General features: G+C 35.6%; 9 protein-coding genes and 1 long non-coding RNA gene across 14 annotated transcripts; 6 read left to right on the top strand and 4 right to left on the bottom strand.

Moving 5' to 3' along the window:
- Positions 1-7,204: 7,204 nt before the first annotated feature.
- Positions 7,205-16,480, top strand: LOC120770396 (proton-coupled folate transporter-like). Its single transcript, XM_040097827.1, has 9 exons — positions 7,205-7,739; positions 13,347-13,497; positions 13,571-13,754; positions 13,828-14,014; positions 14,089-14,224; positions 14,313-14,449; positions 14,519-14,708; positions 14,772-14,928; positions 16,351-16,480. The coding sequence occupies exons 1-9, from the start codon at positions 7,368-7,370 to the stop codon at positions 16,448-16,450; spliced, it is 1,614 nt and encodes a 537-aa protein (XP_039953761.1). The 5' UTR covers positions 7,205-7,367; the 3' UTR covers positions 16,451-16,480.
- Positions 16,481-19,085: 2,605 nt separating this feature from the next.
- LOC120769987 (proton-coupled folate transporter-like) lies at positions 19,086-25,653 on the top strand. Its single transcript, XM_040097068.1, has 8 exons — positions 19,086-19,717; positions 22,644-22,794; positions 22,855-23,038; positions 23,106-23,292; positions 23,355-23,490; positions 23,556-23,692; positions 23,772-24,118; positions 25,524-25,653. The coding sequence occupies exons 1-8, from the start codon at positions 19,331-19,333 to the stop codon at positions 25,651-25,653; spliced, it is 1,659 nt and encodes a 552-aa protein (XP_039953002.1). The 5' UTR covers positions 19,086-19,330.
- Positions 25,654-31,862: 6,209 nt separating this feature from the next.
- LOC120769986 (proton-coupled folate transporter-like) lies at positions 31,863-37,139 on the top strand. Its single transcript, XM_040097066.1, has 9 exons — positions 31,863-32,264; positions 33,749-33,899; positions 33,963-34,146; positions 34,212-34,398; positions 34,466-34,601; positions 36,351-36,487; positions 36,544-36,733; positions 36,797-36,953; positions 37,055-37,139. Exons 1-9 carry the CDS (start codon positions 31,890-31,892, stop codon positions 37,137-37,139), a joined length of 1,602 nt encoding a protein of 533 aa, XP_039953000.1. The 5' UTR covers positions 31,863-31,889.
- Positions 37,140-40,579: 3,440 nt separating this feature from the next.
- Positions 40,580-48,685, top strand: LOC120770410 (proton-coupled folate transporter-like). The gene is made up of 9 exons (XM_040097844.1): positions 40,580-41,002; positions 44,573-44,723; positions 44,787-44,970; positions 45,036-45,222; positions 45,290-45,425; positions 47,912-48,048; positions 48,105-48,294; positions 48,359-48,515; positions 48,602-48,685. The coding sequence occupies exons 1-9, from the start codon at positions 40,610-40,612 to the stop codon at positions 48,678-48,680; spliced, it is 1,614 nt and encodes a 537-aa protein (XP_039953778.1). The 5' UTR covers positions 40,580-40,609; the 3' UTR covers positions 48,681-48,685.
- Positions 48,686-51,176: 2,491 nt separating this feature from the next.
- LOC120770411 (proton-coupled folate transporter-like) lies at positions 51,177-56,285 on the top strand. The gene is made up of 9 exons (XM_040097846.1): positions 51,177-51,743; positions 54,520-54,670; positions 54,734-54,917; positions 55,005-55,191; positions 55,251-55,386; positions 55,485-55,621; positions 55,678-55,867; positions 55,935-56,091; positions 56,162-56,285. Exons 1-9 carry the CDS (start codon positions 51,390-51,392, stop codon positions 56,241-56,243), a joined length of 1,578 nt encoding a protein of 525 aa, XP_039953780.1. The 5' UTR covers positions 51,177-51,389; the 3' UTR covers positions 56,244-56,285.
- A 1,608-nt stretch (positions 56,286-57,893) lies between these two features.
- LOC120771845 (proton-coupled folate transporter-like) lies at positions 57,894-64,181 on the top strand. The gene is made up of 10 exons (XM_040100087.1): positions 57,894-58,158; positions 58,225-58,337; positions 60,019-60,169; positions 61,651-61,834; positions 61,997-62,183; positions 62,248-62,383; positions 62,805-62,941; positions 63,002-63,191; positions 63,252-63,408; positions 63,529-64,181. Exons 1-10 carry the CDS (start codon positions 57,894-57,896, stop codon positions 63,590-63,592), a joined length of 1,584 nt encoding a protein of 527 aa, XP_039956021.1. The 3' UTR covers positions 63,593-64,181.
- A 1,615-nt stretch (positions 64,182-65,796) lies between these two features.
- On the bottom strand, positions 65,797-76,813 carry LOC120771647. Its single transcript, XM_040099760.1, has 9 exons — positions 76,617-76,813; positions 71,542-71,651; positions 71,059-71,209; positions 70,772-70,955; positions 68,513-69,171; positions 68,241-68,377; positions 66,284-66,473; positions 66,054-66,210; positions 65,797-65,982 (listed from the first exon to the last, which is right to left on the bottom strand). Exons 1-9 carry the CDS (start codon positions 76,738-76,740, stop codon positions 65,925-65,927), a joined length of 1,770 nt encoding a protein of 589 aa, XP_039955694.1. The 5' UTR covers positions 76,741-76,813; the 3' UTR covers positions 65,797-65,924.
- Positions 76,814-76,899: 86 nt separating this feature from the next.
- LOC120771648 lies at positions 76,900-78,285 on the bottom strand. The gene is made up of 2 exons (XR_005704989.1): positions 78,178-78,285; positions 76,900-77,079 (listed from the first exon to the last, which is right to left on the bottom strand). It is a non-coding gene; the product is annotated as an uncharacterized LOC120771648 (long non-coding RNA).
- A 9,181-nt stretch (positions 78,286-87,466) lies between these two features.
- LOC120772643 (proton-coupled folate transporter-like) lies at positions 87,467-100,656 on the bottom strand. Its single transcript, XM_040101367.1, has 9 exons — positions 100,151-100,656; positions 99,968-100,077; positions 91,463-91,613; positions 91,205-91,388; positions 90,755-91,140; positions 90,558-90,694; positions 90,302-90,491; positions 87,849-88,005; positions 87,467-87,714 (listed from the first exon to the last, which is right to left on the bottom strand). Exons 1-9 carry the CDS (start codon positions 100,428-100,430, stop codon positions 87,660-87,662), a joined length of 1,650 nt encoding a protein of 549 aa, XP_039957301.1. The 5' UTR covers positions 100,431-100,656; the 3' UTR covers positions 87,467-87,659.
- Positions 100,657-108,122: 7,466 nt separating this feature from the next.
- Positions 108,123-122,470, bottom strand: LOC120770296 (ATP-dependent 6-phosphofructokinase). 5 transcript variants are annotated; one of them, XM_040097652.1, is made up of 12 exons: positions 122,285-122,470; positions 121,062-121,712; positions 119,639-119,822; positions 119,421-119,578; positions 119,073-119,227; positions 118,722-118,830; positions 111,798-111,986; positions 111,463-111,732; positions 111,231-111,394; positions 110,546-111,165; positions 110,261-110,483; positions 108,123-109,140 (listed from the first exon to the last, which is right to left on the bottom strand). In XM_040097652.1, exons 2-12 carry the CDS (start codon positions 121,197-121,199, stop codon positions 109,002-109,004), a joined length of 2,349 nt encoding a protein of 782 aa, XP_039953586.1. In that variant the 5' UTR covers positions 121,200-121,712; positions 122,285-122,470; the 3' UTR covers positions 108,123-109,001. The 5 variants fall into 5 exon arrangements, with proteins under 5 accessions (XP_039953586.1, XP_039953589.1, XP_039953587.1 ...); XM_040097655.1 differs by having other exon boundaries at positions 111,231-111,391; XM_040097653.1 differs by lacking the exon at positions 118,722-118,830 and adding an exon at positions 117,695-117,803.
- Positions 122,471-127,852: the final 5,382 nt, after the last annotated feature.

The following is a 127,852-nucleotide window of genomic DNA, read 5'->3' as shown; positions in this document are numbered from 1 at the left end:
AAAAATGCAGTTGTTTCAGTCGATGTGTGGAAGCTCGCATTGTCGTGATGAAGAGTGACCCGTTCTCCGCGGTTGGATTTCCTGATTTCTTGAAACACAACTGGCGAAAAAAATGGTTGTGCATCACTCAGAATTTAGTTTTCTGCATTGTTCTAGTGGAATGGTTGCGACATGTCCAATTTTCTAAACAAACAGGCAACTATCTGCTTGGAAGCGGCCCGTACGCGAACAACGTTTGTTGGATCCGGCTCATCTTGAAACACCCATACAGTCGGCTACTGCTTACTTTCGGCCCCATACGCGTAAAACCCCGATTAATCACCTGTCACATTGTCATAGATGTGTTTCGCAGCACGGTTATCGTTTTTTTTTTAAACTTTTTTCTCGACCAATCCCACAGGACATATCAGAGGAAAATTTGTTTAGATCAAACGCTGTTATGCAAAATAAGAACCAGTTGTGGCAATGGATGAAAGACAGTGGATAGGAAATTTATGATCATTGCCTATTGAGTCCGCTGAAAGAATATTGTCCGATAATCAGCTTTCGTGTTGAGTTGTTTATTCGAAGAGACCGAAACCCATGTCGTCGTCTTCCTCAGACTCCGACTCCTCCTTTTTGGACTCTTCCGATAAAAATTGGACTACTGAAAACGCAACAGTGGTCCGGTAAGGTCTCATTTATTTTCATCGACTATTTTCGACATCAGATCAATTTGTTCGGTCAAAGTCTGAGAACCCATGTAGATGTTCGGCTTCAAAGTTGTGCCACAATTAGTTGCGCAATTAATGCTACTTTTACTGATGAATAAAGTTTTATGAACGTGGAAATAAGCGTGTTACTTTCATGGAAATATTTCAACTATAGCTCGAGTTATGCTTGGACTGACTCACGGTCGAACAGTTTGTCAGATTAATTGATTCAGTGTTGATATTCTATTATGAGGTCTTACGAAAAAAATTATAGAAATTCGAACATATTTTGGTACTAAGCGTAAACTGTAAGAAAATCGGTGGTTTTGTGGCTCCATACTTCATACTATAGGTTGGAGATCAAACTAAATTTAAATTGTATGTAAAACAGACAGACAGACATTGTATGTCTTATACCGCCAACAACCTCCCCGATATTATTTGATGAGCACGGCGATTGCTTGCATTCAAAGCTCCTTCACAATATGTATAGAAGTTGGCAAAGCATTGTACAAACTCTTTCCCGACGATTTTGAAAAAAACCTACACCTACAAACATAGATTACTGTCAATTGTTCTGATTACTCAATTTCACTAAAAGTTTTAAGAATATAATTACAGAATATTTTCAAAGTTATAATCAACACCAAAGAAGATCTCTCTTTATTGCGAAAATTTAAGTAAGCTTCCAAAATAACTGCCGGGGTAGATAACGGTAACTTATGATATGCAAATAATTACGAGTACAATTCGTTTATTTTTTCTATTTACTTTCATCTGTGACAATTTAAATATTTGTCATAAAAACATACAGTGATGGCGACAAAAAATGTGACTTTAGTGAGATGTCTTTTTTTTTTATAAGAGGAAGAAAAAACTATGGGAAATTAAGGAATTAGAATAATAAGTATATAAAATGTACCAACTAAAATTCGAACTCAAAACTGAGCGTTCAAAATAATATCAATAGTACACTTAAGAGAAGATTAGTAAGCCAAATGCCGGAAAAATTCGACGAAAAGAGGCTCTCCAGCGGTCACTGTTGCGGAAAGTTGTGGTGTGGGCCCGAAAAAAGCCATTTTATACCTAAAATAATGTAAGATGAGTGCAAGCTTAGTGTTACTGCGTCCACTATAAGAAAAAATTGAAACTGTCCCGCAGAAGCGCAAGGAAGGAGTCAAAACTTCAACACCGGCATTTACAATCTCAATTGTTGAAGAGTATCTTCATTAGCCACTTAAAGAGCATATGCATTGGTCAACATTGGAAACTAAAAATGATTTATTTGGTGCCCGAGACCGCCGGCAGTATCTACCAAAGACAGAAAATAGTTCCTTTGATCCCGGATATGTTTCCGGGACAGCAAAACATGGGGTTTCTAAAACCAATGAATAGCAGGGCAACTCTTACTATGTTATAGGTTCGTTATGCGGTTCAAAGAAAATGTGGTTGCCAAATTGTAAGTTGAAAAAATGGAGTCGACTATGCTGCGACACGCTGAGTAGAAATTGCCACTGAAATGAGTCAATCAACAAGACAACGACCCCAAGCATACCAGCTAGTTGACAAAAAAACCAGATTAATAGTTATGCGATGAGTTTCACTTAACTCGTTGGACTGTTGAGTTGAAGAGTAAGGCCTTGCGATCTGCAAGTAATACTAATGATTAGTAACTAATTACACAAAAATAACTTAGCATGAGAGTAATACTTGTCAAGGCACTCTTATCACGTCAGAGTTAGGTAAAACTCATCGCATAACTATTATCAAATGGAGTTGAGGTTATTAACTGGTTGGCTTTGTCAGCTGATATTAATCTAATTGCGTTTTTAGGTAGAGGTAAGCGAGGAAGAGAGCGAGCACCCATCAAATACGAAGTACTTATGAAGTGTGAGGGGTGAAAGGCTACTCTTCTCTAGGTAGGCGCCTGTTGGGCTCCATACCTAGGAGATGCGCAGCTCTATTATTCAACTACAGTTATGGTACTAATTATATAGGTGTTAGTTTTTGATATGATTATAACGAACACTACTCAACAAAGTTTTAACTTTTTTCTCACATGAAAATGTATATCAAATTTTGAATGTACTACGGTCAGGTTTTCTTGTAATATCAAACACATATTTTTTTCGAAAGGTAAAAAACATTGAAAAATTATTGTTTAATATAGAAAAAATATTTATGATTTTCGTGAATAGTTGGCTGCTGGAAGGTATTTTAAAGACTACCACAAAAATCTGCTAGCATTTCTGCGCTTCATTTCCCTTGATAAGGTTTTTAATTAGGAAAATGTTCCGATGGGACCTCTCGCCATGTTTTTCACTCCAGCCGGAAAGAAATCCAGATGAGACTCCAGCTTATAAATTTTTAAGGACATATTATACCCCAAAGCTTTATATGACATTAATTATTATATGTATAATTACATTTATTAAGGGGGTATTCTGATCTAAGATGTTGAAAAAATCGATATTTTTTTGCATATTTTGAAAGTTTAGACTTTCAAATATATGACCTTGGAAGGATTTTTCAAAATTCGACTTATTTTCAGAAAAAAAAATTTTCAAGTCGACGCCATTTTGTTCTTTTTTTATTTTTTTTTTTTTTGAAAATGGTCAACCCGATAACGACATCCTTACTAATGAAGAATCTTCTTGTTTTTTGTGTTTTAGATTTCTGCAAGGGTTGAAATCACCTCAACCAGGACGCATCGTTTTTTTTTGAAGCCTCCACCCCACCGGCCCGTATCTCGATGAATTTTGGTTTTTTTTTCTTGCAATTTTTTTTTATATTATTAAAATGTCAATAAAAAACATATAAAAAAATGTATAGTAAAAATGTTTTTCATTTTTTTTTATCTTAGTTTAAAAAATGCCTAAAATTCATGCGTCTAAACCAGAATACCTCCCTAAGTCTTTGTAATTGTCCGATTTATAGTTTGCCAGACAATTTTGGACGTTGTTCGCAAAACATTTCCAGGAAAATTTTTACTGATCTTTAATTTTTCTTTAAAGCCCTAACTCTTTTGAAGCTGCCATATTTTTGGAGCTAAAAATAGTTCCTCTTTTATTTTCACCTCGGTGAGTTCTCTTTAATATGCACTAAATACAAAACGATTTGGAGTCTTTGGCAGAGACAGTTCGGCATAAAGTAGGTTGACGCTGTTAGCCGAGGACAAGTTTGGATACTGGAAAGTGTATATGAACTTAGTTGTGATATATAGTATTTAATTTAAGGCCCATGTCCGATTTAGATACAATATAATAAACTACCAAAAATTATAATAATAATAAATATCGGTGAAAATTATTAAACATAAAAACGTGAAAAATTGGAGTGGAAATAATTTCACTTACCCAGTCTAATAGCACATTTAGCTACATCCCTAAATCGGCGCTCTGAAAAAAAAAACAAATTGTAAAAGTGTAAATAAACATTTAAATGATCTTTGAATATCATACAAGTCAGTGGTTCAAAAAGAATAGAAATAATGGCGAATATATTATATTTAAAGAAATATTGGATATTTTGATATAATTTCTGAAATATTTCTTTATTATATTTAAGGGTACGCATTGACATTTTGGCATTTTCAATAAATCCAGAACATTTTCTTTGGCTTAAAATACACTTTAGGGTACTAAAAAAAGTTACTCAATTGGTCGAATACTGCAAAAAATATGTTTCATTGTCTAATCGTCAGTTGTAGCGTCAAAGCATTTGAATCAGTGCACTTCAGCACTCAAAATTTTAACGCATTTTTCTCAAAACTAAATTTTTCAAAGCATACATTTATTTATAGTACTCGTACACTCCGATAAGAATTAAGAATTTGGGGATTTTAAATAGACCTAACCCTTAAATATTCTTCCTTTTGACGAACTGACTGAACTACTAGGAAGCATGTAAGCATTCTAAATTTTTAAGACAATAATATTTATTTCGCCATCACTGTATATGATATGTGCATACAATATTGGCATATAAATGCGAGCTTATCTTATAATAATCATTTTTATCTTTTATAATCAGCCGAATCCACGAGCTTACTTTATATAAGTCTATGTAGACGAGGAAATAAAGAAGCGCAAATAATTTTATATTACTGAAGAAAATTATACCAACTTCAAAAACATGAATACTAAAGTAGAGTGATCCACATAGTCTTTAGACATTACATATCCCCATAGGAAAAAGTCGAAAGTGTGATATCACGCGATCACCGAACTGTTCTCTCAATAAAAACATTGATCGATGCGTGATCTGTTAAAAAAAAAGCTATTGAAAAATAGTACCTCTACTTGGAACACCAGTTAGTAAAAAATAAACAAATACGTCAACTTTTCGTACCACATAAAACTCAAATTCAAATCTTTTGAAATAGCTCAATCATCGCAGTCAGCGCTTTTTATAACTTCTCCATAAAAATTAATTCGCTTTGTTTTTATCACCAGATACAGTGTCCAAAGCAAATATTTATGATATTTGTTGTGGTGAATGACAAGCAAATATTACTTTCATTTCCACCTTCTAAGATGCTAAATTACTAATACTATCTTCGATAGCACCCGAAAAGTACCGAATATAGCCGACAGTGTATTAAGAGATGTGAATTTTAAGGGTAAAAAATCTCTTCTCACCTAAATATGTTTTTTTCTTTTGAGTTGAGTTCTTCAGAAATCAATGAGAAACAAGAAAGAAATGTTAACTTTGACTGCATCGACGCTGTAATACCCTTCACAGGGGCATTTCTTAAAACTTAAATAAGTATAAAAAGATCTTGACTTTGATTGATCAGCCTGTAGTATGCAAGGACTTGATTTCGACCGATCAGTTTCAGTTATTTAGGTAACATACTATATATCCTATAGTTCAAGTCTGTAGAGGTACTCCGCAAGGTGGAGTGCTATCTCCGGTTCTATGGACGTTAGAGGTGAATAAACTGTTAGGAACTTGGAAGGCAAAGTCCGTATGAAAGTGGCATATGCGGACGCCATTGCCATCTTAATAACGGACCATTAGCAGTATTATAACCACCACTTGCAATACAGTCTGGAATGCCGCATCGCAAGCAGGTCTGGGGTTGAACGCGGAGAAAACGGGTCTACTTGTGTTCACAAGAAAGCACAAGATACCTCTATGCAGGTTCCCTTCGATAAATGGGTTACAACTCCCTCTCAAAAAACGCACCAAGTACCTTGCGGTAGTCTTGAACAGCAAACTGCTGTGGAAGCACAATGTGGAAGAAAGTGTGAGAAAGGCTAGCGTGCTTGCTTTATATGCGTGTAGGGAGATGCTCGGCACAATTTGAGAACTCTCTCCCTCCCATGCACTGCTTTTACACAGCTATAGTAAAATCAATTCTGCTGTACGGTGCAGTAGTATGGTGTGCAGGCGTACGGGAATCCACCTGCCGGAAGCCAATGGAAAGTGTTCAGAGTCTCGCAGCGCTGTGAATAACGGGAACTTTAAGAACAACTCCAACGGCGGCTCTTAAACTGGTACTAAACCTGCCACCTATGGGCAGAGGTCTTTGCTATCGTGAAAGCCGTCGAGCTGGCCTCTAGTGCACCTGCAGGCAATTCCGGAATCAATATCTACGTAGACAGCCAAGCACCAATCAAGGCCGTAACCTCGTGTCGCATATCGGCCAGAATTGTCTTGGGAAGTACGACGATCTGGACAGAAGCATGGTAAAGAAAATCAAAATCCGATGGAACGAGCTACCTGGGTGCAAAACTGCAAAAGTCGTGTGCAAAACGGTAGATCGGAAGTACACAATATTCCTACTGGCATTCGATATAAGATCGATCGGAATACTAATTAGTTACTGTCTGGTGGCAACACACCCGCAGAATGATATAAGACTGCTGGAGATGTTTAGAGCAAGGCATCAGGGAAACAATGGAGCAACTCTTGTGTACTTGTTCCGCATTGGAAAGACTACGCTGTAAGCATCTGATTCCCCACGGTGTGGTGTGCTGTAGGAGGTATCGATAGTGAGACCACAGAGTCTGTTAAAATTGGTGTCAAGCGCAGGTATCCTAAAGGATGACTACTCCTCATGCGCCTAGTAACCGAACTGAATGTGGTATCGCAAACCGGTATATGCGAACTTAGCCTAACCTACACCTACAGACAGGCAGATGGACATGGCTAAATCTACTAACCTCGTCTCCGACATTTCCATTTGGGTGTCACAAACATCGTAGCAAACTTCATAAACGCTGTTCAGGGTATAAAAATATATTTCAATTCGGGTTATCGGCAAGAAAGTGTTATTTTAAGAAATAACTGTTAAATGTAAAACACCTGTAATATATAAACACTACGACCAGATTATAATGAAAACTCAAACCGCAGAAGTACATGCGATTTTTCGGTTATTATGAAGACGTTATCGCCTATAATTATGATTGATTAATTGTTAAGATACTCTTCTTGCCAATTAACTGGGAGTTCACAACTGTACGAGTGGCACTTAATTAATCAGTATGTTTTAATATGTGATCGGAAGTATAGCTATACCGGCGGTGCGTGAAATCGAAAACCAATTGCCGACTAATAAAAAACATTGCAATATAATTTCAATGAAAAAAAATTAAAATTAAGATATAAAAATAAAACTAAAAAAGATACTATAACTTTCACAAACGAACGAGTTTTCCAGGAAAAATGGCGGACCGCAAAGAAAAAACTATACTCGATACACCCGAAGGTATTGGCATGTCTTTCGAACAACTCACGTTCGATGCTGAGGGAAATTGTTTACCACCAGCTTATATACCGACTAACAGCCCAAATGAGAAAGAACATACGGATGAGCCCACAGCGGAAGACCCGCTTAAGCCAGAGTCAAAGCCTAAAGTACGTAGGCGCATTTTGACCTTAGAATTGCCGGTATTTCTGATATTTCTCTCGATCATGCTATCGGGTCCAGTTATGTTGAATCAAGAACTTTATCAAACTTGTGTCGCCGTCTATCACTACAATGAGACAGAGTGTGAACCGCTGCGCGGTATTATACCCAAAACTGAGGAGGCAAAGGTATGAAATGATCGCAAAGTTATATCGGGAATGAATAGAAAGTTTTGGTATAAAAGTTATGTTGGCTATAATTCTGACAATATCGGTTTTAATTCGGTTGAGCAACGCATTTTCATAACGGAAATTCAGTAGAATCACTGAAGCGATTATATATATAAGCGATTATTATATACAGAAGAGATTTTTTGATTTTCTGGAAGACACATTTTTTTAACGAATAAAAAAAGATAAAGAAAATTTAAAGAATTGAATGTACTTTAATAATCGGTGGTTCATTTTGAACAAAATTGAATTGCGTTGAACCCATAACTGATCGAAGCAAAGACAATATTTCCAAAAAAATACCAAAAGTGCTTTTTGTGCAAAAAATTACACTTCAGAATGGCTTAAATCGAAATTATTGTCGAAATCTTAATCCTGCGATCATTATATGACAAATATATCTAAGAAGATCGTGCGAAAATTTAATTCCGTTTTACAGGAATTTTTCTCACAGACCATAAGCACATCGTTGCGAGAAAAACGCATTTAAAGTTTCCGGAGCCGATTACACTAAGTTATCAAGGTTTCACAAATACGCTTATGTCTGCGAAACTATTTGCCGCATGAAATTCAAATTTCGAAGCATATTTTCAAATAAGAACCATACATGTATTCCATTTTTTGAAATTCATAAGGCTATATACCTCCTTAAACGTGAACTGCCCAGGTCCCACGCATTTTCTTGCTTCTGCGCGGAATGTTTTTAATCTATCGACAATTAGGTGGCGCTCAGATATGAAATTTTTAATCTGTGACTGCGGCCTTCATTTGTTATTAAAACGTTCTTATCGGCTATTTGGTTGTTACAATTTATGTCTTTTGTGCGCTTATCGAAACAACCTATTATAAAATGCGTTTTTATACTCTCGCAACATGTTGCATACAGTATAATAGTTTTATTCACCTAACGGTTGTTTATATCGCCTAAAATTAATCGAGGTAGATATGGAAATATATACTCAATATATATAATTCTTTATTCCCTTGAAAGTACATTCGATGCCATTATATACAAGGTGCATTCCACAGTAAACAGGACTTTTCTAGCGCCCCCTGGTGGGCATGACATTTCATCGATTGGAAGTGAAGTTATTGCGTTTTAAGTGTCAGAAAATAAGCTTCGAACAAAGAGCCAACATTAAATTTGGTTTTAAAATTGGTAAAACTTTTACCGAAACGTTTCAATTGATGAAACAAATTTATGGCGATGATTGCCTATCCCGTAGCAGAGTGCACGAGTGGTTTCAATGTTTTCAAAGTGGTCGTGAGGACATAAATGACGATCAACATGTGGGCCAATCAAAATCCATGATCACCGGAAATTCCACCGAAACTATGCGTGAATTCATCAAAAATCAGTCGAAATCATCATTGAAATTCATGGAAATGGAATTGAACTTCCAAAATATCGATTTATCGCATTTTGACCGAACATTTGGGCTTACGAAAGGTGTGTGCATGGTTTGTTTCGCACAAATTGACTGACGACCAAAAATTGCTCAGAATCCAACATTCGAAAGACGATTATTTGACCAAAAATCACATTTTAACCATTAACCCCTCCCGTATTCACCTGATATGGCACCGTGCGACTTCTTCCATTTCGGACAAATGCATTTGCCCATGAAAGGAAAGCGTTATGCAGACGTAGAGGGCATTCAAAAGGCTTGCAACGGCATACTGGCGGCCATACCGGCCAACGAGCTAAAATACTCGTTCGACATGCTTTTGGACCGTGTGAAAAGCTGTATTAAAGCAAAAGGAGACTATTTTGAATAAAATAAATTGATTCTGCCGATAAAACCATTTGTTCTGTTTTTTTTCAAGTCCTGTTTACTTTGGAACGCACCTTGTATGAAACTCGATTTCTTTTGCATGGCCACCATGGGCACGCTTGCAGAAGTCCAGAAGCTGAACTCAATTTTCGACTGTTTTCAAGCATAAATCGGTCGTTACTACTGCAATTTCACGTTCGATATTCGTACGAAGCTCATCAAACGACGCTTACTTGTTGGCATGGATCATAGACTTGACGTAGCCCCATAGGAAATAGTCTAACCGCATCAAATTGCACGATCTAGGCGGCCAATTCGTGAGGTAACACGTTCACCAAACTTGGTTTTCAATAAATCGCTTGTGACATTCGCTGTGTGGCTTGTGGCGCCATCCGTTTGGAACCACATATTGTCCAAATATCATCAAAATCGGGGCAAAAATATTCGTTTATTATTGAGCGGTGGTGATTCCCACTCACAAAAACGCATATTTTGCTTATTGACGAAGCCATTCAGCTAGAAATTAACCTCATCGTTGAAGATGATTTTCGATGAAAATCCGATCATTTTCAAATTGGTGGTCAGCCCAATTCACGAACATACGACGATTCATTTGATCAAGCGGCTTCAGTTCTTGCATTAATTTGATCTTGTAAGGATGTAGGCCAAGATCTTTTCGCAAAAACGACGTCACAGAGATGTCCAATGCTTGATAACGACATGTAAGAGACTGATTTGGGTCCTCGTCAATTGATACACTAGCAGCAGCTATATTCTCGACACTACAGATACTTCTTTGTTTTACTGACGCGGGAACATTTTGTACTGTGTCCGTAGATTCAAATTTTTTCAATTAGAAGTTCTATTGTTGATCTGACAGAACGATTATGACGACTATAAATTGAATGAAGCGCTCTTGAAGTTGAGCCCACTGAATCCGAATTTCGGTAGTAAATTTTAATAATTTCGACTTGTTGTTGGATCGTATATCTTTACATGATGAAATGGCAAACCTTACTGAAGATAAATGTGAGAAGAGCGGGGAAAATATAGCGTCGTTTGCTGTTCCTACCGGTCTACTTTTTGTAGCGTCCCTATGACGTTGTATAAATGATCTATGTGTCTATCCGTCGACCGCGCAAGCGATAGATGGGATTAATGGGACTACTGTCACGCTTGTAAACGAAGACATATAAAGGGTCACGTGGGGACAGAAAATAATAGCTATTGGCTAATTTTTAACAAAAACAAGAAAAAAGGTTAACGTCGGCTGCACCGAAGCTAATATACCCTTCAAAGGTGAATTTCTTTCAGTAACTATGTGTTCAGTTTATATGGAAGCTATATGCTATAGTAATCCGATCTGAACAATTTCTCGGAGATTATGTTGTTACCTTAAGCAGTAATCCATGTCAAATTTCGTGAAGATACCACGTCAAATGCGAAAGTTTTCCATACAAGCCCTTGATTCCGATCGTTCGGTTTGTATGGCAGCTATATGCTATAGTAAGCCTATCTGAACCATTTCTTCGCAGTTTACAATGTTGCTTTAGAAAATAATCTATACCAAATTTCGTGAATATATCTTGTTAAATACAAAAGTTTTCCTTACAAGAACTTTTTTCCTATCGTTCAGTTTGTATGGCAGCTATATGTTATAGTGGTCCGATATCGGCAGTTCCGACAAATGAGCAGCTTTTTGAAGAGAAAATGACGTTTGCAAAATTTCAAAACGATATCTTAAAAACTGAGGGACTAGTTCGTATATGTACAGACGGACGGACGGACAGACGGACGAAAAAGTAATATTCGCACCCTAAGTTATATTTGTGTGATTATTTACTAATCATTAGTATTACTTGCAGATCGCAAGAGCTTACTCTTCAACTCAACAGCCCTACGAGTTAAGTGAAACTCATCACATAACTATTATTTTTTGAATAATAAATAACTGTTATCAAATAACTCTTCATTTTTAAGCGAAAAAAATCAAAATATAATGATCGTTTTGTGAGGAAAAAAATATTCAAAAATAATTATTAAACTTGATTTTTTGCGCATGTCCTCATAACATTTGCGTTCTCCGAGTAGAAATCGGACTACAACTTTTGAAAGACCCAGACACAAAACATAGGTATACTATGTGATTTTTTTACGAACCTATCGGTCAGTCTGTGAGTTGTAGTATTCAAATTTAATCTACAATTTTTGGTTCCAACCGAACTTAGATCTTCCTTAGCAGTTTATATTTCATTAAACATTAGCCCCCTCTCAAAACAATGCTCTTTACGCCTATGCCTATCCAACTGTCGTAAATTATTATAGCTCTAAAATTCTGCTGTGTAATGGTCCCTTAACTATTGTTTACAAACTTTTAAATATCACTTCAATTATTACGAAAGTGTGAGCTTCAATAAATATAAGAAACTAAATAAATTTAACTAATTAAAATCGTTTAAGTTCAAATCAAATTCTACAAATTAAAAAATTAAACAAGAAACAATTTAAACTTCGTTTGCACTGAACTACAAGTATAATGCTCTGCACAAATATTCCGATGATCGTTCAGTTTCTATGGCAGCTATGCTATATGGTGATCTGACAAACGAGCAGCTTTTTGGTGAGAACATTCTTTAGCATCTATTTTTTTAATATTATCGTCTTCAACCGCGGCTACGTCTTAGATGGTCCATCCGTTGAGTTCATTTCGACTGGTAACTGGCGAATGACACGCCTGATGTTTTAATACAAGGCCTGAATCGAAACGGGATTGTCTGCCTAGACTTTAGACTTTACATATCCCCACAGAAAAAAGTCTAACGGTGTGATATCACATGATCTTGGCTGCCCATCGACCGCCCGAAAACGTGAAATTATCTGCTCATCGAAGTCTGAATAAATCCATTGATTGATGGTGTGTGTGGGAAGTGGCGCCGTCTTGTTAAAATTAAATGTCGCCGAGATCTCGAATTTTCACTTCAGGCATCAAATAGTCGGTTACCACGGCGCGATAACAGTCGTCATTGACGGTTACGTTCTCACCGGACTACAAACCGCACCAAACCGTTGTTTTTTTCTGCATTAAAATACAGCTGTTAAATCTATTCAGTTTGCTCCAAAGTGCCAAATACGGCAATTTCGTTTTTTTACATACCATTTGAGTCAAAAATGGGTCGGATCTTCTTGGAACTTTGCGAGTCGCGTGGCTTCAGTTCGTGCACAAATTGAATTTTGTACGCTTTCAATTCAAGATTTCAACGTAAATGCGCAAAGTCATGCGCCGAATCGACTCTCCATGGTCATCATGTACCCTCTCAACTACGGCTGCTATATTTTCAGAGAGCACCCTTTCCTTATAATAGTACGTTTGTGTCCTACAAATGAGTTGAATCGGATCATTACTTCTCTTGGCCTCTATATACTTGATATAAAGATTTTCGAACTTTCGGGTGACTTTATATCGGCCAATATGGGACTATCTTAATAATATTAAGAAGCGTATTTTTCTTATAACGGTGCGCATTTGTTCCTAGAACGAATAGACTAGGGTGAAAACTTTCCCCATATAACTAATAAGCCTTATGCGCCTGAAGGTACTTTCCGTCTTTTGATCTTTGCAAGTTGCGAGAGTATAAAATGTTCGGTTATCTCAGAACTTGGCCCTCTTTCACTTGTTTTTATCTTAAATTTCGTTATTTTGTCTGTCGTTTCCCAATCCTACTATATTTTTTTCGTTTTCAAAAATCATCTACTTTATCCTATATATACTAATATTAATATTCCATTTAAGGCAATCGAAAATCAACTTCAACCTTATGTGGCCCGTATAACAATGACAACCTCTATGCTACATAATGTATGGCCGGGTATACTAGTTCTTTTTGTGGGGCCATGGTCGGATAAATTTGGTCGACGTCCAGTCTTGCTAGTGAGCTTTACGGGTATGTACAACAATCGCCTTAAAGAATTTCAAATAATTCTATAAACATATTTTCCACCCTTTAACTCCCACAGCCGTTTTCATTGGTCACATAATAACTACAATATTAGTAACTTTTTCCAAAGCGCTAGCATTGAACCCTTGGTTCTACTTGTTAGGCGGCCTGCCAGCTACAATTGTCGGTGGCAATTGCGCTATGACAACTATAGTCTTCTGCTATATATCTGACATTTCTAGTATGGAAAATAAAGCGAAGCGGTAGGTAATCGAGATGCGCACTCCATTGGGGTCTTCAATTGCGGAGTGTTTTTAATAACTGTTTGCTTTTTAGTATATTCTTTGTAGACATGGCTATGGGTGTCGGTGTGGTACTCGGCAATGTATTGAGCAGTTATTTGTTACGTCGCACCAGTGTCGCCATAGTGTGTGCCACATCGGCTACGCTTGTACTGATAGGTTTAATGTATATATTCTTTTTCATCGACGAAAGTTTCGATACAGAAAAAACCACATTATCGGTAAGAAATACTGATCCAAATGTTTAAATTATATTCATATATTATTATGTGTGTTGGTCTTTCATTTATTCTAGCATAAGGCGAAGAGTTTCTTCGATTTCGGACTGATAAAAGATCTCGTGAAGACTTGTGTGGCAAAGCGTCCAAATTATGGCCGAGCCATTATTGGCTGTACGATTTCCATATTAATGGTAACCAGCTTTATTATGCGTGAGTTTCAACTATGGATTTTTTGATTTATCACCCTCGAAAGATGCCGTAACCTTTTCCATCTAAAAATTATTATATTATTTTGCAGACGGTGAACAGGGTGTCTTCTACTTGTTCTTACGCAACAAATTCAATGTGACATTACAGCAGTTTACCTACTTTGTAGCCACTTTAATCACAATTAAGATGGTCGGATGTGGCATAGCCTTCACCGTCTTCAGAAAGGTATTTAAAGAAAGTCTTAATTGTTAATTGACATTTCTTTTAATAATTTCTTTTCCTATTTAATTTCAGTTTTTCAAACTTCCTTATTCCACCATTGCTATGATGGGTTTAGCCGGTTGTGTGCTTGATCATCTTACACGTGGTTTGGCGCAAGAATTCTGGCAAATGTATATGGCTTCCTCTTTCGGTCTGATGTCAGGCATCACGGGCCCGATGTTGCAAGCAATCGTTGCACTGGCGGTGCCCTCAAATGAACTCGGTAATAAAAGTGCTTTGAAATCCAACAGAACTTCTAACTAATTATGGATGTACATTTTTCTAGGTAAAATCTACTCACTAGTATCGTGCGCACAGACAATGTCACCGTTGTTGTCGGCGCCCTTGTATACCTTCATCTACAACCAAACATTGAATTTTTATCCTGCATTTTTCAATTTTATTACGACGGGGCTATATCTGGAGTGCTTCTGTGTTATGATGTAAGTTAATGAAATAAATATTCGCTCCCCATGTTTAGACTGGTGTGGTAATAACGTGAGACAAAATCTAAAAATTAAACATGCTAAAGATAAAGCCGGAAACGGCAGGACAGGATTCGATATTTTAGTCGAACAGCATCAAAAATCGATAACTATGAAAATAACAGCTCACAAAATCCATTATCATTCCGCAGTCTAGTTAAATGTAAACCACCTCATTATTGTTAATTAACTTCCGAATTGTTCTCGACCATTGACTTGACTCACCCCAGTAAAAATTCTTGCATATTGGTCGGTATATGAACTCTGAGGGAAGTATTGACCTGATTTTACTAATTTTTGGCAAAAGGAATGCTCTCATCACATCAAAAATGGTGTCACCGAATTTCAATACTAGAACACATAGATTGACCGATATCTTCGGTAAAAAAAAATCTGCCATATACACTGGGTCCACAAATTTGGTGTTTAGGTTTTTTAAAAGATATAGTCCGATTTCGACAATTTTCGGGCATAATAATGAAAGATGAGGGCGGACGGACGGACTGACAGACCGTCACTCAGAATTCAACGCGTCTCGTCATTTACATATATTATTATTTTTACAATGGATAAAATTATCGTAAAAAGGACTTGTGTCAAATTTTGCATTTCAAACTAAAATTCGTTGGTGCAGAGGCATGACGATGAAGGTTCTGCGGAAGATTTATGGTCCTTTGCGCATTGGCCACGACGAATACCGCATTCGATGAAACGATGAGCTATATGAGATATGCGACGACATTGACTTAGTTCAGGGAATTAATAGACAGCGGCTCTTGTCGTCGGCAAGAGGGCTCGACATCTCTCACGAGTCCGTTCGAATGATTTTGGTGGATAGTTTGGGTATGAAAAGCGTTCTGGCTTGAATCGTACCTATAAAGTTGAATTTAAAAAAAAAGTGGCGTTAGCAGGTCTCTTTGGACATGCTTGATCGGGCGATTTCCGATCCCACCCTAATGGATAGTCTTATAACTGCCAACGAGACATGGGTAAAAACGTAATGAATATTACCTATCAACCACCGGATTCACCAGATTTGACTCAGAGTAATTTTTTCTTGGTCGTCGAACCCGTTTTCCGTCGATCGATGAGATAAAACAGAATTCGCTGAAGAAACTAAAGGCCATCACCAAGTGTTTCGAGGGCTGGAAAAATCGTTGCCATAAGTGTATTACATTTGGTGGGGATTACTTTGAAGGCGACAAAAGAAATATTAATGAATAATTAAATATTTTGCATTTGGTTTACAATTTCCGGGTATTTTTTTGTCGCAATATATATAATATTTATCTTCATATCTATCTCGATTAGCGTCAGAGCCTACTTCCTGCCTTTACTGTTATATTTTAATTCTTGCATTTTATCATTTCTCTTCAACAGTTTGATAAATTATTACGAGCGACGAGTGGCTAAGAGAGTAAAGGCAACTGACACCGAAAATGGAGAAAAGGTAAAATCTGGAAACAATCCAGCAGCCTAGTCTTAGGGCAGAGAAAATTAGTAGCTAAGTGCAGTTTTATTTTAAACGGCATATTGTTTTATTTATTAAGCAAAAATATATTCTTTGCTCACTTTATTACTAAAAATGTGTTACAAAAAATAAAAATAACGGTATTTAGTTAAATTAAAATTAAGATTTTAATTAAGAGTTATATACACAAAAAATAATAATTAAAAATTAATTACTAGTCGTTTTTATTATTGGAAAAATATTTATAGATTAGTACTTAATTATAAGTAAAAATAATAAAAATACAGATTTAAATTACTTAAAATAAAAATTATTAATAAATGTAATAATAATTGGCAGATCTTTCTTTTCTTGAAATTTATATTGGAATTATTTTGGAAAGCTTTTTAGATCACTGCTTTGTGGGGAGAGAAATTAATATTGGAAGTCGATAAAGTCTTTTCGTATTTGGTAAAGTGGTCGACCAAAAGGGTACAGATTTGTTTATTTATTATTATAAATATAAAAAAAAATAAGTCGAAGTCTGATTAGAGATACGAAAAGACTTTTTCGACTACCCAATATCATTATTCTAACATAAAGCTACTATAGATGGCGCTGTGATAAAAAATTTCCTAACACATAGGATTTTTCTGTTGCAGTTAAGGGTTGTAGGGGTCAAACCACCACCATTTACTAAAATCGCAAAAAAAAAACTGTACGTAATGGAAAATTTTTGAACTCATTCCTAATCAGGAGACCTCAAATACACCACAGACCTCTGAGCACATCAATCGGAAATTTTTCCTTCCTGTCAAAATCGCTACGAAAAATATTTTTCAGTAGCATAAGATTTGAATACAGAACCCAGTAGACGCTCGCTGCACACTAAATAACTTAGACAACGTAATTGCCAGTTAAGGAATTACTCAAATTGTCAAGCTACCAGTCCTTATTGTTTATATTTTGAAATAAAGAAAGATGCTCCATAAATTATGTATACCAAAAACAAAATAAACTAAATAAGTAATGCTTACACTAACACATTCTTAATATAGTCTATTATAATGCAAATTATTCATTAAGGTAAAAAATAAAATAAGCGTGGAGATCTCAACAAACAGCGCGTTCATACTTCGTCAGCATTTTTCATTCATTTCTCTTAAATAATCAACTTTTATCGGTAATAATAAAGTTTTATGACGTAGATAAGTGTATACGTGCGCCATTTTTAATCTATCTCATTATAAAACCAGTAAAAATAAAAAGGAATGTCAGAGAAAGTGTTGACGAGTCGTTGAACGAAAAGAACTAATTGGCTCGTTAGTAGGTCAATGGACTACAATGTTAAGGTTTAAATATATTTAGTTGGATATAATTATTGACAGCTGCAGCATATCATTGCTTCAGACTAAAGAATATGCATTTTTCAAATCTAATTTTCCGGGAGCAATTCTGCAATAGCTCAACTCAGAAGCTTATTCGAATTCAAAGAAAACTAGTAAAGTGGATCCTTTTAAATACTAAGCGGGGGTAAGAACCACATATGTGTGAAATGATTAACTTATTATATACTCAAAATCAGATTTGATCCAAGAAAGTCCATATCAACAGTACGCGTAAGCACGAGAAGACAACACTTTCAAAAAGAAGTAAGTGAGGAATACTTGCACTCTTGCAACGTGAAGGAGGCGACGAAAATTTGCTCAAATACGACAATAATGTGCGAAAAAGATCATGGTCCAAGCGTGGTGAAGCTCAACAAATGGTCGCAAAGACAGGATTGACGCCGCGAAAGGTTATGCTGAGTGTTTGGTTGGATTGAAAAGGAATCATGAGATTGAAGCAAGCAATCGAAAAAACGGTTAGAACTGATCAACAGAAAGGACTTCGTCTTCCATGAGGCATCCACTATATATATAGCCCTGAACTTGCACCATCGGACTACCATTTGTTTCGGTCAATGCAGAACTCTCTTATTGGAGTAAAGTTGGCTTCAAGATAAGCCTGTGAGCATTACTTGTCGCAGTTTTTCAATCCTTGACTCAATCTCCCGCTTGCCTATTACGTATATGTATAGCCTGATACCTTTTATGACTAGATTTTCCTCATATTCCACAGGAAGCTATCTCCAGGTATGTTAGAGCTGCCGAATGAAATCTTTTGTTGGCGTTAATTGTTGGCTTTTATTTAAGTCCAAATATTCTCTACTAGTTTGGCGGCTGGTGACTGTGATGACTAATCTAAAGTAGTTTTCTTATTGCCATTGAGTATAGCGTCTACTCCTATGATTCGGAAAATTGTCTCTTGCAGTATCCAATCATGGTTATTTTTGGCGTAAAACATTTATTCTGACTTCAGTAAACCCTTCTTTTACAATTTCAACATTCTAAAGGAGTTTAGATTTTCTGTGAAGCACCTCAAAACCCTGAGCAGAGAAGCATCCATGAGGAATAATAAACAAAAATGAAATAATCAAAAGCTGCTATGTTTATCACTTAAAATCACACCAGCGGAAAGTTCGTAAGAAGCGGATTAACGCCGAGTTATATTTAAATAAAGATAGTATCGCCCATCAGTCGCGCCATCGCGTGAGAATTAAGATAAACTCCGTCTCACTTAACTGGAAGGTGAAATGCTGAGCAGTAACACTCTGCCGGTCGTCAAAGCCTAAACGCGGAACTCGAAATTCTAATTTCCGAAATAACTAAACCAAAATATTACAAACCGTTCTTGCAGCGAATTGCGCGTGTGAAATTATTTAATTAAGAATCAAATACAAATGAGTGCAGTGCAAAAAATTGATACAAGTTTAGATCCTCGAAATAACGAATACTGAATTTCGAAATTTCAAAACTACAATATACAAGATAAAGATATTGAATCAACACTTGAATCTGCGTTACAAAAATGGTTGCTGCAACAATGACAGAGCAAAAGGAGCGCAGCATACTCGACACACCCGATGGCATTGGCTTGTCTTTCGAACAACTCACATTCGATACGGAGGGCAATTGCTTGCCACCGGCATATTTGCCAACCACATCGCCAAATGAAAAAGAGTTTGCAGAGGAGCCATCAGCGGAAGACCCGCTTAAGCCGGAGTCAAAGCCAAAAAAGCGTAGACGTCATATGACCGTGGAATTTCCGCTTTTGCTAATGTTTATTGCTTTAATGTTGGGCGGTTCTGTGATGTTGAACCAAGAACTTTATCAAGCTTGTACAGCCGTTTACAATTTTAATGAGACGGACTGTGAACCACTGCGCGGGATTATACCCAAGACGCCGGAGGCAAAGGTAAGTGTTTTTTGTTAGCAGCTTGGTAATATCTTGAGATATGTTTTCTCTACGATAAAAAAATAAAATGCGGAACGACCTAATTAAATCGTCTTTAAAGTAATCACCTCATAAATCATGGAAACAGTTGTATTTGTATAAGCTCATACGATGGAATAAAATACATGTGCATTGGCATAACTATTTATAAACCAGCCAAGTTTGCACAAGCCTAGGCTAAAAGTAGATTCATAAGCAAAAATATAACAAGAGGACTGAAATGTTCTTATCATTAAAAAAAATCTATTATTAGCTCAACTAATAGGCCTCAGTTTCGGTGATCGCCTCTTCATTCGACGTAAATTTCTTCCCAGCGAGATCTTCTTTTGAGATCTGAGAAAAGTAAATAGTCGCTGGGAGCCAGATCTGGAGAATACGGTAGATGCGGAAGCAATTCGAAGCTCAATTCATGGATTTTTGACATCGTTTTCACTTACTTGTGACACAGTGCATTGTCTTGGTGAAGCAGCAATTTCTTTATCTTTAAATGTGGCCGTTTTTCGACGATCTCGTCTTTCAAGCAGTCCAATAACACTATGTTGATGGTCCTTTCTTTTTCATGGTCAATTGTCAATAAAATTTATTCCATGCGAATCCCAAAATACAGACGCCATAACCTTGCCAGCTGACTGTTGTACACACCAATCGGATGACTATAAAACGAACTTCGGAGTGAAATGAGCCATGTTTCATACCTTGTCACATATCAACGCAAAACCTAGGGTTTTTTACGGTTGAACATCTCCAAACACTGCTCCGAATCATCAACTCGTCGTTGTTTTTGGTCAAAAATGAGCGCGCGCGGCACCCATTTTGTACAGAACTTTCTCATACCCAAAATTGTGTGAATGGTATGATGTACACGTTCAGTTATCTTTGTAGTGTCTGTTATCTCAAACAACTTCACTTTACGGTCAATCCACCAAAAGGGAGATCCCACAATCTGCGCCAACTACCGTGAGATAAGCCTCCTCAACATCGCGTATAAGGTTCTATCGAGCGTATTGTGTGAAAGATTAAAGCCCACCGTCAACAAACTGATTGGACCTTATCAGTGTGGCTTTAGACCTGGCAAATCAACAGCCGACCAGATATTCACCATGCGCCAAATCTTGGAAAATACCCGCGAGAAGGATCGACACACACCACCTCTTCGTCGATTTCAAAGCTGCCTTAGACAGCACGAAAAGGAGCTGCCTTTATGCCGCGATGTCTGAATTTGGTATCGCCGCAAAACTAATACGGCTGTGTAAACTGACGTTGAATAACACCAAAAGCTCCGTCAGGATCGGGAAGGACCTCTCCGAGCCGTTCGATACCAAACAAGGTTTCAGACAAGGCGACTAGTTATCGTGCAACTTCTTCAATCTGCTTCTGGAGAAAATAATTCGAGCTACAGAACTTAATCGAGCAGGTACAATCTTTTATAACAGTGTACAGCTGCTGGCGTTTGCCAATGGTATTAGCCTCAACACCCGCGCCGTTAGTTCTGCTTTCTCCAGACTAGACAAGGAAGCAAAGGAAATGGGTCTGGTAGTGAACGAGGGCAAGACGATATATCCTGTCATCAAACAAACAGTCGTCGTACTCGCGACTTGGCTCTCACGTCACTGTTGACAGTCATAGCTTTGAAGTTGTAGATAGTTTCGTATATTTAGGAACCAGCATAAGCACCACCAACAATGTCAGCCTGCAAATCCAAAGCAGAATAAATCTTGCCAAAAGGTGCTACTTCGGACTGAGTAGGCAATTGAGAAGTAAAGTCCTCTCTCGACGAACAAAAACCAAACTCTATAAGTCACTCACTATTCCCGTCCTGCTATATGGTGCAGAGGCATGGACGATGACAACAACTGATGAGTCGGCGCTGCGAGTTTTCGAGAGAAAGGTTCCGCGAAGGATTTATGGTACTTTGCGCGTTGGCCATGGTGAATATCGCATTCGATGGAACGATGAGCTGTATGAGATATACGACGACATTGACATAGTTCAGCGAAGTAAAAGACAGCGGCTACGCTGGCTAGGTCATGTTGTTCGGATCTACGAAAACACTCCAGCTCTGAAAGTATTCGACGCAGTATCCGCCGGGAGAAGCAAAGGAAGAGGAAGACCTCCACTCCGTTGGAAGGACCAAGTGGAGAAGGACCTGGCTTCGCTTGGAAACTCCAATTGTCGTCACGTAGCGAAAAGAAGAAAGGATTGGCGCGCTGTTGTTAACTCGGCTATAATCGCGTAAGCGGTGTTTACGCCAGTAAGAAGAAGATGTATCATTGGCCTGCCATAGCGCAAGCAAGCTTTAGGCAACAAAGAAGCTAGCTGCGCTTCCCTGGTTATGGGGGTTCTAACAGGCCGTTGTCCTATCAGCGTCCACACAGTGAGGTTGAGAATTTTATCCAACACCAGCAGCTGAAGCTCAATGGAACAAGACGAGGCGAATCTTCTCAGCACGTTTTTGATTGTCCCGCATTTGTGAGATCAAGGCTTAATCACTTAGAACACATAAATTTTCAGATATCCCACCAAACTGGTGAGAATAGAAATGAAACGCCCGAGCAATTTTTTATTGCCCACAAAGCGCTCTAATGATTTGTAAGTTCGAATTAAAGAAGTTATTTTTCTAAGGCATCACAAAGGATCAGTCCAAGTGCGATCTTTCGATCAGCTATCTAACTTAAGCTTGTTATTACCGACTGTGCTCTTTTTTGCCAATAGGGAGCGTGAGCGTGGCATTAACACTAAAAATGGCAATCAGTTATCAAAGAGAATTATGATACTCGTATCTTTATACCGAAAAAGTGTAATTATAATATGTCAAAGTGTTTTTAAAGAAAACATTCAAAATAATTAATTTTATGTGAATTTTTTATGATTTCCTAAACTTGTTCAGATACTCGAGAACCATATTCAACCTTATGTTGCTCGAATTAGCATGATAAATTCCATATTACATAACGTATGGCCAGGACTGCTCGTGCTATTCGTGGGACCCTGGTCAGACAAATTTGGGCGTCGACCAGTGCTACTGGCAACCTTTGGAGGTACATAAAAACACCGTTTTTTATTATCTTACTAATTACAAACTTACTCACAACCCATAGCCTACTTCATTGGTTACACTATAACGACTACATTGGTATACTTTTCGAAAACACTCGCACTTAATCCCTGGTTCTATCTATTGGGCGGCTTACCATCTACCATTGTCGGCGGCAATTGCACAATGATGGCTGTCATCTTTTGCTATATATCTGATGTCTCCGATGCGGATAGTAAACCAAAACGGTAAGTGCGGGATTAGAAGTTTGTGGTTGGAGGAAATAATCTGCTTTTTGTTTTGATTTGTTTTCAGTATGTTCTATGTGGATATAGTTATGGGCGTGGGTGTAGTGTTCGGCAATGTAATTAGTAGTTACTTGTTACGCCTCACGAATGTGGCCACAGTTTGTGCGACTGCTGGCATGCTGGTGTTCATCGCTTTATTGTATATAATAATTTTCATAGAGGAAAGCTTGGATGTTGAGAAGACCACATTGTCGGTATGTGAGCATTTGATTTACGATTTTAGATATAATACTTTTTAATAATATTTACGTTGCAGCATAAAGCTAAGAGCTTCTTTGATGTGCGCTTAATTAGGGATCTCGTTAAGACCTGTGTGGCACGTCGTCCAAATTATGGACGCGCTATAATTGGTTGCACCATATCGGTACTGATGGTAACCCATTTAATAATGTGTGAGTAACAAGGATTTAATACTATTTAGCAAGTTTTTGATTGACGAAATTTTTAAATTCTACAGACGGTGAATTTGGCGTATTCTACTTGTTCTTGCGCACCAAATTCAATGTGACATTACAGCAGTTTACCTACTTTAATGCCATTACAATAACAATTAAGATGATTGGATGTAGCGTAGCCTTCGCAATATTTAGAAAGGTATACTATATGCATGAAGTTTTTGATGCCATCTTTACAATTTTTGTTTGTTTAACCTTCTTTTATTTTTTTTTTATAGTTTTTCAAACTGCCTTTTGCCGTCGTTGCTATGATCGGTATGGTTGGCTCTATTCTAGATCATTTAGGCCGTGGTTGGGCGCAGAGTTTCTGGCAAATGTATATGGTCTCGTCATTCGGCATTATATCGGGCATAACGGGACCTATGTTGCAAGCGCTCGTTGCACTTGCCGTGCCACCAAATGAACTTGGTAAAGTTTATGCGCTGGCATCTTGCTTCAAAACGCTCGCACCGCTAATTTCTGCTCCCTTGTACACATATGTCTACAATCGTACGCTGACTTTTTACCCTGGTTTTTATAACTTCATTAGCGCTGGACTTATGGTGGAGTGTTTCATAGTATTGATGTGAGTAAGAAAGCTTACATATTGCTTAAGCGACTTTAAATTTCTATAATATTTGCATTTTTTTGTAAGCGCGATTGATTTTGAATCCTTGAAAGCAAATTTGGAATTTCATAAGGTTTGAGATGCGGTGTGTGTTTTTTTTTTAAATCGATTACATAAAATTGAAGCTATTAAGAGGATATTCTAGTCAATCGAACGTTTTTTTGTCAATGCACACACAGGAGAAAACGTCGGAGATCCTATAAAGTGTATACATTGTGACAAAAAACGCATCTTGAAATTGTAATTTAATTCCCCGGGTAATAGGTATTTTTGCTATGTTGGACGGTCCTTAATTAATGTAATACAAAGCCTTCAAAGACGACCGAGAGATCGTTGAAGACATGCCTCGTGTTCTAGACGACCTTCGTCCTCTTCATCGGATGAAAATAATAAAAAAAAATGAAGGATATGGGTGCTTGAAAATCGTCGGACAAGTGTTAGAGAGATTACAAGAGGGCTCGACATTATAACTGTCGATAAGACATGAGTTCATGAGTTTGACATGCAAACAAGTTCACAAGCATCGGAATGGAGGGAAAAAATGCAGCCGAAACCAAAAAAACTACGTCAAAACCGTTCAAAAATCTATCATGAATTTGTTCCGGAGGGACAGACAAGGTCAATAAGGAACGGTGGATCGAACCATCACAAAAAACGCATTGAATACCTTCGTACAACCACAGTATTCACCGGATTTGGCTCCGTTTGACTTGCTGCCCAAACTGAAAATTGTCACTCCGTGGAACCCATTTTTAGTCGTTCGCAGAGATAAAGCAAAATTCACTGAAGGAGCTGAAGACTATCCCAAAAACTGCTTATGAAAAGTTTTTCTAGAACTGGAAAATTCGTTGGCATGTGTCTATTACATATGGTGGGAACTACTTTGAATGCGACAAAATAAAATTGATGAATAATTAAATATTTTACGTTTTATTTACAATTTCCGGGTACTTTTTTGCACAATGTATATAAATAATCAGCGCAATGGGCTGCGTTGATTTAGACTTATCCGTCTGTCCGTCCGTTCTTCTGTATATATGCGAACTATTCCTTTAGTTTTTGGGATATCGATTTAAAATCTTCCACACATTCTTTTCATTTTAAAAAGTGGCTAATTCGTGGGAGCCGCTAATATCAGAATATAATTGGAATTTTTAAAAATCATCTTAGGGAGAAATTTATGTGGCTAGTCCCTAACTAGTATCCAAATATTGAAACATGAAAAAATGTAGATCTTTTAAAATTTCTAGACTACAAGAATTCTTTATCAGAACCAGACAATATCTAAATCTAAAGCTCAACTACTACAAACAATTTTGATCTATATCAATTTTAAATTTTTTCTTATCTTTATATATAATAGTGTGATAAATAATTATGAACGACGAGTTGCTGCCAAAAAGAGCAAAACAGATGCTGAAAATGGAGAAGAGGAAAAACCGCAAACTGAAAAGCCTCAAACAGAAAAGTCTCCGTCAGATCTTGAAACATAAAAATATTAACTTATGTTAAGTTGTTAATATAAAAACAAAAATAAATTAGTAAAATAAATACGATAAGTTAGTTTTAAAGAAAAAGCTTGTGAGTTCTTATTTTAAAATTTGTATGATAAACACTAAACTAATTTTGAGCGCAAATTCAGTATTTTATATGAGAAAATGTTGACAGAGGAGTTCCTCTCCACAAGAAAATTGAAAAAGAAAATGTCAGTACTTTTATTCGCCATCATGAACACACATGTTATATATACATATACGAGATCTACAATACAAGGTGGGTTCCAAAGTAAACAGGACTTAAAAAAGGAACAGATTAAATGGTTTTATCGGCACAATCAATTTATTTTTTTCGAAATAGTCTCCTCCTGCTTCAATACAACGTTTTGCACGGTCCAAAAGCATGTCGAACGAGTGTTTTGGCTCGTTGGCCCGTATGGCCGCCAGTATGCCGGTGCAAGCCTTTCGAATGGCCTCTACGTCTGCATAACGCTTTCCTTTCTTGGGCAAATGTATTTTTCCGAAAAGGAAGAAGTCGCACGGTGCTATGGGTGCTAGGTGAATATGGGGAGTGGTTAATGGTTAAAATATGATATTTGGTCAAATGATCGTCCTTCGAATGTTGGATTCTGAGCAATTTTTGGTCGTCAGTCAATTTGTGCGGAAGAAACCACGCACACACCTTTCGTAAGCCCAAAATGTTCGGCCGAAATGCGATAAATCGATATTTCGGAGATGTTCAATTCCACTTCCATTAATTTCAATGTTGATGTCGGCTGATTTTTGATGAATTCACTCACAATTTCGATGGAATTTCCGGTGATCACGGATTTTGATTAACCCACATGCTGATCGTCATTTATGTCCTCCCGATCACTTTGAAAACGTTTAAACCACTCGTGCACTCTGCTACGGGATAGGCAATCATCGCCATAAATTTGTTTTATCAATTGAAACGTTTCGGTAAAAAAAAAAGAAAATTTAAACAAAATTTATGTTGGCTCTTTGTTCGAAGCTCATTTTCGCACCGATAACACAAACATACTCACACTTAAAACGCAATAACGTCACTTCCAATTGATGAAATGTCATGAAATTCTCACTGGACAATCGGTAAAGATAGCAGATTCTAACGCAGATTCAAAAAGTCCTGTTTACTTTGGAACACTCCTTGTATAAGTTATTTTAAATTTTCCAATGCCGAGAAAACGCTGCTATATTTGTAAACAGCACTGTACACATACATATGTATCTTAATTTAAAATTGTCTTTGCAAATGAAATTAAAGTGTCGATAAATGTGAATTAAGTGTGATTGCCATACATTTTAAAGTTCTTTCATTACAAAAAGGCCGCCTTTTGTGGGATCTACCACAGAATGTTATAAATAAATAAAAATTAAAATAAAAAAAAAATTGATTTTTGCAATAAATTGAAGGTTTTACTTATTGGGTTGGTTGGTTTTTCATTGTGTAAAATATTTTATGAAATTATATGTATATTCTCCATCCTTCGGACAAGAGAAGGATTCCACGCTCATAAAATGTTTGTTCCTTGCAGGCAAAAAACTAATCAAAGTAAGTTTGACATCCTGATTTGCGCTGAATGTTCTCCCATTAAAAAATCTTGCAGAGTCCGGAACAAGCAATAGTCCGAAGTCGCCAAGCTTGAAGACTAAAGTGGGTGTAGTAGCACATCCCATTCAAGCTGCAAAATCTGTGACGAGTCATCAAACTTGTATGAGATGACTGTGGGCATTCAAAGTGCTTTAAGCTGGTTCATCGTATTTATGTTAGACCATAATCTCTTGCGCTTTACATTCTTGTAAACAACCCATTGCCAGTAAGAACTTGAGGAACCCATTTGTCAAGTTTCGAAACTAATCCTAGACGTTTCATGTGCTTGTGAGCGGTAATCTGTCAACAATATCTCCAGTTGTTATTTGACGATTTGTATCAATCACAGACTTTATTTTTTTTATATCGGCTTCAAGAGTACTTCCAGGACGTGGTGCATACATAAATTCTCCATACAAATCACATAATTTTCGCCTTGCTTGAACTGCTTTTTCACCCTTTTCATAGGAAACCAGTGAAGTATCCTGTTTTCGATCCAAACAAGAACTATTACCCAACAAAATTTATGAAAACACTATAAGCAGGTGTTCAAATATAGTATACAACGGTTAAACGGTTACGTGTGAAGATGGCTGCCAAAAAATTCAATATAATGTCGTCATCAAACGGAATTACTTAGTAAACGACCCAATAGCATAGAATGATCCAATTTTGGTCAAATATCCAACGTTTTGTTCGATATCGTATTGCCATTTTGAGTGTAATTTCATTATTAGACTCTCATAGAAACTCACGTCCCTATTTCCAAAAATTCTTTACAATCGAGTTTCCGATTTTCCTATTGAGGCTTGACCACCGTTTGCTCAGACTCACCCTCTTCATACCGGATCTCTTGGATCATGAAGTCGCCAAACCGACCCACCTTCTCTGCCCATATAACGGCGAGGGAGCTGTGAGTGGGGAGAAGCCGCTGTTGGAGAGGGGCAGTAAACTTCATTACGGATGAGTCAATGCTTGGGGGGAAGGTTGGTGGAAAGATTTACTGTCAGGAGCTCTCTACCAACTCCAACCTCAGACTTCCTGACTATTGCAATGTTTTCCAAGCCGCGGTTGCAGCCATTAAGGTAATCGTAGATTAACTGCTCCGGAGTGCGACCTGCTTCAGAAAAGTGACCATCCACTCAGATAGCATGGCGGCGATACTAGCCTTGAACTCAATAACTGTGCGTTCAAGGTTGGTAAAGGAGTGCCTAACATCGCTATCAATAGTATCTAGTCTCTTTATGATAAAACTGGTATGGGTGTCAGGCCACAGCGAAATCGCAGTAAACTGCGATTTTACTAATAAACTAGTAAGAAAAGGCATCCTAGAAACGCTATCAGTAGAATGGGAGCGGGAGCTTCGCTAGCGCTGGGCTACCATCGGTACATGCGCTGTCTAGTGATCTCTCAGTAAAGCTAGCCTCTCCCTGGTTTTGGGGCTTTTAACAGGCCATCTCCCTATTGGCGTCTATACTGTAAGGCTGGGTTTCTTACCAGACGCCATCTGCAGAAGCTGTAGGGTGAAGATGAGGTGAAAACAACTCAACACTTCTTTATTGACTGTCCTGCGTTTGAGTGGTCAAGACTTAAACATTTGGGAACGCATAGACATCCCACTGAACTGGCGTGAGAGGAAATGCTTGTGCAAATTTGTGTTGGTTACTAAGCGATTTGCTAATTTATAAATTCAAACACATGAGTTCTTCGTTTCTGTGGCTTCACAAAGGACTGCATATAACAGTTCACGTGCGATCTCCAAATTAGCCATCGAACCTAACCGCGATTCGACCAGGAGCATCTTCGCTTAACTTTGATGGATTTCCTTTTAGTAGAGCCGCGAACGACACTTACGTGCTTAAAATATTATATGCAGAAGCTGACTCACTGGGTTGAACCGGGTATCACTACCAATAGAAATTTTTTTTGGATCCCAAAATATATTTTATGTAAAAAATAGACTTTTTTGTACATCCTAGACTGGCCTTAACTTTATGAAATTAAGTGAGAATGTTTCACCTGCCAAAAAATTAATTCTAACAGTTTGCTTGATTTAAAAAAAACTAATTTTCTATATTAGCCAAAGATTCTTAATGAAACTATGCCAACATGTACTCGTAAAGTTAATATGATACCAAAAAACAGTCTAATCGATGTTTTATAATAATGTTTTACCGACCATTTGCCATTGCCATTAAATTGACTATCAAATGAAAGGTGATTAAATTTAGAATAAGTGATCATAAAAATTGTTTGCCCTTTTGTTGATTGAATTGATTTTCGGGGAAATACTTGTACATTAGAATGTATCTAGTATCACGGCGACAATTTCATGATGCATTTAGCTACAATAAATTCGTGTGATCGAGTTTTACAGATTAAAGGGTTTTAGTACTTCTACCGCCACAGTCTACTTCACCAAAATGTTCGTTACGAGTATAACGGGTGATGCCGTGTGAAGGCAGCCATCAAGGGCGACCGTTATCGCGCCATGATAACCGACTGTTTGATGCCTAAACTTAAAAGTCGTTATCTCGGCGACATTTGGATTCAACAAGACGGCGCCACTTTCCACACATCTCATCAATCAATGAATCTATTGAAAGAACACTTCGGTGAGAAGATAATTTCATGTTTTGGGCCGATCGATTGGCCATCAAGATCGTGTGATATCACACCGTTCAACTTTTTATATATAAAGTCTAAAGTCTAAGCGGAAAATCACGCTTCGATTCAGGCCTTGGAGCAAAATATCACAATTGTTATTCGCCAGTCGTCAGTTACCAGTCGAAATCCTCGCACGAGCCATCGAAAATTGGACTCAAAGGATGGCTCACCTGACACGTACATAGCTCCGGCCACCATTTAAATGAGATTATCTTCAAAAAATAAATGCCAAGAATTTTCCCTCTAATGATAATAAACATTCCCTATAAAATTTTAAATTTTTGATGTCTTTAAAAAAGTAGGGAACCTCCAAATGCATCACCCATTATAATTCCCGATTTTGACCTTTTAATGGTTGACCTTTTCCTGATCCACCGACATACATACAAGGTACGTTCCAAAGTAAACAGGACTTTTTGAATCTACCGCCCCTGGTGGCGCCATTTATATGTCGACTAGTGCGTTAGAATCTGTTATCTTTATCGATTGTCCAGTTAGAATTTCATGACATTTCATAGATTGGAAGTGAAATTATTGCGTTTTAAGTGTGAGTATGTTTGTGTTATCGGTGCGAAAATGAGCTTCGAACAAAGAGCCAACATTAAATTTTGTTTACATTTTTTTTTTTACCGAAACGTTTCAATTGATAAAACAAATTTATCGCGATGATTGCCTATCGCGTAGCAGAGTGCACGAGTGGTTTCAACGTTTTCAAAGTGGTCGTGAGAACATAAAAGACGATCAACATGTGGGTCAATCAAAATCCGTGATCACCGGAAATTCCATCGAAACTGTGCGTGAATTCATCAAAAATCAGCCGAAATCATCATTGAAATTCATGGAAATGGAATTTAACATCTCCAAAACATCGATTTATCGCATTTTTACCGAACATTTGGGCTTACGAAAGGTGAGTGCACGGTTTGTTCTGCACAAATTGACTGACGACCAAAAATTGCTCAGAATCCAACATTCGAAGGACGATCATTTGACCAAATATCATATTTTAACCATTAACCACTCCCCATATTCACCTGATATGGCACCGTGCGACTTCTTCATTTTCGGAAAAATGCATTTGCCCATGAAAGGAAAGCGTTATGCAGACGTGGAGGCCACTCAAAAGGCTTGCACCGACATACTGGCGGCCATAGCGGCCAACGAGCTAAGATACTCGTTCGACATGCTTTTGGACCGTGCAAAACGCTGTATTGAAGCAGGAGGAGACTATTTCGAATAAAATAAACTGATTTTGCCGAAAAATTTCCGTTTGTTATGTTTTTTTTTAAGTCCTGTTTACTTTGGAACGCACCTTGTATATCCGACGATTGAAGGACAAGTGAAATTTCTTAAGAACAATCAAATACAACGCAAACAACAGTTAGATGAACAAAACTACAGTACGAAAACAGTTGCAAAAAACAAACTGCAAATCTTTAGGCAGCAGACCAAAAGAAATCAATTTCAGATTAAAAATGGTTTCGTAAATATACATACTTATGTACATATATACGCATACACATTCATTTGTATCAACACGCACAATTACTTGGTTATCGCGCGTTAGATTGCCAAACCAAAACATGCCCTTCCAGCAAGCCACAGAGCTTTGAAGCATCAAAAGAGTAAACAAGTTATTCAGTAGTATTTAACAGCTGATCGCTAACACATGTCTAACGGCGAAACACGAAGTGTTTAAGCTAGCGCTTATAAAAAAAACATCAACAAAAAGCAGAAATGTGCGAAATTTTGTTTATCTTCGCACGAAATAATGAATTTTAAGTGTAGACAAAGAAATAAAGATAATAATAATTTAGTAAAAACACTCACACGAAATTATAACAATAAAAACACTTAAACAATATCAAAAAGTGTAAACTTCAACTTTCCCTTAAATAAATTGCTTTTAAAAAGCAATAAACTTAAATTGAAAAATAGTTGACGACAAATAATGACCAAGCAAGACGACAGAACCACACCAGAGACACCGTCGTCTGCTAGCGCCGATATATCATTCGACCACGAGGCTTACGATGCAGAAGACCAGTTTAGAACACCTGCATATATGCCAACCATCAGCGCAGATGGCTTGCGAGCTGGTGAACTCGCGTCCACCGATCCGCTTACGCCACAAACGAGGCGTATGCCGCGCAGGCGAATTATGTCCTTAGAACTGCCGGTGTTTTTATTGTTTCTCGCTAGTTTGTTAGCCGGTGCGGTCATGCTCAATCAGGAACTGTATCAAACTTGTGTGGCAGTTTATCACTACAACGAGAGCGACTGTGAACCGCTGCGTGGTATCATTCCTAAAACTGCAGAAGCGCAGGTGAGTTTTTATCAAGTTAATATGGTGAAGATATATTAATCGAGATAACGCCTTCCGGCTCGTAAAATAATATTTTGCAAAATATTAAATAAAAGCATTGGTGGATGTATTCTCGAAATAATTAACGATTGAACACCAATCGAATGCAAATTTTTGATAATAATTCAACACTGGCGACCTCTAGCTAAGCTTAAGTTCGTTGGAACACTTTTAAAATTCTCCGAGTTTCTTCAAAACTTGCATGGAAATACGAAACCTCGGAAATTTTGCACACTACCTTTTCTCACCAAGAAGCTTATGGGAACCGTCGATATCGAATCACTATAGCATATAGCTCCAATTTAAAGATCAATCAACATAGTAAAACCACAAAGCTTTAATTTGAATTTCCCACGCTTGTCTGATTATTAGTAATCTTGTTTTGTGATAAAATCGGTTTGGGATTCACCCGGCTAATAACCGCGTTTTTAATTAATTTTTTAGGTTTTTTGTATCGAAACTACACTCGTATGAATGACAATGTTATTGCTGTTGAGTATTGCCAAAATATGCTTGTTGCCGACTGTTGTCTAAAACCTGTTATTACCACTGAAAAAATAGCAAAATGGCGTGAAAATTTTGTTGTTTGTTGTTGTGATGCGCGTTAAAATTGTATGAGTATTATAATTGTTTGTTTGTTCATTTACAAGAGTACTACTTAAATCTAACGGGTTTTTTCAAAAAGAGCGCTACAAAAGTTTTTTTTTAATAAAACAATGATATTCTTTATTACTGTGAAAATACACTCAATGCCTTTGCATAGCCACCATGGGCACGCTTGCAGAAGTTCAGATGCTGAAACCAATAGTCAAATCGCACTACCGATGTACATGAAGGTCTTGTAAGGATGTAGGCCAAGATCTTTTCGTAAAATTCGCCATAACGACGTCACAGACATGCCCAACGCTTGAGAACGACGTGTGAGAGACTGATTTGGGTATTCCTCAATTGATGCGCTAGCAGCAGCAATATTCTGGACATTACGGACACTTCTTTGTCTCACTGCCATGGCAACATTTTGTACTGTGCCTGTGGTTTAAATTTTTTCCACTAGACGCTCAATTGTTGATCTGACAAGACGATTATAACGACCATAAATTGGATGTAGCGCTCTTAAAGTTGAGACCACTGACTCCGGATTTCGGTAGTAGATTTTAATAATTTCGACTCGTTTTTGGATCGTATATCTATCCACGTTGAAATGGTAATTCTTACTGAAGAGAAATGTCAAGATATCTGGAAAAAATATGGCGTCGTTTACTGTTCCTATCGGTCAACTTTTGTAGCTCCCTAATGAAAAACCCTATATATGTATATATTTTTAATTAAAATTAGCTTCATTAAAAATGTATTGTAGTTTCATTCTTATAACAGCCTGAACTTTCAACAGAACTTATGGCAGGACTAAGTAATATTTTACATTTTTTTATATTTATATTTTCCAGATAATCGAAAAAAGTATACAACCTTATGTTGCCAAGATTGCTATGACCAGCTCTATATTGAATAATGTATGGCCGGGAATTCTAATACTATTTGTGGGACCCTGGTCGGATAAGTTCGGACGTCGACCAGTGCTGTTGGCCACGTTTACCGGTAATATCAAAAAAAAATTTAGCTATGTTGGAAAAATAGAAATAATTTAATTTAATTAAATAGCTGCGTTTATTGGACAGCTTATAACTACAATCTTAGTTAGCTTCTCACAAGTGTTATCGCTAAATCCCTGGTTCTATCTCTTGGCTAGTATACCGTCTACGCTCGTTGGTGGCGGCTCCGCTATGATAACAATTGTGTTCTGTTATATATCCGATGTAACAGATATGGAAAATAAAGCAAAGCGGTGAGTAGACGAAAATGACATGGAAATCTTATGAGTTAGCTAACTTTACGATTTTATTATTTTAGAATGTTCTTCATAAATATGTCAATGGGTTTGGGTGTAGTAATTGGCAATATAGGTAGTAGTTACTTGTTGCGTCTAACAAATACCACAATAGTCTGCGCTACATCCGCAGCACTCGTATTCATCGCTTTGATGTATGTCTTGTTTTTCATTGGCGAAAGTTTAGACGTCGAAGAAACCATCTTTGCGGTGAGTAAAAAATGATTTTACTGTTTCCAAATGTTATTCTTAACTTGTTGATTTATTTGGATTTTAGTATAAAGCAAAACACTTTTTTGATGTGCGTTTAATCAAGGATCTCGTGAAGACTTGTGCGACACGGCGTCCGAATTATGGACGAGCCATCATTGCTTGTACAATTTCAATTTTGATTGTGTCAAATTTCGCTCTGAGTGAGTATAAAATACGTATTTTAGACATACATAAATACTAAATGCAGGGTTAAAAATTACATTTTCTATAGCTAAATCAAGTTTTGTGGTTATAGTTACATTTTTAATACCGATTTTTGATTCCAAGATGTTGGACTTTTTAAAAATAATTTTTTTTTTAATTAGATCGGAAGAGCACAAATAAAATTTATATTTTTTTATTTAATAAAATTTTTATTTTTTTTAATAAAATTTTTATTTTTTTAATAAAATTTTAATTTTTTTTTAATACAATTTATTTTTTTAAATAAAATTTTTATTTTTTATTATAAATTTTCAATTTTTGCTCCCGAAGTCAGAAAATTTGTTAGAAGGCAATCCATTTTTTTTTAATTTTTTGAGTGATAGTTCTTACGGTATAAATAAACGAAGAGAGACCATTTTATGATAGCCTTCCTAAAATAATTTTAAATAATATCCTAATATTCTACTACAAGTATGTATAGCTTTCTTTTTCGATCGATCGATCAGATGGTGAAGCCATGGAGTCATCAAATAATAATCTACTGTAATGAAGTTAGTTATGTTGAGTCGATATACATATGTACGTAGATCTGTTATTCTGTTTGTCAGACGGTTTATTTAATTTCACGGTTCAAACTTAATATATACATACATATACATATGTATGTAGTTTGAAAAGAGAAAATAATGTTATTGAAACTGATTTTACTGACAGTCTAACTGCTTTCAAAAACATTTTTTATCATTTTTATTTGCAAAACATAATAAAAAAACGATAACTTCGATTGAATCAAAGCTAGAATGCTTTTTACAAATATAGCCAAGTCCACAACCTTGCTTAAATTTCGCTAAGGTGAGAACCTTTGTTAACGTTTTGGGTCAATTACGCTTTTGTTTCCATTTTAGCGGTCAATGACTTCTTTGTTTACATTTTATGAGGTCACTAGCCATTTGCTTTCATTTAGTCAAGTCCACAACCTTTCCTTACATTTCGCCAAGGCGAGAACCTTTGTTTAAATTTGGGGTCACGGAACCTTTTGTTTACTTTTCCAATCAATGAATCCTTTTTATAACTGTTTTTATACCCTGAACAGGGTATATTAAGTTTGTCACGAAGTTTGTAACACCCAGAAGGAATCGTCGGAGACCCTATAAAGTATATATATAAATGATCAGTATGTCGAGCTGAGTCGATTTAGCCATGTCCGTCTGTCTGTCCGTCTGTCTGTATATATACGAACTAGTTCCTCAGTTTTTAAGATATCGTTTTGAAATTTTGCAAACGGCATTTTCTCTTCAAGAAGCTGCTCATTTGTCGGAACGGCCGATATCGGACCACTATAACATATAGCTGCCATACAAACTGAACGATCGGAATCAAATGCTTGTATGGAAAACTTTCACATTTGACAAGATATATTCACGAAATTTGGTATATATTATTTTCTAAAGCAACAATGTAATCTCCGAAGAAATTGATCAGATCCGTTAACTATAGCATATAGCTTCCATACAAACTGAACACAGAGTTACTTACAGAAATGCACCTGTGAAGGGTATTTAGCTTCGGTGCAACCGAAGTTAACGTTTTTTCTTGTTTTAATTAAGATTACCGGGAATACAAAAAAAATATTTGATATGCTAATTCCATTATTTTTTCAATGCATTATTGGAAATCCTGCATTTAGGTATGATTTAATATATGGTATATACAATCGAATACATTTCATATACTCAAACATGCAGCGGGAGAACTCGGCGTCTTCTATCTATTCTTGCGCAACAAATTCAACACTACCTTGCAAGAGTTTACCTACTACAATGCTGTTGGCATCACAATTAAAATGATTGGTTGCGGGGTTGCTTTCGGCGTGTTCAGAAATGTGAATTTATACGAACAAATATTTTTGTTGCACTTAAAATAATTTTTGTATTTTAGTTCTTGAAAATATCATTTTCGGCCATTGCCTTGATGGGTTTATTTGGTTGTATTTTGGATAGTCTAACTCGTGGTTTAGCTCAGCGGTTCTGGCAAATGTATTTGGCCGCATCCTTTGGACTAATGGCCGGCATAACCGGGCCAATGTTGCAATCAATCGTTTCATTAGCAGTGTCACCAAATGAAATTGGTAAAAAATCAAAGAAAACGTTAAAAAGGAAATATTTCAACAGGTTGTTCTATATCTTTTTAGGCAAAATTTATTCGCTGGCGTCATGTCTTCAAACACTTTCACCATTGCTTTCTGCGCCTCTATATACACTCGTCTACAATAATACCTTGGACTTTTACCCTGGACTCTATAATTTTATCAGCACAGGATTACATGTGGAGTGCTTCTGCGTTATGATGTAAGTTAGAATAAATTTGTTCACATTCTCTAAAGGTTATTCTGTAGTATATGCACTTTTTAATATACTTTCCCTATATACTTGTATGTTCTTCAAAATAGACTCATTTACATTTTCGAACGGCGAGTGAAAAATAGAGAAGCTGAGAGACCTCCAACAGATAGTACAACAACTCAAAAGACATAAGCAACTCAGATATTTAATTTTTTTTAAATTTGATTACAATTTTGATTATAATTTAAGCTTCAAAAGTAGTTTTCGTTATTAAGAAAACAGTATTGTACTTAAATTAATGATAACCAAAATAAAAAAAAAAATCGTTGGAATTTCAACAAAATATACAAGCAAATAGAAAATGGTTTTGTCATATAGGCTGTTTTACAATATGTAGCAGGAAAGTATCTAGAACCCATTTATTTGTAAGTAGTAAACAGAAACACAACAGAATCAGTAACAGAAACATGAACCCAGCAATATCAAAAATTAATATTTATTTTTATCAAATAAATGCATTGCAATAATTTTCTACTTTAGTGTAAGTAGTGTATCTTGACTTCCACAACTTACAAAGGTAAGCTGAAGCTGATTTTCATTGTACTCTGGAAAAAGGAAGAATGACTTTTGATCTACACAAAACGGCAAAAATCCAACTCATATTGCCAAAAGTTTAGCGTATCCAGTGGACTTGTACGAAGCCGTCTCAAGGAAGCTCAGTTGTTTGGTTGAATGAGTGGAAAAAACATCGGTGTTTGAAAAAAAAAAATTAAGAGCACGGCTAAATGTTGCTAAAGAACATTTAGAAAAGAACGTAAAATTTTAGGGAAGAGAACTTTGGAGCGATTAAACTAGGGTGAATCGTATTGGATGCACCACAAAACCGTTAAGCAAGGTGGTTGTAGTGTGATGCTCTGGAGAGCGTTTTCCTGGTACTGCGTGGGACCATTGATGAGGTTAGATGAGAATGTTCCAATTTTCATACCTCAAGATTCTCTGGAACCATTCGTGTTCGAGTCGATGTTTGTGAATCTTAAAACTAACTTAAAACACACAGCTAAAAATGTCGAAAATTGGTTGAATGTTGGAGTATGGACGTCCTGTGCAGGGCATACTCGAAAAGGGATTTACTTAGTGGACCGAATTTCTACCTGCTAATCGTTGCTAAATCGCAACAAAATCGATAGATTTCCGAAGCGGCTGGTTGCTAGAGATGAAGAATGGATCAGTGGTGACAACGTCCACATAAACGGTGAACAAGTCAGGGTTAACGATCAGGAAGGTTTCACTATGACTTCATGCATTTACATTGAACTGTTGCCCGAAGGCCAAACTCTTAGTTCGGACTTCTGCTGTCAACAGTTGGACCGTCTGAAGAAAACAATCTGAAGAAACAAATCTCAGAAACCCCCAGCTTTAGCCAGTAGGAGAGAAATTGTCTTCTATCTGGATACATACATCGATAGTGACTCTTAAAAAGCACCAGGGGTTAGGAAGTTTTTTTTTGAATCCACCTCATAGTGTGAACTTTGCACCAAGTGATTACTACCTGTGCCTGTCTATGTCGATTGATGTTGCTAATGAAAGAGAAACTTGTGAATAGAGATAGATATTTTTAAGGGAACTGTTAGGTATGGCGCATTCTCTTTTCCTGAAGATGTGAAATGTAGAACTTTTTCTTGCAGAAACCTTTATTCCTGTCGCTTAAGACCATTCCATTATGTCAGTCAGAATATTATAATAGTAAAAGTTATTTCGGCTTCGTTGAAATTCTTTAAAGCCGAGAATATTAAGACATCGTCAGCGTAGATAAGGTGGTCTTCATTGCGGTTTGAGGCTATTAAGTCGCTGAGTTGGTTAAAGGTTACAATAAATAGCGTTGCTGAGCAAGGAGATCCTTGTAGCATACCATTATGTAGGGTGAAAACATACGAGCTGGAGTTCACGATTTGAAAGAAATACCTTTATAAAATTATACATTTTGTTTCCAGTGTCACAATTTTTAGGTCTTGTAGTACTGTATAGACTCCGATTGCCTGTTGAAGAACTTTTTAATAAGCCAAACAACACAATCTATGTAACAACAACTTCCAAAGCCGTACAAAATGTTATTCCACGGGCTCAACGTAGCATCCAGCCAACTCGTGCAATGGTTGGTTGCGGAATCCCCTGCAAAGTCGATGCTGTTCTTCATTTCTGTGTAAAAGGAGTTAAAACTAGGGCAAAAGAATTTTTTAGAAGGCATCGTAAAGCAGTTAAGAAATACTTGCTTCGATGTAGGGCATTGGATCTTATAGCAAGATTCTGCCTCCCCACACAAGAAAAAAAATTTAAGCATTAGTGACTTAAAAGCAATACTATTAGGTTCTTAGCTGCAGATAATCATCTGGCCGTCTGGAAGTTCAGATTTAAATCCAGTGGATTAAAGCTTGTAGTCAGAGCTGGACGAGATGACCTGTTGAATACCCCACAGACATTTTAAGAGTCTCAAACAATCGTTGGCGCAAAGGCGGTATCGTTTGAGGAATTGTGTAAAGCCTAAAGGTGACCATTTCGAATAAAATTTTGTACAAGACTTATTTCATATATGAACACTTAAATTATACCAACTTTATCAAAAATTATATTACAGCATCATTGTTATAATGGCTTGAACTTGCAACAGAACTTATGGCAGCACTAAATATATTATTTTTAAGGAAATAAAGAATATTTTGACTTAATTTTTGAAATTTTACGCTCATAAACTTAAAGGGTTGGGCGGCGCATTGCCCATTGTCTAATTTTCAAACCGGCTCCGATAAAGCGCTCTCATACCTTCTCGGGTGTAAATTTGTATGTCTCTAAAGTATTTAGTTATTGATTTATCGTACGTTTAGTAGTACCATTATATGGTAAGCAGACGGAATTATCTGCCGATTTTATCCATTTTTACATTATAGGTAGGGATGCTTTAGATATTTGTTCTGAGCGAATTTGGTTATTATACCTCAAGTGGTTTAGGTAAGACATCAATCCAATTAGAGACGCCCTCCCTTTGCTAATGCGATGCACTGTGCCGAATTATAGTTCATAGTTCTATATCTTAATTTAGTGCTTAATTTGGGCACTTTCTAGGTTTTCTCTTAATGGCGTTTTGTAGGCGTGGCAGTGGGCCGAAAAGGCCCGCTTACAAACTCGCCCTCCGTTTTTTGCCAAGTACTGAAGAGAGCAAAATTTTTTACTCAAAAAATTATGTAGACGAAGAGAAGGGCTGCTCAAAGAGATAACTGTTAAATAGAAAGCAGCCGTAATAATATACTCAGTTCAAAACATTACGACTAGATTATAGTATAAACTCAAACATCAGAAGTACATAAGATTTTTTCTTTTATTATACAGACGTCATCGCCTACAATTATGTTTTATTACATCTTAAGATACTCCTAGCTTTCTTGCCGCTTATTAATCAGTATGTTTTGATATGTGAACGGAGGTATAAGTGTACCGGCGGTGCGTGAAAACGAAAACAAACATAAACGATATTGTGAAAAAGCTAACAAACCATATAAAAGCGGACAAATGAGAACACAGCAAAATAGTTTCAATGATATAAAAACTAAAAACAAGATATCATAAGCGAAACCCAAAACTAACAAATATACTATAATTTTCACAAGCGAATGAATTTTAGTCGAAAAATGGCGGACCACAAAGAAAGCGGTAGACTCGATATACCCGAAGGTATTGGCATATCTTTTGAACAACTCAGGTTCGATACTGAGGGGAATTGCTTGCCACCTGCTTATATGCCGACCAGCAATCCAAACGAGAGAGAACATACAGAGGAGGGCTCCTCAGCGAAAGACCCGCTTAAACCAGGATCAAAGTCTAAAGTGCGTAGGCGCATTTTGTTTTTAGAATTGCCGGTATTTCTGATATTTCTCTCGATCATTTTATCGGACTCAGTTATGTTGAATCAAGAACTTTATCAAACTTGTGTCGCCGTCTATCACTACAATGAGACAGATTGCGAACCACTGCGCGGTATTATACCCAAAACTGACGAGGCAAAGGTATGAAATGATCGAAAAATTAAACCGGGAATGCATATAAAGCTTCAATACAACAATAATGTAGGGCTTATATCTTATCTTGTTTGTGTGCCGAATGTTTTCAATACATTGTCGATTAGGTGGCGCTCAGATATGAAATTATTAGTCTGTGACTGCGGCCTTCAATTGCTAGTAAACGTTCTTATCGACTATATGATTATTTACGTTTATTTCTTTTGTTCGCTTATCTAATCCATGCATGACATATCTAAATTCACTTAGCTAATCACGATGATAATTCTTTTATATATACACTTTATGGGGTCTCTGATTTATCCTTTTGAATTTTACAAACTGTGCCGCGCACTTAATATACCCTGTTCAGGTTATTAAAATATATGTATAACTATGTAATAATTCATCAAGTATATTTATAAATATTAAAGTAGTGGTTTGGTGCGCGCGACGCATCGCAAGAAAATTTTGTTCAGGGATGAAGCTCACTTCTATTTGAATGGGTAAGTTAAATACTAAAATTGCCCAATTTGGAGTAATGATAATCTACAAAACTATGGTGAGACGCCGTTACATACTCAAAATTTCTTCAAAAATGAATCCGGCTTTAATGTTATAATCAACCGTACCGCGATAGAGCGATGGTTAATAACTTTTTCGTGCATGAATTGGAGCATGTTGAAGTGGACGACATGACAGCCAATAAAACAATCAATTTACAAAAGAAACATTTTGGTGAGCGCATTATTTCGGGTCGAGGGCTTATGGCGTGGCCTCCAAGATAGTGAAACTTCGAAAGTTAAATTTATGAGCTTCTCAAAAAAAACCTACTATTACGAAGAGGTTGTATACCGATTTCCCCGAAGCAGAAATTTCCTTAAACAACAGAAAATTATGTCAAGGGGAAAGGATATATCGGAGAGATTAATATCAAGACTTATTCGATAAAATCTTCACATTAAAATCCTTCTACGATCACCTGGTAATCTTCTGACAACTCGCTAGAAGCAAAATTTACTGCTGAAAAATTGTAACTTTTACAAAAGGCTTTAATAAGAAAAACAAAACAACAACTTCCATATCCGTCTGCTATAATAGCTGTAATGATTTGGTGTAGATAGACCCATGTGTAGAAGTTCATGCAAGTGAGGAAAGTTCTCTGAGCGCCATTCACTTGGGAGTGGTCATAAACAAGGGGCTCACGACTTCCGGTCTTAGACCAAGAATGCTCTGGGTAATCAAAAACATCCGTTTGAAGGTGAGACAGGCGAAACAGCCATCCCCATGGTTGTGCGCTGATTTTGGGACCCGTCGTATTTAACGCCAGGGTGGACAAAGAAGGTATATTTGACACAACGGTAGGTAAATTCAGCCTACATGATGAAACATCCCCAAAGGGGTTGAGGCTGATCGACTTCGTCGGGGCCCGAAATATAGTTATCCATAGCACTAGATTTTAGCAAAGGAAATTTCATCAAGCTGGGTGTCTTCGGATCGAAAAGCCATCAACCAGATCGATCATATTGTGATAGACGGAAGACACGTCTCCAGTGGTTTAGACGTACGTACGCTCCGAGGTCTTAGCATTGACTCGGTCGACTATCTTATTGCACCGAGGATATGTTCCGCCTCTGTGCAGCAAAAAACGCACGTCAACAAACACAAGGAAGGTTCGACGACGAGAAGCTGCAATCACAACAGATAGCCGAAAGATTTTATATTCGACTTGCACTCCTGCTCTCTGGGAGCACTCATCAGCAACTCGTTATAAGGAAACTGTGGAACGGCATTTCAAGCTCTTTTCGTACAGCTGCAAAGAGCAACAGAACAGCTGGATTGTCGTGTCCCAGTGAAGAGAAAACATACTGCCTACCTCGGAACGTTACAATCGACCAGAACACGTGCAATGTTGTGATAGATACCGCGAGTTGAAGAGAGAAGCAAGACGCATTTGCAGACAAAAAGGGAGATGCCAAAATGCGTGAGTACGAAGAGCTTGACAAACTGGCCGACACGGGTGAAAGGGGTTAATTATGGTCCTTTGCGACGACATTGACATAGTACAGCGAATTAATAGGCAGCGGCTTCCTGGCTATGTCATATCGTCCGAATGGATGAAATCGCTCCAGCTCTGCGAGTACCTAGATTCTACGCCAATAAATAAGAAGATTTGGTGTGTAGTCTTCTGTAAAATGTTACACCGCTAAACTGAAATAAAAGTATACCAGCAGGATGTTATATAAGGCAATATTCGCTTTGATTGCGAGCATTGGATCTTCCAGAAAGATTCTGCTTCAGCACAAAAGGCAAAACCCACCCAGCAGTGGCTTAGAAACAAAATTTTGGAAGACTAGATTTGAGTCCATTGGACCAAAGCTTGTGGACAGGGTTAGAGAATATGTCCTGTAGAAATTTGTGCGAAAGAAAAGATTACCATTACGTATAAAATTTTGTACATTACTCATTTATTATACAAGGTCTGTCGTAAAAGAAACAGGACTGTTAAAAAAAACAACCATAAATTAATATTTTTCAAAAGTTATATTTTTCTTATTCAAAGTAGTTTCCTTGTGCTTCGATACAGCGTTTAGCCCGGTCAATTAGCATTTCAAATGAGTGTTTAAGGTCATTTTTCGGAATGCTCTTGAGAATATCGGTCGTGGCCTTTTGGATAGCTGAAATGTCCTAAAACCAGTGTCGTCTTTTCATGGGCAAATGAAGTTTTCCAAATGAAATAGGTAAAAATCACAGGGTGCCAGATCAGGTGAGTAAGGTGAGTGATTAATGGTTAATATGGAGTTTTTTGTCAAAAAATCAGTGACAAGCGTCGACCGATGACACGGCGCATTATCGTGCAACAGGCGCCAGGACCCTGCCTCACGGTATTGTGGTCGAGCACGACTAATGCTTTGTCACGCATACACTTCATAACACCAAGGTAAAACACAGCATTAATCGTTTGGCCAGGTGGGACGAACTCTGGGTGTACAATACCCCCGGAATCGTAGAAACAAATCAGCATTGTCTTTTATTTTTGACTTCTGAAGACGACCGACTTCTGATCATCACAGAGGTCCTCACGACCTTCTTGGAATCACTTAAACCACTCATGCACATTACTACGGGATAGGCACTGATCACCATAAACTTTTTTCATCATTTGAAATGTTTCAGTAAACGTTTTCCCAAGTTTAAAACGAAATTTAATATTTGCTCTTTGTTCAAAATGCATTTTACGACCGATGACCAAAAGCTGCTGTCACTTTTTGATCGATAACATCAATTGTAGTTATCCAACTGTCTTAAATTTTTTACGAAATGTCAACAAGACATCAAACTTTTTATTTCATATACCCACCAATAGGTGGCGCCACCAGAAACAGTTATATTTAAAAAGTTCTGTTTCTTTTGCGACAGACCTCGTATATGTTTTTAAATAAAAATTGTTTTATAAAAAAAATGTATTGTAGTTTCGTTTTTATAACAGCCCGACCTTTTAACAGAACTTATGACAGGACTAAGTATTATTTGACATTTCTTTGAAACATTATACAACCTAAACTTTATATTTTTCAGATAATCGAAAAAAGTATACAACCTTATGTTGCCAAGATTGCTATGACCAGCTCTATATTGTATAATGTATGGCCGGGAGTTCTAGTACTATTTGTTGGACCCTGGTCAGATAAGTTCGGACGTCGACCAATGCTGTTGGCCACCTTTAGCGGTAATAACAAAAAACAAAGATAGCCATTTTGGAAACAAACTATAACTTAATTTATTTAAATAGCTACGTTTCTTGGACAGGTTATAACAACAATCTTAGTTAGCTTTTCACAAGTGCTATCGCTAAATCCCTGGTTCTATCTCTTGGCTAGTATACCGTCTACGCTCGTTGGTGGCGGCTCCGCTATGCTAACAATTGTGTTCTGTTATATATCCGATGTAACAGATATGGAAAATAAAGCAAAGCGGTGAGTAGACGAAAATGACATGGAAACCTTATGATTTAACTAACTTTATTATATTATAATTTTAGAATGTTCTACATCAATATGTCAATGGGTTTGGGTGTAGTGATGGGCAATATAGGTAGTAGTTACTTGTTGCGTCTAACAAATACCACAATAGTCTGCGCCACATCCGCAGCACTCGTATTCATCGCTTTGATGTATGTCTTGTTTTTCATTGGCGAAAGTTTAGACGTCGAAGAAACCTCCTTTGCGGTGAGTAAAAAATGATTTTACTGTTTTCAAATGTTATTCTTAACTTGTTGATTTATTTGGATTTTAGTATAAAGCAAAACACTTTTTTGATGTGCGTTTAATCAAGGATCTCGTGAAGACTTGTGCGATACGGCGTCCGGATTATGGACGAGCCATCATTGCTTGTACAATTTCAATTTTGATTGTGTCAAATTTCGCTTTTAGTGAGTAGAAAATGCGTATTTTAGACATGCATAAATACTAAATGCAGGGTTAAAAAAATTTTACGTAAAAATTAGATTTATTTTTAATTCCAATTAAGTCATTAAGAATTATATTTTTAATATCGATCTTTTTAATCCAAGATGCCGGGATAGAAAATAAAATTTTACATTTTTAATTATAACTTATAGATTTTCGATACCGAAATCAGAAAAGTTGTTAGAGGGCAATCTATTATTTATTCTTGTTTTGGGTGATAGTTCTTCCGTTAAAAGAAGAGGGATCCTTTTATGATCGCCTTGCAATAATAATTAGAAAAGTATATCCGTTGGGTTTAAATTTTCTACGTTGTATAGCTTTTTTCGATCGATCGATTAGATGGTGGCCCTTTACTGATATTTTACGAGGTCAATGACCTGTTTGCTTACTTCTTATGAAATGACTAATCTTTTGTTTACATTTAGCCAAGTCCACAACCATTGTTTACTTTTAGCCAAGTCAACAACTTCAGTTTATATTTGGGGTCACTGACCCTACTGTTTACCTTTCATGGAGTCAATGACTCTTTTGTTTACATTTTATGAAGTCACTAAAGTTTTGTTTATATTTAGCCAAGTTCACAACGTTTTTCACATTTAGCCAAGTCAACAACCCTTGTTTACATTTGGGGTCACGGACCCTTTGTTTACTTTTTATAGGTTGACCAAGTAGAGCAAAATAGATGAAAATCTAAAACCAAAAGCAGAATATCGAAACTGATATGTTAAAATTATGGCAAAACAAAAACTAAAGACTTATTATATAGGTTCAGGAAAGGTATACATATATGTACAGACATACCATTTAGAAAACATGCGTAAAAAGGCTATGCCCTACAATAGTACGCACCGAAGCTACAAAGTCGAAGGGAGCCCAGGCCTAGCACAAATCCAAAAATCGGATTTTTGGAATCTATGAAATCTCAAACCTTGAATGTCTATCAACAAAAAGCAAACGGAGATAAGTAGTTTCATTGATGGCCCCAAATGGTTTGAGTACAACAATGAAACGTGATATTAAGATAGAATCTTACGAGAGTTTATTAAAATGCTGCTACCAGCGCTAATTGAGTCCAAAGAGCAACACTCTTACCTTTTTCTTCTTTATTGGCGTAGACACCGCTTACGCGATTATAGCCGAGTTAACAACAGCGCGCCAGTCGTTTCTTCTTTTCGCTACGTGGCGCCAATTGGATATTACAAGCGAAGCCAGATCCTTCTCCACTTGGTTCTTCCAATGGAGTGCAGATCTTCCTCTTCCTCTGCTTCCCCCGGCGGGTTTTGCGTCGAATACTTTCAGAGCTGAAGTGTTTTCGTCCATCCGGACAACATGACCTCGCCAGCGTAGCCGCTGTCTTTTAATTCGCTGAACTATGTCAATGTCGTCGCATATCTCGTATAGCTCATCGTTTCATCGAATGCGGTATTCGCCGTGGCCAACGCGCAAAGAACCATAAATCTTTCGCAGAACTTTTCTCTCGAAAACTCGCAACGTCGACTCATCAGTTGTTGTCATCGTCCAGGCCACCTACCTACATCATTTTTCTCTGTAAGAAGGTGCTCATTTGTCGGAATAGTCGATATCAGATCAATATAACATATACTTTGCTGCTGTACAAACCGAACGACCGGAATGAAGTGCTTGTATGGAAAGCTTTCTCATATCTTCAAGAAATTTGGCATGTGTTATTGTCATTGTAAGTATTATTCAGATCCAGAATGGGGGGAAAACAATAGCAATAGTTAACTGTCATCGAAATCACTTAACAGTAGGCCCAGTTAATTGAGTTGGGAATTTTGTCAGTATATTGTTATATATGTATATTTCATTGATATGTTGAAGGAATGCTTTCCTGTTGTTCCTAGGAGGTGGCTCCGCTTCAAGCAGATGACTACAGGGCTGGTTATTGTGAAAACATACCAGCAGAATTTGATTGAAGAGATATTATGCTCCTTTTCAGGAAGCATGTGGGACCCACTAGAAAGATGTTCGATGGGAGACAACAGAAGACTTTCTGTTGTAATCCGGAGTGCGGTATTCTAACAGGTCCATCTCGGTCTCCATCTGCACTCTTTTGCATCCCGGTGACCATATTGGAGCAGTGTAGTTAATGCCCCGCCGGCTGATTGTCTTGTATTTTGCCAACCAATGTCTCTTTGGAGTTTGTCTAAACTTTTTTCATTTGACAAAATATCGGTGCAACTGAAGTTAACGTTGTTTTTTCAATCCGATATTTGGATTGTAATCAAATTTTATTTTTTTTAATTTAGTTGTAATCGAATTAATTTTAAATTTGTTTTTAATTTTTTATCCGATTTTGGAGATTCAAAGTTTATAATAATTATTATTAAATTATTTGAAATGTTAACCCTGAATTTAGGTATTATTTAATATTATATACTTGTATGGTATATATAATCGAAAAAATTTCATATACTCAAACTTGCAGCGGGAGAACTCGGCGTCTTCTATCTATTCTTGCGCAACAAATTCAACACTACCTTGCAAGAGTTTACCTACTACAATGCTGTTGACATCACAATTAAAATGGTTGGTTGCGGGATTGCTTTCGGCCTGTTCAGAAATGTAAATTTATACGAACGAATGTTTTTGTTGCACTTAAAATAATTCTTGTATATTAGTTCTTGAAAATATCATTTTCCGCTATTGCCATGATGGGTTTATTTGGTTGCATTTTGGACAGTCTAATTCGTGGTTTAGCTCAGCAGTTCTGGCAAATGTATATGGCCGCATCCTTTGGACTAATGGCCGGCATAACGGGGCCAATGTTGCAATCAATTGTTTCGTTAGCAGTGTCACCAAATGAAATTGGTAAAAAATCACAGAAAACGTTGAACAAATGGATATTTTAACAGATTGTTCTACAAATGTTTAGGCAAAATTTATTCAGTGGCATCATGTCTGCAAACATTTTCACCATTGCTTTCTGCGCCTCTGTATACATTCGTCTACAATGGTACCTTGGACTTTTACCCTGGATTCTATAATTTTATCAGCACAGGATTATACGTGGAGTGCTTCTGCGTTATGATGTAAGTTAAAAAAAGATTTGTTCGCATTTTTTAATGGCTATGAAGTAATATATTAATACTTTCCTTATGTCTGTTCTTCAAAATAGACTCATTTACATTTTCGAACGACGTGTGAAAAATAGAGAAACTGATAGACCTCCAACGGATAGTCCAACAACTCAATAGGCATAAACAACTCAGATATTTTAAAATCTTTTTTTTTAAAGGTGATTACTGATATTTTATACATACTTAAGTTTGGAAAATAGTTTTAGTTATTAAGAAAATAGTATTGTACGAAAATTAATGATATATACGCTAAAATATATAAATTAATATGTAAACAAATCGTTTGAATTGATAATTTCACGTTTTGGGACGAAACAAAATTTAGTAATCGAACTAAATGAGTTTATGACCCACAATATAAAATCAGAAGATGCCAAATAAATCGACAGATCTAGTTAAGGGGTTATACCCACTTGCAAGTCAGAATAAGCGAGTCTTTGTTCTGTCTTTCTTGACGAAATTTAATAAATAAATAAAAATAATGTACATTTACAAAATTTTATGTACTTCTATAAGGGATGATTCATACTGTAAAATTTGGGTTCCCGAACTCCTGAAGGAAAAAAAGATGAGGAAAAATTTTCTGCTTAAAATGAATAAAAATTCACAAACCGCAATGGTACAATCTCTGAATAAATTGATCACATTGGACCACCAGACAAAACTACAAACTCCGAACAAATTGTTCAGATCGGACCAAAATATCATATACCTAACATACAAACTGACCGATTAAAATCAAGTTCTTATATGAAAACATTTTTGTGAAAAAACAGAAGGGCTTAAGAGGTCGAAAATATTATCAAAAATCTTATTTCTTTCATCATTATCTGAAAAATATGTTCATTCAGTTAGTATAGACAGAAAACAATTTGAACTTTTCATTACCATAGCATAAATTGAGGAATTGCACATTCCAAAATCAATAATAAAAAGTTTTTTTAATAGTTCCTTTTAAAAATATTATTAAGGTACCAATTGGTCTGGCCATAGAAAAACACAATAAGCCGCTCCTGCGGAATTTAAAAAAAAAATATAGAAATGTTTTAAGTATTATTCCTCTTAAGCACTCAGAAGGTTAATACTTTGCAATGTGTAAACCATTTTTCAAAATTGCTTGGCTTTTTTCAAAATTGCTTGGCGTCGTCAGGCAGACGCTCCACTAACCTCTGGCACCATCTTGTGGAAGTTCTTCAGCATTTTTGAATTTCTTCCTAGCAATCTGCATTTTAATTCAGGACGACAATACTTTCTGTAGTAAGCCAATTTTTTAATCCACGTGCTTTGGATCATTGTCATGCATAAAAATCTAATTCACAGGCATGATTCGAACGCCAATGGTTCTATTTGAAAATGTTGAGGTAAGAAAATTGGTCCATTCTACCATCTATCCTCATGGATCTACGCCATACTAGGAAAACGTTCACCAGACTATCACGCTACCACCGCCATGCTTAACGATTTCGTGGTGTATCGGGAGTTATACATATTTCTGACACCTGGGGCGATGGACAAATGATTTGCCATCGGATCCAATATGATTCAGCTTTGTTTCATCGCTTCAAAGTACTCTTCTCCAAAATTTGACGTCTTTTTGTAACTGTTCTTTAGCAAAATTCAGCCGTATTCCTGTTTTTTTTTGTTTTTGGACACCAAAGTTACGTGTTTCTGTTTTCTTTTTTGTTTTTGGACACCAAAGTTCCGTGTTCCTGTTTTTTTTTTGGACACCACCAATGTTTTTGTCGACCTATTCGACCAAATAACTGAGCATCGTTGAGACGCCTAGTCTCAGTCGTACAAGTCTACTGAATACGCTAAACTCAAATTCCTCTTTAATTGCAGCTATAAGCTCTTCTAGAAGATTTAAAGGATCAGCCTTGAGTTTTCTGGTGATGGCTGTGTCAGCATGTTCCGTGTTTTACGTGCAGGAGCTTTGCGGATTTTTTTTTAATATTTTCAACAAATTAGGATCACTTTTAATAAAATTTATATCGTCAAATGCCATTTTTTCGACCAATTCTTAGTTTTGGAAACTTGAGAAATTTAAATTTGAGGTATTCTGGAGTATCAACGATTAATAGACAGAGATCTTACTGGTATGGTTAGAATATCGGTAGGATCAGTAACAAGTATTTTGAAAGATTATTCGGGCCTATGAAAAGTGGTTGGTTGCAAAATCACTCACACAAATTTTTTCGAAAGCCAGCGTCGTGATAACGTCTGTGAAACAATGCTTTCCGCCTACCATGATGTCATGAAACGTTTTATTACTGGCGATGAGTCTTGGGTCTATGCTTACGATCTGGAAACAGGCGACCAATCTGCCGAACAAGGTTATATTGACAGTTTTCCTCGATTATGGAGGAGTGGTGCACTCACTCACAGACCAAAAAAATCAACTTCCGACTAAAAATTCTTAAGCAAAATACATACACAGATATACACGCATACACATGCATTTGTGATTTGTGTCAACACCCACAATTACTTGGTTATCGCGCGATAGATTGTCAAAGCGAAGCGTGCACCTCCAAAGTAGTGGCCAAGTAGCCAGTCTAGACAGTACAATTTAGCAGCTGATCGCTTACAAATATCTAACGGCGGAACGCGAAGTGATAAGGAAAAGCAGAAATGTCCGAATTTTCATTTAGCTTTGTACAAAATTATGAATTTTAAGTGTGGACAAAGAAAGAAAAATAAAAATAATTTCTGTAACAAGACCCACACTCAATAATTGGGCTTGTAAACAATATTAAAAAGTGTAAATTTCAACTTTCTCTTTAATAAATTACCGTTAGAAAGCAATAAACTTAAATTGCAACGAAAATGGTTAAAAAAGACGACAGTTTCACACCAGAGACGGTGGATAGCACCGATATGTTATTCGACCAGGTGACTTACGATGCAGCAGACAATTCCAAAACTACCAGCAGCGCAGATGGCCGGGAAGCAAGTGAATTCACGTCGACCGATCCGCTTATGCCACAAACGAGGCGCAGGCCGCGCGGACGAATTATATCCTTAGAACTGCCGGTGTTTTTAATGTTTGTCGGTTTTTTGTTAACCGGTTCGGTCATGCTCAATCAGGAACTGTATCAGACTTGTGTGGCCGTTTTTCACTACAACGAGAGCGACTGTGAACCGCTGCGTGGTATCATTCCTAAAACTGCAGAAGCGCAGGTGAGTTTTTATCAAGTTAATATGATATTAGTTGACAATTTTGGTGAAGATATATTAATCGAGATAACGCCTTCCGGTTCGTAAAATAATATTTTGAAAAATATTTAATAAAAGCATTGGTGGATGTATTCTCGAAATAATTAACGATTGTACACCAATCGAATGCAATATATTGATAATAATTCGAAACTGGCCACCTCTAGCTTCAGTTTGCTGAACTTCGCACTTTTAAAATTCTTCGAGTTTCCTTAAAACTTTCATAGAAACACGAAACCTCGGAAATTTGCACACTACCTTTTCTCCCCAAGAAGCTTATAATTTATGCGAACCGCCGATATCGAATCACTATAACATATAGCTCCAATTTAAAGATCAATCAACATAGTAAAACCACAAAGCTTTAATTTGAATTTATCACGCTTGTCTGAATATGAGTAATCTTGTTTTGCGATAAATTCGGTTTGGGATTCACCCGGCTAATAACCGGCTTTTTAATTTATTTTTTAGGTTTTTTTGTATCGAAACTACACTCGTACGAATGACGGTGTTATTGTTATTGAGTATTTGCCAGAATATGCTTGTCATTGCCGTCATACTACTGATAAAATAGCTCAAGTAGTTTTTTATCTGCATGGGAATTTTGTTTTTGTAAGCAAAATTTGATAAGAATTGTTGTGCATTAAAATTGTATCAGTATTATCAATAACAATAAAAATTCATTAGTTTTTTGTAATATACTATCAAACGAAATGAGGGGAGAGCCTCTGATAAATATGGTTTGGTATCCAGAAAGGAATCTTGTATTGATTTATTCAAAAATGTCTTAGAAGATATATTATATCTATAGGTATATGTATGTATATATTTAGACTTTCGACGCAATGGCGCATTACAGTAAATCGCAAAGGATTATCTATCACCATGATCTTCATCGCTAAGGTCAGCTTCGAAATCTTCTCTAACTGTATATAAGATCTATGATATCAATTTGTAAAATCAATTGTTATTGCAATAATTTTCAAAATTTAAATATCCTAATATTGTCAAAAGTTCTGTTACAAAGTTGATAATGCATACAACGAGAACAAATTCGCAGAACAAAGTGGAGTTAGTATACCCTGAACAGCGTATATTAAGGGGGTATTCTGGTTTAGAAATGCGAAAAAATCGATTTTTTTTTTTGCATATTTTTATTGTATAACCCTTCAAGAAATTGTACCTTAGAGGATTTTTCGAAATTCAAATTATTTTCCGAGTTACAGCTCATTGTGTGACTCCGACTGCGCGCGACTATTTCTCAAACTTTAAACTCGTTTTTCTCATAACTACTTTTCTAGAAACGGTGTGCATGATATCTCAAGTTCTACTCAACCGATTCACATGAAATTTTACACAGAGCTTTCTTATACATTCGCACTACGAAGAGCTTTCGAAAGATTTTTTTTTTTTTAATTCCGAACCAAAAAAAAAACAGGGAAAATACGAAACTTTTTTTTCAAACCTGCACCATTTTGTAAAATTTTTTTTTTTCAAAAACGTTTCGTAGTGCGATAACTACACTTTTATTCTTCACGGATTTCGCATAAATTTTCATTTTAGGTTACGGAAAGTATTTATGTATATCCTGCACACCAGGACAAGCCATTGTTTCATTAGTCTCTACCTCGCTGACCTGCAGTTTTATAAAATTTAATTTTTTTTCTTATATTATTTATGTTTTGTATTCTTAGAATATCAATAAAAAGCATGTAAAAAAAAGGATAGTCAAAATAATTTTTGATTTTTTTTTATCGCGCCAAAAAAAATACCTAAAATTCGGGCTTCTAAACCAGAATTAACCCCTTAAGTTTGCCATGAAGTATGTAACACCCAGAAGGAAACGTCGGAGATCGTATAAAATATATACATACTTAAGTATGGCAAAAACACAAATCAAATTTATAAGCTTCTAAAAAATTTTAATTTTTTGAAAATGTTTTTTTACCCCACAAGCGTTTACGGTTGATGACGTAAAGGAAATTATCAATCCATTGCGTAGTTTGAACTCATTCAGCCATAAAAACTATAAGCGCACGCATCCGCAGAAATTTCTCCAAAAAAAAAAAATACTTGTCAAGGAAAATGGATCTCTTCATGAGTTGGATTTTGTACTCTCGCAAACCAAAATCCTTCCGAAAAACATTGGCTCATGTGGATGGGCATTCCAATTGTTGCGTCTGATGACGGATGGACTCCGTCGTTCTCTACAACAGCAATATCGTCTTCGGTGCGCACTGTACGGCGCCTTTAAGGGTGCGCTTTAAATTAACGTGGTCCACTAGATTAACGTGGTGCGAAACCGAATCATCAACTATAGGCGATTATTTCGATCGATAATAGGATGCAGCACGCAATACGGCGCGAACCACTATTTTGTTAACCAATTTTCCCGGTTTGCAAAAGTTGTTTCGAAATGAGTATATTCCTTTTAAAGTTACAAATAAGGAAGGGCAAGGTTCGTGTGTTACCGAGCATTCTATATTTATAAGGGTGCGACCCCTTAGAGTTAAGCTACAGCGCCTAGCTTGAGGGAGGATTTTTTTGTCAATCACTAACATTTGAGGGGGTAAGAGTTGAAAAAAAATTCAAAAATTTTTTTGAAGCACCCTAATATTTTTACATAGGAGTTGACAAAACTTTATATTCAAAGTACGTTATAACAGATTTTATGGCAGAATTAAGTATTTTTTTTACATTTGTTTGAAACTTTATAGAACTTAAACTTTATATTTTTCAGAAAATCGAAAAAAGTATACAACCTTATGTTGCCAAAATTACAATGACCAGTTCTATATTGAATAATGTATGGCCGGGAGTTCTAGTACTATTTGTTGGACCCTGGTCGGATAAGTTCGGACGTCGACCAGTGCTGTTGGCCACCTTTAGCGGTAATATCAAAAAACAAAGATAGCCATTTTGGAAACAAACTATAATTTAATTTATATAAATAGCTACGTTTCTCGGACAGGTTATAACTACAATCTTAGTTAGCTTTTCACAAGTGCTATCCCTAAATCCCTGGTTCTATCTATTGGCTAGTATACCGTCTACGCTCGTTGGCGGCGGCTGCGTTTTGATAACAATTGTGTTCTGTTATATATCCGATGTAACAGATATGGAAAATAAAGCAAAGCGGTGAGTAGACGAGAATGACATGGAAACCTTATGATTTAACTAACTTTATGATTTACCAAACTTCATAATGGTATATTATTATTTTAGGATGTTTTTTATGAACATGGCAATGGGTTTGGGTTTGGTATTTGGCAATATAGGTAGTAGTTACTTGTTACGTCTAACAAATACTACAATAGTCTGCGCTATATCTGCGGCACTCGTATTAATCGCTTTGCTGTATGTTTGGTTTTTCATTGCCGAAAGTTTAGAAGTCGAAGAAACCACCTTTGCGGTGAGTAACAAAAGAATTTCAAATATTACTTTTAACTTGTTGATTTATTTGGATTTTAGTATAAAGCAAAACACTTTTTTGATGTGCGTTTAATCGAGGATCTCGTGAAGACTTGTGCGACACAGCGTCCGGATTATGGACGAGCCATCATTGCTTGTACAATTTCAATTTTAATTGTTTCAAAATTCGCACTTAGTAAGTAGAAAATTCGTATTTTAGACATACATATACATATACAAAATGCAGGGTTAAAAATTTTAAGTGTAAAATTATTGTATTATTGAAACATGCAGCAGGAGAGATGGGCGTCTTCTATCTATTCTTGCGCAACAAATTCAACGTTACATTGCAAGAGTTTACCTATTATAATGCTGTTGACATCACAATTAAAATGATTGGTAGTGCGCTTGCCTTCGGCCTGTTCAGAAATGTAAATTTATACGAACGAATGTTTTTATTGCACTTATAATAATTATTTTATTTAAGTTCTTAAATATATCATTTTCGGCCATTGCCTTGATGGGTTTATTTGGTTGTATTTTGGACAGTCTAACTCGTGGTTTAGCTCAGCAGTTCTGGCAAATGTATGTGGCCGCATCCTTTGGCCTAATGTCCGGCATAACGGGACCAATGTTGCAATCAATCGTTTCGTTAGCAGTGTCACCAAATGAAATTGGTATAAAATCACAGAAAACGGTGAAAATCAAATAGGTATTTCAACAGGTTGTTCTATATCTTTTTAGGCAAAATTTATTCGCTGGCGTCATGTCTGCAAACACTTTCGCCATTGCTTTCTGCGCCTCTATATACACTCGTCTACAATAGTACCTTGGACTTTTACCCTGGATTCTATAATTTTATCAGCGCAGGATTACATGTGGAGTGCTTCTGCGTTATGATGTAAGTAAAATATTTGTTATAACATATGCGCAGACTAATATACTTTCCCTTCATCTGTTTGTCACAATAGACTTATTTACATTCTCGAACTACGGGTGAAAAATGGAGGAACTGAGAGACCTCCAACAAATAGTACAACTCAAAAAACATAAACCAATCAGATATTTTAAAATCGTTTTACAATGTGACATATTAATGAGTAATTATTTATAATTTAAGTTTGAAAGTTTAGTTATTATGAAATTATTGTAGGAATATAATTTGCATATATACTAAAAAAACAATATTGTAAGAAAATAAATTACATATAGTATATAACAAAATATATAACTTATTATGCAAACAAATCGTTTGAATGTCGAAAAAATATACAGGCAAATAAGAATGTATTTTAATTCATTTTTAAAAGTCGGGTCTCCTTGATAACAGGTAATGTTAACCACTGATTATTTTACTAGCATAAAGGCTGCTTTCTAAAATGTAAAAGGTAGGTGTCTAGAACTTATTTATTTGTTAGTAAACAAAAACATTGGTATTGTTGTTTATACTACTCCTCGAATGTACTATATACATATGTATGTATGTATGTATATGCACGTACATAATACGAATGTTATGCACAGGTTCAAGGTCACAAAACTGACGGAGTTGGCCCACCGTCGTCACAACACCATACTCTGGACCAAAATGGATATGCTTTTACATTCTAATAAGGAATACCGGCACAACGGCTTATTTAAGATATAACTAATCTACTTACATACTTGTTTTGATAAATTGATGAACATTTGTCTTTGATTTCCTTTTTTATTTCATTTGCACTTTCAACGAGCCGTTCTAGAACCGCTTGTTGCATGTGTTTTGGCTTATTACATTTCACACACTATTTGTAAGCATTAATATTTAATATCATATAATTTGTTTTCTTAATACTTTAGAACTTAATATTAAAGCACTGCACATAATAAACTAAATAAATTACTTGATTTTAACACTTTTTCACTTTTCACAAAATCAATCACACAATAAAATTAAGAAGCGCGCCAATAACGGTACTCAAATTCACCTGTATTTTCACACACACACACACGCTTGTGCACGCATTTCCTTACAAGCAGCTGAAGGTTGGCGAACAGCTGACTTTTGACAACTGTCAACAAGCAAAATTCCCACTATTTTCGCCTTTGTTATTGGTTTTTCATTCTCCTTAAATTAGCAAATTAAAACGCAAAACAAACGAGCAAATTAAAAATAAAATCTTCCACAACGTAAAATCTCTGTAAACAAAGGAATTTAGAATTTTTAATTTGTCAATACAAAGAGAAATAAAAATGAAATAGTTGAATATAATCTGCTAAGTGACGATACATGGAAGTACAAATGGCCAATAGTGAGTAGCTGCGTCACCTTTGAAGTAGAAAACTTTCACAAATCGTATAATCGTATGAAATCATTGAAGCAAAAAAGTTTCAGCTCAGTCTGTGCTTGGAAGTCGGTCGTGCTTAAAGCGACTGCAGCAGTTTAAATTATAATAATAATCAACCTAAACAACAAAAGGGAGAGCATTTTAAAATTGGCCAAAGTGAATTCATAAATAACACCAAATCAACAAATTAAAAACAATGATATAATAAGTTTATAGTATTTATTTATGTACTTATGTTTAATTAAAAAATATGAAAGTAACAAAAACCAGTGACTAATCAAACCGGACATTAATTATACTGCCTTATTGTCGATTATGCGATAAAAAATAATTTAACGACGAAAATAAATACGTAATAAATAGATATATTCTAAAAATGAATTCCGACGAGGAAAGCTTGTATGATCCTGAAGCTGCTGAGGAAACGACTCAAGTACTAGATGCAACTGCAATTGCCGTGCGCAACAACGGCGACACACCGTCTACCGCAACCGCACATAGTAGTAGTCAAGACGAGGAAACGGCTAGTAAAGATGATGTACCAGTTTCAACCGACAACACACTATATGCAGCGCCCCGCAGACGTTGGTTCATATTAGAGCCCGCAGTGTTTTTGGTTTTTCTTGCCATGTATTTATCAGGTATTTTAATATTGCGATTTTATGCTTAAATTTGTACTATTAAAATGTATTTTTCTATTATTTAAGGGGCGGTATATCAAAACCAGGTTCTATATCAGACTTGTGTTGCTGTATATAAATATAACGAGAGTGATTGCCAGCCGCTGTTGGGTGTTAGCAGGGAAACAAAGGAGGCGGAGGTGAGTAGTATTTGTATTGTTCGTCTTCTAATTAAAATAATTGCAAAGTGTTGTTGCCTAAGATCGTTAATATGTTTTTATTTAGTTAGTCATGTTTAAGACATTGCATTTCTTTAGTTTTTTTTTTTTAATTCTAAAGCTATGGCTGTATATTCAGTTAGAAAAGTGAATTTATAAAAAAATATGTTACAAATTAAATAAATTAATAAAAAAAGTTAAGTATTTAGAGAAAATATTATACGTTGTCACGTTATAGAAATATTCATAGATTATAGCTCATAGCGCAAATAAGGAGGGAGGCCTATTTTTTTTTTTATATTTTATATGAAATGCTTTTTTAATCAATGGTACATTATTGTATGATATTTGAAATATATTATACTAAAGTTTAGTGGAGAGATAATTTAAAATACCGCAAAGCCAGCAATTACTCTGGAGCGTGTCAGAAAAAAAGTTGAATTACGGTTTATATAAGTTCATTTTTTTAACTTTTGCAAAGCCATTAATGGAAAAAACTTGATATTTACTAAAAAAACTTAACGCTCAAAATTCGTTGCTTCATCAATTTTACTCCAGTCGACACTTATTCGATTTTGACACAAACTTCTTGTAAATTATGTATTCCTTTAAGATAAAATATTAATATAAATTTAACAGAAAATTTAATTATGCTTTTATATTATATTCATATAGACATAACTATATATATATATGTATATATGTATCATATTTGCAATTGCATAGATTAAATCCATTCACTCGGCGTAATGGATTAATAAATTTACTATATAGTTTACAAGTGTTCGCTTTGGTGACACATTTAAATAGATAAGCACTATGTAGGGCGTACACAGATGCAATTTCTTATCACCACAAAAGCTGAAGTTACTTAAACAATAGAAATCCATGAAAGCACATTGTCGTTAATTAGCAGTGATTTTGCATTAAAATCCAGTGCAATGCATCTAACCTATAAATATATTTGTATATATGTATAAAAGTGCATAGTGTTAATCGTTAACTAATGCGATGAGTCGGGACATGCTTGCAGGTGTTTGTGTGTGTATACACTTTTGTGAAATAGGTCAAGGTGCAATAAAAAACAATATTGTTAAATATAAGTAGACAATTTTACGATAGAACAAAAGCCATAAAATCGAAATAAATCAATGAAAAAGTGCGCCCCAGCAATGAGTGTCTATAAATGTCTATGAAAAACTTGTATACAAATAGAAAATTATAGTTTATCGTCACCTAATGTGCGAAATAACGTAACAACACTTTTCATAATTTTACAAGTGAAGGAAGAAAGATATAATTGAAACAACTCATCTTGAAACAAAATGTCTGTTTTGGTTATAAAATGGTTATATATTTGATATATTGGACATCGGAAGCTTAAAAGTTTATGACACATGTATGTAATATGAAAAAAACTCAATTTCGTTTTTTTTTTTTGATGATTTTTCATTTTACATGACCATATGTACATATATGAAAAACTTTTTTTTTTTACAAATGCTTTAAATGTTTACTCTTATGTCTACCCATACTTTGTTTAAATAAAGAAATATTTCTTAAAACAGTTGTTAGCCATATTTGCCTACTTATATGAAAATATGCAGCTATAAACCTTTTTATTTTTATTTAATTATTTACATTATTCATTTATTTGCTATAGGAGATCGAAACTCGCGTCCAACCATACGTTGCGCGTATACTGATGGCGCGCTCGCTCTTGGAAAGCATCATACCGGCATTTGTTAGCTTATTTGTCGGTCCATGGTCGGATAAGTTTGGACGACGCCCAATTATACTGGCCACATATACGGGTAAGTTTAGCTCGATTTTCGAAGGAGTACTACTAATGTAGTAGGACAACTTACCTCAACATCTATAATAATTACTGTTGTGCAAAAATTATAAATAATAATAACTCAGCCTAACATCTGTCAGTAAAATCACTGTTATAATTGCACAAAAAAATATATGTAAATAATTTGTCAGTCTCTGCGCTTTTGTTATGACAGGTTATAATTAAATCGATTATTTTGTGTTTCACTTAATATTTCAATTAAAAGTAAAACAATGTTTAAACATGAGATTAAATATATTTTTATACCCAGAAACAGGGTATATTAAGTTTGGCAAGAAGTTTATAGCAAAGGAAACGTCGAAGATCCTATAAAAAATGTGTATAAATTATCAGCGTGACGAGTTTAGTCGATTTAGCCATGCCCGTCTGTCTGCCTGTATATACGCGAACGAGCCCCCCAGTTTTCGAGATATGGAACTGACATTTTGCACGCGTAATTTTCGTCCCTAAAAATTGTGCATTAATGTTGTTGTTGTTGTAGCGATTATCTAGTCCCCGTTAGGATGGGAAAATTCAGATAAGTTGTCATCGAGGTATACCAACGAGGTATAGAAACGTGCTGTTTCGATGGAGTCGGACAATAAGGAGAGGGGTGTCAGATGTGTAGGGTTAACTGGGTATGCAAAAACGTAGTTAGTGTCCAGCGGGAACTCGTTGCAAGCTGGACATACACACATATATCTGATATGTCGGGGTCGATGCTGAATAAGTAGGAGTTTAATCTGCCGCAGTTTACCGAACGAAGCTGCGCAAGAGTCACTGTCGATCGTCGAAGCAACTCGATGACTTCGTCTGCAATGGGTGGTGGTTTGACTCCAAGTACACCATTCACGGAGAGGTAGTCGATGAATGTGTTTATGGCTCGACTGTTAATGGCGGTTAGTGCATGTCTGAAGTTTGTTACGTCTGCAGTCTGGTCGGCGTATTGTTTTATGTTGTCAACGTAGTTGAGGAAGGACCTCTTGATGGTCTTAGGAGGCGGCTCCGCTACAAGCAAGTGACTTCAGGGATAATTTCTACAACAGAAACTGCTTGGAGAGGAGTTCGTTATGCTTCTTAACTGGAAGCATACGGGCCTCACTATACATGGTTCGATAAGAGACATCAAGAGGCATCCTATCATAGTTCGGGGTGCAGTGTTCTGACAACTTTGGAGCTTCCTCGTCTGCGTTTCACTGCAGGCGACCATTTTGGTGCGGCATAGTTAAGGATCGACCGACCGACCGATTGCCTTGTATATTGCCAACATTCATTGTTCATTTATCGGAACCGCCGATATCGGACAATTTTAACAAATAAAGCTGTCATACAAACTGATCGATTAAAATTGAGTCCTTTTATAGAAACTCTTTTATTTGTGAATGCTATAGTTCTGATGCAATCGAAAATGAAATTTTTCCATTTAAATTACTATATTTGTTTTCTTCTTTTTCCCAGGTTACCTCACCGGCTGCATAATTTTGACGATTTTAGCTTTTATTTCGACCAAAGTTGTTATCAGCCCTTGGCTATTTCTACTATCTTCAGTACCCTCGGTGATTAGTGGTGGCACCTGTGCGCTAATTACCGGTATATATTGCTATATTTCGGATGTGGCCAAGGAGAAAGCTCGAGCCGTGCGGTAAGCAAAATTGATTTTATTTTTTTGATACCGTATCAGGGCAGTCAGAAGGAAGTCGGAAATTTTTATATTCTATCAAATTATTTGGACATCATTTTATGCCACTTCAAAAACAGCAACAATATTATAACTTTTTATCATTCTTCCTTTGCTCCCTTCCAGCATGGTGCTGAATGAGGCATCACTATTGGCCGGCATGATGTTTGGCAATGTTTTGAGCGGCTATGTATACGCAGCTACAAATGTAGTGACCGTGTTCGCCATTTCAGCGCTGCTGATGTTACTCGCCTTATTATATGTGTTCATATTTGTGGTGGAAAGTCTGCGACCCGATCAAATACACACGGGTGTAAGTGCTAAACACAATTTTGTATATTAAAATTTATATTTTTACCGTTATTTTTGATTTTTAGTCCAAAATACGCGAATTCTTCCGTTTTGATTTGGTGAAGGATTTAGTGCACACTTGCTTCGAACGACGACCCAGCTACGATCGCGCCATCATTTGGCTTACAATGATTACACTGACCATTGCGTTATTCACGATGGGTAAGTCGTGCACGCCTATGTACATATGTGTATACGTTTTAAAATTTTTATTTAATTTTTTTTTTCTTTATTTTATTTTATATTTTTTTTTATTTTTGTATATTTACTTTTTTAATTTTTATTTTATTCGTTTATTTCATTTTTTTTTTTAATTTTTATTTTACTCGTTTATTTTTTATTTGTTTATTTTGTTTTTTTTTTTTATTTTTATTTTATTTGTTTTCTTTTATTATTATTTTATTTTTGTATATTTTTTTGTTTATTACTTTTATTTTTTTTTATTGTTATTATTTTTTGTTTATTTATATTTTTTTTAACTTTATTTTTTATTTATTTTATTTTTTTTTTATTTTTATTTATTTTATTTTTTCTTATTTTTTATTTTGTATTTATTTTCTTTTATTTTTTTAACTTTCCTCAGAGGGTGACAGCAATGTGACGTATCTCTTCTTCCGCGCGAAATTCGAATGGACGCTGAAGGATTATACGCTCTTCAATGCAGCGCGCATCGTTGTACAAATAATTGGCAGCATTTTTGGCTTAATTTTATTGCGCAAGGTAAGCTCTTATTGTTTGTGGTACCGTCTTCTTCTTAAACTCAAAATCCATGTCCGTTAGGTTTTAAAATTCTCAATCGTCTCAATGACTATGCTATCGCTGGCTTGTTGTGTATTGGAGAGCACTGTACGCGCCACTGCCATGTATTGGTGGGAGCTCTATCTGGGCATGGTGCTCGGTGGCATGCGCGGCATAATGGGTCCTATGGCACGTGCCATACTCTCGCATGTAGCGCCACCAACGGAAGTTGGTAAGTACTAGTTTATTTTATTTACATTTTTTTTTAATTCTTCCATTAAAATTAAATCAGGTAAAATATTCGCATTCACCACTTCGTTGGAGTCGCTTTCACCGCTCGGCGCTGCGCCGCTCTACACGACGGTTTATAACGCAACAATCGGTTTTTATCCAGGCATTTTCAATTTCATCAGCGCCGGTCTTTATTTGCTTTGTTTCACACTGATTGCGTAAGTTTACTCTTTCATTTTTTGTTGCGATTTTGATTATTTTAATTTTTGTGAAAATAATGAAATTAATTTTTGTGAAAATGATGAAAATAATTGCCGTTATTATTTTATTTGTTTCAGCGTAATTTACAGCATTCAAAAGTCGTTGGGCAATACGGCGGCTTATCAAGCGATTGGCAGTTAAAAATTATGTCACAAAGTTATGAAATACATACACATATACGTATATATTGTATAAATTGCTTTTTTGTTTGTAATTAACGTATGATAAAGTTTATACGTACATTGTTAGCTAATTGTCGCATGTGATGTGGAAATACTTGCTAAGTATTATTTTAAAGATTTTAAAGTGTAAAATAAACAGGAAACGAAAATTTATAGAACGTTATATAAAATATATATTTTTATAGCAAAAATGTGTATAGTTTTCGAAACATTTTTTTCCGACGATATTAGTAGTTCTAAGCTATAATTATGTAAGAAATCTCAAATTACATAGCAATCTGCAGTATTTAAGCAAATAAGCAACATATCTAAATTCTGTCAAGTAAAATGTAAAATATTTTATAGAGCGTGCTTCCACTAATATAAAGTTCAATTTCACGCCTATTTGGAAGTTATAATTTTTGAAAATAAGTTTTGAGATACATATATTTGTTTGTCACAAAAAAGCTACTGTTTTCGGAGATAAAGGCTTATATTCGAATTAAAAAAAATCTGTAAATACATATATACCAAAACACGACCCAGTAAAAATGTTTAATAAATGCATACATATATAGTTTTAAAATCTCCTTCACTTATTTATTTTTTTTGGTTTTATTGCTTTCAAGTCATTGAATAAGTCAGATGTGTAGCGTTAACAGGGCATGCAAAGAGTTGGTTAGAGTCATGCGCGGTCTCGTTGCATACTGGACATATGTATATTTGGTATTTCGAAGTCGATTCTGGATAAGTAGGAGTTTAACCACAGTATCCAGAAGGAAGCTGCGCAAGTGCCTTTCTCGATTCTCGCGGCAAATCGAGCTCGTCGTCTGCAATGCTTTGACTCCAAGTACGCCATTTACTGAGAGGGAGTCAGTGAAAATGTTTATGAATGGTAGTCAGTGAATGCCTGAAGTTAGTTGCGTCCGAAATGCGGTCGTCGACTTAATTGAAAGAAGTTGATGCTCCCAGCAGGCAATTCCGCTTCAAGCAGGTGACTCCAGCAATGGTTTCTACGAAAACACTCCAACAAAAACTGCTTGGGAGGAGTTGATTATGCTCCTTAACTGGGAGCATACGGACCTCACTGCGTAGACGTTCGATAGGAGACATCAAGAGGCATCCTGGTATAGTTTAGAGCTCAGTGTTCTGGCATGCCTGAGGCTTCCTCGTTTGCGTTGGCCGATTGCTGCCAACAACGTTCTTTGTCTTTTCCCCATGTGCTTTCGGCTACTGACTTGAGGATTTTGTTGCGGCTCTGTACTTTGGCGATAATCACGGTCGTATGAGGAGTGAGGGAGCACAGACTGTCAAAATTCACACCTAAAATTTTAGAATTATTGACAGTCGGAATCTTGACTCCATTGACAGCAGTATTAAGGTTCCGCAGCCAGGAAGCGAGAGTCGGAGTCGGAGAAATAGCCTTTTACTTTTGAGCACATCCCATCGATCCCATTGTCCGACGGTTATCTCTGGTTGTTAAGGGAGTTTCGAGATGTAGAAGTTCAACAGCAACGGGGAGAAGACACCGCCCTGTGGAGCCCCCTGTCTAATTCTTCTCAATTTGGAATTTTTTTTTTTGTTTTGTGTGCACATCTAGGCTGTAGGGTGGCAGCAGAAGCGTTGGGATACCGGCTTTGGTTAGGTAGCTGTTCATAAAAAAGGCGGTGTGAGCCGGGGCGTTGTCAGGGTGCAACTTCCAATCGGCTTCGATGTTATGTCGGACCCGATTGACCCTTCGTTTGAGTCTCTGGAGGACTTCCACGTAAAACTTGGCATTGACAAATTCATGGTGTACGATGCCTTTGAAATCAAAAAAGACAATGAGCATCGTTTTCACTTTGGATTGGTCATTCTTCCCTTTTTTGGGCAAGGAGCCGACGGCCCTCCAAAAAGATCTGCATTTTCGGAAAATGATTGTCCTGACTCTCCAGGTACTCGGAGACAACTGACCAGCCTCTCGTTCGTTGGCTAGGAACGCCCTATACCGAATCCAGTCGGTGCGCGCATGCTCCGGAGTACAGTTGCGGCGGAAGAAAATCAGTCCTATTCCTTTCCGGACAAACCCTGTAATACATATGTCAGTTACAGGCTTCCCGAAATTTTCTTCTGGGTATTGCAAACTTCGTGGCAAACTTAATACATACTGTTCAGGGTATAATTATTTGAAATAAAATGCAAAAGTTTCATTTTACTAATAATTAAAAAATATATATTTATATTCGAACAATTCAATTTACTTAATTCTAACAAATATCACATAAGTTTGCATAATAACAGCTGATAGAACTAGATAGCATTCGTTGGTTATATCATTTCAATATAGACGCATAATGCTCTTTGTGGGAATACTTGAATCGCAAGACAACGCTGAAGAAATGAAAAAAAAAAAATAAATTTAAAAGTTTATCTAAAGTGAGTATAATTAATGCTTTACTTACATCAGAAATATGAAGGCGATTGCGTATAAAGCAGCGCTGACAATATTAAACAGACCCGGGTACATTTTCAAAGACTCTTTATAGATGACTGTGTAGAGCGGTGCTGCCAAAAAGGGCGCTATGGACTGCAAAACATTTTTTATAGAAAATATTTTACCTAGTGGGAAGTAGAAAAAAATGTTACAGTTAGATATACATATAATATTTTTTTCAAATCAATGTTTTTTTACCCAAATCAGTAGGCGGCACGATATTCGATACAATGGTGCGGCACATTGGACCACCAACCGATCTGAAGGCGCCCAAAGCAACAGCCAAATACAAATGCCAAGGCTCTGAAGCCACACCCCGCACAATGCTGCTGGCAATATCGCTGAGGAATGCAAGCAGTGCCAAAGTGACCACGGACATGCTGAAGACCTGTGAAAATAGAGGAAAGTATTGTAATAAAAAGGTCTAAAAAATGTCGATTTAAGTCTTGAAGCCGACATTTCAACTACATATCTCCATTTACTTAAGTCGACTTGAGCTATTTTAAGATACTTATCAGAAATATTAACAATCTAGAAAAAATGGTACCTGGATTAATGATTCTGGTTATACTCTATTTAATTCTTGATTAAAGCCTCATGGTTTTTGAAATTTAAATATAAAAAGTTCAGATCTAGCCATTAATAAGCTTTTCCTTGGTCATGTATTACTATATTAAGGAATTATTAACAAGTTTCCCAAGGAAGTTTGCAGCCGCAGCCTCAACGAATCTCTGTTAAAAACCGGCCTAGCTCTGTGATCTCAATAATCCCTTCGAAAAATAGCTAATTAAAGCAAAGCGCGATGTGTCTCATAGTTAAAATTTAGTGTTGGTAGTACTGGAAAATTGTACGAAAAGATACGGCGACTAACAAACGGTTTTAAACCCGCAGCAGACTTTTCTAGAACCCCCAGAGGTGATCTAGTGGGAGGGAACATTTTTCCAACCTGTTGAATGGCAGTGAAAGCTAATACCAAGAGATGGTGAATTCGATTCCCCAATCGATGACATTTGGAGCGGACGTTGCTTTTCCCAACCTTGAAGAAGGTCGACTAGCAATTACCCGTCTGAAGAACAACAAAGCGGCGTGGGGATATTCAAATACGGTGGGAAAGAGCTGATAAGAATTATCAGCTTGTTTGTAGGGATGGACGATGACAACATCTGATGAGTCGACAATTAGCGTAGCGTACACGGTTATAGTCGAGTTAACAACAGAGCGGCAGTCGTTTCTTCTCTTTGTTATTTGGCGCCAATTCGAGAAATTCCTTCTCCACCTGATCTCTCAAAGAAGTGGAGGTGTTCCTTTTCCTCTGCTTCCACCGGCGTGTACTGATAAGGAACGTCACCAAAAGGGGGTCCGTCATCCGAGTCTGTTGTTTATTTTTCATTAACTTCAACAACCTATTTGTTTTGGCTACCCAAAAGATACTTGGTCTAAGACCGGAAGTCGTGAGCTGCTTGAGCGGTATGTAAAAGAATCGTTTATGGCCACTGCCAAGTGGATGACACTCAGAGAAAGAAGCTCACTTGCTTGAACTTCTACACATGACTCCATCCTTCTAACTCGGCTATAACCAAGGGACTTGTAGAATTTGGTGTCTGGTCGTCGAGAGAGGACTTTACTTTTCAATTGCCTGCTCAGTCCAAAGTAGCACCTGTTGGAAAGGCTGACTCTGTGTTGGATTTCAAGGCTTATACAGATTCACAACTACAAAAAACTTCGTATCAAATGAGATTATTCGCAATTGCCGCGTATTTGATGGATCCGAATCATAAATGTTGGATAACGATAGTATCGTTCCATCACTGGACCCACATAATAGCTATATGATATACAAATTGTGATAACACGGGCTTGGTCATGTCTCATAACTGATATTTGATTTCTCGAGGAAGCCTACTAATAGTTGAACAACCTTAGATGGAAGACAAGAGTAGCTACATCAGCAAAGGCAATGTGTTTCACAACCAGTTTAAGCTATAGACGACCAACAACAAACTACAATGATCAATTTTTGAGGCACCAGAATCTTTTAAAAAGCAGGCATCTGAACGATTGCCTTTTAACTAAGAAATTATTTCCAATAACAACCCGTTATATAAGCAATTTGAATTAATTTTAAAGTAGATTAGTCATAGCTGAGTCGGCTTACCTTACGTAATATCAAGAAACCAACCAGGGCGCCGAACATGGGCACCATGTGACTAACCGTCTCGTAGAATGTGAAATCACGCACGGTCCAGTGGAATTTCTCACGCACGAACAAGTAGAAAACCGTCATGGCGCCATCTGTGAAAGCAAGAATAATTAAAATTTCTTCGTCAAAACAACTGTACATTCCACAATGATTACTATGTTCGTTATGTATACAGTTATATACAGCTGAAGTACTGTTAGATAGATTTAATTTTGCAATCAACTCACCGATTACGAATATCGAAAGAAACATTGTGCCGGTTACAAGCCAAATAATGCTGCGATCGTAGTATGGCCGCGTCTTGAAGCACGTCACCAACATGTCCTTGATATGCACGTAACTGAAAAGTCCCGCCCTTTTGGGCTTCTCCTCCGTGGATTCTGCTTCAGCACTTGCAGTTTTCATTGTGAAATTCTTCATATTTGTGTCCTTGCTTGCCCTTTCGCATGCGCTCAGATCCTTTTTCCTTTCCTTTCCTGTGGCCTTGGCATCCTTTTGCTTCTCATCGGCTGTGACCTCAACGACTTTGCCTTCGGCATTTATAGTGAGCTCACTTATACGTTTTGCTTGCATATTCTTTAACATGTCCAGACTATCGTTATTTGTACTTTCTATTTGTTTTTCTTTAATGCTTTTTTGTGTGATCACTTTGTCACAACAACCATTTAAAGTAGTTGTTGTACATTTGATCGTTTCGCTAGTTTCTTGTTCGGGACAATAATGCAGACTTTCTGGCACGCTGACGACGATGAAAACAGTAGCGCCGCACATGAGTAAACCGGATATGATGAATGTGGTGGTGGCACCGGTGGCAGCGTAGACGAAACTTGAGAGCAAAGAGCCGCCCATTAAGCCGATGAAAAAGAATGCTTCCATGAAAATCATTCTGAAATATGGCAATATTAGAAAATTATTTAATTCATATTTTTTTAAGCAGGCATTGGTAAGGAAGTGCCACCCATTAATATTTGTCGCCCGAAATAGAAGACTAAGTTCAGTTACTATTTCCAATAGTAGTATTTTCGCTATACTGTTTTGAAATTGAAGATTTTCAAGCCAAAATGCGAGACCTATGATACAAATTTAATACAGTGAAATCTTCCACGGACACTGACGGGACCAGCCTTTCTGTATAGAGTGGGCCGCTTAACAGATTGTCCTGAATAATGTCCGCTTAATATAGTTAGTTCTTGAGTACCGTGTACAAGTTAACGCAAGGGTATCTCAGTATCTTAATTAATTGGAAGACTAATTGCTTTAACCTACATACAACTGAGATAGTTTTATTTACTTGGAGATACAAGATCCCGATGGCCCCACTGCCGCTGATGGGAAGCATGCGCCTGCAACCTGCAGATACGGTGAAGAATACCTGACTTAGAAAGCTTTCATGGAAGTCTAATACCGAGGAGAGCGCAAGGGGGGCATTGTATGGTGAGCTTCTTGCAAGGAAGCTCGATAGCGTTCAACAGGCGACAATCTTCAGCATATGTGGTGCACTAAGGTCCACACCATAACACATATGTACATAGATATAGCCGGAAGCTTTATGTCCGCGAAAGTTGCGCTCAGGCTCAAATAATTTGATCTGGACTTAAACAAACTGTGTCTGAACATTCACACGGTTTATCTTTATACCGGATCTTTTGCAACATGGATTCTGAGAAGAAGCCGTTGGTTGAGAAAGGCAGTGAACTTCTTTACGAATGTTTCAAAGCTTGGGAAGAATATTGGCGTAGTAGTATTTTGTCGGGAACTCTCTATCAACTTCAGTTTCAGACTCTCTGCCTGTTGTAGCGTTTTTCAAGCCGAGATTGCTGCGATTATGGTAGCGCTAGATTTACTGCTCCGGAGTACAGCTTCCTTCAAAGAAGTGACGATTCCGACGTCGTAACGGGTACCTAATCCTGTTATGATGGTAAAGATGCTGTTTCGAAGGGGTCGAACTAAAAGGAGAAGGGTGTCAGATGAGTAGGATTAGCGGGGCAAGCAAAGAGGTGGCCAGTATCTTGCGACGACTTATTGCACGCAATTCCCACAACAGCCGGTTTTACGCATCGGAATTCACCCGGATTTTAACCGGCCAAGGGCTGTTATTTCGAGCATCTTACCACATTTAAATCGGTAAGTCTCCTGAGAGCTCTAACAGGCTATTGTTCACGCTGTGAGGTTGAGAGTGCAGCTGCCAGACCGGTATGCAAGAAGACGATTAATTATCGCAACATATCCTTCTGTATTGTTCCACATTTACGAGATCAAGGCTTAAGCACTTGAGAGCTCACTCTTTTAGATATAGCAACGTGCTGGTGGTAATAGAAATTAAACGCGTAATGAAATTTACATTGACCACTAGGCGCTATGCCGACTTATGAGAGCTGATACAGGAGGACAGCATATAGTAGTCCAAGTGTAATCCCTAAATCTGCCATCGAACATAACCTTAACTATCATACATGTATTTAATGTACATATATTTCCATACATACCTATAGGGTCTCGTCTTTGTGTCAGTAACATCGGAGATAAAGCAGAAAGCTGCCACAGAAAACACACAATTTCCACCTAAAACGGAGTGTGGCACCACAGCCAGCACGTAGTACCAAGGATTCACCGGCTGATAGACGGCTATTTGACAAATCACCGCCGCTATAATGTAGGTGAAGGAGAAGCCTATGGGGTTTCAAAATATACAAATATTTATTAGACAAATATTTATTAATGTATGTTCGAAAAATTATAGGCAAATTTATAGAATATTCATATATTGGCGTACCTATCATTGAGATGACCAGCAGTGGCTTGCGGCCATAATGATCCGACCACGAGCCAATGAAAACGCCACACAACGCCGGCACAATGCTCTCCAATAGTGTGCGTATCATAAACAGATTTGCCACGTACGGCTGCACTTCGGTTTCAATTTTCTATTAAATACCAAAATCAGGTAACATAACAAATATGAATGAGAAAACATATGCGATTGCATTTGGTGATAAATAAATGTTATTAAAATTATTGCGTGATTACGCAAGGCATACAAATTGCCCTGTAGGAAAAACTAACAAAAAAAAAATATATTTAATTTTAACTGATTTTGCTAGCTAGAACTCTGTTAACGGTTATCTTATGTAATAACTGCAATTCATCACAAACGGTGTGAAAATATTTTGTTTAAACCCTATTTTCCTACAGGGTTTAAATTATTTCCTATATGAGTTGTAGCCCGTTTAACTAGTTGTGTTTATGTGAAAATTACCGTTGCTTGTTCGCTGGCGTTTTTTGTGCCCAATTCTTCGCAAATGCTTTCATTGTAATTGAATACTGTCGTACAGGCCTGATATATGATTTGATTTCGTAGTATGGTGCCTGCGGGGTAGAAAATAACATGATAAAATGTAAAGCAATTAATTTTCGATTGAAACGAAATTATCTTATTAAAAAACACTTAGATCATCCAGTCTAGATAAATATAATGAGCCATCAAATGAGCAGTTAAAGCCACGTGGAATGTTTGTAATGAATTGAGGACTTTAATTTTTTTCATTACTAGATTATTACATGAATGCATTAGCCATTCGGAAGTGACATAAAATTGGCAAAATCATTCGTCTGTCGAAGAAAAGCAAGTCATGCACAAGAATCTGGAATAAACGAGCCTTTTATGGTATATAAAACAGCCAAGACCACTGAATTTCGTTGAGATAATACACTAAATCGCAGCGAATCGAAGTTAAGGGGTTAGATAGGTTTACGGGTTTCAAAAAATCGATTTTTTTTATTTCTTATTAAGTTCTAAAACACATCTACAATATTGTATTGAATTTTCAAGTTGATGCGAGTAATCGTTTCGGACATACAGCCTTGAGAACTGTGTTTTTGAAGTCGGTTGGCAAGATTTCTCTAAGACTACTCAACCGTTCTTTATAAAATTTTACACAGGTCTTTGAGCGACAATTCTTAAAGACTTGGACGAAGGCTTTTGTTTCCATTACAACTATTTGCAAATAGAAAAATGTCGCGAAATTTTCACTGAAATTTTCAGTTTTTTATAAAAATGTCTGCCGAAAAACCAATTTTCAGTGTTTTTTCCTTCGTCCAAGTTCTAAGTGAAGATTTTAACTAAAACACGTATTTTTTCCACTATAGATGATCAAGTAAGGAGTTTTCCTGTCAACGCTGGCGCATCTTTTTTCCAAGAGGTCACCGGAAGTTGTGTCGCAATGACCGAATTTATAATATTTTTTTCCCAAAAATTTCAGAATTTCTTTGTTAATAATGTATGTTTGTAATAATAAAAAATTTTAATAAAATATTTAATTTTTTAGATGAGAAAATTATAGTTAGAAAAAGGCTGTTTTTAACCCGAGGAAACCCATGTCACCCCTTGAAAGAACAGTCATAAAGTAGTAGTAATTGTTTTTGTAGAGACAAAAAACCTACAAAGTAATTTTGAGGAATCCTGTCAAGTTGATGGTCTTTGGCAGAATATAAATATAGCTATGTTGAATTTCGGTTTTCCTTATCGGACAAATAAGAATGTCTATGACCAGGGTTGCGATTTTTTTAGTTGAAAATTTTTGGAATTAAAAATTAGATTTTTATTTTTGAATCCCAAATGTTTGAGATTAAAAATGGAAAAAATTATTTTTTAATTTGAATGAAGTCCGCAATCGCGAAAAATGTTAATTCTACAACATTTTTTTTAACTCCGAATTATATAGTTGAGATTAAACATTTTCTATTTTATATTTCAATCCGGCAATTGCAATTAATAATTACAAATTATGTTTTTTTGGACAATTTTTTTTTTAATTCGATATGTTGTATTTTTTTAATTTTTAGTCACAGAGTTATTCGGAAGTATAGAAGCTAGAGAGGGTTCAAATATTTTTCGCCGTCATATGGTATGCAATACTAACTTTGAATGAAAAAAGTGAACTTGTACGAGATAGAAAAGATTCAAAAGATATCAACTGAACATGTACAACATATCGTTCACGAATATTTTGATATGAGAAAGCTCTGTGCAAAGGAATGCCAAGTGAGCTCACTTTTGATCAAACATAAAGACGATTTGATGATTCGGAGCAGTGTTTGGAGATCTTCAAACGTAATAAACCCGAGTTTTTGCGTCGATATGTGACAATGGTTGCGGTATGGCTCCTGCATTTCATTTCGAAGCCCAATCGACAGTCATCCGAGTGGACTGCACACGATAACCCGTTTCAAAACATGGAAAAACGCAACAGTCAATGGCGTCTGTATTTTAATATGCAAATGGTATAATATTTATACTTTTTTTTTTATATTAAAAAAGGAAGAACCAACAATAGCGATTATTACATATCGTTATTGGACCGTTTGAAGCAGGAAATGGAAAAAAACGGTCGCATTTGAAGAAAAAGAATGAGTCGTCCCACCAAGGCAATGCACCATGTCACAAGTCAGTAAAAAGAATAGCAAAAAATCATGAATTGGGCGTCGGACTGCTTCCGCATCCAACTTATTCTCCAGATCTGGCCTCTAGCGACTATTTCCTGTTCTCAGAACTCAAAGAAATGCAAGCTGGAAAGAAATTTTCGTCGAATGAAGGATTTTAAGGGGCGGCGACAGCTGATCTGATCACTATTAAATTATATCTGCATCTTGTGAATATAGTTCTCCATGCAATGACCTAGCAGTTTTTTAATCAGATCAAAAAATTAATTTTGGCAACCCCAATTCAACTTTTTTAAACACTGTCATTTTGAAAAATATTTTTTGTTCGTACAATCATTGTACCGTCAATACTTTTTACTGGATATTTCTTTAGGTTTCATCTACGGAGATGGCCGGAATAATTGGAGCAGTAAAGGACCTCTTTTCAGCGCCGTTGCCGTGTCCTTGGAAATTGCGTGTAACTCGTAAAATATTTAATTTTTTCTTCAAAATCTTTATGGTGTATTCTTAAAATGCGCATTCCCCTAAAATTTTAAAACAACTGACATTGTTTTTTAATTCACAAAAATCGTCTAATTTTTTGGCTACCGCATTAGACTAAGCTTAACAAATAATAGCATATTTTAGAAGAACGAGTGGGCAGAAGATTTATCAATTGAAATACTTCGAATCATTAATTTAAAATCAGAAACATTTTAACACCCAGAAGAAAACATGGGAGACCCTAAAAAGTATATACAAACATACAAATATCGTCACCTGAAATGCAAAATAACGTAACAAATTCGGAAATTTACAGTGGCATGAATGAAACACGAAATAAAATGGAACAAGAGTGCAAAAAAAATTAATATTGGTTTAAATTGGTTTATATCTGATCGCAGAACCTGAAAATGTTGGACATACATATGTAATATTATGTATGTCAATTCGATTTTTTTGATGATACGTTATTTTGCATTTCAGGTGACGATATGTACATGCCGAACTTATTGTTCAAATCACAACATGTAAAAAAGTGAAGAATATGGTTCTTGAAAATCGTCAGACAAGTGTTCGAGATGGCAAGAGAGCACGACATACCAGGTTGGTCAAAAAGTTTTGTCTAGCCCAATTTTTTTTGTTTTGTTGGTACACTCTTCATATGAACTTGAAGTTTCATTTCCATCTATCAATTCATTCTTTGTTTACAAGCCATTTAGTATCGCCGTGTCACAGTATTTTTATACAATGGGAAAAATTTAAGATCGTGCAGTGATAAAATTTTTATTTTTGGAAGCTGTAGCACCAAAAGAAATTCACGTACGAATGTTAAAAGTATGTAATGATTGTTCACCTACAATTTGAACAGTTCAAAGATGGGTTGCTGAATTTAAACGTGGTCGTACAAGCCTAGAAGACGATCCACGTGAAGGACGTCCAAAAAGCGCGTCCACACCAGAAATCATAGCCAAAATACAGGATATGGTTTCGGAAAATCGCCGATTGACTGAGAGCGATTTAGTAGAGGCTCTACACATCTCAATAGGCAGTGTGAGCCCAAGTTAAGTGGAATTTTTTTTCCACATTCGTATGCGACTTTCTCAGCAACATTTGGAGCGTTTTAGAGAGGATAAAGTGGATTTTGTGCGTCGATTCATCACTATGGATGAGACTTAGAACTATCACTATGATTCTGACTCAAAACAAGTTGCTAAAGAATGGTGTGAACCTGTTTGTTCGGCTTCGAAACGAGTTCATGTCCGGAAATCGGCTAAGAAGGTTATGGCAACAGTTTTTTTTTGGATGCGAGAGGAATTGTGTTTGTGGATTACTTGCAAACTGCTAAAACAATTAATTCTGTATATTATTGAAACTTTTTGGACCAGTTGAAGTAAAAGTTTCGTAAAAAAAGAGTCGGTTTACAGAAGAAAATATCCTTTTTCATCAAGACAATGCACCGTGTTACAAGAGCATTTTGACAACAACTAAAATCCATGAATTAAAGTTCGAATTGTTGAAGCATCCACATTCTACAGATTTGGCCCCCAGCGACTTCCATTTGTTTCCAGAACTCAAAAAATTTATGCGTGGCAAGCGTTTTTCATCAAATGAAGAGGTCTTAACGGCTGTTGAAGCGTATTTTGCAGACCTTCCGGATTCTCACTTCAGGTATGAGATCCACAGATTGGAGGATCAAGTGTATTATTGTTCAAGTAGATTATACTGAATAATAAAGTTTATTTTGAATCATTAAATTGTGTTTTTCTTATCAAACGACAAAACTTATTGAGCAACCTGGTAACTCGCGAGGACATTCGCATGATTTTGGTAGATATTTTGGGTATGAAACGCGTTCTCGCTCGACTCGTTCCTATAAAGCTGAATTTAAAAAACAGTCTGCTTCGGACATGCTTTATCGTGCGAATTCCGACCCGACATTCATGGAAAGCAATATAACTGCCGATGAGACATGGATTTATGAGTTTTACATGCAAGCAAGTCAACTAAAGGAGCTGAAGGCCATCCCTAAAAGTGCTTATGAAAAGTATTTTGAGGAAAGGACAAATCGTTGGTATAAGTGTATTACATCTGATGGGGATTACTTAGAAGGCAACAAAATAAATATTGATGAATAAATATTTTGCATTTTATTTCCGTGTACTTTCTTGTCACAACGTATAAAGCGTATTTCGAGTTAATATCTTCAACAACAGAAACAATAATATTTGAGCTTAGAACTTGCATGCCATTATTTGCAATTTCTCAGCCCGTTTTAGTAGCGCCAAAGACAAAGTTCAAACTTTGCGTGTGTTCAAAATTGGTTACGTACGAGTGGCTACATTTATGAATTAAAAGACAAAAACAAATTTGCTGGCGTCCGATTTTATTACAAGCGCCAATTCTAATTACCGGATAGACTATGCGCAAAGACCAGCACAAAAACGATCGGTTCGATGTAGTACATGTGGAATACTTTGCGCCATTGCAGCTGCTTCACGCGCGCCAACATTGTTGTGGCCACTTTTTCAACCATTTTTCGGTCTAATTTGTTTATCGTTTTAATTTTCAAATTTTTATTTTTAAATTGTTATTTTCAAATTTTTATTCTTAAATTTATAATTTCAAATTTTTATTTTCAAATTTTTATTTAAATTTAAATTATTAAAAGTTTCGCCACTTTTTAATTAATTGATTTTTTTTTTTTTGGTTTTTTTTCTGCTTTTCTCACACGCTTAAAACATTTTACGTTTAAGTTTTTGAATTACCGCAATCGTAACTGTTTCGTGTGACGGTCCATCAAATACTGAACGATTCGAATGCTACGCGACCGGCAGCCAATGTGTTGGCCAATCTGTTAATAACTTCGCAAACACTACAAATGTTATGAATAGATTTAGAATTTAATTGAAAACTCTAATTTATACACATATGTACATATTTATATATTTATAAAAAAAAAAAAGAAAAATCTCCACTATCCCGAGCGATACGAGAAATTGTTTACTTTTTTAGCTTTTTAACCATAAAACGTGATCAAATCGAGATGAAGTGTCACAGTCAACCAATTATAACATACATACGCACATGCACATAACGGGTGTTTTTTTCGACATATGGTTTTCAATGAGGCAATAGTTTTTTCGGAGTTGGTGTTGTTGTTGTAGCAGCAGAGGTATGCCGAGTTGACAGTCCTTGGCCGAATAAAAGTCTGGGTCCGTTCTGGTTACGTAGACCCGACTGTCGTGGGAATGGTAGAGAGTTTGACGGAGTTGGTCTGTTTGAGAGTTAGAGCTTGGTTGATACTCAGTTTAGTTGTACCGGGAACAACGGTTGCAAATTTATTATCAAAACAATGGTTCGGATCGCGCGCTGCAATGCTCTGCAACCAAAATTCGGGCGACATAACCGCCCAGCGAGTCGGTAATTCGAGCAACCATGGTTCGGTTTCGCACCACGTTTACGTTCAGCGATGAAGCTCACTTTTGGTTGAATAGGTCCTTTCACTCTAGGAGGGAATCATTGATTCGTATTTCTTCAAAAACGATACCATTACGAAACGGCCATTAGATTACGGTCACTGAGGAACACTATAGAGCCATGATTAATATCCTTTTTATGCCGGAATTGGGGTGTATTGATGTGGACGACTTTTGGTTTCAACAAGATGGCGCTACCTGCCACACAGCCAACGAAACAATCAATTTATTGCAGGCAACTTTTTATGAGCGCTGTAGCTCGCGTCTTGGACCTCCAAAATCGCACGATCTAACACCACTGGACCTTCTTTCTGAAGTTATGCGAGGTCGCTTGTCTCTTTTCGAAAATCACATGTCTAAAAAAACACCCTTTATGCATATATAAAGTTATGTATGTATGTATATTTGTAATAACGTTAATAATAGAAAATAGCGCCGCCTATTCCGTTAACGCTTCGCTAGTTCTGCGAGCTATTTGTTGACATTCTTTCCACCTGTTTGTATAGCTCACTATCACCGCCGCCTTGTTGGTGCGAATATATTGATCATCACTAGCGTTGCTTGAGTGTCGCGCGCACGCATCCGCTCCAAGTCGGAATTAATTTGAAACTAACTTCATTGTCGTGGTTATCACGAAAAAATCGTCTCATGTGAAGTCGCTGGCTGAGTCGCATAGGTAAAAAAAAACAACAAAGATTTACGTAAATACACAACTAAACGGTAGCACACGAAAACAAACATATGTCTGTATGTATGAACTAGTATGTTGGTACGAATTACAGAGATTTATATAAACAAATCGTAAAGCGTTCGAAGATACCTAGATACAGCCATCAATACATACATACATATATTTAGATACATGTATATATGTATGTAGGAGCATATTTGTGTTTCGACACGAGATTAAACGATCAAGCGATCCGAACAATTAATTTGGTTTTATTTTAATTAATATTTACATCATTTGTTGTCTGTATGTTAGACAGACAGTTACTGATTTCAGCCAATTAGTTATTATTATGCATAGTTTTTCATGCTACGAAGAAAAAGAGAAAGCTAAACAAGTTAATATATCTTTCGTTTGTGAGCATGAATACCAAGCTCGCTTCGTGAATTCCTTCTTCATTTCACCTTTCTCCGAGGGAACACGCTTCCAACGTCCCATGACATTTTCCCGAACCTCGCGTAGAGAATGTCGTCTGACTCCTTATAGATCTGGAAGCTATAGCTTTGGTCGCCGTCTTTATTTAAACACTTTGCATCACTCAATATCTTCCAGTCGCTGGTTGGCACTTTCTGATTCTACTGTTGCAGTAGCCGCAGCAAATATTCCTAGTCTACCAGGCGAGGTATGATGAGCTGCGCCTTAGGCACATATATGACAAAGACTGTTGCTGCGGTCCACAACCTCTAGTTCGCTCACGCATGTTAGCGACAGGCGATTCTTATATTTCGGGATTTAACTCCGCTAAACCATCCTGCACCATCAAATGACTGCATGGGTGCGTTTGGTTCTGAGTCCATCCTAGGAAGAGGGTCAGTAGCTTCGTCTCCACTGCTCCTGCGATATCTATTCCAGCGGATTATTGCGATCGACGTTCAGCTTCTCCGATATGTACGTCCCCGCGTTTTCTCTTTTTCGAGGCTACTCTCGGTTCGCTCTCTGTCGAACGCTACCTCTTTTCAGCGGTATATTCCTCTTTTCTTTTTCTTCGTTATAGCTTGAAACATTTTTTTGATCCGAGTCTTCATGGACTATGGCACCCGGCGCTATAGAACTGACTTGTCAGAGCAGGTGTGGCCACAGCTTGAAAACCGCTGTCCTTGCCGATGGCAACCGTCTCGACTCCCACCGACGCTTGGACTGATATCCGGGTCCGCTTCAAGGCCAACAAATACCTCTTTATCAATGGCTATTGTATTCCCACATTCTTCTCCTTTTGAGGTTGCATATGAAGCAGTCTAACATAGGAGGAAGAATGGGGAAATACAGCAGCTTTCGCTGGATGCAATGTCATAATGCAGCCAGTCCGAAGACAGCTTTGATATCACGGTTGTACAAGCTGCAATACCCATTGCTTAGTCGACACCCGCGCGGAGGATAGAGCTTAAAATAAAATGTGCCGACTTTTTATTCTAATGAATAACAGAAAATCTTTGCGATATAATTACAATATTGAAAATAGAAGAACTTTATGGTAACGTCGTAATTTCCTCCCAAGGGGAGGTAGGTAAACTGGCTGTCTCACGACGCACCTAGGCTGTAGATAGACCTATTGAGTTACCACCGGGACTCTCTGAACCTTTCCGTCTGATGAATCTGGGACGCCGTCAAGGAACCCTCGACCAATAGTTGCGATTCATTTCCTATATAGAGGCTTTCAATCGCATAGAAGATGTTTGATAGTATCCTTCGGATTTATTGCAAATTTTGAAAAAGCCTCACAATGATTCTGTTTTGTCAAAAACAGAAGTCTACGACTCGTACAAAGCCTTCAAAGGCGGTCGAGATCGTTGAAGACATGTTTCGTTCTGGAAGACCTCCGAAATCTTCAACTGATGCAAATATTAAAAACGTGAGGGATATCTTGCTTGAAAATCGTGAGGAAGTGTTAGAGAGATGGCAAGAGAGCTCGACATCTCTCGCGATTCCATTAAAATGAGATTGGTGGATATTTTTGATTCTTGATCGATTCGTCTCGATTTTCTTAAAAAGAGTATCGTAAACAGATTCTTTGGGCATGCTTGACCGTGCGAATTCCGATACCACTTTCATGGAGAGCATTTTAACTGCCGAAGAGACATGGATTTATGAGCTTGACATGCAAACAAGTCAACAATCATCGGAATGGAGGGAAAAAATGGACCGAAACCAGAAAAATAACGCTAAAGCCGCTCAAAAATCAAGCTGATGCTCATTGTTTTTTCGATATTCGTAGTTTGGTTCATCATGAATTTGTTCCGGAGTGACAGACGGTCAATAAGAAGGTCTATTTGGCCATATTGAGGTGCTTGCGTGAAAACATCCGTCGAAACGACCGGAATTGTGAAAGAACAATTCATGGAACTCGAACAATCGTTGACATAAGTGTATTACATAAGATGTATTACATAAGGTGGAGATTAATTTGAAGACAACAAAATAAATATTGATGAAAAAATAATATTTTGCATTTTATTTACAATTTGCGTTACTTTTTTGTCACAATGTATATCAATATTCTAAAAAAAAGGTTCAGTTAGACTATACAAATTTAGACTCTTTTAACTTCAAAATTTCCGCATTATTTTGTTTTGTGCATACGTACAAAAACCAATTTTAAGGATCATTACAAAAAGTTGCTAGTGGTTTAATGTTTTATAATGTTATAGTAACAAAATATGACCAAAACTCACTTGATTTAAGTAATTTTAGAATTTTTTTTTTTTAATTTTAAATTACTTAATTAATTTTAATTTTAAAATTCAATATTTGTAAAAAATTTTTTAAAGCAGTTGTTAAATCTGCTGTATTTTTCAATATTTTTTTAAAAGTCAACCCATCATTTACATATCCTAAACCTCAAACTGATGTAAATGATAGCGTTTCTAGTGAAATAAGACCCTATCATCTGGCATTGTCTTAATATTTGTTGACAAGAAACGTATTTATACAAAGCATACCTGTGAAAATATGTCAACACTCAACAACTATCACAAATACATTGTTGTATTAGAAAAACTAATAAATAACAACAATAACCAGTAAATATTTTCTGTCGAAAATTGTCGCCTACAATCTCCAAACATGACAAAGGAATACCATATACACCATTTGACAATGTAGATAAAACTGAAACAAAGTATAATAGTTTATTTACCTGCCGCAGCGGTCGTTCACCAAGGACACCGGCGACGCTCATGTTTATCCTTTTTTAATTTGTCGCTCTTTAAATATTTAACAACAAATTATGGCGCGGAACAAACTCCAAAGTAAACGAGAACAAAATATCAAACTAATTTAATTGCAATAAAGTATTAGTAATTATTATTAAACACTTCAGAGCGCATTTGCGATTAGACAATAACATGAAAAAAATCTATTATCGCACACATTTGCATTTGCGATTGCAGCTGTTCCGGTTTCATTCACCCACAGTTGATGACAGGTAATCGCTGATAATTGTTTTTGCATATTTTTTGCAAATTAATGCACACTAAAAATACTTAATTACATATTTACATTTATGTACATGTGTATGTGTGTGCGCGCCTGCGAACAAATATAAATATTTGGAATTATTTGTACGGAAACGATTATTGGAACAATTCAATTGTTCGCACTCTCTCCCATGCACACACACACACGCACATGCTCTCAAACAAAAACATACTTATTCATCGTTACCCGGCAAATTTAGCGATATCTATACATGGATGTACTGTGTATGTATGCCGGTTCATGTTACGTGAGATTATTAGGAATTCGCGGCATGTTTCACTCAATGAACGCGAACTCGTTGCAAGTTCAATGCTGAAATTCACACATGAATGCTCATTTAAATATTATTTGTACTTTCAGCCAGAATATATGTATACTTTCTTTGTGATTTCAAAAGAAAAAAAAAACACAACTAAAAGCTAAGCTTCAACCACAAAACAAGTTGTCAATTGGAAACCACGACCTAAAAATAAAGCAACTTTGTTTTAATTGAAAATGGGATTCACCACAGACGAAATTTGTTAATAGCTAATGATGACTTGCAATTTGCTAGGTTATTAAGATTTGGAAAGGTGCCAAATTACAGTTTTTCACTGAAATAAAAAAGTATAGGGTGTTCTTTAGAAGCATAGAACATTTATTTATAATTAAATTTAGAAAAAATTTATGAAATAACCGAAATTTTCCATTATTTCCAATTGAAAATTCCAAGTGTAGCCATGTCCTTCTCCCCCTGGTTTTTCCAACAGAGTGGAGAGGTCTTCTTTTGCTTTACGCGGCCTGTACTGCGGCGAATATGCTCAGAGCTGCAGTGCTTTTATCCATTCCGACAACATGATGTAGCCAGCGTAGCCACTACCTATAGAAATTTTCATCGTCCATGCCTCTGCACCATATAGCAGGACAAGGATAGAATTTGGTCTTTGTTCGTCGAAATAGGACTTTACTTCTCAATTGCTTACTCAGTTCAAAGTAGCACCTGTTGGCAAGAGCTTTTCTGCGCTGGATCGAGGCTGACATTGTGATTAGTGCTAATGCTGGTTCCAAGAATTGTTTAAAGATAGGAGATCTTTCATTACAGACTCATTTGCTGCGCATCTTTGTTCAACCTGGAGAAATTAGAACTAACGGCACAGTTGTTATGACCAATGATATTGAATAAGTAGACGATATGGAGTCGCCTTGTCTCAAACCTCGTTTGGTATCGAACGGCCCGAAGAGTGGGATCAATCGTGACGGAGATTTTGGTATTGCTCAGCGCCAGTTTTCTTGTCTGAAACCTCATTTGGTATCGAACGGCTCGGAGAGGTCCTTCCCGATTCTGACAGAGCTTTTGGTATTGCTCAACGTCAGTTTACACAGCTTTATTCGTTTTGGGTGGATACAAAATTCAGCGGCATAAAGGCAAAAGACTGTCTCAGTTCAATTTGCACCACTTTTTCCAGCTCACTAATAAAGCCTCGGATGTTGGTTTCGGGTGGTTTCAATAAAACCTACATATGGTAAAAGGAACCTTTTGGAAAATGACGATCCTCTTAACATACCAGTTTATCAACGTACCCATTCAACCAGAAGCTTTAACGCTGAACAAAGTTTTTCGTTATAATCACCGGACGTGCGACGCGCTTGATAGTCGTTCGGCTTCAATTCTTGCACGAATTTATGTAGGCCGGCAAATACAAGGTCTTCAATAAAGTGGATGAGCAAAGCTCCAATTATTGCGCGCGATGGTGAATGGACCCATTCGGGTCGTCTACCATACTCGAATCCACAGCAGCAATAGCAGCTTCGTTGCGCACAGTAAGGCGTCTCTGAGGATGCGCATTATCCGCTGTGGTGGATTTGGTGCAAAACAGATCTATTAATGCATGCTAGAGTATGACTGAGACCGTTTTGTCTTTCTACAGGTAGTCGATGTATGTTAGTGACACTTTGCCCGACCGACAACAAAATGTTCGTCTTCTTCGGAGTTGGTTTGTGTATTTCGACTGGGTTTTGGTATCGAAGCAAAGTCCTCAGAGAAAAACCCGGGACCAGGCAATGAATCTAGTGAATTGTTGGAGAAAATAATCTGAAAAACTTTTTTGCATGACATACCATAGCACGACAGAGCTAGTATTGTTCACTAGGATGCACACACTCCAGATAATTTTTTGCAAACATTGCCGATAAGAAAGAACCATTAAAGCAGACTACTAACATGAGGGTCCAGCTCTTCAATGATCAGGAGTCTGGACTCTTCCCACAACTGCTTATCGAGGTTGGCCTTTGACATCCTATTTTTGGCAATGTTGTTAGCTCGGAAGATAATCATATTAATAAGGTATTTTCGAGTTTACAAGAAAACCTGACTAACGAGGAGTAGAGTGGATTGAAACAATATTAGAGAAAGTTTCAGATGAGGTAAGGATCTACATCTCAATAGTAACGGTGATGACAACTGACGACGATACCCTCTCTCCTCTTAAATTCCCTCGACCTGCCAGGAGTTTCCTCCCACAAGTTGGAACTCAAAGTTGGTGTGCCTGTCATGCCCAGATCTTGCAACGGTACTAGGTAGATACGGTATTGATACCCAGAATCCCTATAACACCCTCAAAATTACTTGTTATTTACAATTGCTCTCACCATTAAACTTGGTTGTATTCACAAAAAACATATGAACATATTTCGCAAAAATTATTTTTGACAACTAAAATTTAAGCTCAAACAATTTTGATTTTTGAACCGTTCCGGCGACAAAGAGAAATCAAACAAAATGCTAGCATCAAAAATTATTTATTGTAATGTACTAAATCGTAGCAATCATTTTAATGAGCTTCGGTTCCACGTTAATTATAAAGGGTGATCCATTTCGAGGTTCCTTTCTTTTTTAAAGAAAAAACACAGAAATTTCAAACTTAATGGAGAATGTTTATTATCAGTCGAAAGAACATTCTTTGGCTTTTATTTTTTGGAGATTATCTCTTTTAAATGTTGGCCATCCGTTGAACCCAATTTTCCATGACTCATTCGAGCATTTCGACTGGTAACTGGTGAACGACACGCGTGATTTTTTAGTCCAAGGCCTGAATTGAAGCGGAATTGCTCGCATAGACTTTAGACTTTACATATCCTCACAGGAAAAAGTATAACCGTGTGATATCACCTTGATCTTGATGGCTAATCGACCGGAAAAAACGTGAAATTATCTGCTCACCGACGTCTTCTATCAATAAATTCTTTGATTGATGCGATTTGTGGGAAGTGGCGCCGTCTGGTTGAAACCAATTGTCGCCGATATCACGAGCTTCAATTTCAGGCATCAAATATTAGGTTATTATGACGCGATAATGGTCACCATTAACGGTCACGTTCTCACCGTCTTCATTTTTGAAGAAAAATAAACCGATGATTCCACCGGCTAACAAACCATTGTTTTTCTGGAAATGCATACCCATTGAGCCAGAAATGGGCCTCATCGCTGAACGATGAACAGCTTGATATGACTGATGCGTGATCTATCCAAAAAAGGCTATTGAAAAAGACCCTATACTTTATTACTTCGCCTTGTCTTCTAGACTACACACTTACTTACCGAAGTTCCGCTTAAATGTTCTGCACAAACTTCGGTGCCTGATTGTGATAGTTACAGAAGCAATTTTGCTTTTTTATTTATGTTAAATTTTCCATCTTGTTTTTTTGGTTCAGCTGTTAAATGATGTTGCATAAAATTTTGCATTTATTTGCATATTAAATAACGTTAGACAGCTTATGATTCAAATCTTTGAATCGTGAATCTTTGTGGTTTGCCTTCGACGAAACTTACCACATACAAAAAGAAATACATATATTACTATTCAGTTAATATCTGATGATGTTCCAAAGGCATGAATAAATTTTTATTACTCGTAAGGGAGCTGTAATAGCTTGAGAAATAAGAAGTTCCGCGTTTGAAAGTTATGAGCGAAGATTAAGATCATGAATGACATCTTATGAAGCTTATTTACTGTGAGTTTACAATTGCTAAAAGGCGTACATATATATATATATATGTATGTACTATGTAGGTGCTAACGAGATTTTTTCCTTACTAAAAATCGTGCCACAATTTATTGAAGCCTACACTTTTTATTGTCAATCGGTGCCAAGTCAGGATTATAAGGGAAATGACTCATCAAATCGATGTTTTGAGTGCTCAAAATTGCCGTTGTTTCAGTTGATGTGTTAGAACTCGCATTGTGGTGATGAAGAGTGTTACGTCTTCGGAGGTTGGTTTTCCTGATTTCCTGGAAGGCAATTGGCAAACAAGCGGTTGTGCACCACTCAGAATTTATTGTTCATGTTCAGTTTTTTCAAAAAAAAAAGGCAACCTTTTGCTTAGAAATGCATCGTGCACGAATAACTTTTGTTGGATTCGGCTCGTCTGGAAACTCCCATGAAGTCGACTGGTGTGATTAAATTTCGAGGTCATACTTTTCATAACCTGGCGCGAAGTCGTGGACGTGTTTCAAAGTACCGCTATCGTATTTTTTAACATTTCTCTCTATCAATCGACACGAACCTTTTTTTGACAGGTCTAATATTCATGTAATACTGAATGTATGCTGGTCCCACTAATATCAATAGTTGTTTCAATCTCACGATAGGTCACATAACGATCTTGCAATGTTAGTTTGCGCACATAATCACAATAGTTTCCGGAACGACAAACGATTTTGAACTGTTAATGCACACGAAAATGTTTTTTTTTTTTTATGAAAAACTACCACGTGAAGTCTTTTGTGTTGAAAAACGAACATAAATGCGGAAAATTTCCGCTCTACATCGGGCTCATGTTGATTCATACTGATCCGACATTTTTTGACTTTCCTCGTAAATATAAATTGTCTAAAAGTTGGCTTCATGCTACTTTTGCACAGGAGGAAATTGAAAATTGGTTTGTCAATTGACCATTTAGATAACCGTTGGACCGCTGTATACATAAGTATTTAGGCTCAACGCTACCTAAGCATGACATATTAATATCATGTAGTTCCTAGTTCTCCTTCAGTGAAGGAAAGGGAGGTGGGAAATCGATAAAATTCTTCCCGCGTCCGGAGTTTTCAGGGGGTCCTAGTGAACTTTGTTTGCATAAGGTTTGTGAGGGTATTTGAGAATTTACCTCTAACCGAAACTGCCGAGATACCCAAATCTGCTACCTCCGTTCTTTTCTAGGTTTAATTCGTTTCTTATGTGGGTCTTGAAACCGCTTATCGCCCAATATGCAGTGCAGTCTGACACTATGTCAACAGGAATGGAATCTATCACTACTCCGCACTCTTGTGTATACACAAAGGTATAATTTTCAAAGGCTTCCTGAGAAGTGATTATCCAGTTATTCCCAATGTTATTCACGGACTGGGCTATAATTTTGCCGTTGTAGTCTCTAAGTCACTAATAGCCAATTGTTTGACATTTTAACTTCTCCAAAGATCTCATTATCTCTGTATCGGAAATAAATATTCCTTTCTAGATTTTTGTTCCATATCTTAGTAGTTGCTGCTGTATAACAAACACATACATATATTTCCAATTTCAGTAAAAAATATATTCTTATGTATATTTGTAGTATATATAGCATGTATGTATATATGTACATTTATATAACTTAACTAGAAAACACTTAATAGAAAAGTGATTTAATTAAACATGCAATAATGCAATATAGAATTACTTAATATTTAATTATTCAAGTAAAAAAAGTTTTTCCGCCGCGATATTGACAATTACGACAATGAGCACACCGTTATTTTAGAGACGTTCCTGGTAACGTGTTGGATAAGCACGCTTCTTGCGCAAGATCACGCTGAAAAAAGCACATTTTTATACACGATCATTTAAAAAAAACAATATACTTGAACAATTTTACTCTCATAGCATATATGGTAGATACTATATCTATGGTAAATGTCTTTGTATGTAAATGTCATTTTTACTTACAGCAGAAAGCAAATGGCAATTATAAACAGATTGGCATTTAGCAAATTGTAAAAACCCGGAAAACTCGTGAGTGTGATGCTATAAATGCCTGCATAAATCGGTGAGGCAATAAATGGTAGAAAAGCCTGTAGAACACTGTAGAAAGAGAAGAACTTTCCTGAAAGAGGGAATAAAAACGAAGATGTGAAATTAATGTTATTAGATTTGTACTACTCCAGATTAAATACACAGAAATAAAATTTAAGGAATACTTTCACGACCAAATACTTACAACTAATAGTAGACCTACCAATGGACTTTGCCACTTCTCGTTTAAAGTCGTATTCGCTATAATTAAACTGTTCTACTGCTCTCTATTTGGCCATATGATTTTGATCAAATTCACTCAAAATAAGAGCGGTAAAATCAGAAGTGTCAGGATATGCTTCAGACAAATGAATTAGATTAAGCATTTACATTGCATTATAGAAACCAGTTTGGTATCACATATCCCTTTCGAATATATCAAAAACTCGAACCGAAGTACTATAAATTGTTCTATAGAAGCAGGAACCTTAGCTGAAACTATAGATCGGATACTCTAGTAAGCTTCGGAAAAATGTTGTTGATCGGATTAAGCTACGAACTTCTACATCATTATTCGAATATGACTCCGTGCGATTTTTTTTCGTTTTCAAACTTAAAAGGGTTAATTGCCGAGCTGGAATTTGAGTAGAATGTGAAGGTTAATTCCGTCATGGAAGCCTGGTATACAGACCGGAATTTTTCAGACAGTTTCAATTTGAGCATCTCTGGCTCAAGTGTATCGAGCTAAAAAGAGACTATGTTAAGAAAAAATCACATTTTTTCCAGAAGATACTTTCTTTGTAGGCTAAATACTTATTGGCACCATTATCTGGGTTCAAACTTACTATGGTTAATATTAATAGTGATCATATTTTCAATTGTTTGATGCAGTAAACTATCTTCAGCCTACTCAAGGGCAGGGAAAATGTATTTTGCAAGATGGGCATGCTGGATTCTACGCGTGCTCTGCTAATCCACAATATAGGGTGATCCCACTATCTGCGCCAATTACCGTGGGATAAGCATCCTTAATATCGCATATAAGGTCTTATCGAGCATAGTGTGTGAAAGACTGAAGCTCACCATCAACAAACTGATTGGAGCATATCAGTGTGGCCTTAGACTTGGAAAATTTACTATCGACCAGATTTTCAAGCGAGGTTTCAGGAAAGGACACTCCCTATCGTGTGACTTCTTCAATATATTGCTGGAGAAAATAATATAAGATGATATTGATATCATTGAATTCAACAATCGCGCCGTTAGTTCTGCTTTATCCAGACTGGATAAGCAAGCGAAGCTTATAGGTCTGGTTGTGATTGAGGACAAGACGAAATAAGTATCTCCTGTCGTAGATAATTTCGTCTAACTTGGAACCAGTGTATCAACTCCAATAATAATATCAGACCTGAAATTCAACGTAGAATCACTCTTACCAACAGGTGCTGCTTTGGACTGAGTAGGCAAAGATTAAAGATCAAACTCTGCAAAGTCCCTCATCACTCCCGTCATTAGGAACATTCGCAAGAAAGGTTTTTGCGCATTGGCCATGGCGAATGCCGCAGTCGATGGAATGATGAGCTTTACGAGAAATACGGCGACATTAACATAGTTCAGCGAATCAAGAGACAGCGGCTACGCTAGGTCATGTTGTCCGGATGGAAGAGAAAACTACAGCTTTGAAGATTTTCTATTCAGTACCCGCGGGGGAAGCAGAGGAAGAGGAAAAACCAGGTGGAGAAAGACCTGACTATACTTGGAATCTCCAATTGATTGGAACGATTGGTGCGCTGTTATTAACTCGGTTATAAACATGGAAGCGGTGTCTATCCCAATAAAGAAGAAGAGAAGCCAAAGCACTGCAGTATTTTTCATTGAAGCTGTGATTTGCTCGGTTGGTTTTAAACCGCAGAATCTTGCACTGAGCAGACTCGGGGTTTCGCCGAAAATAAATTTATAAAACAAACACAATTTTATTGCGAAAACTGAAAAAGGAAATTCGGTTTAGTTCTTCTTGAATTATTCATTTAAAATGTGAATGAAAGATAAGACATTGGTTAAGAAATGCAAAGGTTCTACATGGCGTATGAGTAACATTTTTCATATGGAAATATTTTAGCAGCTTCAAAGGTTATACATAGAAAACACGAAAATCTTCGATTGAATAATTAATTATGGTATACATATAGCGTTCATACCACTGTTAATTATTTGGGCGGAAGTCCAATGACTTAAGTCCCGCTTTCAATGATAGCATTTTAAGAACTTTTTAGGCCTGTAATGTGATTTAGCAGTTTTAATCGAAATTTAATCCCCCTAATTAAATCACCTCAAATATCATAATAAGAACAGGCATAAATAATCGAAAAGTTTGCACAATTTCTTACCTAATTCATTTGGCGGCAATACGTTTGATGCAATAGTACGACACATTGGATGCGCCATCGCTCTCAGAGCGCTGACACCGACCGCCAAATACATGAACCAATTAGTAACAGCAAAAGCCTTTATGCAACTGCCAGCGGCCTCACTGAAAAATGCCAGTACACCAATGTGAACAACTGAAAGTTTCAGCAACTGCAATAAATATACATACGCTTATAAAAAATAGTTCAAAATTGTATACTTTAATTTTATACATACCCTTTTCAATACAATAATACCCATTATGTTGCCGATGGTGGTCACAAACATGTTGATTGTCTCGAACGTGGTAAACTCTTTGACGGACCAATTGAATATCTCGCGTATAAACAAGTAAAACACAGTCATGCTGCCATCTAAATTTATATAAAACACTAAAAATGAAAACAAAAATTATAAAAGTGGCAACACTGTACCTATAACAAACACCGATATTGAACATGCCATCATTGCCAGCCAAATGATCGCGCGATCATTATATTCTCGCGGTCTAAAACAGGTCTGCCACATTTCCTTAACCGCAGCTAAATCGAATAGTTTTCGAACTTCGCCCATCTCATCCGCGGAAGCATTTAATTGCCGATCCCGTTCCTCCTCTTCGCCAACAGTATTGTAGACAAATTGAAAACGTCGCCTATTTAAGCTTTCCGGTATGAAGAAGAGTATAATGCAGGTGGCAACAAAAATGCAACAACATGATGTTAGAAATACGTAGGTCGCATTGGTAGCCTCATAAAGATAACCCGATATAAAGGAACCAGCCATGAGTCCACCGATCAATGCCACCTCATATGTGGCCATGCTAAAATTTCACACATAACTGTTCAACTATAAGCAAACAAGCACAATTTGGCAGTGCTACTCACCGATATGGACGCTCTTGCGCACTGGACACATCTGAGATGTAGCAAAAAGTGGCCACCGAGTATGTGACACTGCCACCGATCAGCGAAAGTGGCAACACCGCCAATAGGTAATACCACGGGCTGACTAGACTGCTTGTGGATAACTGCGCAATTATCGCTGCTATCGCATAATAGAGTGCATAACCTGTAAGCATTTCAAAATCACTTCATATCAAATACATATACGTGTTTATATATGTTTCAGTAGCTTGTACTCACCACTGTAGGCTGTGATCAGCAATGGTTTGCGTCCGAATCGATCCGACCAAGCGCCGATAAATACGCCACAAAATGCTGGCACAAAGCTCTCAATGAGTGAGGATGTCATAAATATCCGCGCTACATACGGCTGAATCATAGTCTCTATTTGCTAAATAAAGAAAGTAGAATTTAGTGTCCTTTTTTCATACAATATGACTTCAAGGTGTAAACTGTGTGGAAATATAATTCATAATATTCTTATATATAAAAATGAAAGGCTATTTCATTTTGTATTCGCGGAACGTCCAAACCACTGAATATTCTTGCAGAAGATTCTAACAGAGATTAGTTCACCATTTCATTCTAAAAAGTTAATAAAAAGAGCCCAGTCAACTAAGGATCAAATAATAAATAATATATTATCTGTTATTTCGATGTGTTAGTGGAAAAACTTCATCGGAAATATCATTGCAGGATGCAATGAAAGAAATAAACCCCAATCAGAAGATCATACGCCGAACTATCAGAAAATGTCTCTTGCATCCTAGCATCCATCGAACACTTTCATAGTAAGACCCGCATGCTTCCGGTAAAGAAACATAATGCACTCCTCTACAAGCAGTAAGATGCTTTCGCAGAAATTCTTCTAGCAGGCATCCGCAACAAGCGGAACATCCTCCTGGGAACATCTTCATAAACTTCCTGCAACCCGACGCAATTTTGGACACGTCAAACTGCAGACGTGTGCTGAGTGCCATTCTCAAAGGAGATATGAACATATATGACTCCTCCCACTGAATGGCGTCGTTAGATTCGAAACTCCACGCCTTTCTCTTTGGTACGACTCTGACGGAACAATCCATTTCCTGAACCTACTGCTATGTGATTTTGTTGGTAAAGGATGAAACTTGGCTACACCATTTTCAGCCGTTGTGCAAAGAGAAGACATTTAAGTGAAGAGCAACGTGAGAAGCAATCGACCATTTTCTATTCTCGGAGTTCGCTGCAATAGTATTTTGAATATATCGCTAAGACCGAGATCAACCGAGTCAAGTCGTACTAACTAAATGGTATCGAAAAGTGGGAAGATTTCTATAGGTGGCGTATCACCTTCGGTACAACAGTATTAAATAATAAAACTTAATTGTACCAAAAAAGAAGATTTTCTTTTCAATCTACCTGGTATTTATAACCTAATATTTACTCTTCAAGATAATAAATAGACAGCCAGGCTGTTTATATTATTCTACAGAAATGGTCTAGTGATTTAGGGGAAGTCACTGTACTTTACTGTTTTAAGGAATACCATTAAATTGCGTGCCTGAATTTGGTCAATACCCACGGCTGATTAAATATTACTAGTTTCAAATATGGTTCCGATTTAATGCATACTATAAGTAATTAATGGGTCTGGTAGTGAACGAGGGCAAGACGACATATCTCCTGTCATCAAACAAACAGTCATCGCACTCGCGACTAAGCTCCCACGTTACTAATGACAGTCATAACTTCGAAGTTGTAGATAATTTCGTCTATATCTTGGAACCAGCATTAACAGCAACAACAATGTCAGCCTCGAAATCCAACGCAGAATAACTATTAACAACAGATGCTACTTCGGACTGAGTGGGCAATGGAGAAGTAAATTTCTCTCTCGACAAACAAGACCAAACTCTACAAGTCACTCAGAATTCCCGTCCGGCTTATATGGTGCAGAAACTTGGACGATGACAACAGCTGATGAGTCGACGTTGCGAGTTTTCGAGAGAAAATGGTTCTGCGAAAGATTTACGGTCCTTTAGCCACAGCGTTGGCCACGGCAAAATATCGCATTCGATGGAACGATAAGCTGTATATAAGATAAGAAGTAAGATATACGACGACATTGTCATAGTTCAGCGAATAAAAAGAAAGCGGCTACGCTGGCCGAATAGACGAAACGCTCCAGCTCTGAGAGTATGCAACGCAGTACCCGCCTGGGGAAGCAGAGGAAGTGGAAGACCTCCACTCCGTTGAAAAGACCACTTGAAGAAGTACCTGACTACACAAAGGATCTCCAATTGGCACCAAACAGCAAGAAGAAAGAACGACTGACGCGCTGTTGTAAACTCGGCTATAACCGCTTAGCGCCAAAAAAGAAGAAGAAGTATATTTAATCACTTCTTGTACTGAAAATCGTCGGGACAGCAATATGTTTTCCTACTTTTGTCCAGCTGTTAGGATCATCGCGATTTTACCGCATAAAACTCAAAATCAAAAAAAAAGTTGTTTACTCATTTTCACTATTTAGCAGTCAATGTTAAGTCATCAGACCAACCAATACTGACCAACTATCCGTAAATGTTATTAAAGAATTCCCTGACTATTTTAAAGAGGCTGAAAAATTTCGTAATTGAGTTACGGTTATAATGAATTTAAAACTCTTTATTCAACACTTTTCCACTAATTAATTACTTGCGTTTCTGTAGAAGAGCTAACAAATGGAATACTCTTAAATTTATCTCATTTTGCTCTTTATTCGCTAAGAAGAGAGAAGAGATTATGAAGAGTATAACTCTTAAAACAACCAGCATGCAAATATGAAAATATGAATGTTATCACATGTGAGCCGCAAAGTAAATTCCACAATCAAAACCAAACATTTTATTTTATTTATTAAACAAAATATATACATACATATGTGTGTGTGAATTGCAGTAATGTGCACTCATTTTGCATATTTTCAGAATTGGCACGATCGTAAGAACACATACATATGCATACATATATAATATTTATGTTTACTTTTCAAGGAAATATCGGATTTCTTTCATTTCAAGTGCAAAATAACTACATACCATATGTACATTAGAGCGGGTCGATTAGCAAAGAATAAATAAAAACGCAAAAATTGCGTATACGGATAATATTCTACCAATCTTTCTGAACAACTTTGCTTGAGAGGCCGTGGGTCTAAAACTGTTATGATTTTTAAGGTGAAATTTTTTAGGAATTTTTAGGTGAAATTTGGTTCGTCAGTTCTGGAGATAACCGAATGAAATTCAATACCGTAGGTGCATTCTGAAATTACATTGATCATTTGTCGCAATCGGCCAGATTGCACAACTGTAACAAATATCTCCCATACAGCCAATTATTTAGATTTTTTCAACTTCGACTTAAAAGTCGCTGGCTCGAAACCGGTTTTAGTTTATTGCGATTTCCAGAAAAATTATCAGTCCTATGGAAAAAAGTTAAATGGGCAAGTTATAGGTAATAGAAGGATGTACAACTTTCGCGTTAACACTTTTTCACATAACTTCAAAATGTGAAAATAAAAAAAAAATTAAGTTTTTGGTTTTAAATTTTTTTGTTTTGAAAAGTTTTGTTTTCTTTCACATAATTTTTGGCGTAAAGTAACCTTTTTACGACCCAAACATGGTATAATATTGTATGTAAAATATCGAAAAAATCTTAATTTTCTATTGAAAATTCTCAAGTCAAAATAAAAATGTAAATTTGGTGATCTTTTTTGTTCATTGAAATCTCTACTTTCTGATCCCATTTCATATATATAAACATGACTATGTTTGGTTTTCTCCGAAAATGCCAAAAATACTCGAATAAACTATTCAAATATCCTTTTTCATAAGCGTGTTATTTCATGGTAGCTGAACTCCTCCCACTCCCATTACACTTCCCGACCCTGGATCGCCCGTAAATTCGTTATCTCTTAATTTTTGTTATTTTATCTGCCTTTTCCAATGGGTTTCAAACCACCATACTTTTTTTCCTTCAAAAATGATCGACCTTGGTCGAGACGCATTTAATTATCATAAGACATTTTAATGTCGAAAATCTGCAATTTTCAAGTTCAACAGCTACATTATTCAATTTAGTTATAATAAATACTTATTAGCCAAATTGTCATTAATCAGATGGCATGTGTGAGATTTTTTTTATGTGATAGCTCTTATCAACTTCTTGCCTGGCTATTAGAAAATCAAAACGCTAGCAATTACCAATCAGCAGCAAATCAGCCAATCATACAAGTTTTATGGACAAAGTAGTAGAAATTAAAAAAAACCTATATGATAAACCTTTTTATTTGATTTACAATAAAGAGAGCGTGAAGAATTAACCGCTATAAATACTTTCTTAAGTCGGTGAAGTCGTAATTGCAACCTTATGAAAATGTTAAGTATATAGATTTATACTATAAGATAAAAATATTTGTTTGCATAAAAAACTTATATTTTTAAATATTTTTAAGAAGCTTGCAACTTGTTTCAAATCTGTAATTTCACAATTTTTATTTAATATAAAATTTAATTTAATTAGGCTTAGAGTCGAAAATAAATTTTGAAAAGATTGCCACATTTTTTATATAAATATATTATTAATATTACGAAATACTCTGTTAAATCTAAGATATAAGTATGGGCAACGCGGCAGTATATTCCTAATAACTAATAACGCCAGATTTATGACCACTATGGCGACAACAACAATTGAGGTTTACCAAAGTTAGTTCGGCATAAGCGAACTGTGGGACGACATTTCAAGCTCCTTCCGTACAGCTGCAAACGAAACCATTGGTTTCCGGAAAAGGCAAAAGAACAGCTGGTATAATGAGGAGTACCGTGTCGCAATGGCCAGCATGTCAAGCTCTTCATACTCACGAATTTCGGCCTCTCTCTTTTTTGTTTGCAAATGCGTCTCGCTTCCCTCTTCAGCTCCTGCACGTGTTGTGGTGGAATGTAACCATTCACGTGTGGGAGCTGAGGAGGGAAGCTAGACACATTTGCAAAAAAGTATGAAGAGAAAATTCTATGGAAAGATGCAGCGACTAACAGAAGGTTTCAAGACCAGAGCATACTCTGGTACAACCCACAGGGGTGATCTAGTGACTGAACACTTCTCCAGCCTGCTGAATGGCAGTGAAAGCATAACACCAGGAGAAGGCGAAACCGATTCCCCAATCGACTCATAGAGAAGGTACCATATTCTATAAGAGTGTACAACTACTGGCGGTCGCCAATGATATTGATATTGATGTCATTGGCTTCCACAACCGCGGCGTTAGATCTGCTTTCTCTAGACTGGATAAGGAGGCGAAGTCGTCGCAATTGCGACTTGGCTAGCACGTCAATGTTGACCTTCATAACTTCGAAGTCGTAGATAATTTCGTCTATCTTGGATTCAGCATTGATACCAACAACAGCATCAGTCTCGCAGAATAACTCTTGCCAACAGGTGCTACTTCGGACTGAGTACGCCATTGAGAAGTAAAGTTCTCTCTCGATGAACAAACTCTACAAGTCACTCATCATCCACGTCTTGCCGTATGGTGCAAAGGCATGGACGACGGCAACATCTGATGAGTTTGCGCTACGAGTTTTAAAGAGAAAGGTTCTGTGGAAGATTCATGGTCCTAGTTGAAAACACTGACAGTATTCGACGCAGTACCCGCCGGTGGAAGCATAGGAAGAAGAAGACTTACACTCCGTTGGAAGGACTTGACAACACTTGAAATCTCCAACTGGCGCCAAATAGCGAAAAGGAAGAACGACTGACGCGCTTTTGTCTACTCGGCTTTAACTGCGTAAGCGGTGTTAATAAAGAAGAAGAAGAAAAAAAAATATATAATATGTATAGATATGTCCAAACATTTTTTGTAACGCATAACAATTTACATATTTGCTATTTGATTTATTTACTATATAAAATGCCCCCAAGTTATTTTAATGCATCAGTCATTTAATATACATATATTTACCATATACATACATATATTGATTGATACTATAAAATAAAAAAATGTAATATCAGAAAAAGCTGGTTTATGAAAACGTAATCTCTCCTAACTTTATATTTTGCAGAATAATATACATTTGTTTGTATGATATACATATATACCAGCCCATGTAATGAACCAGCAAATTTTAATAAGTTCATACCCGACGTACTTATTTACATATGTATATATGTATATATGTATGTATATATTATATTCATATATGTATAGTCATATATGAACATATGTTCAGTAGCGATAAGATGTGTATTTAGAAGCTCTCAAGTCGAGTTAGACAACAACCAAGGTATTGTTTGCATGTACATATGTAAATATATGGCACACATGTCTCTACAAGATGCTTGACAGATCTGCTCCTACCATTTGAGATCTAGTTTTTGATGTCATCCGACAAATAGAGGGAACCAAAAGCCCTAGACCGCCGTCAAACAGCTAATGGATTTTGAAATATACTCGCCGGTATCTAACATTGCCTGTCGATAGGCATTTGTCTGTATTTTAGAAGCTGGGATCGTACTCAGATCCCGATTTGCGGTAATTTACACCACTAACAAATTCACCATGCCAAATTATTTTAGAAAAAAAGATTGTAATTACAAAGCTCGATAAAAACAAAACTTTATTTGTTGCCTTGGATACCTTAGCAAATTTTGATGCTTTCAAGTGTCCAGATCACGATCTTATTCATGAAAGTATTGAATGTGCTCTTGCTTTTGAGATAATTGCATATCTAAGGTTTTGATGATGATGTTATGCGAAAAATTGTGCAAAAGATTTTAAGATTTTATTAAAAATAAAGCGTGGAGATCTCTATTACCCAATGAAAATCTTACTTTTGTTTCAAAAGCAACTCGAATGGACTACTCTGAAACAATAACGTCACGAAATACCCAGATATCAGTGCAGTCTATTAATGGTTGTGAATACGATGGTGAAACAACTACACTAAAGTTTTTTTATGAAAATGAACTCAGTGATGCAGTGATCAAATTTGGAATGATACAACAATAGTCAAAGCTTTAGACAAAGAGGAATATTGTTTTTGTAATATTCGTATAAAATGTGCGAACTTTGTATGGAAAAGCTCAAAGATGGCACACTTGATGGGACTGAAATACAACAAATAATGAAAGATACATTTTATTATAGACTATAACTGTCTCGGAAATTGAATCTTGGAAAAAGTTTGTGTTGATAGTCAAAAATTGTTTAGGCAACCACTGATTAGCAAGTTAGAAAAAATTACAGAAAGAATATGTTGACTTTAAAAGTAAATTCGAGTATTAGGTTAGACTATCTCCGTAAGCAACTGGATAAATTTAAAGATAATTTTGGAAATTGTAGTGAGGAACAAAGAGAACAGCTCAACTAGAAACTAAAAGTGTTAAAGTGTTGGAAGAAAGGTGTGTTGTTGGGATCGTCACATGTTGGTAGATTACTGCTAGTTCTTACACAAATTTTGCCGACTGCAATATTATAAAGTGAAATCTAATAAAAAGCCTTTCATTGATATGTAACGTACATATGTTTTCGATATTTGTCACTCTGTTTACTTCATGTTTTCTGATTTTTGTAACTCTTTTGAGGTTATCACTCGCAGTAATGAAGGTATTTGTCGCCAAAATCAGGTTAGTTAACCTCTATAGCAGTTAGCGGCGAACTTTGATATCTTTAAAAATATCAAAGATCAGGTAATCACCTAGATTTAAGCAGATTTATATGAGAAATTGTTCCATACGGGTTTGCACTAACCTAAGACAATCCAGATATTACTAACTACATACATAAGTAGTTCTCTGAAATACTAAAAAAAATAAAATTAAATTAGCATTATACAACTGGTTTGATTTCAATATCAAACGACACTTCTAGAAAAATCCCCATAATATTTATAAATACATTATGACAAAAATGTACCCGGAAATTGTAATTAAAATGCAAAATATTTAATTCTTCATCAATTTTTTGACGTCTTTAATGTAATCACCAACAGATCTAATACGCTTATGCCAACGATTTTTCCAGTTCCATGAATTGTTCTTCCACAATTCCAGCTGTCCAAACGCCTCAATAAGGTCAAATAGAACTTCTTATTGACCGTCTGTAGCTCCGGAACAAATTTATGATGCGCCAAAGAAAGAGCAAGAACGCGTTTCATACCTAAAATATCCACCAAAATCATTCGAACAGCCTGGCGAGAGACGTCGAGCTCTCTTGCCATTTCTCTAATACTACCTGACGATTTTCAAGTACCATATCCTTTATTTATTTCTACAACGATCTCTCGACTGTCATTGAAGCTTTGTATCACTCGTAGGCTTGTGTTCTTGATGAAATTGAATCTCCGTAAGCCCTCTCCAACATTCGCACCGATTCTGTACACGAAATTTGGTTCGAAATACAAATTTTGAGACAAATCAAATTCGTTGTTCGATATTTTTATTCTTTGTAAAAATCGCAACGCACTACTGAACTGTACCGACTTAAGCGGCTACTGTAAACAAAATGGTTGACAGATCGCGCTCATATTTGGCATAGTCCTGCCAAATTATAATGGCAAAATAGATTTTTTTGAAATATCATTTACCCGGGAAATTTAATTACTATTTCCGGGTTCTTTTTTGTCACAATGTATAGTTTACACATACATAATTCATCACTTCCGCAAGCGAATTTCCCACTTTGCTATGATTGCAACAAACAAAACAGCAAAGGTTCTCTCTTACCTTGACATGCTCACTAGCGTTTTTAGTACCCAATTGTCCACAGTCAGTCTCATTGTAATAGAATATAGACGTGCATGTCTGATAAATTATCTGATTCTTCACGATGGTTTCTAAGAAATCAAAGCTTTTTATTTACATTTGTAACTATTGAGCACTTGGGAGTGACGGAAATTATGATAATACCTGATAAATTGTAGGCAAACAAGAGAATGAACACCATCGGTTCGACCAAGTAGAACCGTAAGCGTCTCCAATTGAACTCGTCCAGTTCGCTGGATGTAATTGATGTCACAGTTTCAACAGATCCACGCAGATTGGCATGCTGAGATGACGATGATATGGACGCATTCGATATCAGATCACACGGAAGTTCGGCACTACCAATACTGCTATCTCTCGTGTATTTTCGCGAACGCTGGTTCTTCGCTAGCAGGGTACTCAAGTCATTTGGTCCCATGTCCATTTCGCACACGAAATTCACTAGACCGAACTAAACAATGTAGCGTTGATTTTTTTTAGCTTTGGCTAACTGTAATTTATATTTGTACTGATATGCATTTGTGTAGGTGCGTGGTGAAAAACCGTTTGTTTACGCCGTTTTTGTCGAATAGTCCATGTAAAGACTGCTCGCGACCACCGCTTAAATGAAACTGCGTTCGAACGAGTTCGATATGAAATTCGCATACTTCAGTAGCGAAGCATGAAGACGTTGGCGTTGGTTGGCACATCGACGCGTCTAAGATTGTTTGGGTTCTACGAGCATGAACTTGTGGACATAAGTATATATGATAATACACAAACATACTTGCACAAATCGCCGGCCGGCCGGCTAATAATAAATACCGCTCACGCTTTAGAAGTCTCTTTAAAGATCCCACAACATACTCGTATAAGATTACGTATACCATGAAAGGAAATATCAACGAGCAATGAAAAAATTATACTGAGAGCGATTCCAGAGAATCTTGCATTGAGGGTTGACTGCCTTAATAGGGATTGTGGGTTCAAATACTTTCTAAGTTAAACTAAATTAAAGGCTTTTCTAATTCCTTCATTCTTGGACACATAAATCTGGTAACAAATATCTAACAGCTTTTATAATTTATAAAACCGGAAGCATCGGAAACACAACACACCTCCATTGTCCGGCTTTTGCAAGAGTGAGGCTGAAACATTTCGATAATCTTACCTTTGGCGAAGCAGAAAATATAGCTAAAACTGATATGAGCTGTCTCGACAAATTTGTAACAGCCTCTAAGCGCTCTGACGATCCGTAAGAGTCTTATAATCCAGTATATAGAAGTTTATAGGTACCACAACGGACCGGCCTTCTAAGCTGTTCAAGTGATATATAGTACTTCTTCGGATCGAACTTTTAACCTAACCTAACAACACAAAAAAAAAATAACAAAGTCGACCAAGTCCAAAAAAAGCAAAATTAGTTTAAAGCATGAGATCAGACAGGACGAAGTTAAATCCGGTTAAGAAGTATGATTATTGTTTCATAAGATTTAAACATCAACTCTCGCTCTTTAAATCTCAACACTCTCAAGTTTTGGAAAATTCTGGGGAGTTCACAGTACAGACTTTGGCCGAGAATACGAGCGATGCCATTACGTAGACCCGACTATGAAGTGAAGATGTATGATTATTGTATCATAAGAGTTAAACATTTCTCTCAAGTTTTGGAGAATGTTGTCGAGTTCACAGTTCAACCTTAGGCCAAGAATATGTAGATCTACGACCGATGCCATTACGTAGACCAGACTGTGTTGTGAACGGCCAGGAACTAGGTCTCATTGACAACAATTCAAGTTGATCGGTAGAGCGGGGAAATAAATATTATTCTTGGAATCCCTGATGTGGCTTGATGCCAAGTTATAAATAAAGCAAGAAAGCTAAAACTCGGATACATATGTAGATCAACTTACATATCCACATTAACTTCCTGAGCTTCTCTCGGTAATAAGTGTATGTATGTATATACGCCACACATTATTATACAGATGAACACGATCTTCTCGGTGACTTTAACTTAAAGCCAAAAACTTCAAACTAATGGTAAATATGTCTAAAGGGTATAATTCATAATTACACAGAGGCGGGCTCGACTCTTATATGCTCATTTTGTAAGAAAAACGCATTTATCGCATTTTATAGTTATGTAAATATATATGAACTCGTATGTGTATAAATAAAAATCGTATCGGGGATTTTGTTGAGTGACTCAGAGACCGGCAGTCGCCAAAGCTGTAATGGGTTCCTCTTTAAAAATTAATAATATTTAAATATATGGCGGTGTGCATATGTTTACCGACAGATGTGTTTTCATTTCTCTGCGAATGACTTAGTCTAGAAATATTTATTTAATTATCTTTGGACAAAAGATTACTAAAATAATAATTGCAAGCTTTTTGTCGACTAAACTGTTCATGCATAGCTGTAATACGAGATATGGGTTTCATTCATCAGTCAATCAAACTCTAATCGACATTTTGATAGACACTGAGAGGGGTGTGTAGCATCAGTTGCATCAATATGAGTCGTTCATGCTCAGATCCGTTATGTCGGAACTCTCTAATCAATAAATATTAAGCTCGTATTACTCGTGTAGTTGTTTGTGCATTTTATATTTTAAATAAATATATACATACATAGATAAGAAAAAGCTCTATGAGTGATGGATGCCGCATACTATCGCTCCAAAGAATTTATACTTTATATGAGACCTTTGGCCATATAATAGCTGCCGACGATATACCAATGTTTGTAAGCATCAGAGATCATTCCATCAATCCATCATATAGTGGACTTGGGTTTCGTCCATGAGAACTGTAGGAATGTCGTATACATTGACTATATTGAAAGATGTAATCTTTATAAAGGGTGATCCGAGGTTCTCTACTATTTTAAAGATAAAACTCAGAAACCTCAAATTTAATGGAGAATGTTTATTATCATTCGACAGATCATTCTTTCGGATTGATTTTTGAAGACTATCTCTTTCAAATGTTGGCCACGGTTACGTCTCAGATGGTCCGTCCAGTGAGTTCAATTTTCGATGACTCGTTCGAGCATTTCGACTGGTAACTGGTGAATGACACGCGTGATGTTTTGCTTCAAGGTTTGAATCGAAGCGGGATTGTCCGCATAGACTTTAGACTTTACATATCCCCACAGGAAAAAGTTTAACGGTGTGATATCGCATGATCTTCGTGTTCAATCGACCGACCGAAAACGTGAAATTATCTGCTTACTGAAGTGTTATCTCAATAAATCCCTTGACTGATGCATTGTTTGGAAAGTGGTGCCGTCTTGTTGAAACCAAATGTCGCCGGGAATACAAGCTTCAATTTCAGGCACCAAATAGTCGGCTATCATGGCGTTATAACGATCGGTTCTTGGAACATCTCTCTAGCCTTTGTCTGCTTGGCTAAAAATGACAGAGAGACATAGTTGAAAGAGAACTGGTGCCCAGAAATATTAAATAGGAGTTCAAATTTCCTCGAAATTCAAGTTGACCCTTCCACAACTTTCTATATACGTATGAATATACTGTACTAGTATAAACTTCCACTTAACCAGATTGCATCTTGACATATCAAGTGTATATCCAGCATTCACATTATTCCGTCAGGATATCAACAAGATCTGAGCAAGCATCTCTCTCAAAACCATTTCTCCTATCCCGTATCCGAATGGTCGAAAACCATCGAAATATTAGTATATAATAGTCTTGCGGTATTTTCGCTAGTTGGCGCTGAAAGCGCGTAGTTCTAGTTTTATTCGTCGCATCGGGTCATGCTATACCTTTTTGGAAAGCTCATTTCACGCGCTAACACGTGTTTGACTGATTGTCGTTTCTTTTAAGTCGTTCGAGAGTTATAGCGTCGCAAACATGGAGCAAAATAAAAAGAAAATACGGCATATTTTACAGTACTACTACGATAAAGGCAAAAATGCATCTCAAGCCGCCAATAAAATTTGTGCAGTTTATGGATCCGATACAGTTTCCATTTCCACTGCACAACGATGGTTTCAACGTTTTCGTTCTGGTGTAGAGATGGTCGAAGATGCGCCACGCTCCGGAAGGCCTGTCGTCCAAAAATTGCGATAAAATCGCTGAATTGGTCGAAAGAGACCGGCATAGTAGCAGCCGTAGCATCGATCAAGAGCTGGGCATGTGTCATCAAAAATTCATTTCAATTTCAATAAAAAAATTCATTAAAAATACCGCAAGACTTTTTTGACAACCCATTATATCCATGACATTGGCAGCAGCCTATAAATTTTTACTACCTAATATTTTGTGTTGCTTCCATGTCGTGGTTCATTGGCGTATCCACCTAAGCTCGTATTACATAATAAGCTTATGGCATAACGATCATTTGCTGTAAAGTGACTTATAAAATGAACATTTTCTATTGAATGAAATAAATTAAATCAGAAGCACGTTCCGAAGTTTAAACAGATATTTACTTACTTTGGAAACAGATCGTTATTTCAATAGTCATTACTAAATTTTATTATTTCGCATTTGACAATAAAACCTATTTTAGATTTGTGTAATGTTTTAACAGCGATGCATTAAATAAACTGTGCTTAATTATCTAGATTTAGTAATTTAGTTAGTATAGCTATTAAACTCAATTTATTCGTTATGGTCTCATGTTTGAGGTATTTTCAACCTCATTTCATTTTGAAGCAATCAAATTAATCTACATACAATACATATGTATATATCCATGACGAGAAAATTTTATCTGATACCTTCTGTCCAAAGCCTCTGCGCATGCAACAGATAACTTAAAGAATATTGAAATATCTAAATAAATCTGGCACATACTCCCTGGCACATCGAAAACAGTAAAAATATTGAAATTTGGCAAAGAATAATAGGTAGCTACCGGAAAACCTGTAAAGAAAGGAAATTCCAGCCGAACGTAACACCCCCATAATACCTAACAACACCACAGTATATCTAAAGTAACGTGTACACTTGATATATATAAAAATATTACATATTGAACGCTATATTGGTACAAAATTAACCGGAAGTCACTATATAGAGTATATTGGGACTAAAAGAACATGGTGACTACTTTATTCCTTAGGCAAACAGTCATCTAAAACTACGAAAGCAATTATATAATATTGGATAAAAAAGTCTTAAAAAAAGGTTAAAGAGCCTCGGACTCTGCTGAGAATACTAAACCTGGGAGAAATTGTCACTACACCCCTCTCTCCCTCTCTTTCATTGAGTATATGGTTGTTTGTTAGTTCGTGAACCGATTTAACGGCATTTTTTCGGCACTAAACTACATCGAAGATAATGCTATTACTAAATTTTATGAAGATATCTGGTATAATCAATCAACCATAAAATAGAAAATCACTTCATTAGGTACAGGGAGGACTGGAGAAGTATTGAACCGATTTTTCCCATTTTCAACAATCGCCCACATTAATATGAGAAGATATACGCACTTGATTTCATTAGGATGTCTTATAAATTTGGTGATATTTTCGGTATAAAGTCGGTCATAGATACTGATGTCTTCATATTCGGTATCTGTAAGCTTTAAAAAGGAAACTCCGACCGATTTCGTCCATGTTTGGGAATTGAGTTGATACATACCACATGTAACACAAATAGGGCATATACATAGCTGTATACCAATATTTATACCCTGGACAGGGTATTATATATTAAGTTTGTCAGGAAGTTTGTAACACCCGGAAGGAAGCGCCGGAGACCCTATAAAGTATATATATAAATGATCAGTATGTTGAGCTGAGTCGATTTAGCCATGTCCGTCTGAATATATCCCTCAGTTTTTAAGATATCGTTTTGAAATTTTGCAAACATGATTTTCTCTTCAAGAAGCTGCTCATTTGTCGGAACTGCCAATATCGGACAACTATAACATATAGCTGCCATACAAACTGAACGATCGGAACCAAGTTCTTGTATGGAAAACTTTTGCATTTGACAATGTATCTTCACGAAATTTGGCACAGGTTATTTTCTAAGATAATAATGTAATATGGGAAGAAATTGTTCTGATCGGTTAACTATAGCATATAGCTGTCATACAAACTGAATGATCGGAATCAAATGCTTGCATGGGAATATTCCTCATTTGACGATATACATATCTTCACGAAACTTTGTATGAGTTATTGTTCATTGAAATAATGTAATATCGGAAGAAAATTTTCAGATCAGCTTACTATAGCATATAGCTGTCATACAAACCGAACGATCGGAATCAAGGGCTTGTATGGAAAACTTTTGCATTTGATGTGGTATCTTCACAAAATTTTACATGGATTACTGCTATCACGGGCGATTTAGGGTTGGGAAATAGAAGGGGAGGGGCGTGATTGAATTTTTAAGGCATAAAAACGGATTATTTGGATTACCGGTAAAATTACTACTTTCCATAAAAAAAAGTTATATGACAATGTTAAATAAAAATCAACAATTCTTGTAACCTTTTGGATATAACCAAAAATTTATAAAAAAGTTTTTTTATTTTTATCTTGTAAAAATCGTAAAATTTGCATTCCTTACGCGAAAACGGGGAAATATAAGGTACATACATATATTTTTAAACTGCCACGAAGTTTTGTAACACCCAGGAGAAAACATCGGAGATCCTATAAAGATATAATAAATGATTTTAGAACCAATCTTGCTGATCCTTCCGATATTTCAAAGAAGCCAGTAAGATCACTGACTGTTATTCGTCGATTGTCAAGCACCGAATTCCTTTATTTTATTGATGTGTTGATCATCAGTTGATGTTTTCGACATTCTTTGAATAATATGTACCAATCAAAACACTTGTTCGGGGCCTTTTCCGACATGCTGAACGTTTCGGCACCAGAAATTTAATGGAACTTCTTTATTGAATAATTTCGCTAATCGTAAAAGTCGCCGAAAGCACTTTATGTACTTCAGATTACTAAACACTAATGACTAACTAAAAAAAAAATATTTCGACGAATGGGTTTTCGCGTAAATTATACTATAAATTAAAAAGTCTTACTATTTTTTGCCCACTGTAGTATATAAATTTTTTCTGTCTGTATATTCGCGAACTAGTCCCTGTTTTTGAGATATCGATCTGAAAATGTTCACACTTTTCACTTTTTCTCTCCAAGAAAATGTTCATTTATCTTAAAAGCTGATATTGAACTTCTATTGCATATAGATGAGACACAAACTGACCGATGAAAAACATGATGAAAATGCTATTATACCCTTGTTTGAACATGGGGAGAGTATTATAGTTCTTTGCGATCGATGTTAACGCTTTTCCTTATTTTATACCAAAAAGCTTTTACTTCACTGCTGTTTAGCGCAGTGCTTCTCTTTAGCCGCCAATTAAATAATTGAACAAAGTAAGCTTGTTTTTTTGTTTTCTTTTTATTTTTTTATTCACGTCATAATATATGTTTTGCATTTTTGTATATGTACCGTAGGTTTTTTGCGCAAACGCAGAATGATAACAACGGTTAAAATACTAATGCATAATTATAGTAATACAAGTATTAATAGTTTCCATTTTGTAAGTTGTCATTCGTTTTTACGGTATTTTTGTATGTATGTACTATATTGGTTTGGAGGCAGGTGGATGCAATCTCTTCACTATTTTAGTTGTTTTTACAATTAAATTTTCAACAAACACCGCACAAAGAATGCACAGAATAATGAATCTGAGTTTTGCTTCCGCTTCTTCTTGTTTCATTTCGTTAGATTCGATTTTGTAATTAAATTTATTTGAGTTTTAGGCATATAATTATGTAGATGTGCTTGTGTTTACCAATAAAACTGTTAGGTTTAAATGAGATTTTTGGGTAATATAAGCACACAGCCACAGATATGTCGATAATTTTAATAATTTACCGTTATATATGTACCGTGTTAGGTTTTTGTGTTGTTGTGTAGTTAATTTCTGCAGTTTTTGGTTGCAGCGGTGGGTGGGTTTGCACCTCAAAGCCCTTTCGTAGAGTCTGCACAGGAAGTACATACATTACAATTGCAACAACAAAAAGTTATTGAATTTAATTGATTTACATGTAAGTATAGACATACATATGAGCAGAAGGATTTATATATATATATATATTTTTATTTATATATATATATATATATATATTTTTTTTTGTTTTCTTTTGATTTTTCCAAACGCTAGCGTTATTTTTAGTTGATTTAATGAAACAGTTATAGCTCGATGTTTAAATTGTTGTATATTTTGCTCTTAGTATTTGCGCTACAACATTGTTTATACTTTTCAAGTAATGGAACTACAAATTAATATCATTTTTGCTTTCGTTTGCAACGTCACACCGAACTTAAACAAGACAACAAAAAAAATATAATAATACTACAATAAGCGGCAGCTACTCAAGCAAGGAGTGTGACAAAACGAAAGTTAAAAATTAAAGATAAATTAGCGAAAATATTAAAAATAAAATAAAAAAAAACAAAAAATCATGGAAATATTAATGCCATAAAGCGATATTTTTTTTTTGTTTTTTGATGCACATAAAATATACATTTTCGGTTGCTTCTACTGTTACTCAACATTAAACAGAGTTTGTGTAGAATTGTGCTAGAACCTGAGTTTTTTTGTTAACAACTTTCAAGTGTATTTTTTTTTTTCTTCACATTATGAAACAAATTTATGTGTACATGTGTGTGTGTGTGTGTAGTTTTTAAATGTTTGTAAATGTATTTAACATAATAGTTATTTAAATAAAATAATGACATACTTTGCTACGCCAACAAAGCACCATGTGATGAGATAAATATATTTATATGTATGTATGTTTACTATTTACTTTTGTATTTATTTGTTCATGATTATGTTTTGCTTTTTGTTTTTCTTTCAAACTTTGACGCTTTCGGTAGCTTATACTTTATTGCAACTGGCGATGTTTTAATACGAGTAACATATACTTTAGCGTGTATGGGTGTGTGTTGGTCACTTGCTACACGACTATTTTGTGCTGTAGCCAATACTTAAGCAACGGCATCGGTAGCACACTCCTCTTCTACGGTAATGTACATACCCTCTTCTTCGTAGGCAGAGTCATGTTTGGCTAGAATTCTCAGCAGTGGACGCAACTTCAGCCACCACTGTGTCTTGGGGATGCGTTGCCTGTAAAGAAAAAAGTAAAATGTAATATAACAACTAAATTAAGGAAAAACCAGAAAAACTTCAGTTGCACCGAAGCTAATACGAAGAATTCGTACACGATATACGATCGAATTATTTTGATCGGCCAGTTTGTATGGCAACTATATGCTGCAGTTGTCCGATCTGAATAATTTTATTCGGAGATTGTAGCATTGACTTGCACAAATATCAGTGCTGAATTTCTTGAAGATATCTTGTCAAATGAAAAAGTTTTTCATACCAGAACTTAATTATTAATGTTCAGTTTGTATGACAGCTATAAGCTATAATAGTCCGATCCAGACAATTTCTTCAGATATTATATCGTTACCTTAGACACTAATCCATGCCAAATTTCGTGAAGATATCTTATCAAATAAAATATTTTTCCATATAAGAACTTGATTTTGATCGATCAGTTTGTACAGCAACTATATGCTATAGCGGTTAGATAATAACCTGTGTCAAATTTCATGACGATACCTTGTAAAACAAAAAAGTTTTCCATACAAGAACTTAATTTTTAACGTTCAGTTTGTATGACGGTTTTATGCTGCAGGGGTCCGATCTGAATAAGTTATTTGGAGATTGTAGCATTGACTTAGACAAATAAAAGTGATGAGTTTTGTGAAGATATCTTATCAAATAAAAAAGTTTTCCATATAAAAACCTGTTTTTGATTGTTCAGTTTATATGGCTGCTATCTACTATAGTGGTTCGATATCGGTTGTACCGTCAAATGAGCGGCTGCTTAGGGTGAAAGGGACTTGTACAAAGTTTCAGACCGATATCTCAAAAACTGAGGCATACATACAGACAAACAGACCTGCAGACGTGTACAGCTAAATATTGATATGTCTCTGACTAAATAAACTCAGCTCGTCATGATGATCATTTAAATATATATCTACTTTATAGAGTCTCTAACGTTTCCTGCTGGGTATTACAAACTTCGTGCCGAACTTTATATACGCTCTTCAAGGTATAATTATTTTGGGTAGTCGCAAAAATCTTTTCGTTTTTTTAATCAAACTTCAACTTATTTTTAATATAATAACAGCAATTACGAAAGTATAAAAGACACTCGGCAAACTTTACTCACTCGAAGTTAGTTTCAGCAATCAAATCAGCCAACGGTGTGAAACGGTACTGGCGACGTACAATGCCGAGCAGACAGGCTGAGTCGTTGCTCTCACAACGTACAGTGCCATCGGGTTTGGTATTTTGCTTGATTTGATCATTCAACCATTCAACGCATTTGGCCGCCATTTTGGTGCCCATATTACGATCGAATGGTGTTGGTGAGCCACCCTGTTGCATGTGACCTAGACAGAAAATAAAAATTGTATATTAGTTCAAACACATTTATAAATATTTCCGTACTTACCTAAAATATTCATGCGGCATGAGAATAGCCCCTTGCCTTCCTCCGAGTAAAGACGATGTATGAAATCGGTGTTGTAGTTCTCAGATGCCTTTTCATTGCGCAAAATCAAACCACGCTGCACACCCTCAGCCATTTTGGATGCCATGTGATAGACGTCCTGTTGCAGATCTTTAATGGAGAATTTCTCCTCGTAAATGTATGCGGCATCAGCACCACCAGCCAAACCCGCCAAAGTGGCGAGATAACCGCAATAGCCGCCCATTGTCTCAATGACGAACACACGACGTTTTGTGCCCTGCGCCGATTGACGTATGCGATCGCAGATTTCGGTGATTTCGTTAAGACCCGTATCGCAGCCGAGCGAGAATTCGGTGCCAGGAACATTATTCGAAATAGTTGACGGTACAACCACCATTGGGATGCAGAATTCGGGATAGTTAGGTCGTTGATCGGAAATTTGACCGCACGCATGGTAGGCCTCAAAACCACCAATAACGAGTAAACCTTGGATTTTGAATTCCTTAAGACGTGCGGCAATCTCCTTGAACTTGCCTTCGGGCAGCGTGCGCTTAGTGCCGAGGAAAGCGCCACCTTGACCTACCCAACCGGTTACATCAGACCTAACGCACAGCAGAAAATACAATTAGGAATCATTGTGTGATTAATGGCGCTAACCGTTACTCACCAGCCCATTTCCTTGATGTTGCCAGCAATGAGACCCTCAATGCCGTCATGTACGCCGAAAACGGTGTCGCCACGATAAATGCAGTTACGCACAAAACTGCGTACGGCAGCATTCATGCCGCAGGCGGGTGCGCCAATGTGCATGACCGCCAAACGGTAGCCCTGCTATATTCACAACAACAAGAAGTTTTACAATTAAAATTACTTTAAAACTGCATGCAATCGCAACTCACCCGCCCGCTTTCGACCAGCTCCTTTGGTGGCTTCAGGCGTGTCAACATCTTGTAGGTCTCCAAATTGCGTTCGAACGAGCGTCCGCGCAATTTCACCGCCAATTCCCAGTTCTTCTCCGCCATCGCTTGTGCAACTTCCTTGGTGCGTTCCACGCACTCCATCAGCGGCACACGCACCGCCTGATTGCCGTCCAATGAGACAACGCATGGCACCGAGTCGGAAGTGGCCTCCATAAGTGCCAGCGTAGCTTCGGCGCCCATGCGGCAACCCTGCGACAGAAAGCGTATGTGAAAATTAAAATGTATTTTTGTCGTTATTTATGGCAAGTACTCACCAAAACACGATCGAAGGCGCTGGGATTGCCACCACGTTGCACGTGACCGAGCACAGTGATGCGCGTGTCCTGCTGCAGCTTGTCAACAACCACCTTTTTCACATCCTCAGCGGTGATGGGATTGCCTTCACGATCGATGGCACCCTCGGCAACGATAATGATGTTCAAGCGTTGACCGGCATTACGCTCCTATTGGTTCGAAATTGGCGTGTTGGAAAAACGCGTTTCGGAAAAAGGTCTTAATTAGTAAAAATTTCGCAAAATTTACCGTTATGTTTGCGAACATTTAGTGTGCGATACATGTACAAGTTAATTTATGAATGAATAATTGTCCTTTTTTGGTCGGTTTATATGTATGTTCATAACGTGTACAATTAATTTACAGTTTCGAGTGTGAGAGTGATGCTAACGGTTTATTCTAATTTTTAAGCAATTGTAATGAGTGGAGTTTGAGCTTCTTTGTTTTTTTAAATAATGAATGTCTTCAAAAAAAGTTTTATATTTTTTTATAGAAAATTATTTTCTTATAATTACTAAAATAGGAATTTTTTCATTTATTTTTTCCCAGAAATATTTTTTTATGTATTTTAAATTAATTTTTATAAAATTTTAATCAATTATTTTAATTTTTATTTTTCATAAAAAGTTGTTTCGGTATAATTACTAAATTTGAAATCCTTTCATTTCCCTTTTTCTAAAATAATTTTTTTTCTGATTTTTAAATTAATTTTTATAACTAAAATTTTAATATTAGATTTTTTTGAATAAAATTTTATAAATTGAAAAGAAAAAATAATTATAAAAAATTGTTCGTGTTTCAAAAATACATGTGTATGTATAACAATACAGTATTCATAAGTTGTTTAAATATACATATTTTTGATTTTTACAAATGCAACTGTATTTACATACAAATAAAAACTAATTGTTAAAACCTTTTTTAGATTTTCGAAAGTATAACAACATAGTATTAATAAATTTGTATGAAAAAAAAATTATAATTTGTTGAAACGTCAAATTATAATTTTAAAAATATAATAATAAATTAACATTAAAATTATAATTATACTAATATAAGATTAATTAAAAATTATAAGAACTTAAATTATAAATTGTTTATTAAATTCGAATTTATTAGTATTGTTATACTTTCGAAAATCGAAAAAAATTACAATTATTTTTTATTTTCAAATTATACAATTTCGAATAGATAAATAAAATATAATTAAAGTAAGATACATTTTTTTTTGTAAAAAATGTCTAAAACGGAAATATTGAATTTATTCTTAAAGTATAAACTAAAGTTTATATAAATGTTTTAAGTATATTTTTTATAAATAAAATTCGGAGACTTTTATTTAGATACATTTTTGATGATTAACTTACTAACTGACGGTTAAAAAATAATGTGTTTTCTAATTATGAATTTTTATGTTTTTTTTTTTAATTTTTCACAAAAGGAATTATATTATTTTATTTATTAAAAATTATTGTAATAAAAATGTTATTTTATTTATAAAAAAATGTATTTTTCTTCATAAAGAATATTGTTTTATTTTTATAATAAATAAAAAATATTGTTTTTCTTTCATAAAACTTTATTTGTTATTTTATTTATGAAAAAATATACTTTTCTTGATAAAAAATATAGTTTTTCATTTTCTATTTATTGTATAAGAAAACATTATTTTTTAATTTAATTGTTATAGTGTTTCATAAATAAAATAATAACATTTTTTAATTGTTAACAAGTAAAAGTTTTTTTTAATTGGCCATTCATTGATAAATAATATTTTCACATGTATTTTTAAAGGCTCAAAAAATATACTTTTCTTCATAAAAAATATTATTTTTCTGTTTTATTAATTGTATAAGAACATATTATTTTTAATTGTAATATTTATCATAAATAAAATAATAACATTTTTTTATTGTAAAAAAGTAAAAGTTTTTTTCAATTGGACATTTATTGATCAAAAAATATTTTTAAAGAAGCAAAAAAATATGTTTTTTTTTCAAGAAAAATATTATTTGTCTTTTATAGAAATTTATTTAGTGTTATTTTATTTATGAAGAAATATATTTTTCTTCATAAAAAATAGGGTTTTTCTTTTTTATTTATTGTATAAGAAAATATTATATTTTAATTGTTAAAAATTAAAAGTTTTTAATTTAACATTAATTGATAAAAAATTTATGTTCTAAAGCAGCAAAAATATAAAAAATAGTATATATATATGTATGTATGTACATATTTTATATTTTTAAATAATCAAAAAAAATATTATTTTTAATTATCGAATACTTTTTATAGCTCTAATTATATTTAAAATTAAATAAAATATCTGGAAATTTTTAATTTAAAGCCTATCGTCAATAAAATAATTAAAAAAATTCAAGCAAAAATATAAAAAATAGTAGTTTTTTATATTTTTATATTTAGTAAACAAAAAACATTATTTTTTTATATTATTATTATTATATTATTATTTATTTTAAATTATTTATACTGAATAAAATATTTGTTTATTAATTAATTAAAAGTCTATCGTCAATAAAATGAATATTTTATAAAACTTCTACAATTTAAACCGTTGCATGACTTCAAACTCACTACTAAGTTTTTAATTTTGCAAATATAGAAAAAAAATATCGAAATTGTATACGGCGTTATAGTTTGTACGTTTGCTTAAATCACTTAATTCGATGACTTTTAAAGGACAATTATTTTTATAAAAAATTTTTTGTTAATTAGCATTAATATGAAAATGTCTGTGTCATAACTATATGTAGATAGTATATATGTACAAATTCAATAAATAAATGGTATAAAATAACGGGAAATGACAAGAAAATACAACTAAAACTAAGAAATGCGTTGAAGACGAGAATGGCGGTTGAAATCCAGATGAAATTGAAATTTAAGATGAAGTATATGCCATAAATCAAATGAATTAATATATATACAATAAATGAGTATATACAAAATGACAAATAAAATATATGAGTATATACAAAATAAGCAAAACTTTTGAGTATTGCGTATGCGAATAATGCCACAATAGCGAGCGTTATACGATGTAAGCAACAACGAGTACGAGAGCGTGTGTGAAAGTATGTACGAAGATAGCATTGATTGATATACCATGTAAAATAATTTAGAATTTAATTTGATTTTCAAGTTCACTAAATACCACGCACAAAATAAAAAAAGTAAACAACATTAAATTTACCCAAAACCCACATTTTGAACGAATAACTTAGTATACGAAGACTGCAACAGCGAGACCTTTTACCATACCAGTACAAATTTCGTTTCGAAAGCATTATTTTATACGCACAAGTGTTAGCTTAAAAATAACAACAAACATAAAAACACCATATACGAACATTAAAGGTAATTAAATATAATGATATTGCAGCAGAAATTGGTTTAAGCCCCCGCCAAAGCCTTGACAAGCAAAATTAAAAATGAAATTATTCTACAACAGCTTATAAACAAACAAAAACAAGTAACCGCAAATTAATTATAGAAAAAAATTGTAGTATTTTCCAATTTGAAACTGCACTCTGACCTGCAGTATTTTTTTGCACAATTTTTCGGGCCAGTTAACAGGGACCGGCTCCTCGGGTATAAATATGAAATCAGCCTCGCTAGCTAAAGCCGCCGATATGGCTAAATAACTAAATAGAATCATAAAAACACATTATGAATAGTTGAACGAACAAATGCAAATAATACATAATAACGGTGTCATATATACAAAGATACTTAAAGCAACTTAAAAGCATAATATAAAGCGCCGGTAGAGAAATGCGCGGTTCACAATTAGTTGCGCTTGAAATTTAGAATTCAAAATTGCAACTAACAATAAATCAAAGTTTGATAAAATTTAAAAATTTATTTATTTATCCAATTTTTTTTTTAATTTTGTAAAATTTAAAAATTTTGTAAAAATTTCCAAAATTTATACGAATCACAAACTAAATGTGAACCGAGCTTAAGTAACTAAAACGCCGTGTAATATAGTTAAAATAATTGTTAACAAAAATATTTGAAATAAAATTCACATCACTTTATATTATATAACACAGTGGGGTTTAAAAAGAACCAGAAAAAGGATATAGCAATAACAGGGGTCCACTTTGGTAGGACAGACTGGGTAAGGAGTAGAGTGTAATAAAAGAAGAAAGTTGTAGGAAGAGTAAAATCAGGATACAAAACGGTGCTGGACATACATACATATTATAAAATAAAAATAAAATATCAGTGGAAAGTGTTGCGGTAGGAGAGGGTGTGCAGTTTAAGGTGCAAGATTAAAACATTGGATAAACATATATAACTATTTATATTATAAAAATTAGCTAGAAACACAACAACTGCGCCCGTCAAGGAACAAAAGCGCGCGTTCGGAGCGGCAGGGAGTCAGGAATAACACACAATTATCAATTATATACGGATTCAGAGTATATTAGCAACCGTTGAATGGGTGCGTATGATCGCAATGTGTGCAAAAATCATATCAAATGGCGTAATGGATGAAGACGTCTAAGTTTATTATAAACAAAATCAATTCGAATAAATATATGTGGAATGAGAGCTAAAGAGATCAGCAAAAGCACAGCATCTTTTTCGGTTTTTTTTTTTTTGAGAAATTTAATTTAAAATATTGGCTATAGTTTCGATTATGTCACGCCTCCGTTTTGCTTAAAAATTTACAAGAGGTTATTTCAAGTGAAAATTAAAATAAAAAAGTCGGAAATTTTTTTTCAATCCAAATTGGTTTTTAATATTAAAAGAATAATAAATACTATTTAAATATTATACTATTACAAACACATCATCACAGTATTTTAATTCAGAAACTAGTTCTAAAGTAGAGAAATGAGATATCTCAATCGGGTCTAAGTAACCGGAACGGAGCCGGCTTTTTACCGACCAAGGACTGTCAACTCAGCACTATTCCTTAAAATTATTTCAGGAATGTTTTCTGCCGCTACAACAAAAACAGGACATCTCGACGTTCGATCGGCGAGGGTTATTATTAATATTTTTTTTAAAGCGCGGAAAAATATTTATTTTTTAATTTTTTACTAAAACCAAAATTATGAAAAATTGCCCGTTTTTGTTGTAAAATTAATTTAAAATTTTTTAATTTTTTCTTGAAAACATTTTTTATATTTTGTAATTTTTTTTTTGTCTTATTCTTGAAATCTTTTTGTTATATTTGGTTTTTTTTTTAATTTTCCCCTTTTACAATACTTATTTTTTAAGAAAAAAAAATTTGAAAAATCCCACATTAATTTAAAATTAATTTTGAATTTTTTTATTTTATTCTTGAAAATATTTTTTTATATTTTTTTTTAGGAAAAAAAAACATTTCAAAAAATCACACATTGGAAATAATATTTTGTCGCCTGAGAAACCTCTGTACATATATACATATGTATGTATTTCGAAGTAAAACGGAGGGGTGACCAAAAAAATATTGCACTAAAAACACGTAATTTCCAAACCACTAATCTCATAAAAATTACTCTTGTAAGTTTCTTTTTGACTAGAGATTTGACATTTAAACTTTCAAACATAACCTCATTGAGCCAATATATGTATGTCGAATACACATTTACTCAATAATTTTAAAATTCCAAATATTTATCTTCAAACATTAACATCGAAAAAGCTGCATTGGGCTTACATATAATTATAAAATCAATCCAATTCATTTTGAAAAAAAAAAAATTAATAATAAAATTTTGAATTTTGTTTTTGCTATGGCAGCTACGATGACTGTCGCTATAATAAATGAATGTATGCCTTCTAATTATTTGTGTACATTCATAGTTTTATAGTGTTGATTTAACAAATCCAATAATTTTTTTTGCATTTTTCTTGCCTGCGACAATTGCTGACATAATCTATCGGGCCAATCTGCGCGGGGGGGATTTTCAGGTATAAATATATAATCAGCCTCACTGGAAAGACCAGCTACAAGTGCCAGATAGCTGTAAAAGAAAGATGGACGCACCATTTGAAACAAAACCACAACAAATACATAACATAACACAGCATCACCGTTAATTTGACCACTTCGGAGGTATGGTATTTCAAGATATATACATACATATGCAGTACATACATGTGAATACGTACACATGTATGATTATGATTTTTTTTTGGTATTTTCACAACGTTAAACCTGTTATTGTTAGTGTAATGCACACGCAAGCGTTTGACTTGCCCAAAACTTCATTAACACCAGCTGGTTCCCTAAAAGTATGCTACACTTATGCGATACAATACAATGTCACTGACGTTTAACGGTTTAATTGAACAAAAACGGTTGTATGAAAATGTTTAACAGTAAACTCATTGACAGCAACACTTTAGAGAAGTTATTCCAGAATATTATGTTTGTTTGTTTGTATGTACACATTCACTTTGATGTTATTCAATTAACACATTCACTTTGTAATTTTTCAATTAACACTATTTGTAGCCAATTCTTGATTCCAATTGAATTATTTAAAGTGTGAGCATATCAATGCATGTACAAAAGTAGATATGTGTGTGTAACTAACACTACATATTTGAATGCTCTCTTTGAAACTCGTCTTGGCCCAGCATTTCAAGTCAAAGAACAAAAGCAAGTTAACTAAACTAAAACTATTTCAATTTATCATATAACATTCTGCAATACAAGACTATAAAATATATGTATGTATGGTATATATATACAAAATTACTTTACTAATTTTTGTTTGAGGCCATGCTGAACCAATCGACTCAGTTGAGTTAGGTCAGTAAATTTTTTTTTGTTTTTCATACGCAAATCAAAAATTGTCAGCAATAAAGTGAGTGTGAAAGATCAATTGATCTCGACTATTAAATGGCATGTGTGAAGTATGTCTTATTTCGCTTGCCTGTATTAGCTTATTGCATAGACGTTCGGGCCAGTCTTGTGGTGGCGGCGATTCAGGACAAAATACATAATCAGCTTCGGAAATAATACCAGTAACTACAGGCAAATAACTGTGTTTAGAAGGAAATCGCATGTCAGTTAAAGGCAATAAGTTAATAGTGTTTAAAAAAATTTTGGTAATTCTATCCGGCCTAGTATAAGTATATTATTTTTCCATTTTTGTGATTTTTTTTTTTTTTGGATTTATGCCAATTTGTTGTAGTCTGTATTAAAGCATGTTAGGCTTTGCATTTTTTTGTTATTTCAACTATAAGTATTATCATAACAATAAAAATAAACACATGCAACTCACCCACAATGACGACCCATGACCTCCATAATGAATGTACGTTGATGTGAGTAGGCGGTGCTCACAATGGCATCGATGGCCTCAATGATACGGTGAAGAGCCGAATCGGTACCAATAGTCATATCAGTGCCGCAAAAGTCATTATCAATGGAACCGACCTAAATAATAAAATTACATATTTCAGTTAGGATATAAAAAGAGCAAAAATAAATGTTAAAAGCACCCCTAATAACAATTGATTAAGACACAACTCTCTAACTAAAACTATTTTCTATATACAGTTTTTATAAGACACACTATAATAATTTCTAAAAACATTCCATTCCTCTTTCTAATTATATTTATGCTCACCATGCCGACAATATGTAGCACGTCGAACTTTTTGCGTTGCTCGGGTGTAATTTTCTTAGACTCGAGCAGCTCATCCAACAGACCGGACCACTCGTTACGAAAGCAATTAGCGCCAGTAAGTGAGCCATCACCACCAATGACAACCAAGTTGGAGATTCCTATACAAAATTTTACAAATTAACTATTTACAACAACACCAAATATATGTTATCACGTACCTTTTTGAATCAAATTGAATGCGGCCTTTAGACGACCGGCACGTTCGCGGAATTCAGCGCAACGTGCTGAACCTATAACGGTACCACCACGATGAATAATCGAAGACACTGATGCCCAATTAGCTTCAACAATGTTGTCACCACCATCAACCATGCCCTGGTAGCCTTCGCGAATGAAATAGGCCTATAAAGAATAAAATGGATAATATAATGCTAATAATAATCATAATAAATTAAAAAAAAAAATCATTAAAAACAATGCAAACAATATATAGCTAGTTTTAAATAAACATTTATTTTTTTTTTAATAGTAATGTATAGTATTTTTTTTTATTATATTTGTACGCAAACATGCGACACGCCAGTGTAAGATAGCAAAATATTTACATTTAAGAATAAATACAGAGATAAGAATGATTCTTTTAAAATCGCCTGCTACAAGTTTTCAATTATGAATCACGCAACAGGCAAAAAATACAAAAATTCGGATTTTTTTAAACATTAGTCAAATTAATCTAAAATAATGCAATGTAAATAAACTCGAAATATGTTTAGAGACAAACAAAAATAACTAACTAAAACTGGTTGGAACCTCTCCGAAAGAAGTGCATACAGTAAATAATCGAAATAAAAAATCAAAAAATAAACAATTAGTGTTATATACAATGCCAAAGTTCATCAATTCTTATGACAATAAATAATTTTTGGCAACGTATTTTAAAAGGGCACAGCAAAGTCAAAACTATTAAAAAGTGAAATTTTCCATGTCGTCATAAATGCACGCATATACATATACTTTTTATATGCTATATCATTTTATTTGTGCATGCTATACCATGAATAGTGTTATAGTAAACAAAATAAGAGTAGTAAGTGAACTAAAAACAAACATTAAATTTAGCTTAACTCATAAATTGTATAAAATAAAACAGATAGCATGCATTTCCCTAATTTTTAGCAGCAAACAATATTTGTAATTTCACTTTTATTGGAGGCAATTTAAATGGCGTTTAGCCAGCTGTATATACTCATTATTTAACGAGACAGATCAGTGTAATGGGAAAACGTCAAGTGAGAGACGATCTTTTGTGCATTACAAGCAATTAAATCATACAAATGCATACATATGTATGCATGCATATATGCACTTATGTGCAAACAAACGTCTTTGATGGTATTTTTCAACAAAACATTTACTAAAAATAAACCCATTGCCATGTTATGCATTAATACCACGCAACAGCTTTTAATAACCACTTAAGATTTAATTATAAATTATCCTGATAAAACATTTCGATAGCAAAATTCACATAAGTACAAAAGTCAATTAGCCACAACCGATAAGCATACCTTTAGCACACACCCACAACCCAGCCTCTTCTTACCTAACTTGCTAATATAGGCAGTAAAAAAGAATACATACCTTGCATCCCAAGTAGATAGCCATGCGCACACACGCACGCACAGCGGCGTTCATGCCCTGTGAGTCGCCACCACTGGTGAAAACTGCAAGTCCCTTGCCCTTATGTGAGCCACGCTCAATGAAACGTTCGTTTGGCATTTTTTCGTTTACTACTTTGCTTTCAATTAAACCGAATAAACAATATTCAATAATTTATGCAATGAATTCGTACACAAATTTCAGTTATATTGTAAAGCGCGTTTTAAGCTATGAGTATTTTAAACTATGTTTCAATTTCAACGGTCTATTTATTGCACTGGAGCACAGCGAAAGAGTCCAGACTTAAGACTGTTCAACAACTCTTTATTACTCTCTGGCACACAGATTGCATCCGCCGCTTTAGCCGTTTAGCACACACCGCAGTATTGAGATTTGGACGCACGTACGTTGGTTTATGCCTTTTAGCACGCACTGGAACTGCTTCGCTTTGAGTCACTCGATACAACAATTACGAAAATTTATCCAAAATTTGCGAAATTTAGCGGAGAAAAGGGTAAATTCTCTTTTTGTATGCCCGCTCAGCAGCAACCAAGGTGACACAATTTGACGTTTCAAGGTGACCTTTATCGATTGGAGCTCTGCATAGCTGACAATTCGAGTTTAGCGTAAACACTGCAAATAGGGTAAACAACTTGAGATAAATGCTAAAAGTGGTTTATTGTATAAAATAGAGTTACAATTCAAAATAATGTTTATCATTTCTACGGAAAAAACATTGGAGAAATAAGCAGTGCGTATTTTAAACATATATATGCTTTTTAATGATATTTAAACTTAGCATTAAAATATTTTAAAGACATTTTATACAACGGGAAAATATAAGTTTACCCTATTCGAATTGTTGACAGTCAGCTGTTACGCAGCTGCTGTCACTACAAACCACAAAGTTAATCAGCTGAATTTTTTAGATAAGGAACATTCAATTGAAAAATAGTTTAATTCACTTATTTGCTAATATGTATATTCTGTAAATTGAACCATAATAATATTTGTTGGAATTACAAAAGTATATTTTTGTGTAGATGATACGTTGAAACTTACGATAGTTGCTAAAAAAAGTCTCTGATTTTCGTACGTACCTTCAGCAAAATGCAACAATACGCTTCTTTTTATCGGCCTACAATTAAGTTCAGCTGATGTCTAAATAATCGCAGTATAAAAATGCATTTTTGTGTACAACTTACTCCGTGTACTTATAGCTGAAATCCATTAATGTCCCTTTAACTGCTTTGATACGGCTCGAGTTTGTTGCAGAATGCATAGATGTATAATATCTTCCGCCTCTGATTAGTGGGAATATTGGAAAAGTGGCCACTTTCGTGTTCCTCTTTCTTTCAACAAAAGACATATTTGCCCATCTTTGTTAACTAGTTTCTAATTATTAATTACAATTTCACACTTATTTGATGAAATTTCCTTAATAAGCACAACAACCGGCATTGAAGCCTTTAAAAAGTAAACAATATGAATTCGCCTTGTAAACAATAACAAATTTGACATATAAAGCTCTAGTGCACTTGTTCTACTGTCATCACCTCTGAATTCGCCCTGTTCTTTTTTACGAATTCTTTTTTTGCATATTATAGTTTTGAAACAACCGCATCGCAGAATGAAGAAGTAGTCACAGACAAAACCCTTTTTTATTACAACATTTATTAAACCGTATACCGGGTTTCTGGGAGTCTCACCCAAAAACAAGCAGCAAACAAATAAAGCTGCTATGGCGGAAGGATATATATAAGGGCTTACTAAATTCGCCGTATTTTTAATTATCTTATTTTAAACGTAATAGATCAGAAAGTAAAAGCCGTTACGGTAACGAGACGCATTTACAGTGTATGACGTTTGCATATTTATAAAAAATGCGATGATAGATCGATCAATGTCGGCAAGTGCGGTAAGAGTAACCATGATAGAGTAGTAGGTTAACAATATACTAACGGATGGATATCATCATCGAGTTATAAAGCATTTTATAACAACTTCCATGCAGCTTTCTTCATCCGGTATGCATTACTGTTTTGTATGTTTTGCAATTTTTTGTACATCCATACATACATATATAACACTTTATCTTTAAGTGGAAAATCAGCATGAATTTGAATTAATATCTTTATGTAAGCTTCTATACCACAGCTAGTTGCATGCGGCTTTTATATTATTAGACGCAAGATAGATCGAATAACTTTCAAACCAACAAGAGGCAATTAGTATTTCTGATCGAATCCTTTCAATGACAGAAATCTACTGGCAGGTTGGCATTGCCTACTCGGATCGCCAACTATTAAAAAATCCGGGCCGTCCGGAATAGTAGTGACCACCACTACTAGCTTTACACTGCGGCCATCCTATTTGTTTGATCGGGATAAAATACTTCGAAATAAAGCTTAGATCCACTTACCGAACATATTGGTAGTAAGTCAGTGCGTAGCAATCAGCAGTTGCTTAGTGGCAACAAATGCATGCTAAAATATCTAAAAATAACCTCAATGACGCATTTATCCTAGTAACACATTTTCCTCACCATTCATGATATGATTCATTTATGCTATTATCTTCTGGATTAATGAGGAAATTTTGTAGTTAATATTGAAATGCTAAAATGTACTATTCATTTGTGCAGCTAGCACTCTAAACATTTAACTGCGATATTTATTAGGTCGCAAATAAAGAAAACAGTGAATTTTATTGCCCAAAATATTAATATACATATATTTACGCCTTGTATTCGACTAAAGAGGCTCCTAGTTTTGCACACTCAATTGCTTTTTCTTTGCCGAAAGTATACTCGTGCCGGGAATTTAAATTGTGGGCAAGTGGTAGTTAAGTGAAATAGAAACGCACAGTTCACCTTGTGTTTTAAATTATCTTTTATTGTTTTTTTTTTATAATTAAGAAACTGTAATTTCAATAAACTTAAATATTTCAATCTTCGCCTCCATGTGTTTTTGTTTTAATTTTTCTTTTTATTTTGTTATTTTCAATTTTAGTTCTGGTTGTGTTTTGCTTATTTATTAACGCTTACTTGTATTTACGATTTTCTCTTGCTTTCAGCGTTATGTTTGAAAAATTATGCATTTATAGTCCATAAGCGCTTGCACGTACAAACATATACATAGATAATATATGTCAGTATGTACATATGGATGCATATGAAATATAAATATGCACTCATTTCCAAAAATTTTACTTTTCCACCGGTTTTGTTGTTGTTGCTGTATTTGCATGTATACAATAAATTTATATGCATATATACGATACGCATTTTGCATGTCATACATCATAACTGCTGGACAATATTTTATTTATTATAATAATATAATTTGTTTGCATTTATTTTGTATGTATTTCATATGAAAGAAGTTATGCATTGAATTAAAAATTGGAATAATTAGCGCATTTTAGTTTTGATTTCACGGTAAATTTACTCTGTGTGTGTGTGTGTGTGTGTATTATTTAAGCATTCGCATACGCGTCACGGCATATCATTGCAGTGAATTATTATTGGATACATACATACTACGACCTGCTGCACTTGCCACGCCTATATGTATATTTACCACCTTACACTTTCAGGGGACATTTTGGAATAAAAAAGGGTTCTTAAAATTTAGTACATACATTTTTGGATTTTATTTGCTTGTGTTCTGTTTGTATGTATGTATGTATGTTGTTCCATTATCCAAAGATTTATTTATTTGGTATTATTTTTATCTTTATTTGTATTATTATGTATAATCTGCATACGCTGAAGATTGGGAAGCAATATATGTATGTATGTATTTATATTTTTGATTTTGGTTTTTTCTTGTTTCATTTTCTCTTTAGTTAATATGTAGATTTGGTTTAGGTAGTAGTACAATATTGTATGTATGTGTGTGTGTATGTTTAATTGCTATTTTGAATTAGACGTTGGTTGGTTGGTTTCAGGACATTGTCTTTTTAGCTAGTTCTGTATGTGGATAACGAAAAACTGTATTCCGATTGTATTGTAGCCAATTAAGTTGTTGTTGTAGTGAAAAATACTCTATTTTCGTTTTCTTCAAATATGCGCTGCAGCAGAGTGGCGCGTACAAATTGTGAAATGCACATGCTGAGGTGATGTGTAGCGGTTTGAATGAGACATCAAAGCGGTTTACAGCACTACAGTTAGACCAACTGTTGGCACACGCATTCGTACATGCTAAAACATTTAGGAAAAATTTTCAAGGGAGCTAAGTATCGCATTGATAGCTTAAAAGGGGGCAACATCAAGATTGCAATGAATTGATTTTGTTTGTTTGTATGTATGTGTATGAAGTTGTATACATATGTGCGTACATTCATACATATTTTATAGAACATATCGTGAGTTACTTACTTACCAATGAATATACATAATTTCATAGTGAATAAATTTTCTTACACAAATAATGCTGCAAACATTCATTCACACGCACATGCATTTAAATATACATATTTAGTGCATATGTACATGTAGAGTTGACAAATTGTTTAAACATTGATTATTTAGTAGCATCGGTTTAACGATTTTAGAAGTATTAAGTGAAAATGAAGTTTCAAAGACCTACAAAGAGCTCTAGCTCGGCAGCCACACACATTTGCCTTGCGAAAGAAATACAAAGTTGTTCGGACAGCTCATAAAAGTATGCTTCACTGAAATTTCTTAAGATTTTTTTTTATTTTGCGTAAAATTTTTATTTATTCCTACTTTTTGCTAACTGCGCTGACGTTTTTTTCGCCTGTATTAAAAAATTCATTACGAGCGCCAATTTTAAAGTTTATGTCGACAGTGCTAAATTCTAACTAACACGCGCGCAAATTGCATAAAACTTCATAACGCAAATATTTCATTAGTATTTAGCCTTTACGATCCACGTATTCGTTGTTGATCGCCCGATTTCACAGCTAAGCGGCGCATTTGCCACCGAAAAACCCGAATCCTACATCTCAAAATCATAACCTCAAACTTGGCTTATGAAACCATTAGCTAATTAACAACTATATATATGTATATCTGTAAGAAATCCAGTGGCATTACATTGCCCTGTGGTCAAATATACATACATTGACTGCACATCTAGAACATATATACATATATCCTTAATAAATACACATAGACACATACAAATATCCACGTGAGTGCGAAACTTTCAAAACTTGCAACTTTAGCTTGATGAAGTTTTTCTTTAAATAAACTGAACTTGAATTTCTCTATAAGTTTCGACTTCAATTACATTATTTGCTTGCATGGGAAGTATAGTCATGTGTATGTGTGCAAATACATATTTTGTATGTTTATATTTTTCATATACAATATTTTCCCATATCAAATACCATATCACAACATACATATTGGTTTATACATATGTATTTTAGTTATGCATGTAGATATGTATATAAATAACCACACAGATTGTTTTGTTTGAAAATTTTAAGTTGCCACATTCATACATATACACGAAAATTGTGGTATTTGCGTAAGAACTACGTTAGTTGTTTACACAAGTTCGAAAAATAAGTTTCGAATCGCTCAAGTTCACACCGTGGTTTTGCTTTTTTTTAATATTTATTAGCATATCTAAGTAATTTATGTATGTACACATGAAATATTTAATATTGCCAAAAATAAAAAAAAATTTCTTCAAGCTTTAGCTAAACATTGCTGCAATTTCTCGAAACCGAAAGCTCAATTAAGTGTCCGCAGCCTAAATGTAGACTACGCTTTCATTCAATTAAGTGTTCAGCCTAAATGTAGACTACGCTTTTTTCAATTAAGTGCGCAGCCTAAATGTAGACTACGCTTTCGCTCAACTAAGTGCGCAGACTAAATGTAGACTACGCTTTTATTCAATTAAGTGCGCAGCCTAAATATAGACAACGCTTTTGTTCAATTAAGTGCGCAGCCTAAATGTAGACTCAGCTTTTGTTCAATTAGGTGTCCCCAGCCTAAATGTAGACTACGCTTTCGTTCAACTAAGTGCGCAGCCTAAATGTAGACTACGCTTTCGTTCACTTAAGTGCACAGCCTAAATGTAGACAACGTTTTTGTTCAATTAAGTGTTCAATGCTACTTCGTGCCAGTAGCGCTATTTGGCATTATTACTAAAGTCTCTTGCGCACCGAACTATTCTAATATGCACGAAGCAGTTGCCAACACCTACAACTGTCTGTATATAAATACTAGAATAAACCTTTTCCAACTAACCGAGTGCATTTGTGCACTTTTCGACACATCACGCGGGTGACTCGTCTTCGTTGCTGCAGTGTATGCAATTTTAACGACTTCAGCGTTATTGTCGCTGCTAGTGGTTTGATGAAATAGACATAAAATTATTATGTGCACTTTGTTTACGTTTGTTTTTAATTCGGCTTTTATTATTTTATGACTTTTCACATTTAAATATCGTATTTTATAGTAAATATATACTTTAAATATATATATTTTTTCCTCAAATCTGCCATATTTAAATTATATTGCATATATTTATGTTGTTGTAATGTTATAATGCACAAGCTGATGAGTAATACGAATACGAATACGAGAATACAGTAAGTAATGTTTGATGAGTGAGGAAAAATTTATTTAGCCGTTATTAATTTTATTTTAATTATTTTTGAATTTCTTCTTCTATTTTAGTTGTAAAGGTACTCGGTACACACACAAAAATATTGGCAACAAATTGCTCATTTCATTAAACTTTAGTTATCAATTACATACATACATCGAATGCTTAATGCTGCGAATTATT

The sequence above is a fragment of the Bactrocera tryoni genome, chromosome 3 (genome assembly GCF_016617805.1).
Source record: "Bactrocera tryoni isolate S06 chromosome 3, CSIRO_BtryS06_freeze2, whole genome shotgun sequence".
NCBI classification, from domain to species: Eukaryota; Metazoa; Arthropoda; class Insecta; order Diptera; family Tephritidae; genus Bactrocera; species Bactrocera tryoni.
Note: the sequence above shows the minus strand (reverse complement) of the source record. Positions and strands in the feature narration are given on the sequence as shown.

Excerpts from the sequence above, each read along its gene's own strand:
- LOC120770396 (XM_040097827.1), top strand. The coding sequence starts at position 7,368 with ATGGCGGACCGCAAAGAAAAAACTATACTCGATACACCCGAAGGTATT. Across the intron at positions 14,225-14,312 it reads GGTAACCAGCTTTATTATGC|ACGGTGAACAGGGTGTCTTC; the intron begins GTGAGTTTCAAC and ends ATTATTTTGCAG. Across the intron at positions 14,929-16,350 it reads GAGTGCTTCTGTGTTATGAT|TTTGATAAATTATTACGAGC; the intron begins GTAAGTTAATGA and ends TCTCTTCAACAG.
- LOC120769987 (XM_040097068.1), top strand. The coding sequence starts at position 19,331 with ATGGTTGCTGCAACAATGACAGAGCAAAAGGAGCGCAGCATACTCGAC. Across the intron at positions 23,491-23,555 it reads GGTAACCCATTTAATAATGT|ACGGTGAATTTGGCGTATTC; the intron begins GTGAGTAACAAG and ends TAAATTCTACAG. Across the intron at positions 24,119-25,523 it reads GAGTGTTTCATAGTATTGAT|TGTGATAAATAATTATGAAC; the intron begins GTGAGTAAGAAA and ends TATATATAATAG.
- LOC120769986 (XM_040097066.1), top strand. The coding sequence starts at position 31,890 with ATGACCAAGCAAGACGACAGAACCACACCAGAGACACCGTCGTCTGCT. Across the intron at positions 33,900-33,962 it reads GCTGTTGGCCACGTTTACCG|CTGCGTTTATTGGACAGCTT; the intron begins GTAATATCAAAA and ends TTAATTAAATAG. Across the intron at positions 36,488-36,543 it reads CTTTCGGCGTGTTCAGAAAT|TTCTTGAAAATATCATTTTC; the intron begins GTGAATTTATAC and ends TTTGTATTTTAG.
- LOC120770410 (XM_040097844.1), top strand. The coding sequence starts at position 40,610 with ATGAATTTTAGTCGAAAAATGGCGGACCACAAAGAAAGCGGTAGACTC. Across the intron at positions 41,003-44,572 it reads CCAAAACTGACGAGGCAAAG|ATAATCGAAAAAAGTATACA; the intron begins GTATGAAATGAT and ends TATATTTTTCAG. Across the intron at positions 48,295-48,358 it reads AGTGTCACCAAATGAAATTG|GCAAAATTTATTCAGTGGCA; the intron begins GTAAAAAATCAC and ends ACAAATGTTTAG.
- LOC120770411 (XM_040097846.1), top strand. The coding sequence starts at position 51,390 with ATGGTTAAAAAAGACGACAGTTTCACACCAGAGACGGTGGATAGCACC. Across the intron at positions 55,192-55,250 it reads TCGAAGAAACCACCTTTGCG|TATAAAGCAAAACACTTTTT; the intron begins GTGAGTAACAAA and ends TTTGGATTTTAG. Across the intron at positions 55,622-55,677 it reads CCTTCGGCCTGTTCAGAAAT|TTCTTAAATATATCATTTTC; the intron begins GTAAATTTATAC and ends ATTTTATTTAAG.
- LOC120771845 (XM_040100087.1), top strand. The coding sequence starts at position 57,894 with ATGAATTCCGACGAGGAAAGCTTGTATGATCCTGAAGCTGCTGAGGAA. Across the intron at positions 58,159-58,224 it reads TCTTGCCATGTATTTATCAG|GGGCGGTATATCAAAACCAG; the intron begins GTATTTTAATAT and ends CTATTATTTAAG. Across the intron at positions 62,184-62,247 it reads CCGATCAAATACACACGGGT|TCCAAAATACGCGAATTCTT; the intron begins GTAAGTGCTAAA and ends TTTGATTTTTAG.
- LOC120771647 (XM_040099760.1), bottom strand. The coding sequence starts at position 76,740 with ATGGTTGAAAAAGTGGCCACAACAATGTTGGCGCGCGTGAAGCAGCTG. Across the intron at positions 71,652-76,616 it reads CTTTGCGCATAGTCTATCCG|GCACCATACTACGAAATCAA; the intron begins GTAATTAGAATT and ends TCTACCCCGCAG. Across the intron at positions 70,956-71,058 it reads GCTGGTCATCTCAATGATAG|GCTTCTCCTTCACCTACATT; the intron begins GTACGCCAATAT and ends GAAACCCCATAG.
- LOC120772643 (XM_040101367.1), bottom strand. The coding sequence starts at position 100,430 with ATGGACATGGGACCAAATGACTTGAGTACCCTGCTAGCGAAGAACCAG. Across the intron at positions 90,695-90,754 it reads AATATCGGTGTTTGTTATAG|ATGGCAGCATGACTGTGTTT; the intron begins GTACAGTGTTGC and ends ATATAAATTTAG. Across the intron at positions 88,006-90,301 it reads ATTGCCGCCAAATGAATTAG|GAAAGTTCTTCTCTTTCTAC; the intron begins GTAAGAAATTGT and ends TCCCTCTTTCAG.
- LOC120770296 (XM_040097652.1), bottom strand. The coding sequence starts at position 121,199 with ATGCCAAACGAACGTTTCATTGAGCGTGGCTCACATAAGGGCAAGGGA. Across the intron at positions 111,987-118,721 it reads TATGCAATAAGCTAATACAG|GAGCGTAATGCCGGTCAACG; the intron begins GCAAGCGAAATA and ends TCGAACCAATAG. Across the intron at positions 110,484-110,545 it reads ATGCCGCATGAATATTTTAG|GTCACATGCAACAGGGTGGC; the intron begins GTAAGTACGGAA and ends TTTTCTGTCTAG.